This window comes from Meriones unguiculatus, chromosome 2 (assembly GCF_030254825.1).
Source record: "Meriones unguiculatus strain TT.TT164.6M chromosome 2, Bangor_MerUng_6.1, whole genome shotgun sequence".
Taxonomy (NCBI): domain Eukaryota; kingdom Metazoa; phylum Chordata; class Mammalia; order Rodentia; family Muridae; genus Meriones; species Meriones unguiculatus.
Genome location: NC_083350.1, coordinates 60,891,944 through 61,036,122, shown reverse-complemented (window position 1 = coordinate 61,036,122; position 144,179 = coordinate 60,891,944).

Genomic DNA, 144,179 nt, shown 5'->3' with positions numbered 1-144,179 from the left:
GGGATGTGTGTGGTAGATAGCACTTTAAAGTGCATCTGGAGACTTTTCCCCATAGGAAAATCTTTTAGAAAGAGAAACAGATGACAGGACAACTGGAAAATAATCGTTTCTATCTGAGCCTCGTTCCAAACAGCTGATCCTACCACAGGGCTGGCTATCTTTATCTCAAAAATGTCACCTTCTTTAGACTGCAAATATCATGCTATACAACACCTCAGTGTGGCTTTAGGATGGGATAGAGCCCTTGATGCACGGCCAGTGACTGTCAGCTAAAGCACAATGCTTCTTCCTTGGATTTTATTAAAAAAAAAAAAAAAGGTGGGTGGGGTGGATAGGCTGCTATGGAGAGATGACACACAGTAACCCTCCTGTGGCTTTTGTGATAAAATGATGAAAGGCTGCCTTTGTCTGCCCCAAAGTCTGTCTTCCTTTTGAATGTGTGTACTGGAATATGACTCTGGCTATTGTTTATGAGCTATGTCAAGGGCAACACAGGACCTTTTCACCTTGTGATATCTCCCACGTCCAGGCCAAATCCTATTTCACCTTTTCAAACATCAAACACTCCATGTGGTAACTGTTCAGTTAACCAGTATAGAATAAAAAAAAATCCTCCAGAAAGATGTAGAGTATTTTTCACATTTCTTACTACAAATCCTATAGTCAGCCTTCTTTGCATTCATTACCAGCTGAGAACAGAAAATGACAATTTCGTTATGAATGGGGAAGTAATTTTTGCATATGGATTAATTCATATGAGTGAGTGTGAGGGGGGACTACTATGTTGGAAATGTGTAGCTACTGGGCAGTATAAAAGGTGGATTATGGTGTTATTTCCAAGGGTCCAGTGGAAAAGACTGAGAACATGGCGAAGGGACATGGGTTGTTCTTCACCTCTTTGAAATTTTGCTCTGTACACTACCTGCAGAAATTGCAAGAAGTAGAGGTCTTGAGCAGTGGATATGGAGCTACAGAGCCAGTGAGCTAATCTTGACTTCTTTACTTAGTGGCTTTGTTAGTTTAGACAATTTACTTCTCTAATTTACAATTGTTTGCTCATCTCTCTAATGAGAATGTTGGCAAATGTTCATAAGTCATGGGACCTCTCGGAGTTAAAGAAAACATGGACATTGAGTACAGATCAGCCACTGGGTTTTAATTGCTAAATATTAAAAATGTGATCTTAAGAGTAATGAAAGGCAAAGGAGATGGACAATGGAGGAAGGAGAAAACAGGGAACAGGACAGGAGCCTACCACAGATGGCCTCTGAAAGGCCCTACCCTGCAGGGTATCCAGGCAGATGTTGAGACTTATAGCCAAACTTTGGGCACAATACAGGGAATCTTATGAAAGTAGTGGGAAATAGTCAGACCTGGAGAGGACAGGAGCTCCACAAGGACAGTGACAGATCCTAAAAGTCTGGGCACAGGGTTTTTTTTTTTCTGAAATGGATACCCCAGCGAAGGACCACTCATGGAGATGGCCTGGAACCCCTGCACAGAGGTAGCCTATGACATTTCAGTATCCAAGTGGCCTCCATAAAAATGGAGAAGGGATTGTTTCTGATATGAAGTGATTGGCCTGCTCTTTGGTCACTTCCCCCTGAGGGGGAAGCAGCCTTACCAGTCCACAGAAGAAGATAATGAAGCCACTCCTGATGAGACATAACAGAATAGGGTCAGAGGAAAGGGGAAGAGGACCTCCCTTTTCAGTGGACTGGGAGAGGGAAATGGGTGGGGAAGAGGGAGGGTGGAATTGGGAGGGGAGGAAGGAGGGAGGCACAGAGGAGATACAAAGTGAATAAGCTGTAATTAATAAAAAAATAATTAAAAAGAGTAATGAAATAAGGACAATCATTAGAAGTCTTCTGATTTATAAACTACCCATTGCTTGCGATTTTATCAGCTAAGATTCTCTCTGAACCATGTTTTCTTTCTTTCTCTCTCAAACACACACACACACACACACACAGAGAGAGAGAGAGAGAGAGAGAGAGAGAGAGAGCAGGAGAGGAAAGTAGGGAGAGAGAGAATCTTTGTATTTACTTTCCTGAAGCCAACACTTACACATTCTTTTCTTTAGAGACGTTCATATACTTAATCATCGTAATAACTCACTTTCTAGTTAAGAACATTGAGACACAGAGAGATGATGGACCATGTTGCTAGTCTTCAGCTAATACTGGTAGAATTAGCCATTTCCATTTGGTAGTAAGATTCTACATCACTCTAACACGGAGACAGATGAGGATTTATTATGAACCATATATCCTTTGGAAAGTAGTAGTAGTTTGTTAATCCAGTTTTATTTTTCTCTTTCCAAATAGTATTTCATCCTCATTAGCTTATTGTTTGTCTGTATCAAGGGTGCTCAGCTTACTGTAAGGTAAAGGATTGGGAAAATCACTCAGATCTGAGCCAATATATTCTTGAATACCTTGGTGGCTTACTGTAGGTACCGAACAGTAAATTTAAACCCAGTTTGTTTGTTTGTTTGCTTGTTTGTTTTTATCATAGACAGTGTAACAAATTATTGATTAATTATTTCTTAGAGTACTGTTTGGTATCACTAGAAGAGCAAATTCATTTCCAGAAGAAAACTTTGCAAAATGTAAAATAATGGAAAACTGTGTCCTTACTATTACCAGCATTATGAACCCACCCTTAAATAGATTTTTGTCAGTAGTTCATGTCACAATCCAAATCATAGCAAGAATTCTCTTTAAGCTTTCTGTTATTACTATTATAATACTGAACTACCAATTTCTAGACTTTAACCTGTGGAAATCTGATCCAGTTGGTCTGGGGGCTTTTTAATATAGTTTCAAAATCTTTCAGGTTCTTTAATGTAAGTAGGCTTGAACCTTTTGTCTCTGCCTAGAACTTTCCTCTGTGTAATAAAATATATTGGGTATCTTCTTTCCATATTTTCCTAAGCATATGATTTCTCCATTGTTATGACTGCATTCTTCAGTGGAAATTTCATTTACTTATGAAACTTACAGGACCTAGGTCAGGAATGGGTAAAGATGTTATATCTATTGAATTCAGTGCACACAACTGTAAATGTATCTACAGCCTACTGTGAAAAGGGGAATTTTAAAAAGAAATAGTTAAAGCTCTGGGAAGACCTCATTATGGACACTGTGAAATTACCCCCTTTGAATGACACCCTAGGGGTTGGTTAGAGAGTAAATGACCTTTTAAGGTAATGACCCACTAGAAAGGTTACTCTTAATTCAAAGGCCAAGTCTAGACAAGCAAAACATTTGGGAAAAAATAAAATAGCTGAGTAAAGTGAGTGTTTAGTGAAGCACTGTTTAAATGAAGTAATGTTCATAGTGTTTATCAGGGGTTAAGTCAACTTGCTTTCCTATCTTATTGATGCTGTAGATAAATTTATCAATAAATCTTATCATTTTAACTTAACACTATACACACATATACAGGCACACACAGACACACACCTGTGTGCCGCAGGTCATGAGAGAAGTGTAAAATTCCACCTTTGGAGTCCATTCTTACTTTCTGTATGTGGTTTCTAGGGATCATACTCAAATCACCAAGTTGATGGCAAGTTTCTTAATTAATAATCCATCTTGCAAGCCCACTTAACATTTAATAGACAGGCAAAGTTTTCTACTTTCTTTTATCTCATATTTCTTCATCTGTGCAATTGAAGAGTATGGGATGAAATGAGTTAAAAAAATACATGCAGAACATATGTGGTGGTCTGGGAACAAATGGAATAAATGGAAACTGCTAGTATTTTTAGCCATAACTAATACACCTTAAACTATCTGATTTATCTTTTCCTCTTGATGGTTGGAAGAAATTAATGCAGTTTTTGAAGCCACAAAAGATATGTAACACACTGGGGAAGGCTAGCTTAATGCGTGTGATTAATTCCAGAGTGTGTTTCTGAAAATCCCCTGACTTCTTTGTTAATAGCCGTTATCTCTCTGCTTAAAAACAAGGTGCACAGCACTTCATGTAGCATTTGGGCTGCTTGTTTTAGAAGGAAACATTGATAAATTGGAGTGGATCCAAAAATGATAAAAGGATTAGAGGATATGACCTACAGAGAAAGATTATTGAAAGAACTTTATACACCCTGCCTGGAGAAATAAGAACAGTAGGTGGAAGTATGAGAACTGAACATAAATATTTGAAGTGGTTAAGAAATAAGGCAAGGAATGATCTCATGTGATTAGGGGGTAGATGAACAGAGATGGATACATTAAACGGGGAAAGCAAACCCCTATGTGAAGTATTCTTAGAAGAGAACATGTCAGGAGAGAAGTTGATGAAGAACTTGAATATTTAATAATAAGCTAAAAAGTGAACTACACATCCCTATAAGTGGTACCACAGAAGAGTTCTTCCCCATAGTACAATCCAGAAGCTATGGAGGGGAATTGTATCTGCACTGTCTGCACTATATCAGAACCTGTGCCCTTAGACAGCAGAGTCCCTAGTCTTAAGTAACAGCATATGCTGTATTTACTTATTTATCTCATTTCCCTAAAGTAAAGAAGCCTGGTGACGTCCAGAATAGTTGTCCTTCACCTAAAGTGCAGAAGATGTGAATGACCATGTTGTCAAATAGTCTTCCAAGTATTTATGTTTGTGCTTGGATGAATACAAGAGTGATAGCATCATCCCTTGTAAAGATCAGGAGACAGTACAAAAAAGAAGGCAAAAGAACGTAAGAGGTAATGGTTGATAAGAAATGCTAAAGATAATAGCTGTAGGACATGGCATGGCTATTACACTCATTAACTGACTTAATCTCTACCTGCACAAACCTTCACAGGACTGAGCCCATTGGCACTCTTCCATAAAGAAATGGATTCATGAAACCTCAACCCTCATTAAAAGAATATGGGCAATTAATGGGGACTGTGGAAGGGAGTATCATTTTATTCAGTGGTGTAGTCATAGGTACGTTACCCTTGGATAGTAATAAACCTCATGCAGGTAACCACAAAAGTAAGTTTAAGTAGGAAGTATGTTGTTGAGAAAAATAGTTTTAGAAAGAGGGTAGAAGGGGTGAAAGTAGATAATAAGAAGTGAAAATAATCAAGGTTCAGTGTATATGTTGAATTTGTGGAAGACCACAAAGAAATCAAGGTTGTGTGTCCTTTTAATTTCCTATGACAGGAATAAATCACAGTGCCCTTGTGCATGGCAGGAAAAGATTTTACCACTGAGTACTACACCTACCCTAATCAGTAATCAAAAATAAATCTTCAAAGTTATAAATATAGTCAAATTAATGGTGTTGAGATACACAGATCATATTGAATCACCTTAGTAGATTCTAAATCCAAAAGTGTCCTTTTAAGATACAGATTAGGAAGGGTCATGTGAAATCGACTCGGCATTGCATACTCAAAGAAGCTAAGGAGTGTGCAGATCCTCCAGAACATAGAATAGAGAAAATGTAGAACATGTAGAAGGTTTTTCTTCTTCGGAGAGGTCTGGGGGTATTTGTTTAAGCATTTTAGTTTAAGGAGTCTGATCACCAGAACACTGAAAGGAGAAGTTTATGTTGCTTTAAACTGTGTGTGATGATTTGTTGTGGAAGTCATAGAATTGGTACAGGAGTTAATTTAAAAAATAAAATCCACAGAAATTCTGAATATCAGCTCCCCAAAAACCTGATAATTAATGCAAATGAGAAATGAGTTTTATATGATTCCTTATGGTTCACTTATTAGGATTCAGTGAAACATAACTTTGAGTCACTAGTTCAATTTGAAGGAAGTTGGTTCAGTGAAACAATCTGAGACTGTTACCAGTCAGCTATACCTGCAAAGTAACCATGATTTTATAAGGAGTTCAGCCTTTGGTTCAATATATTTGTGAAAATTACCATGAACATATGGACCACAATGAGCTGAAACTGAGCTGGATGATGGCTAAGTTTCATATATATAAGTAGTACTTAAGGAACCTAGATTTAAGGCCCATCACTCACATTCACATTCAGGGATGAGCCCACAGAAAGGAAGTTGCGTTCAGATCTGGCTTGGTGCCAAGCCAGAAGACTCAAAGGTTTGGAACATGGGCATTTAAAGAAATGGGATGCCAATAAGTAGATCACAAGAGTCTTCCAGATGGAGAACAAAGGATAGCAAGAAATTTTGTAAAAAAGTTTCTCTCTTAAAGATTTAACCACTTCTTCTCTTCTATTGAAAAAGGCTTCCTTAAATGCAATATATTTTATTTACATTTTACTCCCACCCACAACTCTTATCCACCTGCCCCAATACAGATGTACAAACTTTCCATTTCTTGACAGAAAATAAATAGTTTAGCCCAGAGAACTTTCTGCCTGCTTCCCATCTGCCTGGCCCACCTTGGTCAGAAACAGCAAGCTCAGAAGAGACAGTGAAGTTATCAGACATGAGTTCAACACAGGACCATAGCCTTATTGCCCCCCATCCTGAGGAGGCCTGTGGGGCACAGGGGCAGCTATTGGCTCAGAGGATTTTCTGCTGTTTCCAGTTGCCTGGCCCACCTGGTACACAGCCAGTATACCGAGAGGGACCACCAGACCAGCAAACACAAGATACAACCAGATGGCTAGAGGCCAGCATAAGAACACAAGCAACAAAACTCAGGGCTGTATGGCACCAATGGAAACTAATGGTCATGCCATGGCAAGCCCTGGAGATATTACCACACCCAAAGCTCAAGAAAAAGATTTTAAATCTGAGGTTACAAAAATGATAGAGGCATTAAATGAAGAAAATAAATTTCTCAAAATAGCACAGGAAAATACGCTCAAACAGATGAAAGAATTGAACAAATCCCTTAAAGAAATTAAAGAAATACAGGAAACTGCAATCAAATAGTAGAAGGAAATGAACAAAACTGTTCAAGACTAAAAAAAAAAATGGAGCTGGAAGAATAAAAGAAAACACAATCTGAGACAATGCTGGAGATGGACAACCTAAGGAAGTAGATAGGAATTATAGACACAAGCGTCACCAACAAAATACAAGACATGGAAGAGAAAATCTCAGGTGTAGAAGAGATGATTAAAAACTTGATACACCCATTAAAGAACATGTTAAATGTAAAATGCTTCTGACACAGAACATCCAGGAAATCTGAGGCGCTATGAAAAGACCAAACTATGAATAATAGGAATAGAAGAGGAGAAGATTCTCAGCCCTAAAGCCTAGAAAATATTTTCAACAAAATCAAAGAAGAGAACTTCTCCAAATTAAAGAAAGTGTGGTCTATAAACATACAAGAAGCTTACAGAGCACCAAATAGATTGGATCAGAAATGAAAATCACCCTGCCTCATGGTATCAAAATATTAAAGGTGCAGAACAAAAGGAGACTATTAAAAGCTGCAAGGAAAAAAAGGCCAAGTCACATATAAAGGCAAACCTATCAGAATTTCACCTAACTTCTCATCAGAAATTCTAAAATCCAGAAGGACCTGGGCAGATATCATCCAGATACTAAAGGACCACAGATGTCAATTCTGACTACTATACTCAGAGAAAATTTGAATCTCCATTGAGGGAGAAAACAAGATATTACCGCATAAAAACAAAATTACACAGTACCTATCCACAAATTCATCCCTACAGAAGATACTAGAAAAACTCCAACCAAGGAGGTCAACTACAGACAGGAAAACACAGGAAATAAATAACCCCACATTAGCAAAACTAAGAAAAAAAAATCACTCACATACACATTCTACCATCACCACCATCAAAATAACAGGAAGTAACAACCACTGGTCATTCATACATTTAAACAACAATGGCATGAATTCTGCAGTAAAAAGACACAGAATAGATATGAAAACAGGCCCCATCTTTTGCTGCACACAAGAAACTAACATCAGCACAAAGATAGACTTTACCTCAGAGTAAAGGACTAGAAAAAAGTTTTCCATGCAATTAGACCCAAGAATCAAGCTGTATTAGCCATTCTAGTATCTAGTAAAATAGACTTTCAACCAAATTTATTCAAAAGAGACAGAGAAGCACACTTTATACTCATCAAATAAAAAAAATCACCAAGTTAACATCTTAATTCTGAACATCTCAGCCCCAAATGCAAGGGCACCGACATTCATAAAATAAACATTATTAAAGCTTAAATCATGCATAAAATCCTACACACTAACATTGGGAAACTTCAACACTCCACTCCCTCTCCAATGAACAGATCAAGACAAAATCTAAGTGGGAAAATGACGTCATGAATCAAATAGACCTAAGAGATATCTATAGAACATTTCACCCAAACATAAGAGGATATCTTCTCAGCACCTCAAGAAACCTGCTCCAAATATGGTTGAGCAAATGTTCTTATTGTGTACTTGAGCCTCTTTTGGATATATGCCTAGCAGTGGTATGGCTGGGTCTTGAGGAAGTGCTATTCCTAGTTGTCTGAGAAAGCACCAGATTGATTTCCAGAGTAGTTGTACAAGTTTACATTCCCACCAGCAGTGCAGGAGGGTTCCCCTTTCTCCCTAACCTCTCCAGCATAGCATGTGTTGTGACTTGAGTTTTTGATCTTGGCCATTCTGATGGGTGTAAAGTGAAATCTCAGGGTCGTTTTGATTTGCATTTCCCTAATGGCTAATGACTTAAGCATTTCTTTAACTCTTTTTCTCCCATTCAATATTCCTCTACAGAGAATTCTCTGTTTATCTCTGTTCCCTATTTTACAATTGGATTACTTGGACATTTGCTCAACCCAACCATGTTTGTAACAGGTTTATTTGTAATAGCCAGAAGCTGGAAACAACCCAGATGCCCCTCAACTGAAGAATGGATTCAGAACTTGTGGTACATCTACATAATGGAATATTACTCAACAATGAAAAATAAGGAAAGCATGAAATTTGCAGGTAAATGGTGGGACCTAGAAAGGATCATCCTGAGTGAGCTGTCCCAGAAGCAGAAAGACATACACAGTATATACTCACTCATATAGACATATAATATAGGATAAACCTAATAAAATCTATACATGTAAAGAAACTAATCAAGAGAGAGGACCCTGACAAAAATGCCCAACCCCCATCCTGAAAGGCAAAGAGGATGGACATCAGAAGAAGAAGAAAACAGGAAACAAGTTAGGAATCTGCCACGGAGGGCCTCTGAAAGGCCCTGCCCTGCAGACTATCAAAGCAGACTCTGAGACTTATGGCCAGTTGTTGGGCAGAGTGCATGGAATCTTACGTAAGAAGTGGGAAATAGTATGTTATGGAGAGGACAGGAACCCCACAAAGAGAGCAACAGAACCAGAAAATTTGAACACAGGGTTCTTACCAGAGACTCATACTCCAACCAAGTACCAGGCATGGAGATAACCTAGAACCTCTGTACAGATGTAGCCCATAACAATTTAGTGTCCAAATGGGTTACATAGTAATGGGAAGAGGGACAGCCTCTGACATAATCTGATTGGCCTGCTCTTTGATCACCTCCCCCTGAGGGGGGAGCAGCCTTACCAGGCCACAGAAGATGACAATGCAGCCACTTTTGTTGAGATCTGATAGACTAAGATCAGAAGGAAGGAGAGGAGGACCTCCCCTATCAGTGGACTTGGGGAAAGGCATGCATGAAGAAGGAGGAGGAAGGTGGGATTGGGAGGAGAAGAGGAAGGGGCTTATGTAGGGGATACAAAGTGAATAAGTGTAATTAATAAAAGTTAAAAAAAAAAACCTTCTCCAAAATTGACCATGTACTCAGTTACAAAGCAAGGCTTGGCATATATAAGAAGATTGAAATAACCCCCTGCATCTTATTAGACCACCATGAATTAAAGATCAAACTCAACAAAAAAACAGAAACAACAGAAAGCTTAGAACTCACAGAAACCGAACAACCCACTAATCAATGACTGCTGGTTCAGGGAATAAATAAATAAATAAATACTTTCTAGTATTCAATGAAAATCAAGGCATAACATACCCAAAGTTATGGGGCACATTGAACACAGTGCTAAGAGAAAAGTTCATGGCACTAAATGTCTTCTTAAAGAAATTAGAAAGATCCCTACTACTAACTTAGCAATACACCCAAAAGCTATAGTACAGAGGAAAGCAAACACACCAAAGTAGAGTTGATGAAAGGACATAATCAATCTCAGGACTGAAATCAATAAATTGGAAACAATACAAAAAATCAATGAAACCAAGACATGGTTCTTTAAGAAGAAGCAACAAGATAGACAAACTAACTTAACCAAACTAAGTAAAAGCAGAGGGAAAATATCCAAATTAATAAAATCAGAAGCAGAGATGGGGACATAACAACAGACATTGAGGGATCCAAAAAAAAAAAAAAAAAAAACATTAGATCTTACTTCAAAAGCCTGTATTCCACAAAGTTGGAAAATCTAAAGATAATGAACAATTTTCTGGACAGATTTCACCTACCAAAGCTAAATCAAGTTCAGGTAAACAGTTTAAACATTCCTATAGCCAACCCTTAAAGAAATAGAAGCAGTCATCAAAAGTTTCCCCCATAAAAAAAAGTGGTTTTAGTGCAGAATTCTGCCAGATAGTCAAAGAAGAGCTTATACTACTATTCCTCAAACTACTCCACAAAATAGAAACTGAAGGAAAATTGTCAAATTCATTCTATGAAACCACAGTCACCTTGATACCGAAACTACACAAATACTCAAAAAAGAAAGAGAATTTCATACCAATTTCACTAATGAACATTGATGCAAAATTACTCAGTGAAATATTCACAAACTGAATCCAAGATTACAACAAATATGTCATCCACCATGATCAAGTTGGCTTCATCCCAAAGATGCAGGGATAGTTTAACATAAAAATCCATCAACATAATCCACCATATAAATAAACTCAAAGAAACAAGTTGCAAGACCATACCATTAGATGTAGAAAAAGCCTTTGACAAAATATAACATCCCTTCATGATGAAAGTCTTGGAGAGTTCAAGGATAAAAGGCCCATATCTAAACACAATAAAGGCGATATGCAGCAAGCATATTGCCAATATCAAATTAGGTGGAGAGAAACTCAAATCAATTCTACTAAAATCGGGACAAGACAAGGCTGCCCACTCTTTCCAGTCCTCTTCAATATACTACTTGATGTTCCAGCTAGAGCAATAAGAATTAAAGCAATCAAGGGCATACAAACCAAGAAGGGAGAATTCAAAGTATAGTTATTTGCAGAGGATATGACAGTGTACTTTAGAGACACCAAAAATTCCACCAGAGAACTCTTATAGCTAATTAACAGCTTCAGGAAAGGGGCTGGATACAAGAATAACGAAAAGAAAAATAATTGCCAGCTCTCCTTTACACAAACAACAAATGGACTGAGATAGAAATTAGCCAAACTATACCCTTCAGAGTAGCCACAAATAATATAAATTATCTTGGCCTACCTCTAATTCAAGAAGTGAAAACCTGTATGACAAGAACATCAAGTCTCTGAAGAAAGAAATTGAAGAAAATATCAATAATTGGAAAAATGTCCCATGCTCTTGGGCATTGGTTGATGTTTAGAGAGTCTTGGGGAATAGTGGGAGAAAAGGACCTGGAAGTGACAGGGGCACCACAGCAAAAACAACAGGGCCTAGACAGGTTTACGGAGACTGAAGCATCAACCTAGGACCATGCATAAACTGCACCTAGACAGATGTAGCAGATGTACCTACAAAGATGTAGCAGAATGGCAGTTTAAGCTTCAAGTGGGTACTCTAGTAAGGGAAGTGGGGACAAGGAGTCACTTGCTAGCCTTTAGATCATTTTTCCTAGCCTGATTGCCTTCACAGGCCACAGAGAAAGGAGACAAGTTCAGTCCTGATGCAACTTGATGAGATTATCTGAGGAAAAGGGTAGGGGAAAGGGGGAGAGGATGGGACTGGAAGGGGGTAGGGAAAGGGCTACAGGGATGCAAAGTGAATAAAATAAATAAATGAGAAAAAAAACATACAAAAAAGAAAAGAAAAAGCCATGTTAGGAATAATAAAAAAACAAGATAAACAAATAGAAATAAATTAGAATAATACAAAATGAAAAGGAACCAAAACACACACACACACACACACACACACACACACACAAGAAACACATACAGATGAAAAGACCCGTGTTCACATATACAGAGATTCCATTAGAAAAAAAAATGCTGGTTGCCATATAAACAAAGGATTTTAAAGGTGTTTTGAAAATACCCTGAGAAATTATGAGACAAGAACTCTCCAAAAATGCCATTAACAAATTGGGTTGGTTTGTGTAGGCCATCTTCTGCCTGTTTCTTGCTCCATGTCCAGCTGGTGATTTCCTTTTCCCCTGGAACCCCCTTGTCTGGGCATTGAAGTCACACCTCTTAATCCTGCCTCCGTTTATTGGCCTTCAGATTTTTTTTTTCAATGCAGTTTATTCAGGAACCTTGAACAATCTTCTGCCCCTGAGGAAAGCCAGCCCACAGCTTAAATAGCCTCTGGGTAGCCAACCCCAGCGTGACACGTGGGCAATGCAGATAGGTCCACATACATGGAAGCAAGCCAGATCCTTGGCCTTAGCCAAATGTGGAGTTGTTCGTGATAGAGAGCACTCACCATCGGGAAGGTGGAAGGCGGAAACCAGCTCCATCTTTAAGGCACGGCATTATGCAGCTCTCTACAGTAATCAGATTTTTTTTTTATTAAAACTAATTAGAAGGATAGGAAGAACAATGTACACAAAACTTTGAAACAGGAGCTCTTCATAAAAATGACAATGCTGAAGTTGGTCTGAATGAGATGCACATCCAGAAATCAGCATTTGAATATACAAGGATAATCTTTACACAGTGCACTAAGACCTCATCCCAACAATAGGACCTCTGGAAGCCTGCACCAGATAGGGTCCTAGAGGTGAGAGGAGGATTGGACACAAGCACACGTCTATAACTGGGAAGATAACCAACTGATAACTGCTTGCAAATGAAAAATTAGTTTTCTCCAAGACAATAGGTCTAGCAAAACAAACCCACCAACTTGTTTTAGGATGTCCTCAATCAATCCAGCTCTTACACTCTTCCTGCCTCCTCTTCCACAGAGTTCCCTAATGTCTGTGGAGAGGGAAGGGATTTGATGGCAAAAATCTCATTTAGATATGATTGTTCAAAGATCTTTCACTCTGCACATTGTCCTGATGTGGGTGGCTGTATTTGCACTCATCCATTGCAAGAGAACACTTCTGTGATGATGGCTCTGCAAGATACTGAGCATTGAAGAATTACATTCTAAGTCATTTTATTGATGTCTTCTATTATCAGAACAGTAGTGTTTAGATTTCTGATAGGTCCCTGCATATCTAGTCTAAGGTTCTTGGCCATCTGAGCAGTCTTGAGTATAGGTTATATCTCATGGGGTACACCTTAAAACAAATCAGACCTTGGCTGGTTACCTTTACAACATTTGTGTCACTATTGAACCCACATAGTTTTCAGGATGGTCACCATTGTAGACTAAAGAATTTGTGGATAGGTGTTTACCTTCCTCCTTTGAGAATGTGCAGAGTGCCCTCCAGTGCCATGAACATTATTCCACAGGAGTAAAGGCTGTTAGGCAGGCACCTAAATCTTCAATCTTGGGGAGTGTTGTACCTGTTGTCTTAGGCATTAGCACATTACTGTTAGCATGTGGAAAACCAATCACTTTGACAACAGCATGGGTTATTTTCAGTTTCCCATGGGAATCCTTTGACCAACAATTTGATTAGATCTAACCAATTCCTGGTACTTCACTTGGTGACAAATAATGCCTAGTTAGGGTTCTGTCTTTCCTGTTGTTTTGTGATTTTATTTAGATCAACTTTATATATGTTTAGGAAGCTTCTGCTATATTACCTTTCTTTATGACACCTTCAATGTCCCTTAGCTGTCTCTTCCTATATTCCTTCGATTATCCCCCTTTCCCCTCCTCCCCATTTGATCTTCCCATTCCAGTCCATCTACCTATCCATCCATAACTGTCCATTCTACTTCCTCTTCCTAGGGAAATTCAACTTTGCCTCCAGTCTCTTATTCTATAGCTAACCTCTAGGACTGTTATATGGACTGTAAATTGCTTACTAAAGACGCAATAGGTAACATCCACATGAACATGAATACATATAACCATTGTCATTCTGGGTCTGGGTTACCTTATTCTCAATTTTTTTTTCTGAGTTCAATTTATCTGTAATCTCAGGATTTTGCTTTTTAATAGCTGAGCAATATTTCGTTGTGTAAATGTTCCAAATTATTATTAGTAATTTATTAGATTGTTGAAGCAAAGCCATAAATACTTGACAGGAAATACATCATTGGAAATTTTTAAAAAATGCTTATTACTATAGTGCTCCATTTTACTGGGAACTAAATAAGCAACAGTTGCACTCCTCATCATAATATGTTTTTAGTCACTTCTCCAGTACTTTTACTTCAAAGCTTCTTTTGGAGATGGTATAATTATAAAACAAAAGCCCCTACACATTTCATCATAGGATTCCAGAGTCATAACAAAGTTTGTGACTTTCCCAATACTGATGCATCTATTGCTCTTAAGCCATTTACATTTTTAGACAAAATTTTAAAGAATTCTTCAATGGCAAGCTATCTGTCTGTAAGGAAAGCAGGCCAAGGGTACTCAGGAGCCTTTGTAATTAGGAGCCTCCAAGGTCCTTCTGACAGACCCACATATAGTCTCTTTCACATGATCCAGGTCTGGACACTTGTTGGATGATCCCTTTAAAGACCTTGTAGTGTATTAAGTTTGGGGGTAGAACATGTTTGAGATGTAATTTAGAAAAGAGGCTGAGGAATGGAGGTGTCAAGTTTGTACATGTGTGGCCCAGGGTCCAGTTTTGTGTTTGTAGTTGTCAGACATTTACATGTGGCAGCACTCCTAAAATTAAGCAGAAGGAAATTAATGCAATTAGCATTATCCTCATTAACATAGGAGGTGGTGATGCTTAGATGTATCCATGTTTATTAACGAGTAAAGAAAAAAAAAATCTAAGGATGTAAACCGGTGGGTGACATGTAGAAGGCCATGACAGCAGGTTTACAAGGCCAAGTGTAATCTTGAATACAAAGCAAAACTCTGTTCAAAACATTGACCATAACATTCAATCATTCTCAGTTTTGAAGTAATCTCTGTTCCTTGTTGTATGCATTTCTGCATAAATGTCATTAAATGGTAAGTTGGAAATGTAGAGTATAGTTTGCCTCATGCTTGCCATTTTTGAAATCTGTAACTTTTTTTTTTCCAGTACCACAATGATGGTATGAAAGGGCAGAGTTTCTCTGGTCGTTGGTATGGATGGATATGCTTTATCAAGATCAGGGGCTGCTTAGGAGAGTCCCATTGGAGGGAGCATCTACTTGCTTAAGAATAATCAGGCAGCACAAATAAAACATAATTGTGAGTGAACAGCTTCTGAGGTAGCATGGAAGAATTGGGGAGACCCTCTGGGACTACTGAGTTCAGGGCATTCCTTTTCCAGGGAATGCTATTTCCTAGAGTAACAAATTGCTGTTACCACACCTAGAGACCCACTTGAGCACTTACTGAAACTCCCCAGATGATCAGTTCTCACTTACAAGGTGTGAGCCGTCCATCTTCATCAGGCATATCTTCTTCCATAGAACACTGCTGAGCCAAAACCTGTCATAGGTCTGCTAACCATGCCAAGTAATGTTAAAATTATCCTGGAGTAAGATATAAGTATACAATGAGTTGCCTGGCACCAGAAAGAACAGACACAGAATCCATGCCAACTAAGTAATGTTTCATGATTCTGTTGTTCTCTCTGACACTGTTGGGCATGGAGCCATGAGATGGGAATACACAGTGAACACTCACCTATGTGATTGAAAACACCATACCTTGTCACTGCAAAAATAATGGTAGGCTGTTGGCAAGTATCCCGTCAGGGCTTTGGTGACCCCAGAACAGTCTGGTGAAGAGGGCAGTTTCTATTTGCTTCTGTTGTCACGTGCCTGTTGTGGTGCTTTGGAAAGGCTCTAAGTGTGTTCGCTAACTGCTGTTTTGAGAGTTAGTTCCTCAGTATGGAGTGAGGTTGTCAGCCATGAGGCATTTAAAAGATACTGCCTTTGGGGGATAGTGGTAGCTTCACTCTGAGACTGTTACAGACCCTAACTCTCTTGTTTCCCCTTTTGAGATATGACTCTTCCTCTCCCGTGTGTACCCATTTTCCATAGGCAGCAACAAAGTCTGTACTTGGCCATAAAACACCTTTTACTTCCCATCTTCATAGAGAATTATATTCTGGAATACTAATCAGAGGATTACAGACATCAATTTCCTCCAACTAATGAAGGGAGTTAACCATGCTTATGAGCATTTCTTCACATGACCAGCAGCTATGAACACAGAATAGCCCAGAGAACCTTAAGGAACATCTGAGGTGACCCAACCCAGTAGTCCTGGAACAGTTTCCTGTTGTTCACAAAGGACTCTGACTGACTAAGGGGACCAAGCACAGAGACAGCATGCCATTCAGAATGGAAGTGTGATGGTCTCGTGTAGGAGCTCATTGACCCTGAAACTGATGCATCTTTCCTCCAGGAATCATCAGGCTTGATATTTAAAAGATTTGGTAAGAAGGTCAGGAGAGGTTTGTGTGTGAATGATTGAAAAATTCAAAGTAGGGATTAAATTTTGATTCATTTTCTCTGATGGTTTAAGGGGATGTAGGTCCAGTGTGGTGGTGAGGGCATGGATGATGGGGAAGGTACACTGAGACTAGCAGGAGCAAGAAGTCTCTTACCTTTCAGGAGCCAAGAAACAGAGTACTAGATGTCATTGGGTATATAAAGCACAAGGCCCTTCCCAACGCTCAGAGACCCACACCATCCATCTCTTCCTCACAATCAATTTTCCAACAAAGTTCCCCTAGGTGAGGACTAGGTGCTTAAATACCTGTTGAGGGCAGTCTAAAACATCCATTACCTTTTTGGAATTACAATTTCAGGATCTTCCTGTGTTTGGCAACAAGGCTGTAATGTGGAACTTGGGATTCTTAAATTCATAATTTCTTCTTTGGAGTAGACTTTGAAGTGAGTTTCATACACACACACACACACACACACATGCTTCATTGGCGTTCACAACTAGAATTTGAAATTAGATATTCACAAGTTCATAATTTATCATTTGTTTATGAAGCAGAGATAATGACTTATTTCCCATCTTGCCCCATGCATGGTCCACACACCCACCATTCTCAATTTATAATTTTACAAATTCAAAAATAAGCATAATTAGGATTACTGTCTTTAAAATAACATCTCTAAAGTCCACCTATCCTGATGTCTTGTACTATGATCTTCTGCTGAGTCCTCACTTATTGATTCTAGTTGCTGCAACCACTTGGGGAATACTCACTAAGCGTGCTCATGAATACATAAGGAGTGTTCATGCCTATTGAGTTATATATCTTTCACAGGGAAGTGGGAGATCAGACTTCAGGTTTGCTTTAAATCTGGCATACCATTCTGAGTAAGAAGCACAGCCAGGACTCAATGTCTGTCTTAGTCTCTACCCACAGTGTTCTTTCTTACTTACTGAATTTGTTCTACTTTAGAAATCAAGGAGAATAGAATTACACAATTAGGTTCCAAAACATCAAGTTTATCAGGACATAACATGGCAACAGATTTGTTCACCCATTAAGTATCTGGGACTGTTAACTTTGGGAGAGGTGTTAGTATCATTAAAATAGTTTAATTGTTTTATTTTCAATAAGCCTAATTTATATTTTAAAGTAGTTTAAATGTTTTACTGAGTTTTTTTTTTGTTTCTTTAGGTTTCTTTTTATAATAATTATTTTTAGTTTTATTAATAACAGTTTATTCACTTTTTATGCCCCCTTGTACCTCTCTCCTTCCCCCCTCCCAATCCCACCTTCCCTTTTCCCCACCTATGTCCCTCTCCCAGTCCACTGATAGGGGAGATCCTCCTCCCCTTCCCTCTAACCCTAGTCTATCAGGTCTCATCAAGAGTGGCTGCATTGTCTTCTTCTGTGTCCTGGTAAGGCTGTTTCCCCCCTCATGGGGAGGTGATCAAAGATCAGGCCAATCAGTTCATGTCAGAGACAGTCCCTGTCCCCATTACTTTTTTTTTTTTTTCATTTTCTCTTGAGTCTATTTTTGGTGATCAAGCTTTCATACTTTTATTACTGAACTATTTACTGGCATAAAGTTTTAAGGCCAGATGTGTGATATTTTATGATATTTAAATTATTTTAAATGTCATATTGCTTATATAATCATGCTTCAGTTATTTGTCAATAGTCTTTATACTTTTGTTTTTTCTTGTTCTCTATGGTCAATTTTCTTATAGGTTTTTATATTTCTTTTTCCCTCCAAATGAAAGCTTTAAAGTTTACTGAAATGTTTCTTGATAAAGGTATATCATTTCTCAACACACATGTAAATCCTATTACGACTATTTGTTTATTATACTTTTAAAATAGAATACTGTAAATTGGGCTCATTTTCAATATTCAGCTCTATGACTCCTTCCAGTTTGTGTATAAGTGTAGCAGTGCAAAGAGTGTGTATCTCTCTAAGACTCCTGCTACCCATGCAGAGTCACGTCTTCCAGAATACTGTAACCCCTGGGGCCTTTGTCACTATGTTCTTTTCTATTTCAGAATGTCACATCAATGGAGTAATATAGCATGTAACCTTTTGAGACTGGCTTATTCCATTCAGCTTGGTGCCTTGGAGATGTGCCCAGGCTGTTGCAAGATCAATGGTCTATCAGAGCATGCTACTCCATCCAGTTATTAAAGGACATTTGTGCTCACTCCAGCTTTTCAGTAATTATAAATATTGCTGCTATGAGCATTCATGCAGTTTTTAATTTTTCTAGGTTGAATACTTTGGTGTAGACAGTTCAGGAATACGGTAAATAAAAGTTTGACTTTAAAGAAACTATACGGGGGGCGGAGCCAAGATGGCGACTAGCACACACAGTTTCTGAGCGGTGGGATACCTGATCTTCTGAGTTGGAGAATGGAAGGACCCCCAACCCAGGAAAACCACAGCGAGGCTTTCTGAACACCAGAGAACATCGCAGGAGGTGAAAACTTTGGCCTCTGGTCACCCGGAGACTTGCTTGGGGAAGGAGAGAAACAATCCTTTGTTCTTGCTGCACTCCCTTCCCCCAGACCTCCTTCCTCCTCTGCACAGCGGCACAGCGGACTCATCTTTCTCAGCGCAGACCTAACAGCCTGGGGTATACAGCCACTGAGACGGAGCCCCAAGCACTTTAGCGGCAGACAAAAGCCAGCAGTACATGCCCCGGAGTCCCAGATTCGCGCAGCAGCTGCACCATCCTCCCAGGGCGCGAATCTGCTAGACACCATACTAGCTCCGCAGGATCGCCATCACTGAAGGTACGGCCCGCCCAATCCCACAGTGACAGAGAATACGCTATATACTCACCAAAACCAGGCAGAAACGTCATACAACCTGGACACACCAGGCGCTGGGCCTCCCAAGCTTGGAGAGCACAACGAAGAGATCCCAGGACTTCCCAGAAAGCATTGGGACTAGCAACCCAGTCTCCAGTTACAGCGGGACATGGCAGCGGAGCAGCACTAAACTGGCGGGGCACCACAGCCCTCCAGTTTAAGACTAACCAGGGCCAAACCAGAGAACAGAGAGCCTGGTTACCCCATCCCTGCTGAAGTGACCACCCTGAAATCTCCAGCTGCAGCAAGACCTCAGAACCTGGCAGTGACAGCAGCACAGAACTGGCGGAACACATCAAAGAAGCAGGGCCAAACCAGAGAGCAGAGAGCCCCGGATACCAAGATCTCTGCCAAGAGACCTGCCTGTAAGTGAGTGCACCCTTGAGAATCTGCAGTTCCCCAGATCCTGGGTCCTTCTAAATCAGAAGCCAGGCATCGAACCCCCCTCCCACCCACATACCCACTTTGGGAAACAGAGGGGCACTAGGGACATTGAAGTTCCTGCCCTGTGGGCCTGATTGAGGAGCTAAGACAGTTAATGCCAGAAATTGCGCTGCGATCATCATTAGAGCCTGCGACATATACAGTGCAGAGCCCCTCCCACACACTCAAGGGTTCAACATTAGCCATCACTCTGTCCCTCGAGAAACTCATCCACGCACACTTACACACACAGACACACACGCGCGCGCACACACACGCTTGCATTTGCCCCGTTTGTGCCTGCGTACTTTCCTCCCACAGGTACAGCTAGTCCTCAGCACACGCTGAAAGTGCTCAGCTTCCTGAAGAACTCTCCAGACACAAGAGAGAGACAGCACCAGTCTGATCTGCAGAATCCAAAAATAAACAGGGAAGGTTTCAGATAAGCCAATGGCCAGAGGTAGGCGAAAGAACACTTCCAACATAAATCAGGACATCATGACTTCACCAGCAAACCCCAAAATCGATGGATACTCCAATTCAGCAGAAGCACAGGAAAATGATTTTAAAGCCATGCTTGCCCAATTATTTGAGGCTCATAAGGAGGAAATGAACAAGTCTTTCAAAGAGATGGCCAGTCAATTGGAGGCAAAGAAAGAAGAAATAGACAATATCCTTAAAGAAACACAGGCAAACATAGCCAAACAAATAGATACACAAGTAGAGGAAATATTAGTGGCATATAAGAAGGAAATGAAAAAAAGAAATAGAGGCCATCATAGAGAGAGACAGGAATCCAAATTCAAACACATGAAAAAAATAGTGCAAGGCATGAAAACAGAATTAGAATCAATAAAGAAAACACAAAATGAGAAAACCCTTGAGCTGGAGAACTTGGAGAAAAGATCAGGAACCGCAAAAGTAAGCATCACCAACAGAATACAAGAGATGGAAGAGAGAATCTCTGAAGCTGAAGACACACTTGCAGAAATGAATACTTCTCTCAAAGAAAAAGTAAAATCAGAAAAGTTCCAATCACAAAATATCCAAGAAATCAAGGATGCTATGAAAAGACAAAATCTAAGAATAATAGGAATTCACGAAAAAGAAGACTCCAGAAACCAATGTCCAGAAAATATTTTCAAGAAAATGATAGAAGAAAATTTTCCCAACTTAAAGAAAGAGATGTCCATAAATACACAAGAGGCCTACAGAACTCCAAATAGACTAGACCAGAAAAGAAACACATCACGTCACATCATAGTCAAAACACTAAATCTACAGAACAAAGAAAAGATATTAAAAGCAGCAAGGGAAAAAGGCCAAGTAACATATGAAGGTAGACCTATCAGAATCACAACGGACTTCTCATCAGAAACTATGAAAGCCAGAAGGGCCTGGGCAAGTATCATGGAGACTCTAAGAGATCACAAATGTCAACCCAGACTACTATACCCTGCAAAGCTTTCAATCAACATAGATGGAGAAAACAAAATATTCCATGACAAAACTAAATTTACACAATATCTACACAGCAAACCATCCCTACAGAAGATACTAGAAGGAAAACTCCAATCCAATGAAAACAAATTCACCCAAGAAAACAGGGCATAAAGATAATGTCCCAACAAAAATGAAAAGAAAACAAGCAATGAAACAGGGTTAGATCATCGACTCCATTACAAAAGCAACTAACATGCATTGGTCACTATTATCTATCAATATCAATGGACTCAACTCACCAATAAAAAGACACAGGCTAACAGAATGGTTAAGGAAACAGGATCCAACATTCTGTTGCATCCAAGAAACACACCTGTGCAACAAAGACAAACACTACCTCAGAGTAAAGGGCTGGAAAACTGTTTTTCAAGCAAATGGTTCCAGAAAACAAGCTGGAGTAGCCATCCTAATATCTAATAAAATAGATTTTCAACCCAAGTTAATCAAAAAAGATAAGGAGGGCCACTATATTCTCATCAAAGGAAAAATCCACCAAGAGGACATCACAATCTTGAATATCTATGCCCCAAATGCAAGAGCACCGACGTTCGTAAATGAAACATTATTAAAGCTTAAATCATACATTGATCCTAATACCTTAATAGTGGGAGACTTCAACACTCCACTCTCACCAAGGGACAGATCAACTAGAGAGACACCAAATAGGGAAATAAAAGCACTCACAGAATCCCTAAATCAAATGGACCTAATAGACGTCTACAGATCATTTCACCCAAACTCAAAAGAGTACACCTTCTTTTCAGCACCGCATGGAACCTTTTCCAAAATAGACCATATAGTGGGCCACAAAGCAAGCCTCAACAAATACAAAAGGATTGAAATAATCCCTTGTATACTATCTGACCACCATGGACTAAAGCTCGACCTCAACAACAACAGAAACAACAAAAAGCCGACACGCACATGGAAACTGAACAACTTACTACTCAATGACAGCTGGGTTAAGGAAGAAATAAAGAAAGAAATTAAAGACTTCCTAGAATTCAATGAAAAGGAAGGCACAACATACCCAAATTTATGGGACACATTGAAAGCAGTGCTCAGAGGAAAATTTATAGCACTAAATGCCTGCAAGAAGAAATTCGTAACATCACATACAAACAACTTAATGGCCCAACTGAAAACCCTAGAAAAAAAAAAGAAGCAGATACACCCAAGAGGAGCAGACAGCTGGAAATAATCAAACTAAGGGCTGAAATCAATCAACTAGAAACAAATAAAACTATCCAAAGAATCAATGAAACAAAAATCTGGTTCTTTGAGAAAATCAACAAGATAGACAAACCCTTAGCCAAACTAACTAAAAAGCAGAGAGAAACTATCCAGATCAGCAAAATCAGAAATGAAAATGGGGACATAACCACAGACATTGAGGAAATCCAAACAATTATTAGGTCATACTACAAAAGCCTATATGCCACAAAATTTGAGAATCTAAATGAAATGGATAATTTTCTTGAAAGATTCCATCTACCAAAACTAAGTCAAGATCAGGTAGAAAGACTGAATAGCCCTATATCTCCCAAGGAAATCGAAGCAATCATTAACAGTCTCCCCTCCAAAAAAAGCCCTGGACCAGATGGCTTCAGCGCAGAATTCTAAAAGACCTTCAAAGAAGTGCTAACTCCAATTCTCCTCAAGCTATTCCACAAAATAGAAACAGAAGGAACACTACCAAACTCATTCTATGAAGCCACAGTCACCTTAATACCTAAACCACACAAAGACCCAACAAAAAAAAAAAAGAGAGAACTTCAGGCCTATCTCTCTTATGAACATTGACGCAAAAATACTCAATAAAATACTTGCAAACCGAATCCAAGAACATATCAAAGATATCATCCACCATGACCAAGTAGGCTTCATCCCAGGCATGCAAGGGTGATTCAACATACGGAAATCCATCAATGTAATCCACTACATAAACAAACTGAAGGAGAAAAACCACATGATCATCTCCTTAGACGCCGAAAAAGCATTTGACAAAGTCCAACACCCATTCATGTTTAAAGTCTTGGAGAGATCAGGGATACAAAGCACATATCTAAACACAGTAAAGGCAATATATAGCAAGCCTATAGCTAACATCAAACTCAATGGAGAGAAACTTAAATCAATCCCACTGAAATCAGGGACAAGACAAGGCTGTCCATTGTCCCCATATCTCTTCAACATAGTACTTGAAGTCCTAGCCAGAGCAATAAGACAACTAAAGGAGATCAAGGGGATACAAATCGGAAAGGAAGAGGTCAAAGTGTCACTATTTGCAGATGATATGATAGTATACATGAGCGACCCCAAAAATTCAACCAGAGAACTCCTTCAGCTGATAAATACCTTCAGCAAAGTGGCAGGATACAAAATAGACTCAAAAAAATCAGAAGCCCTCCTATATACCAAAGACAAAAAGGCTGAGAAAGAAATTAGGGAAACAACACCCTTCACAATAGCCACTAATAACATAAAGTACCTTGGTGTGACTCTAACCAAGCAAGTGAAAGGCCTGTTTGAGAAAAACTTCAAGTCTCTGAAGAAAGAAATCGAAGAAGATATCAGAAGATGGAAAGATCTCCTGTGCTCATGGATTGGTAGGATTAACATTGTGAAAATGGCCATACTGCCAAAAGCAATCTACAGATTCAATGCAATTCCCATCAAAATACCAACTCAATTCTTTACAGACCTTGAAAAAAAGATTCTCAGCTTCATATGAAGAAACAAAAAACCCAGAATCTCCAAAACGATCCTCTACGACAACAGATCATCTGGAGGTATCTCCATTCCTGATCTCAAGCTGTACTACAGGGCAACAGTAATAAAAACTGCATGGTATTGGCATAGAAACAGAAAGGAGGATCAATGGAACTGCATAGAAGACCCAGAAATAAATCCACACACCTATGAATACTCGATATTCGACAAAGAAGCCAATTCCATTCAATGGAAAAAAGACAGCATCTTCAACAAATGGTGCTGGACCAACTGGATGTCTACATGCAGAAAAATGAAAATGGATCCATATTTATCACCCTGCAAAAAACTAAAGTCAAAGTGGATCAAGGACCTCAACATAAAACCAGATACCCTAAATCAAGTGGAAAAAAAAGTGGGGAACAGCCTAGAACTCATTGGCACAGGAGACAACTTCCTGAACAGAAGACCAACATCACAGGCTCTAAGAGCAACAATCAATAATGGGACCTCATGAAACTGAAAAGTTTCTGTAAAGCAAAGGATACCGTCATCAAAACAAAACGACTGCCTACAGATTGGGAAAGAATCTTCACTAACCCTTTATCTGACAGAGGACTAATATCCAGTATATAAAAAGAACTAAAGAAGCTGAAAAGCAGCAAACCAAGTAATCCAATTAAAAAATGGGGAACAGAGCTAAACAGAGAATTCTCGACAGAGGAATACGAATGGCAGAAAAACACTTAAAGAAATGCTCATCCTCATTAGCCATCAGGGAAATGCAAATCAAAACGACCCTGAGATATCACCTTACACCCATCAGAATGGCCAAGATGAAAACCTCAAGCGATAACACATGCTGGAGAGGTTGTGGAGAAAGGGGAACCCTCCTCCACTGCTGGTGGGAATGTAAACCGGTACAACCACTCTGGAAAGCTATCTGGCGCTTTCTAAGACAAATAGGAATAGTGCTTCCTCCAGACCCAACTATACCACTGCTAGGTATATACCCAAAGTTTGTTCAAGTACACAAAAAGGACACTTGCTCAACCATGTTTGTAGCAGCTCTATTTGTAATAGCCAGAACCTGGAAACAACCCAGATGTCCATCAGCGGTGGAATGGGTACAGAAATTGTGGTATTTTTATACAATGGAATACTACTCAGCAATCAAAAAGGAGGAAATCATGAAATTTGCAGGCAAATGGTGGGATCTAGAAAAGATCATTCTGAGTGAAATATCCCAGAAGGAGAAAGACAAACATGGGATATACTCACTTATATAGACCTATAAGATATGATAAACATAATGAAATCTATACACCTAAAATAGATAATCAATTGAGCGGACATGGGGTAAGATGATCAATCCTTGTTTAGAAAGACAGATGGGATGTGCATTGAACGTATGACAGGAGTCTACTGAGCGCATCTGAAAGACTCTAACTAGCAGTGTTTTCAAAGCAAAGACTCATGACCAAACCTTTGGCAGAGTACAGGGAATCATAAGAAAGAAGGGGAGTTAGTCTGATGGGGAAAGGATAGGAGCTCCACAAGGACCAAATATATCTGGGCACAGGGTCTTTTCTGAGACTGACATTCAACCAAGCACCATGTATGGATATAACCTAGAACCTCCACTCAGATGTAGCCTGTGGTAGCTCAGTAACCAATGGTTTCCCAAAGTGAGGGGAACAGGGACTATTTCTAACAGGAACTCAATGACTGGCTCTTTGGTCTCCCCACCCCCGAAGGGAGGAGCAGTCCTGTTAGGCCACAGAGGAGGGCTTTGCAGCCAGTCCTGAAGATACCTGATAAAACAGGATCAGATGAATGGGGAGGAGGTCTCCCCTATCAGTGGACTTGGAAAGGGGCACGGTGGAGATGAGGGAGGGAGGGAGGGACTGGGAGGAAATGAGGGATCAGGACACGGCTGGGATACAGAGTTAATAAAATGTAACTGATAAAAAAAAATAAAAAATAAATAAAAAATAAATAAAGAAACTATACAGTGGTTTTTTTGTTTTTTGTTTTTTTTTTGTTTTTTTCTGGAATGATGTTTCATGTTGCCATTACAACATGATTTGTAAGGTGATGGTTTGATCTTTGGGGCAGCTTTTTATGTATGTTTCACGTATGCAGTTGTGCTTTTTTTTACCCACCTATCAAGCATGTATGTGTGTCTCAATACATGCTTGATAGGTGGGTACAATTGGATATTTCCCTAACATAAAATATTTAGACAACTATACCATGGTTACTTGGTTTTTATATATTGATGGGTGTCAATTGTTAAAAATAAAAGAAAAGACACAAGGACAAAGATAGACACAGAGACCCACTTGTTCTTGCACTCAGGAATCCCAAAAAACCACTAAACTGGAAGTCATATTATCTATGTATCTATGTATCTATGTATCTATCTATCTATCTATCTATCTATCTATCTATCCATTTATCTATCATCTATCTAGGAACTGTATGGTAAAAGGAAAAATATATGTAAATAAAATAAAAATTAAAATAAGACAAAATTTGAAAAGTAAACAAAAAATAAAAGAGAAGCCCTCACATGACATTACAAACCTAGGAACTTCTATTTTTTCTATTATGTCTTCAATGACCAGGATTCTCTCTTCTACATCTTTTTTTTCCTGTTAATAAGTCTTGCCTCTGAGGTTTCTGTTTAAGTCCTAATTTTTTTTCAGATTTCCCTGTTTTGGTTTTCTTTATTATTTTTATTTATAGCCTTGAAATATTTTATTAACTTACAGCCTTTGCTTGTTTAAATTTTCATAGATTCTCTAAGAACCTCTTTAAGGACGTCTCTCATATACCAACAGGCTATTTTAAGGTCTTTGTCTTTTGCTCCAGCTATGTTGCAATTCTCAGGTCCTACTGCCATAGAGGTGCTGTGCTCTAGTTAATGCACATTGTCCTGGGTGTTACTGATTGTGTTTTCACACTGACATCTAGGCATCTGTGCTTGAGAAGTTTAGAATTCTAGATGCTGCTGATATCTGGATATGTCTTTGTTTGGTGACTGTTTTGACTCTTGGTTTTTGTTGCCCTTTCTAATTCTTGGGAGAGTGTGGTGAGTGTGTGTTATCTGGTAGAGAATTCTTCTGGGATACTATTATGTGTGGCTGACAGAAATTCCTTGTAAAAACCTGTTTCTAGGTATTTGGACCTGACACTTAGGAATGAGGACGGACTGAGAGTGTGGGGTGCTCGGGGCTATACAGGAGGGAAGGGCAGAAGTTTTTACACTGACATATACTTAGTCAACTAGGAATGGGTGCAGAGGGTAGTGTCCTACAGAGCTGGTTATGAGACTGAGGGAATGGACATGGAGGGCAGGAAGGAAAATGAAGATCTGAAGTTCCCCTACCTGTTTCACTGACCTACTTGCTTCTTTTGTAGGCTTGCTTGGTGGGTACCCAGGGAATGCCAGCTACAGCTGGGGAGTGAGATAACAGAATGAAGAGGGAGCAAAGTTGGAGGAGAAGTTCTGTCTCACCCACTCATGATGGGGCAGAGAGGAGGGAGGCTGTACCAGGTGGTCTGCTACATAGTGAAGGGACATGGGAATCTTGAGTTTAAAGGAGAGGATTAAGTGGCAAAGATATTTTTTTCCTTTTATTTACTCTTCTATCATATATTGCATTCCAAGTGCAGTTACAACTTCCCCCAGTCTCTAAACCCAACCTCCCCTCTCTCTCTCTTTCCTCCCCAGATCCACCCACTCTTCACCTATTTTCAGAAAAGAACAGTTTCCTGTCCTGTTGCTTGTTTTCTCCTACACCCAATGTCCATCCCATTTGTCCTTCTAAGTGAGGATTAATCATCTTATCCCGGGTCTCTTTTTTGTTTATCTTCTTTACGTGTATAGATTTCAGCATGTTAATCCTATCTTATAGGTCTATATAAATGAGTATATACCATGTGTGTCTTTCTTTTGGGATACCTCACACAGGATGATCTTTTCAAGATCCCGCCATTTCCCTGCAAATTTCATGATTTCCTTGTTTTTAATTACTGAGTAGTATTCCATTGTGTAAAAGTACCACAATTTCTGTATCCATTCCTCAACTGAGGGACTTATGGGTTGTTTCCAGGTTTCTGGTTACTACGTATAAAGCTGCTACAAACAGGACAGGAGCCTACCACAGAGGGCCTCTGAAAGACTCTACCTAGCAGTGTATCAAAGCAGATACTAAGACTCATAAAAAAACTTTCGGCAGAGTGCAGGGAATCATAAGAAAGAAGGACGAGTTAATATGACCTGGAGAGGACAGGAGCTCCACAAGGACCAAATATATCGGGGCACAGGGGTCTTTTATGAGACTGTTTCTCCAACCAAGGACCATGTATGGATATAACCTAGAATCCCTACTCGGATATAGCCCATGTTAACTCAGTATCCAAGTGGGTTCCCTTGTAAGGGAAACAGGGACTATTTCTGACATGAACTCAATGGGCTCTTTGACCCCACTCCCTCAAGGGAGGAGCAGCCCTACTAGGCCACAGAGGAGGACTTTGCATCCAGTCTTGAAGATACCTGATAAACCAGGGTCAGATCAAAGGGAAGGAGGTCCTCCCATATCAGTGGACTTGGAAAGGGGCAGGGAGGAGATGAGGGAGGGAGGGTGGGATTGGGAGGGAATGGGGGAGCTGGATACAGCTAGGATACAAAGTTAATAAACTCTAACTAATATTAAAAAATAAAATTAAAAAAGGAAATTAAAATAAAAAGAACAGTTTCAGCAGATATCCACCAAATATGGCATAACTCGCAATACTAAGACCACACACATAATAAGGGAACCCAGTAAGAGGAAAAGTGTTCCAAAGGCAGGCAAAAGACTCAGAGACACTACCACTCCCACTGTTAGGAATCCCACAAGAACTACAAATTACACAACCGCAATATCTATGCTGAAGACCTGTGTCAGACCCATACAGGCTTCCTGGTTTCTGTGAAATCACTTGAGTCTAAATAATTCGATTCCATGGGCCATGTTCTTGTTATGTCCTTGATGACCCCTTCCTCAGAACTCCCCAAGTTCTGCCTAATATTTGGCTATGGGACTCTACATTTGCTCTCATTGGTAGTTAGATAAATTCTCTCAGATGAAGACTATGCTAGGCTCTGATCCCAGGACATAATACAGGCATTACAAACTGTAGGTCAGAGGTTTAGTGGTTGAGTTGGTGTCCTGATCCCATAACTTAATGCTTTATCAGGTTACAAAGGATGGCCAGTTCAGGCTCCATATCCCCTTTTATCAGGAGTCTTTGATAACATTATCTTGTAGATTCCATGGAGTTTCCATTGCATTAGATTTCTACCTTGCCCCCAATTCCAGTCATCTTTCCAGTATTCTTTCCCTTTATCCCATCCCCATCCCCACCCACCCCTTGTCCACTGGCAAAATCTATTCTATATTGCCTTTCCAGGAAGATCCCTGCTTCTCTCCTTAATTCATCTTTGTTATTAAGCCTCCCTCTCTGGGTCTGTGGATTGTAGCACAACTTTTATTTTATTGATTTTACAGGTAATATCCACTTATATGTAAGTACATACCATGTTTGTTTTTCTGGATTACCTTATTCAGGATGTTTTTTTTTTTTTTCCTACTTCCATCCATTTGCCTGCAGATTTTTTGTTGTCATATTTTTTTAAACAACTGAGTAATACCCAGTTGTGTGATTGTAGCACATATTTTTAATCCATTCTTCCATTCAGGAACATCTAGCTTGTTTCAGTTCCTCACTATGATGAATAAGGCTGCTATGAACATAGTGGAGCAACTGTCCTTGCGGTAGAATGGAAGGTTTTTTGGGTATATATCCAAGATTGGTATTTCTGGGTTTTGAGGAAGATAGATTCCCATTAAAAAAAAAAAAACAAAAAACAAAAAACAAAAACAAAACAAAACAAAACAAAAAAACATAGTGATTTTCAAAATGGCTGTTCAAGTTTGCAATCTCACAAGCAATGGAGGCATTTCCTCCTTGCTCCACATCTTAACCAGCATTACCTGTCACTAGTGTTTATTACCTTAGTCATCCAGAGAGGTATATTGTAAAATCTCAATGTCATTTGGATTTCCATTTTCCTAGTGGCTGAGGACGTTGAATGTTTCTTTGAGTATTTCTCAGCCATTTGTGATTCCTCTGCTGAGAATTACCTGTTTAGATCGGTGCCCCATTTTTTAATTGGGTTATTTAGTTTATTGATCTCTAGTTTATTCAGTTTCTTATATATTTTGGATGCAAGCTCTCTTCCAGAAGTAGAGTTGGTAAAAATCTTTTTCCATTCTTTAGACTGCCACTTTGTCCAAATGAGTGTGTTCTTTTCTTTACAGAAGCTTTACAGTTTCATGGGGTCCCATTTATTAATTGTTAGTCTTAGAGCCTATACTATTTGTATTCTGCTCAGGAAATCTTTTCCTGGGCCAATGTGTTCAAAGTTATTTCTCACGTTCTTTTCTATCAGATTCAGTGCTTCTAGTTTTATGTTAAGGTTTTTGATCCACTTAGACTTGAGTTTTGAGCAGGGTGATAGCTGTGGATTTATTTGCATTTTACTACATACTGACATACAGTTAGACCAGCACCATTTGTTGAAAATTCTTTTTTTTTCTGTTGTATATTTCTGGCTTCTTTATGAAAAATCCATTGTCCATCGGTGTGCAGATTTATGTCTGTCTTCATTTGATTCCATCAATCAATTTGTCTGTTTTTATACCAATATCATGGAGGTTTTATGAATATTGCCTGCTAGTATAGCTTGAAATGAGAGATGGTGATTAGAAGACTTTATATATAAGACTGCTAGCTTTCCAGTTTTGTTTTGCTTTGTTTTTGTCCACACAAATATGATATTGTTTTTCCTAGATCTGTGAAATATTGTGGTGAAATTTTGATGGGAATTGAATTGAATGTATAGATTGCTTTTGATAAGAGGCCCTGTTTATCCTAATGATACATGAGTATGGAAAATCTATCCATCTTCTTTAATTTCTCTGAAAGGCTCTACCCTGCAGGGTATCAAAGCAGATTCTGAGACTCATAGCCAAACTTTAGGCAGAGTGCAGGGAATCTTATGAAAAAAGAACGAGAGAAAAAGACCTGGAGGAGACAAGACCTCTACAAGGAGAACAACAAAACCAAAAAGTCTGGGCCCAGGGGATCTTTTCTGAGACTGATACTCCAACCAAGGACAATTTATGGAGATAACCTAGAACCCCTGCACAGATGTGGCCCATGGCAGCTCATTGTCCAAGTGGGTTCCCTAGTAATGAGAACAGAGACTGTCTCTGACATGAACTCAGTGGCCTGCTCTTTGATCACCTCCCCTTGAGGGAGTGCAGCCTTACCAGGCCACAGAGGAAGACAATGCAGCCAGTCTTGAAGAGATCTGATAGACTAGGATCAGATGGAAGGGGAGAAGGACCTCCATATCAGTGGACTCACGGAGGGGCATGGGAGAAGAAGAGGGAGGGAGTGTGGGATTGGAGAGGACAATGGAGGGGACTACAGCTGGGATACAAAGAGACTCAACTGTAATTAATTTAAAGATGATTGTTCAAGGTTCCTGAATAAACTGCATTGAAAAAAAAAAGAATTTGGTTAGTATGACGGGGAAAGGATAGGAGCCCCACAAGGACCAAATATATCTGTGCACAGGGTTTTTTTCTGAAACTTTTGCTCCAACCAAGGACCATGTATGGATATAACCTAGAACCTTTACTCAGACGAAGCTTGTGGTAGCTCAATAACCAATTGGTTTCCCATAGTAAGGGAAACAGGGACTATCTCTGACAGGAACTCAATGGTAGGCTCTTTGACCTCCCCACCCCCCAAGGGAGGAGCAGTAGTGCTAGGCCACAGAGGAGAACTTTGCAGCCAGCCCTGAAGATAGCAGATAAAACACGGCCAGAGGAAAGGGTATAAGGTCCTCCCCAGTCCAGGGGCTTGGAAAGGGGCAGGGAGAAGCTGAGGGAGGGAGGGTGGGATTGGGAGGAAATCAGGGAGCAGGATACAGCTGGGATACAGGGTTAATAAAATGTAACTAATAACAATAAACAATAAAAATGGATTATAATTTAAAAAAGAATTTGGAAATAAAACCGTTAACATTGGAAAAAATTTTCCTTCTTCAAAGACTTGACATTTTTATCATACAGGTCTTTCACTTGTTTGGTTAGGGTTACCCTAAACTATTATATATATATTATAATATATATATTATAATATATATATACACACACACACATAATGGCTATTGTGAAGTCTTGTTTTCCTGATTTCTTTCTCAGCCCCTTTGTTATTTGTATATAAGAGAGCTACTAATTTTTTTTTATTAATATGTTCGGCCACTTAGATGAAGGTGTTCATCAGTTGTAGGAGTTTCCTGATAAAATTTTTCGGATCCTTTATGTATATGATCATCTTATCTGTGAATATTTTTTATTGTCTTATTGTTCTAGCTAGAACTTCAAGTACTACTTTGAAGAGATATGGAGGGAGTGGACAGCCTTGTCTTGTTCCTGAGTTTAGTAGAATTGCTTTGAATTTCTCTCTATTTAATTTGATTTTGCTCATAGAGTTGGTGTAAGTTTTGTTTATTACATTAAAGTATGTTCCTTGTATCCCTGATTTTTCCAAGACTTATGAATGACTATTGGATTTTGTTAAACAATTTTTCAGAATATAATGAGACTGTTGTATTGGCTTTCTTTCTTTTTTTTTTTTTTTAGGGTGGAACATATAGACAGATTTTCATAAGTTGAACCATTTGCATCTCTGGGATGAACCTACTTGATCATGGTAGAACTCTTTTTTTGATGTGTTCTTGGATTCTGTTTGCAAGTATTTAATTAAGCAATTTTGCATCAATATGTGTAAGGGAAATTGGTCTGTACTTTCTATTATTCCGTGAATCCTTGTGTGGTTTCGTTATCAGGCTGACTGAGACCTCATGAAATGAATTTGGCAATATTCTTTCTGTTTCTACTTTGTGAATTATTTTGAGAAGTATTGGTGTTAGTTCTTTTTTAAAAGTCTGTTAAAATTCTGCTCTAAAACCATCTGGCTCTGGGCTTCTTTGATTGGAAAACTTTTAGTGACTATTTCTGTTTCCTTGGGGGTTTCTGGTTTATTTAACTAGGTTATCAGAGCTGGATTTGTATTTGGTTAGTAATATCTATCAATGCAATTGCCCATTTCATTCATGTTTTCCAATTTTGTTAAGTACGTGTTTTTGAAATATGACCTAATGATTCTTTGGATTTCCTCAGTGTCTGTCTTTATGTCCCTCTTTCTTATTTTGTTAATTTGGAAATTATCTGTCTTTTAGTTAGTTTGGATAAAGTTTTGTCTAACTTGCTGATTTTTCTCAAAGAACCAATATTTAGTTGTTAATGACTATTTCTATATCCTTGGGAGTTATAGGTTTATTTGTTTATCTGATCTGATTTAGATTTGGTTTGAGATATTTATCAATAAAATTGTTCATTTCTTTTATATTTTCCCAATTTTGTGAAGTACATGTTTTTGACATATAACCTAATGATTGTTCGGATTTCCTTGGTGTCTGTCTTTATGTTCCCCTTTTCTTTTCTTGTTTTGTTAAGTTGGATATTCTCTCTGTGTCTTTTAGTTAGTTTGGATAAGGGTTTGCCTAACTTGATGATTTTCTCAAAAAATGAACATTATGTTTCATTGATTGTATTCTTTTCTTTGTTTCTGTTTTATTGATTTCAGCCCTCATTTTGAGTATTTCCTCTGTCTGCTTCTCTTGGGTGCTTTTGCATCTTTTCAATTTAGAAGTTTCAGGTATGCAGTTATGCTTCTAGTTTGAGATTGATATTTTTTTTTAAATGAAGACACTTAGTACAATTAACTTTTCCCTTAGCACAACTTTCATCATGTCCCATAAGTTTGTGCATGTTGTGCATTCATTTTCATTGAATTCTAGGAATTTTTTAATATACTTCATTATTTCTGCCTTGACCCAGTGATTATTCAGTATTGATTTGTTCATTTTCTATGAGTGTGAAGGCTTTCAGGTGTTTCTGTATGTTGTTGAAATCCAACTTCACCCCATGTTTATCTGATAGGATTCAGTGTATATTTCAGTTTCCCTGTATCTGTTGAGACTTGTTTTGTGACTGAGTATTTGCTTAATTTTGAAGTTGTTTTGTGAGGTATATTCTTTTGTGTTTGGCTGAAATGATCAGTAGAAATTTGTTAGGTCCATTAGTTTTATAATGTCTGTTAGGTCTATTATGTTTTCTGTTTAGCTCATGTTTTAGTAACTTATCCATTGGTGAGAGTGAGGTACTGAAGTCTCCCACTATTAATATGTGATTGAAACTTCAGTGATGGTTACTAAATGTGGGTTCCCTTGCATATAGAACATAGATTTGTAAATTCAATTTGGTGGACTTTTCTTTTGATAAGTATGAAGTGTTATTTTCTGTTCTCTTTTGATTAATTTTGCTTTGGAGTCTATTTTCTTAGCTATTAGAATGGCTACACAATCTTACTTTTCAAGAAAATCTTTTTCTAACCTTTTACTCTGAGGTAATGTTTATCTTTGATATTGAGGTGTGTTTCTTTTCTTTTATTTGTTCTTTTATTTTCTGAATATCATACAACTAAAAAAAAAAAAAAAACAGCCACTGAAGCTGGTATGCACATTCAGAGTTTGAAAGTATATTAGGGATACTTCAAGGAAAATATACATATTTGCTATTAGAAGAAACAACTAGTCCACAATCCATTGAGCTACTACAGTGAGTTCTATAGCAAAGAAAATAACCATTAAGCTGTGATTTAGAATGTTGTTTACATTTAAAATCATGGACAATTGAAATAAGGAAAATAAAATACACGAATATTTAAAGCAAATTCTTTAACATAGCTGTGTGATTTCTTTTTTTAATTTTAATTTTTTTCTTCACAATTTATTCCTTATATATCCCGATTGAAGCCCTCTCTCTCAACTCCCACCAGTCCCTCCCTTCTTTCCTCTTCCCCCATCACCTTCCCCTAGTCCACTGAAAGGGGGAGTTCTCCATTATTGCCATGTGAATAGCTTGTTAAGTCTCATCAGGACTGCCTGGATCCTCTTCCTCCATGGCCTGACAAGCCTCCATCATCAGGAGCAATTCATCAAAGAGCAATCAACAGAGTTCACAATAGAAGCAGCCCCTGCTCCCCTCACTCAGAGATCCACATGGAGACTGAGCTGCCAATTGGCTACACCTGAGCAGGGGCCTAGGTCCTCTCAATGAATGGTCTTTGTTTGGTGCCTCAGTCTCTGCAGGACCCCTTGGGCTCAGATCTTTTAGTTTTGTTGGTCTCCTTGTGGGGCTTCCATCCCCTTCATATCCCTCTATTCCCACCCATTTCTTCCTCCCTAAGACTCCCTGTGCTCTGCCCAAAGCTCTGCCCTAAGACTCCCTGTGCTCTGCCTTGAGTCTCAGTATCTGCTTCCATCCCCTGTTAAGTAAATCATTTCAGAGGACCCTCTATAGTAGGTTCCCATACTGTTTCTTCTCTTCCACTGCTTCCAGAGAGTGGACACAGGACTAGCCACAGGATTATCATCATGGATTGCTGCAGCCATGAATCATCTGAAGGAATGGGCAGGCATGGGAGCGTTAGCAGGCCTTCTGGTGTTGGTCACCTTGGTTTGCCTGTGGTCTATATGCAAGATTAGAGTCTCACAACAGCGTAATGCAGCCATGACCATTCAGGCCTTTACAGCTATTGAAGCAGGACAGTCTCCCCAAGCATGGGAGCTAAAATGTTAGGCTCAGGATGCGAGGCTAAGCACTGCACTCAGGGTCAGCCGCTTTGGACCCAGAGAAGAGCATGTCTGGTTGCATGCGGGTTGATGCCCCAGGTCCCGCCTCTGAGAAAAAGGTATTGGACGGGTCTGATGCTCTTTGGGTGGATGACACCTAAACGAACATCGGTACAAAGTCCCAATTTATTTCTAATATCAGAGATCAGACCCAACTATAGCCCTCTCCCTAGTACCCGTTCTATCCTACCTTCCCTCCTCTCCTCCTATGTGACTCCCCAAGTCCACTGATAGGGTCTTCCTCCCCTTCCTTCTAATCCTAGTCTATCAGTTCTCATCAGGACTGAGTACATTGCCTTCTTCTGTGACCTGGTAAGGCTGCACCCCACTTCAGGGGCAGGTGATTAAAAAGCAGGCCATTTAGTTCATGTCAGAGACAGTCCCTGTTCCCATTATTATAGAACCCGCTTGGACACTGAACTGCCATGGGCTACATCTATGCAGGGGTTCTGGGTTATCTCCATGAATGGTCATTGGTTGGAGTATCAGTCTCAGAAAGGACCCCTGTGCCCAGATTTTTATTTCTTTCCTTGTGGAGCACCTATCCCCTCCAGATCTTTCAATCTTTCCCTTCTTTCACAAGATTCCCTGTACTCTGCCCAAAGGTTGGCTACTTTTCTCAGCCTCTGCTTTGATACCCTGCAGGTTAGAGTCTTTCAGAGCCCCTCTGTGCTAAGCTCCTGTCCTATTTCCTGTTTTCTTCCTCTTCTTATGTCCATCCCATTTGCCTTTCTGAATGAGGATTGAGCATCTTACCCAGGGTCATCATTCTTGCTTAGCTTCCTTACGTGTACAGATTTTAGTATGTTCATCAGCTTTCTTGGCATTCTTTCAGGGAGGATTTTTTTTTTATTTCTTCCAATTTTGATGGTTTTTTTTCTTAATTTCTTTATGGGATTTAGTCATTTCCTTTTTAAAGACCTCTCTCATGTTTATAAAGTTGGTTTTAAGGCAGCTTTCTGGAGCTTCAACTGTGTTGGAATAGTCAAGGTTTATTGTAGTGGTATGGCTAGACTCTAATGTTAACCTGTTGCCCTGGATATTGCTGACTGCATTCTTACACTGATGTTTAGGCATCTGGGTTTTGAGTGATTATAGGTTTTGCTGTCAATTTTCAGGTTTTTCTTTGTTTGATGGATGCTTTCTTCCTTGGTTTCGGTTTCCTCTCTGGACTTCTGGCTTGAGTGGTCTGTAGTTGATTTCCCGGTCTCTGTTCAAATCTGGACTGGACTTTTAATGGCTTGAATGGCCTCAGGTTTAGTTGGGGGTTTCTGCTCAAGTTGGTAGCTGAAGTTTTGGCAATGTGCATGGCCTCTGATCTGGCCATAAGTTTTCATGAGTTCAGGATGCTGCCCTGGCCTTTGGTAGAGAAAGAGGTTTCTTCCAGACGTATGGAGCTGAATACTGTCACAAGAGGAGAAGGAGTGGTTGGGCTTATGCTGGGGCAGTAGACTTCCAGTGTCCGAACACTTACGGAATGCTCCCTGATGTTCTAGAATTTAAGAGCTTTGCTCGATTTCTTTGGTCAGGTAGTCTATTACCTCATTTTCAATGGGCTGAGGTGTTTTAGTCATGTTGGTTGTTGTACTTTGTAAATAGCCTTTCTGCTATGATTGAAAAATCTGTTACATTTCTTCTTTAGACAGATAATGCGGTCACTTAGATATGCAGAATACACTTCATTTCATGACTATGAAACTTAATTTTTGTGAATAATTTGGTTCAATTCACAAATATTTTGTTAAGTAAATTTGTGTTTATGTTTAGATCTCTGGTATCCTTTCATTGCCTTAACATCAGGACAGTATTAACTTCTTAAGTGAGTCAAAAATGCTCTCTCCCTTTGCTACTTTTCGGGAAGCAATAACAGAAAATGAATATATTGTTTATGTGAACACCTGGTAAAATTCAACAACAAAATAATGTATGCCTTGGAGTTAGCTTTCTGAATTTTTTTTTCTTTTGTAACAGGTTCTTTAATACATACTATATATATCTATACTATATGTATATATATATACTATAAATATATAATATGTTATATATATTTTATTATATATAATATGTTCATATCATATTATATATAATATTTTATATATTTATATCTAATATACTTATATTATGACCATATAATATGACTAAATTACATATAATACTAATATGTAATACATATAAAATATAATACTTATACTATGACTATATAATATGACTGTTTTATATATAACATATAAGAACATATAAGACAGAGCAATATGGCATCTCCAGAACCCAGTTACCCAAGGGCAAGTAGCCCTGGATACCCCACCATAACTGAAATCCAAGAAGATGACCTAACAAGTATGCTCATGAAGATGATAACAGAGGAAACAAATAAGATTTGTAAAGAAATAGAGGAAGATAAACTCAAACAGAATATTGCCATCCGTAAAGAAATAGAGGAAGCTGCAACCAAACAGTTTATGGCCTTTAGAAAGGAAATGCTTAAAACACTGAATGAAATGATAGAAACAGTTGAAGGAACTAAAAGAAAAACAGGAAAGTACAATCAGACAGGTGAAGGAAGTAAACAAAACAACTCAAGACCTGAAGATAGAATTGGAAAAATTAAAGAAAACACAAATGGAAGAAATAATGGAAAGGAAGAATCTAGGGAAGAAAACAGGAACTACAGAGATAAGCACAACCAACAGACTACAAGAGATGGAAGAAAGAATCTCAGGTGTAGAAGATACAATGGAAGAAATCGATGTATCTGTCAAAGAAAATGTTAAATCCGAAAAATTCCTGACACAGACCATCCAAGAAATGCAAGACAATATGAAAAGACAAAACCTAAGAATAATAGGTATACAGGAAAAAGAAGACTCCCTTCTCCAAGGCCCAGAAAATATTTTCAACAAAATCATTGAAGAAAATTTCCCCAAGCTAAAGGAGAGGCCAATTAGAATACATGAGGCCTACAGAACACCCAACAAATTTGACCAGAAAAGAAAATCCTCCCGCCACATAATAATCAAAACAGTAAGTATACAGAACAAAGAAAAAATACTAAAAGCTGCAAGGGAAAAAGGCCAAGTAACATATAATGGCAAACCCATTAGAATCACACCTGACTTTTCAACAGAGACTATGAAAGCCAGAATGGCCTGGACGGATATCATGCAGACCCTAAGAGAACACAGATGTCAGCCAAGGCTACTATACCCCGCAAAACTCTCAGTCCTCATAGATGGAGAAAACAAGATATTCAATGACAAAAACAAATTTCAACAATACATACAAACAAATCCAGCACTACAGAAGACACTGGAAGGGAAAATACAACCCAAGAAAGCTAGCTACATTCAAGAAAACACAGGAAATAAATAACCTCACTTCAGTAAAACAAAAAGCAACCAAGCACACAACCTGATGACCACAGCCAACATCAAAATCAAGAGATCTAACAGCCACTGGTCATTAATCTCTCTCAACATCAATAGACTCAACTCTCCAATAAAAAGACACAGATTAACAGAATGGGTACATAAACTAAACCCAGCAATCTGTTGCATACAAGAAACACAACTAAGACACAAAGATAGACATTACCTGAGGGTAAAGGGTTGAAAGACGACTTTCCAAGCAAACGGACCCAAGAAGCAAGCAGGAGTAGCCATTCTAATATCTGAAAAAATAGACTTTCAACCAAAATTAATCAAAAGAGATGGGGAAGGACACTTCATACTCATCAAGGGAAAATTCCACCAGGAAGACATCACAATCCTGAACATCTATGCCCCAAATACAAGGGCACCCACATTTGTGAAAGAAACATTGATAAAATTTAAAGCACATATAGATCCCCACACATTAATAGTGGGAGACTTCAACACCCCACTCTCAACAAAGGACAGGTCAACAAAACAGAAATTAAACAAAGAAACAATGTCTCTGACAGAGGTCATGAATCAAATGGACCTAACAGACATTTACAGAACTTTACACCCAAACACAAAAGAATTTACCTTCTTCTCAGCACCTCATGGAACCTTCTCCAAAATAGACCATATAGTGGGTCACAAAGCAAGCCTCAACAGATACAAGAAGATTGAAATAACACCATGTATCTTGTCTGATCACCATGGAATAAAGCTGGACCTCAACAATAACAGAAATAACAAAAAGCCTATACACACATGGAAACTGAACAACTTGTTACTAAATGACAGCTGGGTCAGGGAAGAAATAAAGAAAGAAATTAAAGTCTTTCTAGAAATCAATGAAAATGAAGACACAACATACCCGAACTTGTGGGACACAATGAAAGCAGTGCTAAGAGGAAAGTTCATAGCACTAAGTGCCTTCAAGAAGAAATTCGAGACAGCTCATTCAAGCACCCTAATGGCTCACTTAAAAACCCTAGAAGAAGCAGACACACCAAGAAGGAGTAGACGGCTGGAAATAATCAAACTCAGGGCTGAAATCAATCAATTGGAAACAAATAAAACAATTCAAAGAATCAATGAAACCAAGAGCTGGTTCTTTGAGAAAATCAACCAGATCGACAAACCCTTAGCCAGGCTAACTAAAAGGCAGAGAGACACCACCAAATCAACAAAATCAGAAATGAAAAGGGGGATATAACTACAGACACTGAGGAAATCCAAACAATCATTAGGACTTACTTCAAAAGTCTATATGCCACAAAATTTGAAAATCTAAATGAAATGGACAATTTTCTTGATCGATTTGACTTACCAAAGCTGAATCAGGACCAGGTAAATCAACTAAATAGTCCTATATCCCCCAAAGAAATAGAAGCTGTCATCAAAAGTCTCCCATCCAAAAAAAGCCCAGGACCAGATGGCTTCAGCGCAGAATTCTACCAGACCTTCAAAGAAGAGCTAACACCAATTCTCTTCAAACTATTCCACAAAATAGAAACAGAAGGAATATTACCAAATTCATTCTATGAAGCCACAGTCACCTTGGTACCTAAACCTCACAAAGACTCAACAAAGAAAGAGAATTTCCGGCCAATCTCCCTTATGAACATTGATGCAAAAATACTTAATAAAATACTTGCAAACCGAATCCAAGAACACATCAAAGATATTATCCACTATGACCAAGTAGGCTTCATCCCAGGTATGCAGGGGTGGTTCAATATACGGAAATCCATCAATGTGATCCACCATATTAACAAACTGAAAGAAAAAAACCACATGATAATCTCCCTAGATGCTGAAAAGCCTTCGACAAAATCCAACATCCATTCATGTTCAAAGTATTGGAGAGATCAGGGATACAAGGCACATATCTAAACATAGTAAAGGCGATATACAGCAAGCCTATAGCCAACATCAAAGTGAACGGAGAGAAACTTAAAGCAATCCCACTGAAATCAGGGACAAGACAAGGCTGCCCACTCTCTCCATATCTCTTCAACATAGTACTGGAAGTCCTTGCTAGAGCAATAAGACAGTTGAAGGAGATCAAGGGGATACAAATTGGAAAGGAAGAAGTCAAATTATCACTATTTGCAGATGATATGATAGTATACATGAGTGACCCCAAAAACTCTACCAGGGAACTCCTACAGCTGATAAACACCTTCAGCAAAGTGGCCGGATACAAAATTAACTCAAAAAAATCAGTAGCCCTCCTGTATACAAAAGACAAAAGGGCTGAGAAAGAAATTAGGGAAACAACACCCTTCACAATAGCCACAAATGACATAAGGTACCTCGGAGTAACCATAACCAAGGAAGTCAAAGACTTGTATGAAAAAATTTCAAATCTCTGAAGAAAGAATTAGAAGAAGATATGAGAAGATGGAAAGATCTCTCATGCTCATGGCTTGGCAACATTAACATAGTAAAAATGGCCATCTTACCAAAAGCAATCTACAGATTCAATGCAATGCCCATCAAATTACCAACACAATTCTTTACAGACCTGGAAAGAAAAATTCTCAACTTCATATGGAATAACAAGAAACCCAGAATTGCTAAAACAAACCTCAACAATAAAAGATCTTCCGGAGGTATCTCCATCCCTGATCTTAAGTTGTACTATAGAGCAACAGTTTTAAAAACTGCATGGTACTGGCATAGAAACAGAATGGTGGATCAATGGAACCGAACAGAGGACCCAAAAATAAACCCACACACTTATGGACACCTGATCATTGACAAAGACGCCAAAACCATACAATGGAAAAAAAGATAGCATTTTCAACAAATGGTGCTGGTCTAACTGGATGTCTACATGTAGAAAAATGCAAATAGATCCATACTTATCACCCTGCACAAAACTGAAGTCCAAGTGGATCAAAGACCTCAACATAAAACCAGACACATTAAATCGGCTTGAAAAAAAAGTGGGAAATACCCTAGAACTCATTGGTACAGGGGAAAACTTCCTGAACAGAACACCAACAGCACAGGCTCTAAGAGCAACAGTCAATAAATGGGACCTCATGAAACTGAAAAGCTTCTGCAAAGCAAAGGACACCGTCATCAAAACAAAGCGACCACCTACAGATTGGGAAAGAATCTTCACCAACCCTTTATCTGACAGAGGACTCATGTCCAGTATATATAAAGAACTAAAGAAGCTGAAAAGCAGCAAACCAAGTAATCCACTTAAAAAATGGGGAACAGAGCTAAACAGAGAATTCTCTGTAGAGGAATATCGAATGGCAGAGAAGCACTTAAAGAAATGCTCAACATCACTAGCCATTAGGGAAATGCAAATCAAAACAACCCTGAGATTTTACCTTACACCCACGAGAATGGCCAAGATCAAAAACTCAAGTGACAACACATGCTGGAGAGGTTGTGGAGAAAGGGGAACCCTTCTCCACTGCTGGTGGGAATGTAAACTTGTACAACCACTCTGGAAATCAATCTGGCGCTTTCTCAGACAACTAGGAATAGCGCTTCCTCAAGATCCAGCCATACCACTACTGGCCATATATCCAAAAGAGGCTCAAGTACACAAAAAGGACATTTGCTCAACCATGTTTGTAGCAGCTTTATTTGTAATAGCCAGAAGCTGGAAACAACCCAGCTGCCCCTCAACTGAAGAATGGATGCAGAAATTGTGGTACATCTACACAATGGAATATTACTCAGCAATGAAAAATAAGGAAATCATGAAATTCGCAGGTAAATGGTGGGATCTGGAAAGGATCATCCTGAGTGAGTTGTCCCAGAAGCAAAAAGACACACATGGTATATACTCACTCATATAGACATACAACATAGGACAAACCCACTAAAACCTGTGCATCTAAAGAAACTAAGGAAGAGAGAGGACCCTAACTAAAATGTCCAATCCCCATCTGGAAAGGTAAAGAGGATGGACATCAGAAGAAGAAGAAAACAGGAAACAACCTAGGAACCTACCACAGCGGGCCTCTGAAAGTCTCTGCCCTTCAGACTATCACAGCAGATGCTGAGCCTGATGGGCAACTGTTGGGCAGGTGAACGGAATTTTAGGTAAGAACTGGGAAATAGTAAGAGCTGGAGAGGACAGGGTCTCCACAAAGAGAGCAACAGAACAAGAAAATTTGAACACAGGGAACTTCCCAGAGACTCATACTCCAACCAAGGACTATTCATGGAGATAACCCAGAACCCCTGCACAGATGTAGCCCAGGGCAGTTCAGAGTCCAATTGGGTTACATAGTAATGGGAAGAGGGACTGCCTCTGACATAATCTGATTGGCCTGCTCTTTGATCACCTCCCTCTGGGGGGGGGAGCAGCCTTACCAGGCCATAGTAGAGGACAATGCAGCCACTTTTGATGTGAACTGACAGACTAAGATCAGAAAGGAGAGGAGAACCTCCCCTATTAGTGGACTTGGGGAGTGGCATGCGTGCAGAGGGAGGAGGGAGGGTGGGATTGGGAGGGGAGGAGGGAGGGGCTTATGGGGGATGCAGAATGAATAAAGTGTAATTGATGAAAAATTTTAAAAAAAGGGGGAAAAATAATTTAAGAACCTTAAATGACTTTCTTTTTTTTTTTTTTCAGTGCAGTTTATTCAGGAACATTGAACAATCCTCGGACCCCGGGGAAAGCCAGCCCACAGCTTAAATAGCCTCTGGGTAGCCAACCCAGGCGTGCCACGGGGGCAATGCAGATAGGTCCACATACATGGAAGCAAGCCAGATCCTCGGCCTTAGCCAAATGTGGAGTTGTTTCTGACAGAGAGCACTCACCATCGGGAAGGTGGAAGGCGGAAACCAGCTCCATCTTTAAGGCATATCATTCCGCAGCTCTCTACAGTTCCCCCTTTTTGTTTTAGACGCATCAGGCAAGAGTAGAGGTCTGATCTCTGATATATTTTGAGGAGGTTTATTCTTCATCATCTCCATCTATCTTTTTTGTTTTGAAACATGGTTTCTCTGTGTAGCCCTGCCTCCTCTTATTCTGCAAGAGTATAGTCTTAAATAATTATTGTGACAATAGTATTTTAATAAATTGTATTAATCTTTTTATTGGCTTTTGAAACTTTTAGTTGTCTTATAAAATTATGTAAGTATTTTAAAAAATTCTGATTTGTAGTCTTCACACTGGGAAGGAAAAAGAGATTATTGCAATTTTAATTAAATGAAATAAGTGTTAAATTTTATGACACTTACATTTTAGACTTCCTTTAGATAATTGGTATCATCACTATAAAGTGACTACAATGTAAATTCTTTTATTCCTTTCTGAAAATTACATTTGTTTCCATAGTTAATTTTAAATGTGATGGCTCTTCAACACAGAAAATTTATTATTATCCACAAGTATTATTTCTATTCTATTTTCCTTATTCTTTTCCACTTTTAGTACTCACAAAAAAGAGGATTAAGCAGCCAGTCCTGATGAGACCTGATAAGCTAGGGTCAGATAGAAGGGGAGGAGGACCTCCCCTATCAGTGGAGTTGGAGAGGGGAATGGGAGAAGATGAGGGAGGGAGGAAGGGATTGGGAGGGAATGAAGGAGAAGGTTACACCAGGGAGACAAAGTGAATTAACTGAAATTAATATAAAAATTAAAATTTAATTTAAAAAATGAATCAATTATCAGTTCATTTTCTGTATCTCAACTCCCCTTAAAACTTGACTTGTCCTCTTTCCTTATGTTGTTTTCTGTATGATTGTCCAAGTCATTAACTTTATCTTCTACTATGTTATTGTCATATTTTATTTGTCTAAAGTTTCATTTCCATATTTTTAAATTGGTTATTTTTTTGTAATTTTGAACTAGTTTTGTTTTTGTATGTTTGCAACAAATGACAGTGATGTCATAATTTAATTTTAAAGACCCCATCCTTTTAAAGGAAGGATAATAACATTTCTTTATCTAAGAACACAATGCACTTACTTTGGTATATCTGATATGAGTTGTGTTCTCTATTTTTACTAATGTTTGAATTATTGATTTATTTTAGAATTTTGATTCATATGCTTATTTGACTTCCAGTTTGATTGAAGATATTTTGTTAAATGTTGTATGTATATTCCCTAACAAGATTTCTATAGTTTTGGATTTCTTGTTGCCTTAGGCTTCGAAACATGAAGTGCTTATTTAGAGGTATTTCAGTGATTTTTACTCTGAGAAGTTGGTGATTACTGTGTTGATTTACTCACAGAGTCAATAGCTCAATCCCATGCCTGGAGGCTGCACTTTTCTCTCACCTTCTTTCTGTATTTTTCAATAAAATAATCATTCCAAAAAAAGAAAATTTTAAATTGCTAATTAAGATCCATTTCAAAATAGGAAGAGCCAACACAAATCTGTCTTTTATCTCAAAAAAAAAAAAAAAAAGGAATAAGCTATTAAGAACAGTGATTGAGTATAATAATTCGAACCCCTTTTTGAAAAATCACTTTTTATTAACTTGATTTCCTGCCGGACAATTTACACATACATCCAGTGATTTCCAGTTTCTAATAATTCCTCTCTCTTATCTCAGCCCTCTTTCCAACAGCCTTTTAAATATCTGTGTTTATGTCCAAAACAGCAGAGTCAAGCCCATTTGACATCATGATCAGTAAGCTCCTGGACCTATTGCTTGTTTTTGTCCTTGCTATCAGAAGACCATAGAGATCTGATTCTCCCATTTTCTTTTTTTAAATTAAATTTTTATTTTTTGTATTAATTACGTTTAATTCACTTTGTGTCCCAGCTGTAGTCCCCTCCCTCAATCCCTCCCAATCCCACCCTCCCTCCCCCATCTCCTCCCATGCCCCTCTCAAAGTCCACTGATAAGGTAGTCTTCCTCCCCTTCCATCTGACCCTAGCTTATCAGGTCTCATCAGGACTGGCTGCAATGTTCTCCTCTGTGGCCTGGCAAGGCTGCTCCTCCCTTAGGGGGAGGTGGTCAAAGAGCCAGCCACTGAGTTCAGGTCAGACACAGTCCCTGTTCCCCTTATTAGGGAACTCACTTGGATACTGAGCTGCCATGGGCTACCTCTGAGCAGGTGTCCTAGGTTATATCCATGACAAGAACTTGGTTGGGGTATCAGTCTCAGAAAAGACCCCTGGGACCAGATATTTTGGTTCTGTTGCTCTCCTTGTGGAGTTCCTGTGCTCTCCAGGCCTTCCTAACTCCACCTTTTTTCCTATGATTCCCTGTACTCTGCCCAAAGTTTGGCTATGAGTCTCATCATCTGCTTTAATACCATATTGGGTAGAGTCTTTTACAGGCCCTCTGTGGTAGGCTCCTGTCCTGTTTCTTGTTTTCTCCTTCTTCCAATAATTCTTTCATTTTCATTCTGACCCATTGTCCCTTTTTCTCAGTTTAAAACATTGCTTGCATGTCGAGTTCAGTGTAATACAACACCAACATGCATAAGAATATTTTTTTCTTTTTTTTAATTAATTACACTTTATTAATTTTGTATCCCCCCATAAGCCTCTCCCTCCTCCCCTCCCAATCCCACCCTAACTCCCGTTTCTGCATGCATGCCCCACCCCAAGTCCACTGATAGGGGAGGTTCTTCTCTCCTTTCTGATCTTAGTCTATCAGTTCTCATCAAAAGTGGCTGCATTGTCTTCTTCTGTGGCCTGGTAGGACTGCTCCCCCCTCAAGGGGAGGTGATCAAAGAGCAGGCCAATCAGATTATGTCAGAGGCAGTCCCTCTTCCCATTACTAGGCAACCCACTTGGACACTGACCTGCCATGGGCCTGCATATTTTTTAATTAGTCCATCTCACTAACATTAAGAAATTAAAGACTGGTTGAAATGATGAATGCTCACTGAGTTACACAGCCTAGGAACTCATGGACCATGTTGTTTCTCCATACCACACACTGAACTACCTTGACTCCTGCCTACATCAATTCCTGAATCACTTCCTTTGTTAGAAAACAAAAGCTTTTTGCTTTGATTCCTCAGGCCCCATGTCCCTGCCTCATTCAAATGTTTTAATTATCTTGCCTTTTACAGATATTTTTCGTCCCCCTACAACATTTTATTGCTGGCAGAAAGGCTGACAAGGCAGCTGACACAGTGGCTATTACATTGAACAGTTTCTAAACAATATCATTTTGCTGCCCTTCTGCTTTCACTGAGATTATAGGGTGGTGCCTTCTTCTTTGTGAAACAATGCAGTTCAGATCCACACCAGGGGTCCTGAACAAATTCCATCCCAACCTTCAGAGCTTCCAAATTAATGCAATTATCACCAAAGATGTCATCTCAGGCACTTGCAGAATCACTATAGTAGTTCGCCTTGACAAGCCAGAAAAGCAGAGTGGAGTACTCAACCCTCTTGTGAGAATGTGATGAATAGCAGTGTTAATAGTGTGTATACGAGCAGTGTATGTACATATACATGTGATAGCTATACACATGCATGGTGAGAGATCTGACCTGGGACTTGATAGTAGAAAGGACCCACTAAATGCCTGCTGGAATTCTACCAGACATCTGCAAAGACTGAGCATCAATCTGAATCATGGCATTTGATAAATCATGGAGGAATAAGAGGAAAGCTTTCTTATTCCGGAACACTGTCAGGCTTTATGTAACAAGGTCATTTTTAACTGCTGTCACCATTCTATGTCAACACAAACAACCCTTTCTTCCTATTTCCAGTCCACACAGAAAATTCACTCTAATTTGTTGTTTTTGTTTCCGAGTTTCCTTTTAATCCAAATTTACTATCTTCAAGAACTGGATAGAGCCCTGTGCAACATAACTCTTTTCAAAAGAAGAATATTCTAAGAGAGACATTAAAATGACAGAGGTCAATGATCAACACTTATAATATCTGAATAAATCAATGTACCAAAAGTAAGAGATCTGAATGGAAATCCACAACATCCCCACACTTACCTTAATTAATTCCACAGATATACTTTGCAAAATAACAATAAGATCTCCCAAGACATGGATGATCCTCTTTTCATGTGAAGACACAAAGCTTGGTAGAATGGAATACAGTTCCCTTTACAACTGTTTAGGAATGCAATCAATACTTCTTATAACTGAGCCTTTGATGCCAGCCAACACCCAAAGGAATGACTTGACAGCAAGCATATTTTTGCCTGCATTCTCTATCAGGATTCTGCTTCATCTTGACGACTAGATTCATTTACATTGGTTAATAATCAATAACAACAACAACAAATTTGGAGTGGTGGTTTGGGAGTGACCGACGGTATTTAATGAGATATGTGACAAATCTCCTGTGAGAAGTTTTCTCTTTTGGGGAACCAGGACCTTTGGTACTATTGAACACTAAATTTCAAGAAGAAGAAATACAGATTTCCCAGGTGAGTTGCTGTAAGTGATGAGAAGTGGAGCCCATTCTACAACATATGCCAAGGATGTGGATCCCACAAACAGCAGTGTATTCCCTTCACTACTTGATGTATCTTCATACATTGCCCTCACTCTCACAGACCATCCTCACTTACTTGATTTCCCAGTTGTAACTTCAGGAGGCCATTACATTATTACTCTGGTAGGCCTCTTCTGTTTGTACAATGGGAAAACTGGTTGAATCATTTACAGATGTGACCTCACTACCATATCACCTTTGTCTTCAAGGGTCATCTCTGCCTTAATGGGATATGACGCAGAGAACAGTACATCCCATGGTGTTATACTAAAAACTATGTAGATCTTTGGAAATCTGTTACAAAGTGAACTTATGTCAAAAGTGAAGAATGATGGAGGTTTTCAGAGTAAAGAGTTCAGTAATATGTAGCAGATGATGATACACATGACCTGTAGCATACTAGTGACACAGCCTGTGGTGACCTGGCACTTTTTTCCTATGCTGTCAGTCAGGCTTAATTTACAGTGGATGTTCTGCCCCTCTCTGGGATTTTCTGAGTTGTAAAATGTGTGGTTTTATATTTTACTTTAAGTTTTATATTTTTAAAAATATTCATTTTGCAGTTACCCATCAGTTCATAGCAGTTCCATGTTCTTTATATTATCTGGTGTTTTTCAGGCATCCAGGTTAAAGAGTCATACCCATATAGGTGATATTACACCTTCTCCTTGAACCTAGCATGTGATCTTCCATATATGATATGATATGATCCCTTGGAGTTTTAATTTTCTCACACACCATGTTGTTAAACTAAAAATTTAAATATTAAAATAAAGATTCAATAAGTATCTGTACTGTACAATTTATGCTTAATATTTTGCTTATTATTATTATTAGATTTATTAATAACATTGTTACTTCTTAGGTTTAGTGTTTTTTTTTCCTTTCTCTAGGAGGTAATTATAAAAAGTTTTTACAAGTTGTCACTTAGAACTGAAGGCATCTCACATGATTATGGAGAATCAAATGCAGAAGTATACTAACAAAGCAAATTTCATTATAATTATTTTGACTCTTCATAAGTCCCACTTCTTAGGGTTTCCCCATATTTCTTGACTCTAAGGATTTCATAAAGCTAAATACAAGGAAGCAGGACTTTACCCTGCCTTTTTTCTCTGTACTTTGGCTGTGTAGAAGACATTTAGCATTTCATGTTTCATTTTCTTTATCCACAAACTGGAGGCCCTCATCCTGACCTGCATCATCAAAAAGCAATTTCTATTAGCAAATTAATGGCTGTTGAGGCAGCTATCAATGCTGAGTATCACTCATACAAAATTGGGCTTCAATTTCCAAACAGAAAGCGAACCATTACAGGATATCCCTCTGGGAGTGAGAATTTAAGCTTTCCCCCACACCCTCTCTCTGTCTGGCTGTTAAGAAAACGTGCTGGTCAAAGAGATGAGGAAAAGGCAAGGGGGAGGAGAAGGGCAGGGAGGAGAGGAGATAAAACAGTTCAAGGTTGTATTTTCCTGATTTCGGTCCTGCAATGTCGGTCTCACCCTTTATGACAAGGTCTGAGGAAGATGTGGTTTATGATGTGCTTCAAGTGTGATAAAGAAGCTGAGAGGTGAGCCCAGGAAGGGTTAGGTGTCCTTGAGGACCGGATGGGCTTGAGTACTCTGTGAGGATGGATGTTATTAAATTGAATTATTATTATTAGCACTTGGACAATGTAGAGAGGAAAAGGAGGAGAAGGGAAAGAGGGCTGAATTAGAACAGCATCAGGATTACTTTGTGAGAGAACTCTGTACACCACATGTAAACACAGTAGGGACTCCAACAGGAGGGGCTGGCCACATAGAAGGGGCTTGCTGATTTAGCAAGTGTTTTCTTTTTCTTTTCTTTTTTTTTACACTAGGAATTCTGCTGCATAATTAAAACTGAGTTCCTTCTATGCTTGCAATGGGAGATGAAGATGAAATTAAAGTTAGATTTTCTTCTCTTTGAGTTATCGCTATACCGGTCAAAAATGGGTCTCTTTTCTCAGTTTTCTCGATGGTGGCGGCCCATGTTATTCTATCATCCTGAGAACTTCATACTTTTCCGATGTAAGTCATAGTCTTCCCACCTTTCACAAGACAGTTTTGAAATTGCAGTCATCTTTTTTACTGGCAGCAGTTAACATTTATGAAGCACTTACCGTGTGCCAGGCACTGTGCTGAGTGGTTAGCATTTACTGTCTCGTTTTATCTTCCCATGAGTACTGTGAGGAGGAATTCATTGACTCTATTTCACATTGGAGGATCTTCTCTTAACAAAGTATGCAATGCCACAGCTCCCAAGTCAGACAGGGGCCTTCATCCTCTTTTCTTGTGGTCCCAAGGAAAGGTACTTCTGAACCTCTTTTCTACAGTTCTTCAGGAAAAAAAAAATAGATAATTATTTCATTAATCGTATCAGCTGCCCTTTGATTTTACTAATTTATGTAGGGGAGCCATGTAAAGATATGTAAGAGTGTACAGAGAAGGTCCTGGAGATACCCAAGTTCTGAGGAGAAAACAGGACTCAGAACATGAAAGGCTTTCTCATTTCTTCTCCAGAGGCCACCAAAGTACACTTGATTCAGTGGGATACAGATGACTTCTAGAAGAGGGTAAGCACTTACTGAGCGGAGAGATTTACCTCTACCTGACTTCCTGTTCCAAGAACCATGCTAAGGCTGATTTTGAATAACAATTCGTCAATTAATTAATTAATTAATTAGTCATTTTAACTAGCACTTCAAAAGTTCTTGAGTTAAGAAAGAAAGTTACATAGTATAGACGAAGGCATGCTGAGCAGTTACTTGCTCCAAAATTAAGACAACCTAACAATACAATAGTTCATTTTGCATTGGGCATTCACTGATGTTTATGTTTCAATTAATATATTATTTGTTTCATCAATGACAATGACTTTGGAAAGATTTTTATCTTTGAAATGTTTCTTTCTAGCTCCATGAGCAAGAATATTATCCTTCTGCCTTGCATTCTTCTCCCCCTCTTCCTTCTTCTCATCTGTCATTTTTTTCTAAAACATTTCTCAAACCATTTTAGTCCTTTTAATCTCTACTATGGCTTTACTTCCTCATGATTAATAATCTATTAACAGGATTCAAAGTGAGCCTTGCCTCGCATTCTTCTTCTCTTTGGGTCCAGGTTCAAGGTATTTTGTAAAACTCCAAGAGACAAGCTTCTTAAAAGAGAAGTGATCTGGTTATGCCATTCATCATTCAGAACACTCAAATGTGTTCAAGGTATACCAGCAGCACTTACCGTCTTGACCTTGGCCTTGATTTTTTTTTTTGTGATGACCCTCATTTCTTTCACTTCTTCATGCCTCCAGGACCTGACACAAACCTGTAGCACTCTAGTCTCTGAGCTTTTCTCTCCAGTCTTGTTCAGACTCAGTCACGTGGATCACTTCCAGCTGCATTCCAGCTGTGTTCATCCCTGCTCTACATGTTTCTGAGGTTTAAGTTTTCTGTCTAGAATGTTCCTGTAGAACTTTCTTAGGGTTTTCTACAGTTGTTCCATTGAGTCTGGAGTGTCAACAAGATAATGCTGTTCCCTAATCTCTAAAATGTCACCTCCCCTAACACTGCAAAAAGCATTTCTCTTTACAGAGATGCAAATTCAAACGACCCTGAGACTTCACCTGACACCCATCAGAATGGCCAAGATCAAACACTCAAGTGACAACACATGATGGAGAGGTTGTGGAGAAAGGGGAACCCTCCTCCATTGCTGGTGGGAATGCAAACTTGTAAAACCACTTTAGAAATCAATCTGGTGCTTTCTCAGACAATTAGGAATAGTGTTTCCTCAAGACCCAGCTATACCACTCCTAGGAATATACCCAAAAGATGCTCAAGTACACAACAAAGACATTTGCTCAAACACGTTTATAGCAGCTTTATTCGTAATAGCCAGTACCTGGAAAAAAAACCCAGATGTCCCTTAGTTGAGGAATGGATATAGAAATTGTGGCACTTTTACACAATGGAATACTACTCAGCAATTAAAAATGAGGAAATCATGAAATTTGCAGGCAAACGGTGGGACCTAGAAACAATCTTCCTGAGTGAGATATCACAGGAGCAGAAAGACACACATGGTATATACTCACTTATATAGACCTATAAGATAGGATAAACATATTGAAATCTATACACCTAAAGAAGATAAACAAGAAAGAGGACCCAGGGTAAGATGATCAATCCTCACTTAGAAAGACAAATGGGATGGACATTGGATGTAGGAGAAAACAAGTAACAAGACAGGAGCCTACAACAGAGGGCCTCCGAAAGACTCTACCTAGCAGTATATCAAAGCAGATATTAAGACTCATAACCAAACCTTCAGCAGAGTGCAGAGAATCATAAGAAAAAAGGGGGAATTAATATGACTTGGAGAGGACAGGAGCTCCACAAGGACCAAATATATTTGGGCACAGGGGTCTTTTATGAGACTGTATTTCCAACCAAGGACTATGTGTGGATAAAACCTAGAACACCTGCTCAGATGTAGCCCATCTTAGCTCAGTATCCAAGTGGGTACCTTATTATGGGGAACAGGGACTATTTCTAACATGAACTCAATGGCAGGGTCTTTGACCTCCCTCCCCACTCCCCCGAGGGAGGAGCAGTCTTGCTAGGCCACAGAGTTGGACAGTACAGCCAGTCCTGAAGATACCTGCTAAACTAGGATCAGATGAAAGGGGAGAAGTTCCTCCCCTATCAGTGGACTTAGAAAGGGGCAGGGAGGTAATGAGTGAGGGGGGGGTGGTGATTGGGAGGGAATGAGGGAGCAGGATACAGCAGGGATACAAAGTTAACAAACTGTAACCAATATTAAAAAAGTAATAAAATATAAAAAATTCTTCTACTTTCCTTTCTGAGTAGAACACAGTTATATTAAAATACAGCTTATTCATTCTTATAATCTTTGTGGTTATACAATACCTAGGACACAGATACTCAAAGATATTGTTGAATGAAAAGATGACAAATGAATAAAGGAAAACCATGATTGCTCTCGTACTTACTTATCAATGACTAAATTAGAAATTTTACAGAAAAGTACAAATTCCAAGCTTAAATTGCCAGTAGCATTTCCAAGGCAACATTGATGAATATAGATGGCACAAAAAGGTTATACCTTAAAAAAAAGTGGTTTAAATGAAACCCACAAAGAAAAAACTGCGCTATCAAAGGAACTGAGAGAATTTAACAGAAATTCTAAAATGTATATAAGATTTTACATTAGGAAACACATTGGTTTCCAAATATGAACAAACAAAGCAAAACGAAATATCATCACCATAAGGTAGTGCTGCACAAAAACCACGAGAAAAAAAATATGATGATCCTTTCTCTGATGAGATCACAAAAAAATGTACAAAATGAAATTTAAGTAGTGAGGTATGGGAGAAGCATACAGATTTTTAAAAAAATAGTCTCATTTTTCTATTTTTTTTTCAATGCAGTTTATTCAGGAACCTTGAACAATCCTCGGACCCTGGGGAAAGCCAGCCCACAGCTTAAATAGCCTCTGGGTAGCCAACCCAGGCGTGCCACGGGGGCAATGCAGATAGGTCCACATACATGGAAGCAAGCCAGATCCTCAGCCTTAGCCAAAATTTTTCTTCAGTCTTGGTAATTATTATTTTTTTAATTATTTTTATTTTTATTAATTACAGTTTATTCACTTTGTAAACCCCCTGTACCTCCCTCTGTCCTCCCCTTCCAATCCCACCCTCCTTCTTCCCCACCAGTGTCCCACTCCCAGTCCACTGATAGGGGAGGTCCTACTCCCTTTCCCTCTGATCCTAGTCTATCAGGTCTCATCAGGAGTGGCTGCATTGTCTTCTTCTGTGGCCTGGTAAGGCTGCTCCCCCCTCAGGGGCAGGTGATCAAAGAGCAGACCAATCATTTCACGTCAGAGACAGTCCCTGTCCCCATTACTATGGAGACCACTTGGACACTGAATTGCCATAGTCTACATCTGTGCAGGAGTTCCAGGCCATCTCCATGAGAGGTTGGTCCTTGGCTGGTTTATCAGTTTCAGGAAAGACCCCTGTGCCTAGACTTTTTGGATTTGTTGCTATCCTTGTGGAGCTCCTGTGCTCTCCAGGTCTTACTATCTCCCACTTCTTTTATAAGATTCCCTGTACTCTGCCCAAAGTTTGGCTATGAGTCTAAGCATCTGCCTCGATACCCTGCAGGGTAGAGACTTGCAGAGGCCTTCTGTGGTAGGCTCCTGTCCTGTTCCCTGTGGGACATAAATCTAATATATTAAGCTCTCTCATTTGTAGTTACAATCAAACTAGTCATCCAATGCCACCTGTACTTTTAATAAAGTAGAACATGCCAAATGGTTCAGTCTTATCATATACCTTCATTTAAAAAAATCTAAAATATTGATAAAAGCAGGCATGATTCTGGAGCAGTAGCCAAGAGCTTATATCTTGATTGTCAAGTCAGAGGCAGAGAGTTAATTGGCAATGGCATGGCCTTTTGGAACTGTAAATGTGGCACACTTCCTCCAAAAAGACCACACCTCTCAATCCTGCCAAATATTTTCACCAACTGGTGATCAAGTATTCAAATATATGAGCCTGTAGGAGCCATTCTCATTCAAACTACTACAATCTGTTTCGTTATAACCTCAAAATGGATCATTTCTATACTCAAGATAGATTAAAATATGTTATTTATTTTATTACCCTTTCCATGTAAACAATTCACTATCCAACAACATGGTCTCAATTTCCATTCCTCATGATTTCCTTATTTTTAATTGCTGAGTAGTATTCCATTGTGTAAATGTAGCACAATTTCTGTACCCATGTCTCAGTTGAGAGACATCTGAGTTGTTTCAAATAAATCTGCTACAGATACAAGAAGATTGAAATAATCTCTTGTAACCTCTCTGACCACTATGAACTAAAGGTGGACCTCAACAACAACAGAAATAGCGAAAAGCTTACACAAACATGGAAACTGAACAACTCGCTCCTCAATGACACCTGGGTCAGGCAAAAGAATGGATACAGTTGGGGAATGGATACAGAAATTGTGACATTACATAATGGAATACTACTCAGCAATTAAAAACAAGGAAATCATGAAATTTGCAGGTAAATGGTGGGAACTAGAAAATATCATCCTGAGTGAGTTATCCCAGATGCAGAAAGACACACATGGTATATACTTACTTAGAAATTGATAATAGACATATAATATAGGATAAATATATTAAAATCTGTATACCTAAAGAAGCTAAGCATGAAGGAGGATGCTGGGTAAGGTGCTCATTCCTCATTCAGAAAGGCAAAGGCAATGGATATCAGAGAAGGTAGAAAACAGGGAATGGGAAAAGAGCCTACCACAGAGGGGCTCTGAAAGACTCTACCACTCAGGGTATCAAAGCAGAGGCTTAGACTCATAGCCAAATTTTGGGCAGAGTGCAGGGAATCTTATGAAAGAAAGGGGGAGATAGAAAGACATTTGCTCAACCATGTTTGTAGCAGCTTTATTTGTAATAGCCAGAAGCTGGAAACAACCCAGATGCCCCTCAACTGAAGAATGGATGCAGAAATTGTGGTACATCTATACAATGGAGTATTACTCAGCAATGAAAAATAAGGAAATCATGAAATTTGCAGGTAAATGGTGGGACCTGGAAAGGATCATGCTGAGTGAGTTGTCCCAGAAGCAAAAAGACACACATGGTATATACTCACTCATATAGACATACAACATAGGACAAACCCACTAAAATCTGTGCATCTAAAGGAACTAAGCAAGAGAGAGGACCCTAACTAAAATGGTCAATCCCCATACTGAAAGGCAAAGAGGATGGACATCAGAAGAAGAAGAAAACAGGAAACAACCTAGGAACTTGCTACAGAGGGCCTCTGAAAGCCAGAAGAAGAAAACAGGAAACAACCTAGGAACCTGCCACAGAAGGCCTCTGAAAGCCTCTGCCCTGCAGACTATCAAAGCAGATGCTGAGCCTGATGGCCAACTGTAGGGCAGAATGAGTAGAATTTTATATAAGAAGTGGGAAATAGCAAGAGCTGGAGAGGACAGGAACTCCACAAGGAGAGCAACAGAACAAGAAAATTTGAACACAGGGAACTTCCCAGAGACTCATACTCCAATCAAGGACTATTCATGGAGATAACCTAGAACCCCTGCACAGATGTAGCCCATGGCAGTTCAGTGTCCAAGTGGGTTACATAGTAATGGGAAGAGGGACTGCCTCTGACATTATCTGATTGGCCTGCTCTTTGACCACCTCCCCCTGAGGGGGGAGCAGCCTTACCAGGCCACTGAAGAGGACAATGCAGCCACTTTTGATGAGAACTGATATACTAAAATCAGAAGGAAGGAGAGGAGAACCTCCCCTATCAGTGGACTTGGGGAGGGACATGCATTCAGAAAGGGGAGGGAGAGTGGGATTGGGAGGGGAGGAGGGAGGGGCTTATGGGTAAATACAAAATGAATAAAGTGTAATTAATAAAAAATTAAAAAAAAAGAAATAAAAAAAGAAAGAAAGAAAGACGTGGAGGGGCATTGGCACATTCTTTCCCTCCCTTTTTTTTTTCAGTCAAGGATCATGGTATTCTCATTGTAATAAAATAAAATGTCTAAGGAACAGATGCTTCCACTACTCTGTCTACTTGCTGTTTCCAGTTCTGAGAAATTCTATCACAGTATCCAATACTGCTCTGCACTCTGACCTACAATCTGGACTATTTGGTCCCTAGTGGAGCTTTGCTATGAGACCTCATGTTGACCCATAACCTTTCCTTCCCAGCCTTCCTTGTCAGTCAGAGGCTCATAGCATATTGTGCACAATCCTTAGTGTGCACCTGATACTATCCATTTTTTATACCACTGATGCCCAATTCCCAGATCACTGTATTCGATTTGTTCTGTGAAATCAGTCTCATTGATCATCCTTCCTCAACTACTTAACATGGGTCCTACAATGGCCTTGCCTGTTTGCAATGATTAAGTCCTATTGTGTTAACAGTTTCTCTACATAGAAAATAAGCTGCGTTCATTTAAAGGCCACATCCTAATTTCCTCATATCACCTGTGTTTACTCCTTTTGTTCCTGAAGAACTCATGAGATGCAGGGCATCTTTCATCTGGGTTAATTTCAATGTTTGTCAATTCCATACTCATTTAGAAATTATATAATATTCATCATCTTGAACTATGCCCTTTAATATTGACCTTGCTCCATATTTCTTCCCTCACTCACTCCTTCCCTTCCTCTCTCCCTGCCTTTCTCTCACTCTCTCCTGCCAACCTTCCTTCCTCTTTCTCTTTTTCTGTCCCTTCCTTCCTCCCTCCCTCCCTCCCTCCTTTCTGCCCTTTCCCCTTTCTTTCTTCTTCTCTCCCTACCATTCTCTCTTTCTCTGTCCCTGCCTCCTTCTCTCTCACTCTCCCTCCTTTCCTAGCTCTTCCCTTTCTTTCTTCCTTCCTCCCTCTCTCTTTCTCTCTTTGTTGTTCCTCCCTCTCTCCCTCCCCTTCTCTCTCTTCTCCTGTCCCTCCCTCCCTATCTTCCCCCCTCTCTCTTTCTCTTCCTACCCTCCATTCTGCCCTCCCTACCTACCTCTTTCTATTCCTTCCTTCCTTCCTTCCTTCCTTCCTTCCTTCCTTCTTTCCTTCCTTCCATGTTCTTGAAAACAAGATGGAATCTTCTGTGGGTTTTTCTGAATGCTCCCCTCTCTCATACTCATTCATTTCCTCACTGTCATTTGTGGAAACAGAAAGGGCTCCTTTTTCCTCTCCCAAAGCATCACAAACTATAGTGGTTTTTTTTTTTTTTTTTTTTTGCAGATTACACTGGAAATTAGACTTTTTATGTAAAAATTAGTCATAGTTCTGAAAATGCCCCATTTAATAGGAGAAAAAAATCATATAGCTATTTTATGGGGGAAAAAACTAAAATTAAACTCTTAAAATAGATTTTGAAAATAATTTTTTATTCTTTCTAATTTTCTTTCTTCCTCCATTCCTCTTTCTTCTGTTCTATTTATTCATCCATTTCTTTATTTATTTATTTGTTACAATTTATTCACTTTGTATTCCTGCTGTAGCCCACTCTCTCATATTGTCCTAGTACCACCAACACTCCCTCTTCTTGCCTTGTGCCCTTTCCATAGTCCCCTGATAGGGAAGGACTTCATCCCTTTCTGTCTGACCCTAGCCTAACATGTCTCATAAAGGCTGGCTGCATCCTCTTCCTCTGTGGCCCAGTAAGACTTTACCACCAAGGGAGAGTTAATTAAAGAGCCCCCACTGAGTTCATGTCAAAGACAGTCCCTGATACCCTCACAAGGGAACCCTAGGGAAGGGGCAGAAACATCACTCAGAAGGGCAAACAGGATAGACATCAGAAGTAGGAGAATACAGGGAACAGGACAGGAGCCTTCCACAGGGTTACTCTGAAAGACTCTATTCACCATGGTATCAAAGTAGATACCAAGACTCATATCCAAACTTTGGGCAGAGTGCTAGAAACATCATGGAAGCAGAGAGAGACTGAAAGAACTGGAGGGTACAGGAAATCCACAAGGAGACCAACAAAGCCAAAAAACCTAGGCCCAGGGGGTCCTGCAGAGAATAATACTCCAACCAAGTACCATGCATTGAGAGAACCAAGACCCCTTGCTCAGAGGAAGCCCATAGGCTGCTCAGGTTTCAAGTGCCAGATTGATTTTCTTTTTTTTTTTATTTATTTTATTTTTTTTATCAGTTACATTTTATTAACTCTGTATCCCAGCCGTGTCCCGATCCCTCATTCTCTCCCAGTCCCTCCCTCCCTCCCTCCCTCATCTCCACCGTGCCCCTTTCCAAGTCCACTGATGGGGGGGGACCTCCTCCCCATTCATCTGATCCTGTTTTATCAGGTATCTTCAGGACTGGCTGCAAAGCCCTCCTCTGTGGCCTAACAGGACTGCTCCTCCCTTCGGGGGTGGGGAGACCAAAGAGCCAGTCATCGCGTTCCTGTTAGAAATAGTCCCTGTTCCCCTCACTTTGGGAAACCAATTGGTTACTGAGCTACAGATTGATTTTCAAAGTGGTTGTAAAAGGTTACATTCCCACTAGCACTGGCAGAGGGTTCTCCTTTCTCTACAACCTCTCTGGCATGCATCAGCCCTTGAGTTTTTTTATCTTAGCCATTTTGATGGGTGTGAGGTGGAATCTCAGGGCTGTTATGATTTGCATTTCCCACATAACTAAGGACTTGAGCATTTCTTTAATTGTTTCTCTGACATTTGAAATTCCTCTGTTGAGAATTCTCTATTTAGCTCTGTACCCAATTTTTTAATTGGATTACTTGGTTTGTTGGTGTTTAACTTCTTCAGTTCTTTATATATTAAAATGCAAATAGACCTTGACACAGGAGAAAACTTCCAGAACAGAACGCCAACAGCACAGGCTCTAAGATCAACAATCAATAAATGGGACCTCATGAAACGGAAAATCTTCTGTAAAGCATTTTGTTTTGTCATCAAAACAAAATGATAGCCTACAGACTGGGAAAAGATCTTCACCAACCCTATATTTGACAGAGGGCTAATATCCAGAATATATAAAGAACTCTTTCTTCTATTCTTTCTCTCTTTCATTATTTCCTTTTTCTTTTCCCTCTCTCCTTCTAGCTCTGCTTTTTTCCCTCTTTATTTCTTTGCATTTTCTTTTGTTGGGATGAGTCCTAAATTTATTTGATAATATATAACATCATGTTGACACTTAATGAAGGATTCCCGTCTCCAATCCTTTTTAGAACATAATAATTTAATAATGTTTTCTGACTTTATGATGGAGTTTGTAGTCTTTGAAGTATATGTGTAAGAAGTGGGAGACAGTAGGACCTGGAGAAGACAGGAGTTCCACAAGGCAAGCAACAGAACCAAAATATCTGGGCACAAGGGTCTTTTCTGAGACTGATCCTCCAACCAAGGACCATTCATGGATATAACCTAGAACCCCTGCTCAGATGTACCCCATGACAGCTCAGGATCCAAGTGGGTTCCCTAGTAAGGGGAACAGGGATTGTCTCTGACATGAACTCAGTGGCGGGCTCTTTGAGCAGCCCACTCCCTGGAAGCAGAGTAGCCCGCCAAGCCACAGAGGAGGACAATGCAGTCAGTCGTGATGGAACCTGATAAGCTCGGGTCAGATAGAAGGGGAGGAGGACCTGTATGGTAGAATATCCTAGTTAACAGTGTATCTAAGTGCCTTTGCTGACATTTACTGTGTTGAGTACTATATTGTGTACTTACGATGTGTGCATTTTGCACACAACCTTTTGTAAAATCATTTTCTCTTTCCTTCTGCATTCTTGTTGGTGCTGAAGTACCTACTATCCATCTTCACGGCCCTTCTTATTTCACTCTGGTGTACTTTTCTGTAGTAGCTTTTAGAGTCTGATACTCCATCTGGGTGCTTTAACATTTCACTATAACGGAAAAAAAAAATCCCTTCAGTTTGCAAAACAAACTGATATATAATTTGTAATTTATCTTTAATTGTAGAAAAATATGTGATCCATTTTCTCACCCAAAATATAAACTTGTATTTATTTCACTTCCATGCTCTGTAATTTCTGACAAAGGTCAGCCAGTGCCTCTTGGCACTGGTATGCACAGCTCTTGCTAGCTTCCTCTGGGTGACTGCTTCAGGACCACATTTCTTAATCACAAAGGTTTTATTTGGCAATATGTAATTTACAATTTGTTTTAAAAATAACATTTTATGCAATTTAGCTTTCTTCTTTTTGAATTTTATAGTTTTTTTTAAAAATAATATATGGCACATCACAGAAATAGTAGTTTTTTTAGATTCAGCTTCTTTTAAAGTATTTTAAGTATTTTATATTTTTCAAATATCATATTTATGAAGAATAAACTTTAGCTCTCATTTCAGTTGGAAGACCCTCATTTTGCATTGTCATATGTAACATAAGAAACAATGAAATTAGAATAGTGATCTAAGTTCCTCTGGGAATGTTAGAGGGACTTAAATTAAGGGTCAGTATTTTCTTGGTGGGAACAGATGATACAATTACCAGATGAAAGAAAAAAAAAACAGTTGTCATTGTTGTCATCTAATTTTCTCATGGCAAACTCCTTAAATGAGGCAAAAATAATGCATTTTAAAAGAACACATCTGATGAAGATTTTTGAATCAGCCTCTTTTAACCATAAGATAAATTTTGAAGAAAAATAAATCAAATATTACATGAAAGTATAGCTTATACCTGGCAACAGAAGAAGACAATGCAGCCATGATAGGCTAGGGTCAGATGGAAGGGGAGGAGGAGCTCAGTTCTCATTGGATGGGGGGAGGGGCATGGGATGAGAAGATGGATTCATGGGTGGGGTTGGGAGGGGACAAGAGAGGGGGCTACAGTTGGGATACAAAATGAATAAATTGTAATTAATAAAATTTATTTAAAAAGGAAAAAATAATGATAAGTGCCCAAAACGGTGAAGGCTCATTTTAGGCACCAACTTGACTTCTTTAAGTTCAATGAGTCCTGTGGGTGTTGCTTCAACAATAGGGCCTTGCCCTACATTGGTGGAGAGCACTGTGTAGCCTTATCAACAGCCTATGTTTTTTGGGGATTTCTATTGGATGCCTTTGTCCAACAACTCAGTTAGATGTTGCACAATCCTGGGACTGGAAGTATGGGTTTCCATACTACCCCTGAACTGGCCTTTAATTTAGCGGTATGTCTTCATATATATCCTGTCTTATTCCCTTCTTATGCTCAACCACACTTGTTCCTCTCATTCTAGTCTTGCCTCCCCATCCATCTATAACTATAATACTTCCTCTTCCTAGAGAGATTTATCTGCTTACACTTATCCCTAGTCACTTCCTCTGTACCCTGTACCTAACCTCTGTGTTTTTATGGAGTACATAATAGCTAATATCCACAGAAATGCAAATACATAAAAATATTTATCTAAAAACCTGTGCATCTAAAGAAACTAAGCAAGAGAGAGGACCCTAACTAAAATGTCCAATACTCATCCGGAAAGGCAAAGAGGATGGACATCAGAAGAAGAAGAAAACAGGAAACAACCTAAGAACCTACCACAGCGGGCCTCTGAAAGTCTCTGCCCTACAGAGTATCAAAGCAGATGCTGAGCCTGATGGGCAACTGTTGGGCAGAGTGAATGGAATTTTATGTAAGAACTGGGAAATAGCAAGAGCTGGAGAGGACAGGGTCTCCACAAGGAGAGCAACAGAACAAGAAAATTTGAACACAGGGAACTTCCCAGAGACTCATACTCCAACCAGGGACTATTCATGGAGATAACCCAGAACCCCTGCACAGATGTAGCCCAGGGCAGTTCAGAGTCCAATTGGGTTACATAGTAATGTGAAGAGGGACTGTCTCTGACATAATCTGATTGGCCTGCTCTTTGATCACCTCCCTCTGGGGGGGAGCAGCCTTACCAGTCCATAGTAGAGGACAATGCAGCCACTTTTGATGTGAACTGATATACTAAGCTCAGAAAGGAGAGGAGAACCTCCCCTATTAGTGGACTTGGGGAGTGGCATGCAAGCAGAGGGAGGAGGGTGGGGTTGGAACGGGAGGAGGGAGGGGCTTATGGGGGGGATGCAGAATGAATAAAGTGTAATTGATGAAAAATTAAAAAAAAAGAAATAAAAAATATTGTAAAAAAAATTTATCTTTCTGTGTCTAGGTTACTTCATTCTGGATGAGTTTTTTCTTGTTCTATCCATTTACCTGTGAATTTCATGGTTTCAGTTTTAAACACTGTATGATACTCTTTAGAGTAAAGGCAACACACTTTTTTTTAAAATCTATTTATTATGAAGAAAGCACCAATGAACATGTTTAAGCAAGTGTTTCCCTGGTAGGACAAAACAACCTCTGGATGTATGCCCAAGAGTGCTTTAACTGAATCCTGTGGTAAGTTGATTCCTTGCTTCTACTCTTGCCTGATGCATCTAAAACAAAAAGGGGGAACTGTAGAGAGCTGCGGAATGCTGTGCCTTAAAGATGGAGCTGGTTTCCACCTTCCACCTTCCACCTTCCCGATGGTGAGTGCTCTCTGTCACAAACAACTCCACATTTGGCTAAGGCTGAGGATCTGGCTTGCTTCCATGTATGTGGACCTATCTGCATTGCCCACGTGGCATGCTGGGGTTGGCTACCCAGAGGCTATTTAAGCTGTGGGCTGGCTTTCCCCAGGGTCAAATGATTGTTCAAGGTTCCTGAATAAACTTCATTGAAAAAAAAAAAAGAAATGTTAAATAAATAAGTGAAATCTACATATTTCTAGCTAAACTTTTCTATTTTTATTAAAATAAAATATTTGACTCTAAAAAAAAAAAGAAGTGCCACAATGGTTTTCATAGTGGCTGTGCAAATTTACAGTGCCACAAATAATGGGTGAATATTCTCTTTACTCTGTACTTCATGATCATGAGTTATCACTTGTTTTTTCTATCTTAGCCATTTTGATGGGTGTAACATAACATCTCAAATCAGTTTTGATTCACATTTTCTTCATGAGTAGGATATTGACCATTTCTTTAAGTGTTTCATAGCCATTTGTGTTTCTTCTTTTAAGAATTTTCTGTTTAAATCTGTATTGCATTTTAAATTGGGTTATTTGTTTTTTTTAATATCTAACTTTTTTGAGTTCTTTATATATTTTGGATATTAGGCCCCATCAGCTGTATAGTTGGCAAAATTCATTCTACATTCTGTAGGATGCTGCTTTTTATAAGTCCTAGTGCCCTTTGCCAAAGAGTCTTTCTGTTTCATGAGTACGATCTTTTAATTGTTGATCTTGCTGCCTCTGTTTTAATGTTCTGTTCAGAAAATCTTTTCCTACATCAATAAGTCCAAGACTATTTATAACCTTATCTTCAGTCAGATCAGTGTAGCTGGTATTATGTTGTGGTCTTTGATCCATTTGGAGTTGAGCTTTATGGCAGATAGTATGATTCTGTTTGCTTTCTTCCACAAGCAGCTGTACAATTTGACCAACACCATTTTTTGAGGGAATAGTCTACTGTATATTTCTGGATATACAAAAGCAGATAGATATAGAGCAAAGAGAACATTCACTTTTTTTTTGTGGCACTGCAAACTTGTACAACCACTATGAGAAACTTTTGGGCAGTTCTTCAAGAAGTAAGGAATCCATTTACCTCAAGAATCAGCTGAAGCACTCTTGGGCATACACTCAAAGGTAGCTTCCTCCCAGAGAAACACTTGCTTAAACATGTTCACTGATGCTCTCCTCATAATAGACAGAAACTGGAAATAACCTACAAGTCTATCAACAGAGGAATAGATAAAGAAAAGATTTACACAATGGAAGATTACATAGGTTTAAAAACTGATATTTTTATTTATCAAAAATCTGGTGTCCATAGGGGTGTGGATTTGTGTCTGTGTCTTCAATTCCTTTGCATGATACCAAATAAAATGTGCAAACATAGCCTAGTCACTTTAAACTCTTCAATGCATGATGGCCTTCTGTCTGCAAGATATGCTAGTTCATTAGTGGTACAAATTTTGTGTTAATAATAAAACAATATCTAATTTGACTAAAGGCCCACTACATAAGATGGAACCTATAAGCTGAAACTACTTGGCTGAGCAGGAACCTGAGACTAAATAGCCCTGTGACCTCTGGTAAGATCAAATACTACTGTTCTAAAAACAAACAAACAGACAAAAATAAGAGCAATAAAATGACTTTTAGTGACACTTTGGTCTACTCAGATATCAATGTTTTGCTCAGTCACTAAGAAATCAGAGAAATAGTCTATTCTAGCATATGAAAACCAATATAGAGTTCTACAGCTAGTCATTATTCACAGAGTGAGAGACCTTGTAACACAGAGACATAAAAGAGATATCTCTATCAAATCCCTCCCTTTAAAGCTTCTCAAATTTCAGGAAACACTGCATGGAAGAGACAAAAAAATAAAACAACCTAAAAGTAACTAACAACAACAACAAAACAAACAAACAAATACAAACAAACAAACAAAAAACATAATAACCAGAGGGGCTGGAGAACACTAAGAAAACAAGACTCCCCTAATCAACATGATAGGGGCACATATGAACTCACAGAGATGGGGACAGCATGCACAAGGCTTGAACCAGTTGATTTCTACAACTGAAAGAAGTACACATATGATTCCATTCCTTGCCCCCAAACAATCTCCACCTGACAACCATTTGCAAATGAATATGTGTTTTTCTCCAATGGGTTCTCATTTGGTAAACTATATTCTGGTCAATGGATATCAGAAAATGAGCTTCAAGACATGGTTGGAAGTTCCTTGTCTCATAATTTTGAATTAGGGCTTTTTAAAAATAATATCATATATTTTATTATATCTTATATTTTGCATTGTTATATGATATTTGATTATGGTCTTCTTACACTACAGCTTGTCTGCATATACTGTGGTTTCCAGTTCAGTGTTTTTATCTTATTCATGAGTATGCAAATGAGACATAATCTGATTGGCCTGCTCTTTGATCACCTCCCTCTGGGGGGGAGCAGTCTTACCAGGCCATAGTAGAGGACAATACAGCCACTTTTGATGTGAACTGACAGACTAAGATCAGAAAGGAGAGGAGAACCTCCCCTATTAGTGGACTTGGGGAGTGGCATGCAAGCAGAGGGAGGAGGGAGGGTGGGGTTGGGAGGGGAGGAGGGAGGGGCTTATGGGGGGATGCAGAATGAATAAAGTGTAATTGATGAAAAATTTTTAAAAAAAAAAGGAAAAAATAATTTAAGAACCTTAAATGACTTTCAAAATTGGAGGAAAACATGGAGTTAGTCAATTGGCATGGAGCACGCCTCGCCCCTGGGGGCAATGGTCTCCTGAACCTACTCAGACCTCGGACACCACCACTGCTAGTTCTAGAACTGACGCAGGATGTTCCAACGAGGGGTTAAGGCTTCTCATAATATTTCCTATAAGCCCACACCTGTTTGTCTATATCCCCCATTTTTATTCATTATTAGCCAGATAGAGCCAAGTAATTGTGGTGATGATACTTGCTTTTTTGCCCAATGCTGGAATGCTAGTAAATTTAGGTATGCCCTGGTTATTCGCATGCCTCACTGGGTGCCTGTGCCCATTGATGCCCCTCACGCTATGACTCTCTTTAGACAGAAAAGGGATCTTGGAACTACAGCCACCATTGTTACTACCATCTCATTGGCGGCTGTTGGAGCTACCACCAGGGCATTAGCCATGAGTCATACTGGGCAGACTGCTCAGACCCCGAATAATCATTTAGCCAATGTAGCTCATGCCTTAGTTGTACATAAAGGAATTAATGCTCAACTAAAAGGAAGCTTGATGGTGGTCAATCAGAGGATTGACCTCTTGCAGGAGCAAATTGATACCCTATGGCAAATCGCTCAACCTGGCTGTCAATGAAAGTATGCTGGACTTTGTGTCACTAGCATATAACATGAGAATTTTTCCTGTGCTGCAAATCTGTCTAAACAATTGTCGAGCTATATTTTAGGTAATTGGGCTGGAGAATTCGATACTACGATGGAGCAGCTGAGAGTGGCCATTGTCACAGTAAATTCTACCAGAGTGGACGCAGGACTAGCCACAGGATTATCAACATGGATTGCTGCAGCCATGAATCATCTGAAGGAATGGGCGGGCATGGGAGCGTTAGCAGACCTTCTGGTGTTGGTCTCCTTGGTTTGCCTGTGGTATATATGCAAGATTAGAGTCTCACAACAGTGTGATGCAGCCATGATCATTCAGGCCTTTACAGCCATTGAAGCAGGACATTCTCCCCAAGCATGGTTGGATACCATAAAAAGCTAAAATGATACGCTCAGGATGCGAGGCTAAGCACTGCACTCAGGGTCAGCAGCTTTCGACCCAGAGAAGAGCATGTCTGATTGCAAGCGGGTTGATGCCCCAGGTCCCGCCTCTGAGAAAAAGGTATCAGACGGGTCTGATGCTCTTTGGGTGGATGACACCTAAATGAACATCAGTGCAAAGTCCCAATTTATTTCTAATATCAGAGATCAGACCTCTACTCTTGCCTGATGCGTCTAAAACAAAAAGGGGGAACTGTAGAGAGCTGCGGAATGCTATGCCTTAAAGATGGAGCTGGTTTCCGCCTTCCACCTTCCCGATGGTGAGTGCTCTCTGTCACGAACAATTCCACATTTGGCTAAGGCTGAGGATTTGGCTTGCTTCCATGTATGTGGACCTATCTGCATTGCCCACGTGGCACGCCTGGGTTGGCTACCCAGAGGCTATTTAAGCTGTGGGCTGGCTTTCCCCAGGGTCCGAGGATTGTTCAAGGTTCCTGAATAAACTGCATTGAAAAAAAAAAAAAAGAAAAAAAAAGAAATATTCCAAAAAAAATAATATCATATATTTTATTATATCTTATATTTTGCATTGTTATATTATATTTGATTATGGTCTTCTTACACTACAGCTTGTCTGCATATACTGTGGTTTCCAGTTCAGTGTTTTTATGGTATTCATGAGTATGCAAATGAGTGTGTCTCTTTGTCTTCGTTTCTTGTGGTTTTTTTTTTTTTTTTTTGATTGCTTATTTCTAGTTGCTTTGTCCAATCTTAATATGGTAGGTTTTGCTCTATCTTTTCTTTTCTTTTACTATTATGTCTTGGATACCTGTTTTCTTTTTTTTTTTTTCTCTCCATAATTTTATTTTTCTCATTAGTTACATTTTGTTAATTCTGTATCCCAGCTGTATCCCTCATTCCCTCCCCAATCCCACCCTCCCTCCCTCATCTCCTCCCTGCCCCTTTCCAAGTCCACTAATAGGGGAAGACCTCCTCCCCTTTCATATGACTCCCTTTTGTCAGATATTTTCAGGACTGGCTGCAAAGTCCTCCTCTGTGGCCTAATCGTACTGCTCCTCCCTTGGGAGGTGGGGAGGTCAAAGAGCCAGTCATTGAGTTCCTGTTAGAAATAGTCCTTGTTCCCCTTACTATGGGAAACCAATTGATTACTGCGCTATCACGGGTCACATCTGAGCAGAGGTTCTAGGTTTTGTCCTCTCATGGACTTTGGTTGAGTGTCCATCTCAGAAAACACCCTGTGCCCAGATACGTTTGGTCCTTGTGGAGCTCCTATCCATTCCACATCAAACTCCCCTTCTTTCATATGATTCCCTGCACTCTGCCGAAGGTTTGGTTGTGAGTCTTAGTATCTACTTTGGAGCACTGCTAGGTAGAGTCTTTCAGATGCTTTCTGCGGTAGGCTCCTGTCATATGTTCAATGCACATCCCATTTGTCTTTCTAAATGAGGATAGATCATCATACCCCGTGTCCGCATTCTTGATTATCTTCTTTAGGTGTATAGATTTCATTATGTTTATCCTATGTTTTAGGTCTATATAAGCGAGTATATTCCATGTTTGTCTTTCTCCTTCTGGGATACTTCACTCAGAATGATCTTTTCTAGATCCCACCATTTGCCTGCAAATTTCATGATTTCCTCCTTTTTGATTGCTGAGTAGTATTCCATTGTGTAGAAACACCACAATTTCTGTATCCATTCCTCTGTTGATGGACATCTGGGTTGTTTCCAGATTCTGGCTATTACAAATAAAGCTGCTACAAACATGGTTGAGCAAATGTCCTTTTTGTGTACTTGAGCCTCTTTTGGATATATGGCCAGTAGTGGTATGGCTGGATCTTGAGGAAGCGCTATTCCTAGTTGTCTGAGAAAGCGCCAGATTGATTTCCAGAGTGGTTGTACAAGTTTACATTCCCACCAGCAGTGGAGAAGGGTTCCCCTTTCTCCACAACCTCTCCAGCATGTGTTGTCACTTGAGTTTTTGATCTTGGCCATTCTCGTGGGTGTAAGGTAAAATCTCAGGGTTGTTTTGATTTGCTAACAATATTGCATGATACTTTAACCATCTCAGTGCATTTCTGCATCTTAATCAAATTAATGACAAACAGAATGTTTCTAGAGCTTCTGATAGCACAGCCCAAGAGAGAAAAGGGTCTGTTCACTTGCTTGGTTAAGGGTGGTTTCTGTAAGCCAAAGAGCTTAACAAGTTTACTCCAGAGCAAAGAGGATACCCAAAAGTCAAACATCTTATTGTGCAGCACAAAGGTATTGAAGGCGGAAAGAACCAGAGGGTAAGAAAGAAAACAAAGGTGAAACCATGTTTAATATTCAAAGAGACTTAAATGGTTGTCCTGGCCCACGGGAGCAAAGTCATATAATGGCTTTTGACTATTACAATCTTGAAAATACACACATTTCTACAGGTAAAAATAAAGGCAGCTCATACATTCAGCCACCAAGGACGAAAGTGAGTTGGGGACTTTGAAAGAGAGGCACAACATTAGATGTTTCTGGTAGAGATATAGAGATACAGTGGCTGAGGGATAGAAAGGAAATTGATAACCAGAATGTAGAAACTATTTAATCTGTTGGAAAAAAAATTATAATGAAATGTGGGTCCTCAGCATGCCAAGCAAGTGCAAGGCTGCAGGGCATGGCACCTGCGGGCCTTGCTGCGTACACATAGCCACAGCTAGTAAACCAGTGGAGAGAATGACAGCGCTGGCCTAATGGAAATGGCAGCATCAGTGTGTGACTTAAAAGGTCTGGGAGCAATTCCTTTTACAGTTGATGATTTGATCCTTGTCGAATTAGTGAGGTTGTAACAAGGAGGCTGCATGTATAAGCTGCCAAGTTTTCCTTTTAAATCCTTTACAACTTTTTGTTTTTATGCTCTTCTACACTAAATAAAAATGCAGCTACTCGAAAGGAGAATGTTGTCATATCTTGAGTAACTATTATTAAGAACAACAACAACTTAAAGGTAGAAAATTCTGTAAAATCATCTAATTGGATTGTGATTTAACTGGAGAATATAGTTGTCTTGGCTAGTATTCACATTTAATTTAAATTTTGTTTGTTACTCAAATGTGAGAGTACATCACATACCCATCAATTACTAACTCACCTCAGCATTGTCACACTGCTCCTGGTTGTGCCCAACGGCACACAAACAAATTTGGTCTCAAAGAATTCATTTTCACAAGAGAGGCACTTACACAGTGTGACTTGGACGCAATATGGAAATAGGTGGGTCAGACTAGGAAAGGAGTTAACTTAGAAGCTTCCCACTTGCTCTGAAGCATTCCAAGCCATGAAAGACCTTCTCCTTGGCAGAACCTGCTCCATTTACTCCTTTTTTCAGGACAGCAAAAACGAATGGCAAAAATCAATGCATTCAACACTCTCAGTAAACATTACTTTCAACCTAGAGTGAAGTAGCCAGCTAAACTACCGATTGACCAGGAGAACAGATGAAGGACATGCCTTGTTTAGATACATCACGTTTGTTCCAGGAATATGCAGCCATTGAGACATGAACAATTGGGATATACTATCTAGGAAGGAATAAAACAGTGTCTGAGTGCATCTGAGAGTATCACTTATAGTACAGCAGAAATGCATTAGGAAACAACTAGTCCTAACGCCAGCAAGAAAATACAAAGCAGTGTGGTGAACTCACCACAGAATAAAGGAAAAAAAATAATATGACAGTGCAGTTTAGAGCACTTGCAAATGCGTAGGACTGGTGTTTGTTGGACAGACCACATCACAGAAGAAAAGAAAAATAGAATACTGCTAAAAAGGCGTTTTAGAAGAAAAAAAAAGTGTGTGGGGTGCAACAATATAATGACTATATTTATGTAATTACTATGTTAGTAGAGATTATTGTTCTCACCAATAAAATGTCTTACTTTTTGAATATGTGGAAGATGAAATACAAATGTTTATAAGAATAATTTCTAAAATCCACAAAATATACACACTATATTCACATGGGTATAGCAACATGAGGTTATAGCAAGAAGAAAATTAAAAAAAAAAAAACCCACATCAAAATGGATACTGGTGTTTTTTAGCAGGGGACTTCCACAAGTACAACTTAGTTTTAAGTGTGTATGCAAATTTCAGATAAATGTTCGAAACACACTGCTCCTCTTGCTGGAAGAACCCCATGGTCTAATTCACATATTATCCCTTGAAGTCAGCTACAAAGCAGGGGAAGTGATGAACAGCCATCTTCTCAAACTTTCCCAAGGATACTGCTTAGCCGCTACTAGTTTAGATGCGTGAGAAGAAGCCCCTGTTTGTACATGTATGTTTCAGGTCATCAGACTTGATCCTGCTTCTGACTGGAGGAAAGAGTTTATCTTAACAATAGCTGCTTTGTTTATCACCGCAAAGTATTTCAGTCAGTTACGCTCTATCACTAGATTAACACCCATGCTTTGAGCTTCCCTGGTCCCAAGTGTCTTTCTCTGGTTTCTTTGGAAGCTGCTGTCTATTTATCACTGCATTCCAAGTGCCAATGCCTTGTCTAATAGTCGATGTAGGATCAATAGACCTTGATCCACCTGTGCTAATTAGTTTACGGGTTTACATCTTAGCGAATGGCTTGTGTAACTGACATTGTAGAAGAATTCAGAGAGCCAAAGTCATAGTGCTGGCTCACTGCCCCCCCACCACCACCACCAAAGCTGTGTGTACTTAGGAATGCTTGTTAAACTTTGTGAGGTGTTTGTGCACACATCCACTGCTGATTATCCTACTCTGGCCAAGACAATATGGCAGTAGAGTAGGAGAAGCCATCAAATGCATATTATTTCAGAATATTTATCCAGTTGAGTGTAAGGTCATCTGGGTACAAATCCCCTCTCTGCAAATCTACTACCAAATCTTGGACAATATTTCAGTTTAAAAGCATGACATTTAGTCAGTGAAGATCCCAACATGTAGGTTTTAGTAAAGAGAAGTGACAGGGGATAAATAAGGTCAGGCAGAACACTAAATGAGTTTAAATGATGTGACAGTGTACAGAGACTAGCACAAGATACAAGATTGTTTGCTCCTGGACCTGCACATGCTGAATAGACAGGGTGCTCTGTGGAGTCTATTGACACAGTATCAGAGAGAGCTGTAGACATATAATGAAAGCAGAACAGCCCTGCTCAAGAGCAGCTTCCACTGCAGGCCAACAGTGCTAACAACAGGTCTATATGTTTGTGGGCAACTTGCTCTCCTCCCTACCCCTTTTTATGTGTCCTAAAACAAACTCAACCCAGAACAGGTCTTCCCAATAAGTTCAACGCTGACCTCGCCACCAGAAAATGAGAATTGAAAATATTTAAATACTGGCAGAGGGATGGGATCTGGGCGGCAAACCAATATTCTCCATTAAAGTTTGAGATTTAAAGATCCATTTATCAAAACCTTTGGTGTGTGCCCAAGTCTTCCAGAATTAATGCATGCATGCATATGAAAATCAATGTTTCTTGCCCATATAAACACTGCAGCTCCGAATCAATCTCTCAAAGCCGAAGAGGGTTAAATATTTAAACAAGCTATGTATGGAAATACATTTTTAATGCCGTGAAGTCATTCTGATAAAAGATTACTCAGGAGCCTTCATTACTGAGTGGTGAGAGTAATGTGGTCTTATGGGAACAGATGGCCCAGCTGTCTGTGGGCTCTGCCCCCCTCAGGAAAGATTCAAATACTACTCCTAGAGTCAGCTGTTGGTAGCCAGTGGCTTGAATGGATGGCTGCCCACATGCCACACATCTCTCCATGACAGCCACTATAGCTGCTATCTCAGGGAACACTTCCTTAAGGAGTCAAGTGCTGCTCCATGTGTGAGCAGCTTGTTCCAGATGGAAGCTGTCAGTCAAGCGCCACCCGAGAAATGCTGACCATTCTGGAGCTTGTGTCCTGATGGGATAACACCACTGTGATTCCCTCATCAACCTGCACACAACATGCATGAAGGGCACCCCACCCAGTTGCCTCATCCCAATGAGGAGAAGGGCATTATGACCACAGCCACATCACTACACCTTATAGTTCTCACCCCTGTGTGTGACCTGTATGGCCTTAGTACACTTGTCTCTTTGATGATTCCTGATGATCAATTTTAAGAATATTTTTTAAATTGAGATTATAATGCAGTTATAACATTTCCAACTTCCCTTTCCTCCCTTGAAATGCTTCCATATGCTTCTCCATTTTCTCTTTCAAATTTGTGTCTTTTTTTTTCTTTAATTTTGTTTTGACATATGATGATATCGTTAAAAGCAGCCTTCTGTAATCACCTTTTAAGTTGTGTAATCACAGAAGAGAATTAGGCAGAGGGCTTCAGTGATGGGAGTGAGGCCTGTCTCAGGACTTTGAGCTGGGGTAGGGATAGTCTCTGAATATGTTTTCAAATTCCGTTGTCTCTTGGCATCTCAGTTTTTTTTCTTCCAATACATGTGACAATTTTCTGTCTACCCACCTCTATTGACTAACTTAAGGAACCTGTCAACCAATCAAAAGTAACTGTTGATAATAAGAAATGTCTCCAATTGTTAGAAGAAGAGAGGAGTAAATGGAGCAGGTTCTGCCAAGGAGAAGGTCTTTCATGGCTTGGAATGCTTCAGAGCAAGTGGGAAGCTTCTAAGTTAACTCCTTTCCTAGTCTGACCCACCTATTTCCATATTGCGTCCAAGTCACACTGTGTAAGTGCCTCTCTTGTGAAAATGAATTCTTTGAGACCAAATTTGTTTGTGTGCCGTTGGGCACAACCAGGAGCAGTGTGACAATGCTGAGGTGAGTTAGTAATTGATGGGTATGTGATGTACTCTCACATTTGAGTAACAAACAAAATTTAAATTAAATGTGAATACTAGCCAAGACAACTATATTCTCCAGTTAAATCACAATCCAATTAGATGATTTTACAGAATTTTCTACCTTTAAGTTGTTGTTGTTCTTAATAATAGTTACTCAAGATATGACAACATTCTCCTTTCGAGTAGCTGCATTTTTATTTAGTGTAGAAGAGCATAAAAACAAAAAGTTGTAAAGGATTTAAAAGGAAAACTTGGCAGCTTATACATGCAGCCTCCTTGTTACAACCTCACTAATTCGACAAGGATCAAATCATCAACTGTAAAAGGAATTGCTCCCAGACCTTTTAAGTCACACACTGATGCTGCCATTTCCATTAGGCCAGCGCTGTCATTCTCTCCACTGGTTTACTAGCTGTGGCTATGTGTACGCAGCAAGGCCCGCAGGTGCCATGCCCTGCAGCCTTGCACTTGCTTGGCATGCTGAGGACCCACATTTCATTATAATTTTTTTTCCAACAGATTAAATAGTTTCTACATTCTGGTTATCAATTTCCTTTCTATCCCTCAGCCACTGTATCTCTATATCTCTACCAGAAACATCTAATGTTGTGCCTCTCTTTCAAAGTCCCCAACTCACTTTCGTCCTTGGTGGCTGAATGTATGAGCTGCCTTTATTTTTACCTGTAGAAATGTGTGTATTTTCAAGATTGTAATAGTCAAAAGCCATTATATGACTTTGCTCCCGTGGGCCAGGACAACCATTTAAGTCTCTTTGAATATTAAACATGGTTTCACCTTTGTTTTCTTTCTTACCCTCTGGTTCTTTCCGCCTTCAATACCTTTGTGCTGCACAATAAGATGTTTGACTTTTGGGTATCCTCTTTGCTCTGGAGTAAACTTGTTAAGCTCTTTGGCTTACAGAAACCACCCTTAACCAAGCAAGTGAACAGACCCTTTTCTCTCTTGGGCTGTGCTATCAGAAGCTCTAGAAACATTCTGTTTGTCATTAATTTGATTAAGATGCAGAAATGCACTGAGATGGTTAAAGTATCATGCAATATTGTTAGCAAAGGTGAAATACAATTCTTCATGTAACCAAAGTTATGTGACTTTGAGGAAAAGATTAACCTCTCTCATCTATCATGGGAATAATATCTCCTTTACAAATTGCTTTGAGGGTAATAGAGTAACATGTATGAAAGTCCTTCACAAATTATAAAGTGCTGCACAAACATAAGGCAGTGTTTTTACTATGCCTACTTCCAATTGTATTAGCTCTCAATCATTTGTCCTAGTGTATAAAGATCAAGATATTTTTTGTTGGTTTTAGCAGAATGATTTGCACATAAAGATTGAATTGATTGATTCATTTTTACCTTCAGATTTATGACCCGAAGTCTAATAATATTTCAAAATCTTGGCAGCCCATGACTGAGATGTTGAGTTACCTTTCTCCTTGGTCCCCACAAGTTCAAATAGAGCTGGTTCCTTTCTGTATAAAAGTGTGGTCACTCAAACATGGAAACTGAGGGAGGCCAGAGTTAGGGCAGTCTTCGCCATAAAATTTCATTACATTTTCCTCATAACTTTCCAGTTTAGAAAAGTCACCTTGGCCAGCTGTTCTTCACCAAGGTTTTATTAGGTTTAACTGATTTAAAAGTTTACTGGTCTCAGTATGATATTATAACTTTCAGAAAAAAAAAAAGTCTTCCAAAAGAAACAAGGAAACAGAAAATGGATAATAAATTTTTGATGCATTTTTAGTTTTATAAAGTTTATTCAAATGTTTTATTCTACATAATCTTTCACACTCAGAAAGATCAAAACATATTTTAAACTATACATGCATGAAAATTCTGAGGTATCTGATTTAAAATTTTGATATTTCCTCTCTATGGCAACAATGATTATGAATCTAATATATTTTCAAAACATCACAATGAAGTTAACTTTTCATATAATGTGTCCAAATTAGCCCCACTGTCAGACAGAGGGCTGAACTGGTTAACTAAATATCTGATTGATAAAATTAAGAAAAAATATATGTCATTGCCCTAAAGTTTCAGAGGGAATGGCTGCCACATTAAAGACAGGATCTGGAGTGAGGCAGTGTTTAACAAACAATCTCAGAAGAAAAAAGTGTAGATAGCCATTGAAGACACGACACTACCATGTACATATATATGCACATCCTTTTTGACTAGGGAGATGAATGATTACTGTAAATACAAAACTACAGAAAATGACAATTATCCTCAGATACAACGTAATTTTCTGTTAGCTGAAGCAAACACAAGAAAGAACAATTTGTGGGAGGATCCTTTGCGTATCTGAACTGAAAAGTAAGTTTATACCTTTTGCTTTTCCTTCCTTTTTTCCTTTTTCTTTCCTTCCTCATTTATTTTTTAAATATTTATTTGTCTTTAATGCAAGTGTGTGTGTGTGTGTGTGTGTGTGTGTCTGTGTGTCTGTGTGTGTGTGTACCTGTATGCATGCACATTTGTTGCTATGGTGCTATAGGTAAAAATATTAGAAGATGACTTTCATGAAGTTGATTTTCTCTTGCACCATGTGGGTTTTGGAAACTGAATTCCAGTAGTCGTGCTAATGTGGCCAGTGCTTTTGTAAACTAAGCCTTCCTAGTGGCTTTCATTTCTCTTTTCTCTTCACTCCCTATCTCTAGGGCACTGGAGAAAAACATGGAATGAGAGGAACTTTAGTGATAGAACAGGTGAAATAGGATGAAAACACTGGCACTGTGAGGAGGTAGATAGACCCCAAGAGAACAAGGGTCACATCTATTCTCTTTCTAAAAACAGTTACTTAAAAGACCAGCTGGTCCACAGGATCCTTAGCATTCAGGACTCCTTACCAAGGTCGTGCTGCTCTGCCCAGTGGAGTCAGTCTCAACAATCACTTAACTAAATCAGTCTCCAACAGATAGGCCCAGAGGCTGACCCAATATAGACAATCCCTCATTGAGACTCTCTTCCTAGTTGGTTCAAGATTGAATCAGTTTGAGAAAACTAACCATCAAAGATAAGAATGAGTGTAAGAGAAACAACTGATAGGGGAGGTCCTCCTCCCATTCCATCTGACCCTAGCCCATCAGGTTTCATGAGGACTGTCTGCATGTCTTCCTCTGTGGTCTGGTAAGGTTGCTCCTTCTCCCAGGGGGAAGTGATCAAATAGCAAGCCACTGAGTTCATGTCAGAGACAGCTCCTGTTCCCTTTACTAAGGAGCCAATTTGGAAACTGAGTTGCCATGGGCTACATCTGCACAGGGGTTCTAGCTTACCTATCAGTGGACTAGGGAAGGGGCATGGGAGGAGAAGAGGGAGGGAGGGCAGGGTTAGGAGGGGATGAAGGAGGAGGCTACAGCTGGGATACAAAATGAATAAATTGAAATAAAGACAAAAAATTACAAAGCTTAAAAAAGTATCAAATGGCGTGTAAGAGAGAGAGAGAGAGAGAGAGAGAGAGAGAGAGAGAGAGAGAAGACACTCAAAAGGAAATATCAGGAGAGAGAGAGAGAGAGAAATGAGAGAGAAGAGAAGACACTCAAAAGGAAGTATCAGTGTGGAAAGTTAAGAAATGCTAGAAGTCTATTTGAGGATTCCATATGCTAGTAGCTAACGTCAACATCTTTCCTTTAATGTGACGTTTACAGTAAAATAACAGAAGAACAAGAATCAGACTTTCTTCAATATTTATTTCAAGTATCCACTTTATCTGTTCATTGTCCCTTTGCATGGATTCTGCTTTGAGGCTTATATGTATTATGTATATTATACCTACTAAAGATATGTAAAGGTCATGAATAACATATCACTGTCTCTTTCAAAAGACATAGACCAATGCTGTGCATGCAGATAGTGTTTCATGAACTAGTTCTTTGCTTGAGCCTCCAATTAAACAAGAAAAGAGTTGATGAGCAATCCCAACAGTTTTTTAAAGTAGTTTGGGCTTAATATATTTCATTGCTTTGGACCAAGGACACCACAATAAATGGAAGAGAATACCTGCACACATATGAATGCAGAGTATTGAACCTGTCACGTAAGAATAATTTCAAGGGATTTTAGGCTTAGTACACTGAGCCATTCCTTAGAACCGCCAAAACTGAGGTTGTATCTGGAAGAATGTTTTCTTACATTTTATTGCTATGTCTGTTTCCATTTGCTTTCTTGAAACTCCTGCACATTTCTTTTTATGCAAAAACTTTAAGGAAAAAAAAAAAAAAAAAAAAAACAAAGCTGCAAGCAAAATCAAAACAGGACCTTAAACTTGCCTACTCTGGAATAGCATCAACTTGAAAGGAATTTCATGGTAAGAACATAATGAGCAGTTGATTAAAAGACACATGCTCATGAAATCAGAGGTATTTGCTGTCCCTATCATTATTCAGTTTTCCTAATAGCAAGATGGTTCATACATTAAATGAACCTCAAAATGGGATAGAGAGGACCTAGGCCCCCTGCTCAGATGTAGCCCATAGGCAGGTCAGTCTCCATATGGGTTCCCTAGTAATGGGAGAAAGGGGCTGTCTCAAATATGAGCTCAGTTGCCTGCTCTTTGATCACCTCTGCCTGGAGGTACAGCCTTACCAGGCCACAGAGAAAGAAGATCCAGGCAGTCCTGATGATACTTGATAGGCTAGGGTCAGATGGATAGGGGAGGAGGACTTCCCCTTTCAGTGGGAGGGGGATAGGGGGAAAGAAATAGGGAGGGTGGAAATGGGAGGAGGTTATGGAGGGGGCTACAATCGGGATATAAAGTGAATTAATTATAAAAAAATAAGTAACTTAAAAATGTAAGAACAAAGTGTCCAGTTTGCTGTTGGGTGTTCATTTGCACATATTAGATAGTTTATACCTACTTGTGTTTTGTCTGCTAGGCACTATTAAATATGTCATGGACCGAAATATCATTTGCACTTAATCTGCTCTTTTCAGAAAACAACCAAAATGCTAGTTGGGTGGTAGTAATAGATAAAGGAGACAGAGGGGAAAAAAGCACCAAATATTCATCAATGAGGCAGAACTTGTATGTCTCTTCATCTGAGAAACAGACAGACTTTCAAATAGTGTAAGAAAAATTGACAACTGTAGTTAAGGTTACCACATGATTATCATATAAATATGATAGTTTTTTTTTCTTTCATTGAAATTCAAAGCTCAATTTAATTTGTAGCTTGAATTTGACCTGTGCTATTTATTAATTAGTAGAACTTAGGCCGAAAACTCAAAAGATGCAGGTGCCAGGGTCCTTTCAGAGTAGTTAAAAACACTTGGTGCTCAACCTATTTGTGGTTATCTTATATCTGGTTGAAATTAAATAAGTGTTCATGGAAATTGACAGGGATAAATTTGAGAAAAAAGGAGGAAGGAAGATTCCTGGAAAAAAAAAAGCATCAACGGAGTTAAATAAGTCTCACAGCAAAATGATGACAGTCTTGGTCACCATACTGGCAAACATAACAACAGTAATGAGGGCAAAGTGGGGATTCTAGCATAAGACAGTAAGTAGATACCAGCTACCCTCAACCTTCACCTTGGGTTCAGGCTTAGATATTTTAAGAAAGGAGGAAAAGAATCCTTTATGTATTGATTGCCTACTATGTGCCAAGACTTGTCGTGGATACTTTCAAACATTTAATTCTCCCAAGAGCTGTCAAATAGGATATTAGTATCATCCAATTATAGACAGGAAAACTGAAGCTCAGAGAGCTTAACATTTTCACCAAAGGTCATTCAACTGACAGTTAGAGAGAGTGCCACTCTCCCAATGCCAGTGTTCTTCTACCTCCTTGCTACAAGGACCTTGGCCCATAGAATGCCAGCAATCCAAATGGCTGACTCAGACTTACAGCACAGCTTTCATGTAACTTTACTGTTCAGGGAAGGATCAGGGTCATCATGCTAAGGAGTGGACAGCAACAATCTCAGAAAAAGCAGGAGGGGATGGAGCTAGAGGCTAGGCCTAAAGAGTGTGGGCTGATAGTTACAGGAAGTTGACTAATGAGAGGCAACATTCTGGGGAATTCAGACAGGAAGATATCAATGACATAATCAGGTTTCATATATTTAGTGGTATCAAAGTGGCTTAGGACAGTGGCTTTCTTGTAACGAAGACATGAAGGCAAGGCATATTCTTAGGGTGGGCATACTGTACTGTCCTTTTGATTTTGAACAGCTCTGGGTCTGAGAATTACTCAAAAGAATATTAGACACCTGTGGAAAATGGTGTCCTGTATGAAGTTTAAGGAAAGTTCAGAAATTATGTTATTATGAACAGTCCTCTAATGGAATGTTCATATTGAGTGTTGTATAAGTCTTTGACTCCAGAAATGGGACTATGCACCATTTCTAGCTTAAATATGTCATTTTTATATCCATAGATATTTGTGGAAACATCTGTATTTCTACAAATGTAAAACACAGAGACTTGCATATATGTGTATATGTGTATGTATGTATTTATGTATGTATATATAAATACGTATACATATATGTATATATGTATATAAATTAAATCTATCTATCTATCTGTCTGTCTGTCTATCCACTAGAAATGATGTTACTTTATTGGCTCCAGCCTCTGTGTTTTGCATCTCTCACCTCCACTCTGATTTGCTCTTTCTTAGGGACTACACTCATACTATTGCAGCTGATCCAGGAGGCACTAGTGAAGGGACATTATGAGAGAGGAAAAGGACATGCTTCTCAGAGGAAATGGCTTTTCATAGCCGGTATCATTTGAAGTTCATCTAGAATATGTTCTTTGGGCAGGAATCAAAGTGTGAAACAAGAATAAAGGGGTGGAACAGGCTCCTTGGATCTCCTAACCTCCCCCAAGCCTGTCAAGCAGGTGAACGCTCTAGCTCTATTTACATTCTGTCCTTAGAGCAGTCAAACTTTATTTATTTATTTGTTTATTTATTTATTTTAGTGGGTGTGTCCTGGAATCAGATTCTCTGAATGACATTGACATATGTCCCCAGAAATAGATTAGCAACTCCTTCTCAGTTGACACGTTCAGCATAACAAGAAGTTCATATGCCATTGTGTGGATTAATTCCCACACCCATCCCTCAGGGAGAGATCAAGTGTATCAAAGTGAGTTCATGCTACAGTAGTGGGGATGCAGGGAGATGCTCTTTTTTTTATGCACTTTTTCATGATTAGATTTTGACTTTGCATAATAGATTTGGGGAATTGGTGATAGAAACGTTATGGAAAGATGGAAGACAGGTAAGGCAGACAAGCTACTTTCTAATTCACAAAACGTAGAAACATAAACCCTGCATGGCTTACCCCTCCCCCAGTCTGCATTCTGTGAGGCAGGTGTTTTCCTGACTTCTGCAGAAATAGTATCCTCAGCTGTAGCTCCAAACCATTGATTATCGTGACAGAACTATCAGCGTGCAGGCTATTCTGCTGGCCTGCCCTCAGGGTCTCATATCATCAGCTGCCAACGCCAGGTGTGCTAGGTGTCTGCTGGATATAAGGACCCCCTCTCTACCCACCCACCCCAGCACATCAAGTCACCTCTATTGTGACGTAGAGTGAATAAATAAATTTTAAAAATAAGAGATAATTAAAAATTAACTAAATACAAAGCTCATGTGCCTCCATTCCAGCTTTTTCTTTCTGTTTCAGCTTCTCTCTGTTACTTATGCTTGATCTCTCTCTCTCTCTCTCTCTGCCCTCATGGCTCACTTGCCTCTTCTAACTCTTCTCTAGGCCCTGCTTTCCTTTCCCCCAATAAACCCTTTAATACCATACCTTTTGGATGGTGTAATTTCACAGGGGGCACATCTTGGCATGGGCCTTTCATAGTTCCTTAATAGTGAGCACACTTGTCTAGAATAATGATAACAATGCTTTTATTTTATATTAGAGTCAATGTGTAGTCAACATCTCTCTGAACTAGAAATCAATGCAGACTCTAAATCAGTTACCACCTTGAATTAACATTTAAGTCCTGGGGTTTTTGTTTGTTTGTTTGTTTATTGAATCAGTGTTCAATACTTAAGGACTTCACTGAATGATATGCAAAATACAAGGCTCACATGGCTAGTTCAATTACATAAAAAAAGTTTGTGAATACCTGTAATGCAGATACTTGAGAGGCTGAGATGCAACTGTTGTTGCTGAGTTCAAGGCTAGTTGGGGTTATGAAGTGAGTCAGCCAGGTCTTTGTAACAATGAAGTGATAGTAACAATGGATGTATGCATAAGACCTGCACAAGATTATGACAGACAGGAAAACACCATGGAAGGTGAGGGACTCGTGAAATCTCAGCCCTGACGAGGCTCTATTAATACTTGATGTATGCTAAAAGAGGCAGAGTCAATGTTCTTCATGGATGTGGTCCCTTGTGGGTCTCCCATACTCTAGTGGAATAGTCCTCTATTCATGCATATTGTGTTTGGCACTAAATAAATGTAGTGACTTATTTTAAAAAAGAACAACATTAAGTAGGGTGTGTGAGATGGTAGCAGGTACAGAATAGGAGGTATTGGAAGGAAGAGAGTGAGAGACGGATTTGATAAAAATGCATTTATTCATTATGAAATTCTCAAACAAGAAATAAAAAGAAATATTTACAACAAAGTATCAAGGTAGGCACAATTAACTATTATTAAATAAAGTATTAAATACTAAGTAAATACAATGTATATATGTAATATTAAATAAAGTTAAATTTTAATTTTGCATTGTCACTGGATGGATTTCCACTCTACAGAGCTCTGTGAAGTAATAGTTATCATATTACATTACTATACACTACATAACAGAACAGATCAACACACATGCACACACAAACACACACACACAGACACATGAACACACAAACACACTTGCAAAGATCCCAGTGCTAAGTGAAAACTTCCAGTGTTCATATTTGCAATGTTTGTCTTTTAGATGTTTTACTGCAGAATTCAAGATACAGCATTTTGTTTTGAAATTCTTTATTACTTTCACAGTACATAAATTACATGGTATTAGTATGCAGAGCCATCAAGATGTTTAATCTTTGTTGAGCTTATCTTCCTCCACCCTGTACCAGAGTGGAAGGTGTGGATCATGCATGAACCTCTCTATTCCAAATGTTTTGTGCTCTGCCTCTAGGTGGGAAGAGCTCACTACACGTCTGTGTTGTTGGTAAGAAGGGTAACTTAGGGTATCCATCTGCACCCTAGAAGACTGTGAGCTGTGACTCTAAGCAGCAGAGGGGAGTTATTCTATAGTGAAGCCCTGAGGGACAAATCATAAGTTTGGACTTCACCACATTGAGTTTGATCCCAAAGGCTATTTCTGCACATCCAGCCATCTGGAGATAGTGTGGGTGCCAGGCATCTCGCCTGTGCAGTGCTATGTCTCATATCTTGGTATTTAAATGTTGTCTTGGCATAGGACACTGGTGTCCATAGTCAACTACATGCATCAGAAAGTAAGTTCTGACTCCAAGTCTTTGCCTGCAAACTCCATTTCCTCAGTTGAACTCCAATACCCCTGGGCTATGCTGCTCATTCACATCCACAGTTGCAAATCTTTCATGACTGTGATCACAGAAGCCTTTCAGGAGTGAAAGGGTATTAGAATGCCAAGGGATGATTCATGTCCAAACTCAGTCCACACAAAACAGAGCCACAATATGTACTCTGCAAGAATACTTCTGCTCTGGAGGACTGTTTAAGTATAGCAGCCATCAGTTGGCATCTAGATGACCAAAGGGACAATAGTGTTGCTACTTAATACTTCATAAGACAAATCTACCTTCTTCTTGCCATTGTACCTTCTTTTGCACTGGTCTATTTTCTCGGATCTATTATCTGTTTGTATTCATAACCAAAGACTGCAGTCTTTTGCCCACACTGCTGGCTTTGGATATCCTAATAAAAATCTGAAGTAATGAGCCCAAATTTATTTATTACTTTCACCCAAGATTTAGGCTCTCGGTTGCATTCAGCAGGGTAAATAATTATTATTTGAAAATAATTATTCTGAAAACAGAAGAGCTTAAATGATTTGTGAGTATGTGTGAGGTGGAGATTGAGGTGAGGGTCTGGTGAGGGATCTGAAATGACATTAGAAGAGAAAGCATTCAGTGAGACAATGGAGCCTGGAAAAAGATGCCTGCCTGTTGAGTGGTCATTGGTCTTTCCCCTTAACTAATTATCAAGAGTACCGAGTACTTAGAATGCATAGTAATGGAAGTCTTAATAATATGAAAAGACATTACTGCCCTGCTCTTGAGATACACTTATAATTTCAATTTAGAGTGGGTTCTGAAACAATAATTAAATTTTAGTGCAATATATATATAAATATACGGGCAATGATAACAAAAATTTCAGAGGGAAAAAAGACCCTTTCATGGAAGTACTATCACAATTACACTGTTATTGGCTTTTTTAGGAAATAAATGTAATGTGGAGATTAGTATGCTATTTAATAGAAGTAGAAAAAAAGCAGGAAATACATGGGGATTAGAAAGTTCAATATTGGCTAAAGGCACACTGATCAATCACTGGGGAACTAGCAGAGAACCAATGCAAAAGGTATTGGAGATTTTGTGCGTGTGGATTTTTGTCTTTTCCTCATAGAATGAAGAGACACCATTCAAAAATATTAAAATTTACCGTGCCTTGCTGATCTTCAGCCATGCTATTTTCATTTTTATTTCAATTTTTCCCACATCAATAGTGCATTGGCTGTGTTTTCAATACCTTTTATTTTTTGAGATTATAATGTAATTTCATCATTTCTTCCTCTCCTTTCCTCCCTCAAAACCCTTCTGAACAGCCAGTGTGTTGTCACATTCCTGTAATCCCAGCATTAGGGGAAGCAGAGGCCAGTGGATCTCTGTGAGTTCGAGGTTGGCTGGCTTTACAAAGCAAAAGTTCAGGACAGCCAGGGCTAGACAGAAAAATCCAGTCTTGAGAGGAAACAAACAAACAAAATCCTTCCAGACACCACCCCTTGCTCATTTTCTAATTTTAATTGTCAACTTGTCACAATGGAGAATCATCTGAGAAGGGAGTCTCAGTGAAGTATTATCACAATTAATTTGGCTTATGGGCATATCTTGGAGGGATTTCAGTAATTGGACTAATTGAGATGGAGAAACCCACTCTGATTGTGGGCTGGACCATTTCCAGGACGTTGCTATAGTCTGAGTGAAAAGGAGAGAGTGGTGTAAACACTAGGTTGCTGGCATTAATTCCTTCCTCTCTGTTCTTGGATTTGGATGTGACTAGCTACTTCAAGTTTCTGATACCTTGCTTCCCTTGCAATGACCAACTGTAACTTGGAATTGTAAGCCAAATAAACCACTTCTCCTTTGAGTTGCTTTTCTTAGGCTATTGCATCACAGCAAAAGAAAATAAACCAAGATATTGTAACTCCAGTTTCCAGGCTCAACCTGAACTCTACGGTTTTTTAGGAATCTTCCTCCATTTATGGAATAATCATGCGTATATCCCTCCGTTTTCCAAGCACATGTCTGATTAGATAGCATGGTCTGCTGTGCTTTGTAAATCACTACTCTCTGTGCATTAGAGACACCAGTCACTTGTAAACTCCTCCAGGTCAGAACTTGAAACATCTTTATTGTTTCAAAATCTTGCTGGAATTTATGATTTGGAGAGTTCTGTTGACTTACACAGAAGAAAGGCAGTTAGTAAGAAAAAGATATGACTTCAGCACAGGTGAAGTCCTTAAAATATAACTCCAGTAACTATGAAAAATAGAGACTCTTACAGCTCACACTATAGTTCCTATCAGTCAACTTCTTCTCCAGAATTGGTGAACAAATGGAATGCATGCTGGGAATATCTCTGAAATTACTTGTGAAAGAAAGCTGAAAATATTCAGAGGCCTTTCAAGACCACTCTTTTCAGACTTAGAGTCTAGTTTTATGACTTCAAAGCTTGTAGAATAATTAACAGTTTTGGCAGAAAGTGCCTCTACTTTTGAAAATGTGGCTATTTGTTCAACATGTATTGAGGTTATGTCATGGGAGGGTGCTGGAATAGATGCCATGGAGTGTGAAGGAGTACACACAGAACTCAGAAACTTGCATGTGCTCTGATACTGTTCTAACTGTCCTCTGTACAGCATTCTTTTCCAGCAGCTACTACTCTGTTAAACTTCGTGTTTATACTTTCAGACTGCAGCTGTCCACTATAGGTGCCAGTTCCTCTGCCCCACTTGGCACAGTCACACATGAATAGGTACCCTACAAGACTTCATTGAATGTAATTGCCAGCTACTGGGGACCTTACTCCAGTAATTTATGACTGCAGATAAGACAATTCAAGAATCTGGAAGTTGGGGTTGGGATCATTTTTCTTTTAAAGTCAATTAAAAGATACCATGGAGAATACCACTTTGTGACAACAAGGGAAGAGGCCTTCTTGTGTGTGTGATTGAATCTGCATAACTGCTCCAAGCACAATACATAACCAACATTCTCTTTCCATGTGGAGAGAGCAATCCTCCTGGGGTTCTATGTCTCAAAGAAAGCTGGTGATGGAGAGACCTGGTGACCAGCACAGGTCAGAACTCAGCAGGCCCACTTCCTAGCCACCAAGGCTCTTCCCTGACTCATCCAGTGTGGAATGGATGTTTAATTCTCCCTCCCTCCAACAGTAAGTTTCATTCTCTGACATTTTTCTTGTGGCCTGCAATTTAGAAAGCATCCACTTTCACAAGTGAAAACTGATTTTGCCCAAACAGATGCTTGTTTCTATATTTTACACTCTGGAAAAAATTGAGTATGATTGGGTTGAGGAGGGGGCTATCCAGGGATAGGAAGTAAAATTCGTGCAGACGCTTGTGGAGGCGCAGTTTGGGCTAAAATTAGAAGCCAACTGAGAGCTGCAAGCCGTAGGAATGGGGTCTCCAAAGAAAATTTGTTGTATAATAAAATACTCATTGAAAATATTCTGACAAGTGGCCCTAACAAATTTCTCACATATCTTACACTAGATGACAAAATGGCTTTTCTCCTAAGTTTCTGTGAGAATTTATGATAAACTGGATTTAGACAGTCTTATTTTAAATCAGCCAAGCAATCAAATCCTTCAGGCTAATCCCTCAATCAGCAGTCATCTCTTGAGCACCAATTTTGTCCTGATAACTATAGTGGGCTTGGGGAGAACTCAGAAGAAAAACAAACAAACAAGCAGATAAACAAAAAATAACCCTGATGATGTCCAAGAGATGATGAGAAAATACCCTAGTCTCGTCTAGTGCACAGGGAAAAATGGGGGTTTAGTCATAAGGAACGGAGGTGTGGAAGTGACAATGTAGCCAGGTACCTACTATTTGAGATTTGTTTCTCTGAGGGCCACTGCTTGCCTGATGCTCTGAAGCATTAGCCACCACAGCCTTTCTCTGAATTTTAACCCTTTGCTTGGATAGTAGTATCATTTTATGCTTCTATTAAAGGAAATTTGACAACAACAAAAAAAGCTGGCTGGCATATAAGACTCAGATATATGACCTCTTACTTACAGCAGCTGAAGTATTGAAGACTAAGAAACAGGTAAACTCCGCGTTTGGTGAGGCCTTATTTTCTGGTTGACAGATAGTGCCTTTCATCTGGGTCCACCTGTGGCAGAAAGAAGGAAGCAACAATCAGCCAGAGGAGGACTCTCCTTATGGAAGCACTCATTCCCTTCCTGTGCACCTTACAGAGATCCTGTATCCTCACAACATCCCATTGGCTTTGGCTTGTTGATTTGGAGTCTCACACATCACATTCAGCTTCTGGGAGAGGCTCTAACTATGTATGTTATCTGTACTGCTGGCCCTAAGGATCTGAGGTCCTGCCAATCTCCACACATAACTCAGTCCTAACCAGCTATTGGTGCCTAGGAACATACTTCATGCCCCTCCTGTAAGAGTAATGTGTGCTCTATTCTCAGCATGCAGAGTCTCTGAAGGTAGATTTAATATTTATAGCCACAGCAGCTATATCGTCCAATGAAAAGGCATGGGGCAGGAATGGGCTCCACCATTCGTACCCCATATTTCTGAGGGTAGAAGTCATAGTTCCAATTATGTAAATTGCACAGTGCAAAAAACCTCCTAGTGACCATAAAACCAAACAATGCAGACTACCTTGAGAGTGGGGATAAGACAGCCATACAGCATCTTGATTTCTTACTACTCAACTCTGCTATGGTAGTGGCTAAAGAGGTTCTAGACTCCTGTGCTCACCTACATCCTGGAAAGTCAGTCTTCATGCCTCTCATATTCTGTTTTGAGCACACAAGAGTGATTTCCTCAAATGTACTAAAGGACCTCCAATTTGCATTCATGCGTCAGCACCCAGCCAGGTATAGTGAGAATGGCTCCTGTCTTCTGGTGAAAACTGATGCTGTTAGAGCTCACTGCTGTGTTCGTTTTCATCAAAGATAATTACAAGTTTTATAGTTCAATTAAAACGTTACATTTTTGTTTTCCATGCAAAGGCAGTTTTACCAAATTTAACAACAACACACTTATTCCCAAAGTCCTCTTGGATTGGGAAATTATACCATTATAGGCCCATTTCTTTCTTTGTGCCTCCACCCTTTGCATTAATAGTTGGGTCTCATTCAATGTGAAAAGGGGAACACTTCAACATAAGAATGTGATATCTATTAAAGACCTTTGCTCCATGCACAACAACCTTCAACTGAGAAAGGAATAAAGTTAAGGCCCAAGATCATTGCTTTGTCCCAAAATTATGCTGTCTTTTGGAGAAGTTTGTTATAATAAATGTTTTTTTATTGTTTGCTTGCTTGTCTTAGGTAAGGTCTCATATAGCCAAAGCTGTCTCAATTGCTGAGTGGTGAGGCTGAATTAACTTGAGTTCTTTATGTATATATGCATACAGATTCTCATGGAATCCAGAAGAGGGATCTTGGAAGCTGTGAAACTGCAGTTATGGTTAGTACTGACTCACTTCCTTCTGCTTCCTTAGTCTTGAGATTAAAGATCCTGAGATTAAAACACACTGCCTAATTTGTACCATTCTAGGGAATGAACCAGGATCCTGTTAGGACAACAAGACTCTACCAAATGTGTTCATCCTTGAGCTTTATTGTTGAAGAACAGTCTGCATTTCCTTTCTCACTCTGAGTATTGCATGTGGAAAAGAGAAGCAGAGAAGTAACTGAACAAGGAGTAACTGTCCATAACTCATGCAGTGTCTCTTGAGTGAAAGGCATTCTATGGAGTCTGGTATCTTAAACTGCCTGCCTTGAACCTAGTCCATCCTAACCACAAACTACTTACATGACCTTAACTACTGAAGGAGTACTTGCTCACACCGTCTTTTGGGAGTAAAAACCAGGCATGTATCAGTTTAAGAGCCTAACCTCCATTGAATTCTCCTTTAATTATGTTGCTACAAGGGAAGTGTGGTCACCATTGCTTTGGAGCAATTTCTTGCATTTAACCACAGTTAGAGACATTTCAGCACTTTTCTCTCTCTTTTCTTATTCCAGAAGCTTTTGAATCAGAAAAGCAGGAGGAAGAACACAGACTGCATCATTGCATACACTGAACACTGTGGAGTGTGTGTCCGTGTTCTCTCCATCCAACACAGTAGCAATATCCCCCTTAGTTTCCCTGCCTAGGAACCCAGTGCTCTCTAGCAATCTTGAAGCAAGTTTTGTCCATTCTGGCTTCATTAAGCATGTTAAGTGAGATGTTCTGCCATGTTCCTGGAGTCTGTCACCTTGATAGTTTACAACGCCATCATCCTCTTCCTGTTGGCCTAGTGCTCTCTTCCCAGCTCTGATTTATTACCTTTCTTGCCTGATCCCACACGACCCTTTCATCACTGTCACACATGGGCCTGTTGATGAGATGTGTTTGGTGGTGGCTGGAGGGAAAGGAGAGATCAGCAAACCAAGAAAGGAAGAAATAGGCAATCGCCATTATCTTTTTTCTAAAGCCCATTTTTGTTTATACTTGAAAGATCCTAAACGATATTATCTTATTCTGAGCATGCATTGTGAATTTTTTTAATTTTGCAAATTTGTAAAGAAAGTAACATGTAAGAAATACTGGTTTTGGACTCCTGAATGTCTCGAACAAACCCTCAATATGGAATGATAGACCTCTGCCAAACATCTAGCAAACTAGGCAGTGTATCAGGATATTTGAAGAGTAACATTTTTGCATAGATGCCCTCAAATCAGTCAACAGAAGTTCAAGCAGGCAATACTGTTCAGGTACATATTTCCAGATTTGGTGAGGGCTTCACATGTGGCTTGTGTCAGAAAACCAAATGATAAAAACTTAAAATCCTGTTGCATGGATCCATTTCTACACTTACTTTTCTTGGAAAGAACCTAAATATCAAAGAGATTGAATCATGTAATTAACAAAGAAAATGAGTACATGATTTAATCCTTAGGTCTTTCTGACCTCAAATGGATAAACAGTCCCTTTAGATAATGAAGAAATGTTGCTAATGATCAAAATAGATTTTCCATTCGATGAGTTGTAAACAATTAAATTAAGACAAAAATATGAAATATATAAAAACCAATAAATGTGGAAGAAAGAATGTACTATAACTTTATCTACCAACCTCACCATGCCTTTGGAGTACTTCATATGTACGCTTTTTATTTATTTATTTTTATTTTTTATTCACTTTACATCCTGGTTGTAGGCCCATCCCTTTTCCCCTCCCAGTTCCATTCTCTGTCCCTTAATTCTCTGTCCCTATACCTCAGAAAAGGGGAGCTCACTTTGCCATTCACCCAACTCATCAAGATGCATCAGGACTGAACATGTCCTCTTTCCCTGTTGCCTGGCAGGGCAGTCTCACCAAGGGGAAGGGAATCAAAAACTGGCAAGTAAGTCAGTGTCAGATGCAGTCCACACTTCCCTTACTAGAAGACTCACATGAAGCCTAAGCTGACCATTTACTACCTCTTTGTAGGAGGCCTGGGTCCAGTTCATGAGTGATACTTGGTTGATGATTCAGTCTTAGCAAGCCCCTCTGGCCCCTGACTAGTTGGCCCTGTTCTTCTTGTGGAGCTCCTATCACCTCCAGGTCTTTTTCTTTTTCCTCCCACTTTTCCACATGAATCCCTATGTATCATCCAGTTTTTGGCTGAGTTTAAGCCTCTGTTTTAGCGCATTTCTGGCTAGAATCTTTCAGAGAACAATTCTACAGGCCCCTCCCTGTCTGCAAGCTTAGTAGAGTATTGTTCATAGTGTCAATGGTGGGTCTTTGGTTGGGCCAGATATTGGTTGGGCATCCCCTCACTTTCTATCTGTTCTATCTTTATCTCTGCACATCTTATAGGCAGGGTAAATTTTGGGTCAAAGTTTTGTGAGTAGATTGGAGTTCACCTCTCTCTAGTAGGAGAGTAGTGTAGCTAGAGAGCATCCTCTTCAATCTCTATGGCCTCTGCTAGTAGGAGTTTCTGGTTGAATACCCCGCATATCTTCCCAGGAGATTACCCTGACATAGGTCTCCAGCCTGTCACAGAGATGCCCACCACCCCAGTTTCTCCTTTCTTCACAGGCCATCTGTCCTTTCAACCCACTCTCCTCAGCTCTCATCTCTACTGTCATAACTCTCTACACCGCATCCCGTACCTTGTTCCCTTTCTTCAACCACTACCTCTATCTAGTTTATCTCCCATTCCTAGTGAGATTTATGCAGCCTCACTTGGATATGCCTTCATACTTATCTTCTTTGGGTCTGTGCCTCCTAGTGTGCTTATTCTGTACTATGTGTCTAAAATCCACTTATAAGTGCATATATACCATGTGTGTCTTTCTGGGTTTGGGTTGCCTAACTCAGGATGATCTTTCTAATTCCATCCATTTGCCTGAAATTTTCATGATTTCTTTGTTTTTAATAGCTAAGTGACTATTCCATTGTGTAAAGGTGTCAGAGTTTTTCTTTGTTTTTGTTTTATTAATCCATTCTTAAATTGAGGGATATCTAGATCATTTCCAGATTCTAGCTATTGCAAATAAATAAAGCTGCTATTAAGAGCAAGTATCCTTGTATGGTGGATCATCTTTGGGGAATACACAGGAGTGGTACAGCTGGGTCTTAAGGTAGAACTATTTCCAGTTTTCTGAAAAAGCACCAGATTGATTTCCAAAGTCATTGTACAAGTTTACACTCCAACCAACAAATGAGGAGTGTTCCCTTTTATCCACATTCTTGACAACAAGGGCTGTCACTTGAGATTTTGTTCTTAGCCATTCAGATGGGTGTGAGATGGAAACTCAGAGTTGTTTTGATTTCCATTTCCCTAATGACTAAAGACATTTTGCATTTCTTTAGGTGCTTCTCAACCACTTGAGATTCCTCTGTTGAGAATTCTCTGTAGTTCTGTGGCCTATTTTTTAATTGAGTTATTTTGTTTATTGGTGTTTGATTTCTTGAGTACATAATATATTTTGGATATTACTCCTCTGTCAGATGTAGTATTGGTGAAGATCTTTCCCCAATCTGTATACTGTCATTTCATATTATTGACAGTGTCCTTTGCCTTACAGAAGCTTTTCAGTTTTATGAGGTCCCAATTATTGATTGTTAATCTTAGAACCTGAGCTGTTGGTGTTCTGTTCAGGAAGTTGTCTCTGGTGTCAATGAGATCAAGGCTCCTCCCCACATTTTCTTCTAATAAATTTAGTGTATCTGGTATTATATTGAGGTCTTTGATCCACTTGGACTTCAGTTTTGTACAGGATAATAAAGATAAATATGGATCTATTTACAGTTTTCTATATGCAGACTGAAGTGGAAGTTTCTGGTTTCTCTGAAGACTCAGATGTGTAGAAGCTGTCTTGTGAGGGGTCATGTGATGTATTGCTGCAAGCTGTCTAGTGTGAGGAGGGTGAACTATGGCCAACTGAAACTAGCCATTGGTGTGTTCTGAAGCCCAGGGACAGTGAAACAGTGCTGGTCTTTGTTTTTTTGCCACTTGACTTCATAGAGAAATGAACCAGGGAACTTCTCATGGCAATCCAACTGAGTCTTGTGGTTTTCACTGACTTGACCCTATCTGTTGAATGGTGCTCATTCATGTTGCTGTATTGTGTTGGTATTTGGACTGGACTGCTGGTATTCAAACAACAAAGAGTAAAATCACCCCAAGGAACTACTTTTTTTTTTTTTTTTTTTTTTTTTTTCAATGCAGTTTATTCAGGAACATTGAACAATCCTCGGACCCCGGGGAAAGCCAGCCCACAGCTTAAATAGCCTCTGGGTAGCCAACCCAGGCGTGCCACGGGGGCAATGCAGATAGGTCCACATACATGGAAGCAAGCCAGATCCTCGGCCTTAGCCAAATGTGGAGTTGTTCGTGACAGAGAGCACTCACCATCGGGAAGGTGGAAGGCAGAAACCAGCTCCATCTTTAAGGCATAGCATTCCGCAGCTCTCTACAGTTCCCCCTTTTTGTTTTAGACGCATCAGGCAAGAGTAGAGGTCTGATCTCTGATATTAGAAATAAATTGGGACTTTGTACAGATGTTCATTTAGGTGTCATCCACCCAAAGAGCATCAGACCGTCCGATACCTTTTTCTCAGAGGCGGGACCTGGGGCATCAACCCGCATGCAATCAGACATGCTCTTCTCTGGGTCCAAAGCGGCTGACCCTGAGTGCAGTGCTTAGCCTCGCATCCTGAGCGTATCATTTTAGCTTTTTATGGTATCCAACCATGCTTGGGGAGAATGTCCTGCTTCAATGGCTGTAAAGGCCTGAATGATCATGGCTGCATCACACTGTTGTGAGACTCTAATCTTGCATATATACCACAGGCAAACCAAGGAGACCAACACCAGAAGGCCTGCTAACCCTCCCATGCCCGCCCATTCCTTCAGATGATTCATGGCTGCAGCAATCCATGTTGATAATCCTGTGGCTAGTCCTGCGTCCACTCCGGTAGAATTTACTGTGACAATGGCCACTCTCAGCTGCTCCATCGTAGTATCGAATTCTCCAGTCCAATTACCTAAAATATAGCTCGACAATTGTTTAGACAGATTTGCAGCACAGGAAAAATTCTCATGTTGTATGCTAGTGACACAAAGTCCAGCATACTTTCATTGACAGCCAGGTTGAGCGATTTGCCATAGGGTATCAATTTGCTCCTGCAAGAGGTCAATCCTCTGATTGAACACCATCAAGCTTCCTTTTAGTTGAGCATTAATTCCTTTATGTACAACTAAGGCATGAGCTACATTGGCTAAATGATTATTCAGAGTCTGAGCAGTCTGCCCAGTATGACTCATGGCTAATGCCCTGGTGGTAGCTCCAACAGCCGTCAATGAGATGGTAGTAACAATGGTGGCTGTAGTTCCAAGATCCCTTTTCTGTCTGAAGAGAGTCATAGCGTGAGGGGCATCAATGGGCATAGGCACCCAGTGAGGCATGCGAGTAACCAGGGCATACCTAACTTTACTAGCATTCCAGCATTGGGCAAAAAAGCAAGTATCATTACCACAATTACTTGGCTCTATCTGGCTAATAATGAATAAAAATGGGGGATATAGACAAATAGGTGTGGGCTTATAGGAAATATTATGAGAAGCCTTAACCCCTCGTTGGAACATCCTGCGTCAGTTCTAGAACTAGCAGTGGTGGTGTCCGAGGTCTGAGTAGGTTCAGGAGACCATTGCCCCCAGGGGCGAGACGTGCTCCATGCCAATTGACTAACTCCATGTTTTCCTCCAATTTTGAAAGTCATTTAAGGTTCTTAAATTATTTTTTCCCTTTTTTCTTAAATTTTTCATCAATTACACTTTATTCATTCTGCATCCCCCCATAACCCCCTCCCTCCTCCCATCCCAATCCCACCCTCCCTCCTCCCTCTGCTTGCATGCCACTCCCCAAGTCCACTAATAGGGGAGGTTCTCCTCTCCTTTCTGATCTTAGTCTGTCAGTTCACATCAAAAGTGGCTGTATTGTCCTCTACTGTGGCCTGGTAAGGCTGCTCCCCCCCCCAGAGGGAGGTGATCAAAGAGCAGGCCAATCAGATTATGTCAGAGGCAGTCCCTCTTCACATTACTATGTAACCCAATTGGACTCTGAACTGCCCTGGGCTACATCTGTGCAGGGGTTCTAGGTTTTCTCCATGAATAGTCCTTGGTTGAAGTATGAGTCTCTGGGAAGTTCCCTATGTTCAAATTTTCTTGTCCAAGGAACTACTTTTAAACAGGTCTACAACCCCTTTTTCCTAAGAACATATTTTTTCTCCCATACCTCTGGTCAGTGGATGGAAGAGAGGTAGAAGTGCTGAAGATCCCTAGATAAAGTAGGTTTGTGAAAATTCTAAGCCTACAGTAGACATCCAATTATACCAGAACCATTTGTTAAAGATGATGTCATTTTTCCATTGTATGGTTTTGGATCCTTTGTAGAAAAATCAAGTGTACTTAGATACATGGGTTCATTCCTGTATCTTTTATTTAATTCCATTGTTCAACCAGTCTATTCCTATGCCAGTTCCATGCAGTTCTATTATCATTTCTCTTTAATATAGCTTAAAATAAGGAATGGAGATACTCCCAGATGTTCTTTTTTAATATTTGTATTTATTTATTAATTACAATTTATTTACTTTGCATCCCAGCTATAGCCTCCCCCTCATCTCCTTCCAATTCCACCCTTCCTCCCCCTTACCTCCTATGCCTTTCCCCTAGTCTACTCATAGGGGAGGTCTTTGTATATTATTGTTTTAGCTACTCTAGGATTTTTGTTTTTCCATACAGAACTAAGAATTGTTTTTTCAAGGTTGTTAAATAACTGTATTGGTATTTTCATGGGGATTGCATTGAATCTTGGATTACATTTGATAAGATGGCTATTTTTACCATACTAATCTTACAAATCCTACAAATGAGCATGGGACATCATTCCATCTTCTAATATCTTCTTTAGTTTCTTTCTTCAGAGACTTGAAGTTCTTGTCATACAGGTCTTTATCTTGCTTGGTTAGAGTGACACCAAGGTACTTCATTTTATTTGTGATATTCATATTCATAATAATAAGATATTCATATTATTTGTGGCTATTGTGAAACATGTAGTTTCCCTAATACACTTCTCAGCACATTTGTAGTTTGTATACAGCAGAGCTACTAATTTTGCAAGGAGGGATTTTTCTTGCATCCAACCAGTTTGCTGGAATTCTTGGGGTCACTTATATATACTATCATATCATCTGCAAATAGCTGTACTTTAACTTCTTCCTTCCTGTTTGTATACCCTTAATCTCCTTTAGTTTTCTTATTGCTTTAATTATAACTTCTAGTACTATATTGAAGATGTACAGAGTGAGAGAGTGGGTAGCATTTTCTTGTCCCTGATAATAGAAAAAATGTTTGAGTTTCTCTCCATTTAATTTGAGGTTGGCTGTCAGATTGGAGTCTACCTATGGGTCTTATATCCCGGATCTCATCAAGAATTTCATCATGCATTTTGTCAATGCCTTTTTTTTTTTTGCGTCTAATGAGATGGTTACATGATTGTTTTTTCCTTGAGTATGCTTATATAGTGGATTATATTGATCAATTTTCATATCCCTGCATCCATGGGATGAAGCCTACTTAATCATGGTGGATGATGTATTTGATGTGCTCTTGAATTCAGTTTGTGAGTATTTTATTGAATATTTTTGCTTCAATGTTCATGAGTGAAATTGATCTAAAGTTCTCTTGCTTTGTTGAGTTGTGTGGTTTAGTTATCAGAGTGGCTATGGGTTCATAGAATGACTTTTGCAATGCTTTTTCAGTTTATATTTTGTAGAACAGCTTGAAGAGTATTGGTTATTCTTTGAATGACTTGTAAAATTCTGCACTAAAACCATCAGGTCCTGGGCTTTACTTGGTTGGAAGATTTTTGACTACAGCTTTTATTTCATTAGGGATTATAGGACTATTTAGCCTGTTTAATTGATCTTGATTTAATTTTGGTAGGTGAACTCTATCAAGAAAATCATCCATTTTCTTTAGATTTTTCCAGTTTTGTGGAATACAGGCTTTTGAAATACAACCTAATGAATTTTTTCTTTTTTCATTGTCTTTTGTTATAAACCCCCCCTTTAATTTTCTGATTTTGTAAATTTGGATACTTCCCTCTTTCTTTTAGTTAATTTGGCTGAGTTTGTCATCTTGTTGATTTTTCTCAAAAAATCAGCTCTTGGTTTCATTGATTCTTTCAATTGTTCTCTTTGTTTTCAATTTATTGATTTCAGCCCTGAGATTGATTATTTCCTGTTATCTTCTCCTTTTTGGTGTGTTTACTTTCTTCTGTTCTGGAGCTTTCAGGTGTGTTGCTAAGTTACTAGTATGGCATCTCTCCAATTTTTTTATGACGGTGCTTATTGCTATGAAGTTTCCTCTTAGCACTGCTTTCACTGTGTTCCATAGGTTTGGATATGTTATGCCTTCCTTTACATTAAATACTAGGAAGTCTTTAATTTCTTTCCTTATTTCTTCCCTGGTCATTGAGTAAGGAGTTGTTCAGTTTTTATGAGTTTGTAGGCTTTTTGTTATTTCTGTGATTGTCTAGTTCCAGCTTTAATCTATAGTGGTCTGACAAGACCACTGTAGATTTTCCCTGGTTCACATGGTTTTTGTCATAGAATATCTTGTTTTCTCCTACTATGGTGATTAAACATTTTCCTGGGTATAGAAGTCAGGGCTGAAATCTGTGCTCTCTTAGTGTCTGTAAGATATTTGCCCAGGCACTTCTAGTCTTTAGAGTTTCTGATGAGAAGTCAGTTTTAATTTTGATAGGCTTGCCTTTATATGTGTCTTGACTCTTTCCCAATGCAGCTTTTAATATGCTGTCTTTGTATTCTACATTTATTGTTCAAATTATGTGGTGGGGAGGTTTGCTTCTCTGGTCCAATCTATGTGCTGTTCAAAAGCTTCTTCTATATTTATTGGTATCTCTTTCTTTAGTTTGGGGAAGTTTTCTTCTATGATTTTATTCAAAATATTTCCTGCCTCTTGGAACTGGGAGTTTTCTCCTTCTTTTTTTTTTTTTTATTTTTTTTCTTTTGAGTCAGGCTCTCTTTATTTTTTATTTTTTTTTTCAATGCAGTTTATTCAGGAACATTGAACAATCCTCGGACCCCGGGGAAAGCCAGCCCACAGCTTAAATAGCCTCTGGGTAGCCAACCCAGGCGTGCCACGGGGGCAATGCAGAAAGGTCCACATACATGGAAGCAAGCCAGATCCTCGGCCTTAGCCAAATGTGGAGTTGTTCGTGACAGAGAGCACTCGCCATCGGGAAGGTGGAAGGCGGAAACCAGTTCCATCTTTAAGGCATAGCATTCCGCAGCTCTCTACAGTTCCCCCTTTTTGTTTTAGACGCATCAGGCAAGAGTAGAGGTCTGATCTCTGATATTAGAAATAAATTGGGACTTTGTACTGATGTTCATTTAGGTGTCATCCACCCAAAGAGCATCAGACCCGTCCGATACCTTTTTCTCAGAGGCGGGACCTGGGGCATCAACCCGCATGCAATCAGACATGCTCTTCTCTGGGTCCAAAGCGGCTGACCCTGAGGGCAGTGCTTCTTTTATTTCTATTATTCTTAGGTTTGTTCATTTCATATTATCCCAGATTTCTTCGATGTTTTGTTATGAGCTTTTTGGATTTAACATTTTCTTTGACTCGTGTATCTAGGTCTTCAATCATATCTTCTGCCACTGAGATTCTCTCTTCCATCTCTCCTATTCTGTCGGTGATGTTTGTGTCTGTAGTTTAGGTTCTCTTCCCTAGGTTTTCCGTCTCCAGAATTGTCTCAGATTCTATTTTGTTTTATTTTTTTCTTGTTCCATTTCTAGGTTTTGAACAGTTTTATTCATTTCCTTCTCCTGTTTGATTATAGTTTCCTGTATTTCATTAACAGAATTATTCAAGTCTCTTGCCTGTTTGATTCTATTACCCTGAATTATTTTGAAGGATTTATTTTCTGTTTTTAACCTATCATTATCATAACCTCAGATTTATAATATTTTTCTTGTGTTTCTGGTATGATAGTATATCCAAGTCATGATGTGGTAGGACCATTGTTTTCAGGTGTTATCAAATGGTCCAGGGATTTATTGCTTGTGTACTTACGCTGACCTCTAGATATCTGGATGCCTTTGCTGTTGGCAGGTCTGGTGGTTTCTGATGGTCAGAACTTCCCTCACAACACCGAGTAGCAGAGCTCAAAACACATAACATTAACCATTCAAGCCTGATCAAGTACAAAGCTGAATCTCAAGCATGGCTCCAGGAATTATCTATGCATGTATGCTTTTTTAACATATCTGTTTATTTACCTTTTACTTTTAGGTTTTTTGTTTTATGTGTATGGATGTTTTTTATGTGTATGGATCATCACCTGCATATATATTAGTGCATGACTGAATAGCTGGTGCTTTTGTGGTGATGAGAAAAGGTCATTAGATGCTGTGGAACTACTTTAGAATTGTGAGCTGCCATGTATGTACAAGAACTTGAACCCAGGTAGAAGTGTAGAAAGAACTTCTAGAGGTAGAAGTGTAGAAAGAACTCATAACTGCTGAGCCTTCTATTTAAGTGCTACTTTATTGATTTTTAATTAACATTTAAAGTATAGGTTTCAAACCCCAGATTAATTTAGAATAAAATGGTGGAAATCCAGTGGATTGAGTGATCACAGGCCAACACAGACATCCAGCACTGTTACTCACACCTAGATACCTCACCATAACTATCTTTAGATGGCCATATGTTTTATTAGTTACACAAAGGTGTAGAAAGAATTGGACACTGAGGCACTGAGTCTTAGCAGGTGTATAGGAGGTGGGCAGAGATACTAGAGATGTTCAGGCACTGAGAGTCAGAGAAGAAGAGAATGTAATCAGCTTGATGCCAATATTCAGGCTCTTCTTATTGATGTAATAGTGACAGATAGTCTAGGCAGCAATGGCAAACTGCTCCTTTCATTCAAGAACATTGATATGTGCTCTAGTGTTGCTTGAATGTGGCTGTTTGGTTCCAGAGGTTTATTCATGCTTTCCATCCTTCCTTTAGGACAATCCAGTTTTTCAAGCTCTTTCCTCATGGGTAGTCTTAGAAGACTGTGAAAGGGCTTGTGGTAATATCATAGGAGAGCACTGATACACAAGTTTTTTTGGCACCTTGGATCTTTCTTATTCTTAGATAGGTGGTATCTAAGGTATAAAGTGAAGAACTGGAGATGTATAATGTTCTTTATCCTACTAGATCACAAGTCCATTGTGTACCCAGGCCTATGGACACAACTAGATATTTGAATCACACTGCCTCTTCTGTATCTTTTATATCTACGCAAGGAATTCTTACCCATAATTTTTCTTCGAAAGAGCCATCGTTCTATGGTATTTAATCAGTTGATCCAGAAGTGTTGTGCCAAGTTCTTTGTTGATATTATCTTTTGAGAGGTTCATATTCTTGCTACTAAATTCAACCCCACTGAATCACAATCTAGAGAAAGTGTGAGCTGCATCTTTTTAAAGGGTCTCTTCATCTTTTTGATAGACACTCAGGCTGAAAAGCAAGAATGGAGACAGTATTTCTCAGTTTAATATATAATCAATTCAACAGGAGAAGAAAACTAGATTAAACCAATATTCAGCTATGTTCTTGAAAAACCTGACCTTATTTTTCTGCTACATATTGAAGGTAGTAGTTGTTTGGAAAAGTTCTTACCTGCTTCTTCATTGATCTTTATTCTAACAAGAGAAAACCCCCTTGGTTTCCTGAGCCACTGTTACTGTTTTATGGATTTGTTTGAGGCATAATAGCTTTCCTATTGGGACTTGTCATCATACCATGGTATAAATCCAAGGTATTCCTAGTATTTCCTGTACCACCCTCCTCACACACTTCTCTCATCTAAGCTACATTCTTCTGTGAGGCTTAAGTGAAGCAAAATTCCTTTCTTTTTGACTTTTATTTTTTTTTTCTTATCAGTTACATTTTATTAACTCTGTGTCCCAGCCGTGTCCCGATCCCTCATTCCCTCCCAGTCTCTCCCTCCCTCCCTCATCTCCACTGTGCCCCTTTCCAAGTCCACTGATAGGGGGGGACCTCCTCCCCATTCATCTGATCCTGTTTTATCAGGACTGGCTGCAAAGCCCTCCTCTGTGGCCTAACAGGACTGCTCCTCCCTTGGGGGGTGGGGAGGCCAAAGAGCCAGTCATTGAGTTCCTGTTAGAAATAGTCCTTGTTCCCCTCACTTTGGGAAACCAATTGGTTACTGAGCTACCACAGGCTACATCTGAGCGGAGGTTTTAGGTTATATCCATACATGGTCCTTGGTTGAATGTCAGTCTCAGAAAAGACCCTGTGCCCAGATATATTTGGTCCTTGTGGAGCTCCTATCCTTTCCGTATCAGACTAACTCCCCTTCTTTCTTATGATTCCCTGTACTCTGCCAAAGGTTTGGTCATGAGTCTTTGCTTTGAAAACACTGCTAATTAGAGTCTTTCAGCAAAATTCATTCTTTTCAAAAATCCTGTAGCCAAAACCCTTGGTGGGCAGCCAAGTAGGCTACATGTACCTCCTTCCCCTCTCCTAATCTGATCTCCCTAATGTACTTCTGTACTTAAAAATGCATTTGACTTTAGCCCATCCAACATCCAACTCCCGGGACTTGACAGCCAATTCTACTGTGATTTGGTTTGGTCCCCCTAGTTCTCCTACTGCCCTTCTTAGCCATTACCATCAGCCCATCTCCACTCCTATTTTGAATGTTTTCTTAAATGCATGTCTAGGGATAAATCACTAGACTATAGAGGAGAAAAATGCACATTTAGTTTTGTGACATACTGCCTCTGTTTTCACCTTTGTCTGAGAGCTCAATTTCTTACTTGTGTTCTTTGAAACTGGTCAGTTAGAGTTACAAGTTTGTAAGTGTCTTTGTGGAAAAATGCTTATGAATAACTATATTGAGCATTTGATTTACTTAGCATCCATTCCCATATGTTCCTTGTGAATACCTTGTTTTGTCTATTTAATGAGACTGAATTTTTTAAGCTTCAGATGTACTTGTGAATATTATAGTATACTTTAAAATATCTTCAGAAAGCTAAAAAACATCAGAACAAAAATTCACTGAATCTACATGAAACTGTTGTGTTTACAGTGAATAGTTTTTTTTATTTTGCTTTACAATTTATGTATTTACTTACATATTTACTTACAACTAACTTTTTTTTTTCTGAGCAAGACCTTAGCTGTACAATCCAGACTGTCTTAAAACTCTCTAGTTAAGGCTGAGTTTTAACACATGGCAATCCTTCTTTCTCATCTTTCTGATTGCTGTTATTACAGGTGTTTGGTAAGCCTTGTTTGGAACTCATGACCATTTGCCTGCCTCATCCCCCTAAATGATGGTGTTACAAGTTTGTATTTCGCTTTGAGATTTTTATTTCAAGATCTTAATTAGGTGTTCCTTATTTTAATGTAAATTCAGTTTTTCATAAGATGAGAACAAATATACTATACAAATCACCATAGGAAATAAAGTCAACAGTAATACTAATAATGCAGAATACAGAAACATAAGTTACAAATGTTAAAAATTAAAACAAACCGTTGTCTACCACTTATTAAGATATTTATAAATACAGAGGACATTCTTCTCAAAATCAGAGAATGTTTAATTTTAGTGACTCTTATGTAATATAATAATAGTGTGGTTGTTTACAAGAGATATAATTAGAAATTAGCACCCATCAACTAAACAATGATGAAAAAAGATGCATCAGAAATCCAGCATGGCTTCTGTAGATACATGGGTTCAATTCACGCCACATCAAATACAGTATACAGAGGCAAAATGTGCTACAAAATGAGCTTCTGTTTGCCAAAGTGACATAATAATTCTAAATTTGTGTGCACCTAATTCTATAGATTTAAAATATATGAAATAAAAATTTACAGAACTGTGAAGAGAGATGAATAAATCTACCATAAAAATGTAAAAGTGAATATATTAACCATCATAGATCAAGCAGGAAAAAAATGAGCAGTACAGATAGAGTTTGTATAAACAACACTGCTCACAGTCTGCCTGAATATGTGAGTAAACAGCATTCATCCTAGCAAGTGGAGAACACAGGTTTTCATTTTCTAGGCTGCATAAAGCCTACTTAAAAACTTAGCTCAACCTAGGCTTTAAGACATATCTCAATGTATAGTAAAAAAATTAGAATAGTCAGCAATTACATTATAGATATTATAGATGTTTAAAAATGACTAATGAGTCAAGTAAAATATCAGAGAAGAAATAAGGTGCTGCATAGAGACATTAAAGTAAATTTCTTGTGATTAAGCTGTCCCAAGCAAAAACTATAATGGGTATTTAAAATATTTAGAGACAACAATAACAAATTGGTGTGTCAAAACTTAGAGTGAAACTGGAAAATATAGCCTTAAATACTATCCAAGGTTAAAAATAAACAATATAAAACTTAGAAAAATGACTTTAAATGCACAGCAAAAATATTTTTCTCTCTTCTCCTGGTCCATCAACCTCTTCTTTCTCCTCCTTTCTATTAGTCTCTCACTCTGCAGACTTGGAAAACTGAGGCTGCTACAGTTTATGACAATTCTCTCACTACAGCCTACAAAAACTTGGATTAAAAGTGTGTATCATCAAGCCTATCTAGACAATTCTTTCAAAAATAGATAATGTACAACAACAAATCATCTGGAGGTATCTCTACCCCTGATTTCAAGCTGTACTACAGAGCAATAGTAATAAAAACTGAATGGTATTGGCATAGAAACAGAATGGTGCAGCAGTGGAAATGAATAGAAGACCCAGAAATAAACCCACACACCTATGGATACTTGATTTTTGACAAAGAATACAAAACCATTCAATGGAAAAAAGACAGCATCTTCAACAAATGATGCTGGTCCAACTGAATGTCTACATGTAGAAAAATTCAAAAAACTAAAGTCCAAGTGGATCAAAGACTTCAACATAAAACCAAACACACTAAATAAGTTAGAAGAAAAAGTGGGGAAGACCCTAGAACTCATTGGTACAGGAGACAACTTCCTGAACAGAACACCAGCAGCACAGGCTCTAATAGCAATAATCAATAAATGGGACCTCATGAAACTGAAAAGCTTCTATAAAGCAAGATACTGCTGTCAAAACAAAATGACAGCCTACTGACTGGGAAAGGATCTTCACCAACCCTATATCTTACAGAGGGCTGATATCCAGAATTTATAAAGAACTAAAGAAGTTAAAAAGCAACAAACCAAGCAATACAATTAAAATATGGGGTACAGAGCTAACAGAGAATACTCTGTAGAGGAATACAGAATGGCAGAGAAACACTTAATGAAATGCTCAATGTCCTTAGCCATCTGAGAGATGCAAATCAAAACAACGCTAAGATTTCACCTGACACATATCAGAACAGCTCAGATCAAAAACTCAAGTGACACTCCCATGCCCGCCCATTCCTTCAGATGATTCATGGCTGCAGCAATCCATGTTGATAATCCTGTGGCTAGTCCTGCGTCCACTCTGGTAGAATTTACTGTGACAATGGCCACTCTCAGCTGCTCCATCGTAGTATTGAATTCTCCAGTCCAATTACCTAAAATATAGCTCGAAAATTGTTTAGACAGATTTGCAGCACAGGAAAAATTCTCATGTTGTATGCTAGTGACACAAAGTCCAGCATACTTTCATTGACAGCCAGGTTGAGCGATTTGCCATAGGGTATCAATTTGCTCCTGCAAGAGGTCAATCCTCTGATTGAACACCATCAAGCTTCCTTTTAGTTGAGCATTAATTCCTTTATGTACAACTAAGGCATGAGCTACATTGGCTAAATGATTATTCAGGGTCTGAGCAGTCTGCCCAGTATGACTCATGGCTAATGCCCTGGTGTTAGCAGGCCTTCTGGTGTTGGTCTCCTTGGTTTGCCTGTGGTATATATGCAAGATTAGAGTCTCACAACAGTGTGATGCAGCCATGATCATTCAGGCCTTTACAGCCATTGAAGCAGGACATTCTCCCCAAGCATGGTTAGATACCATAAAAAGCTAAAATGTTACGCTCAGGATGCGAGGCTAAGCACTGCACTCAGGGTCAGCCGCTTTGGACCCAGAGAAGAGCATGTCTGATTGCATGCAGGTTGATGCCCCAGGTCCCGCCTCTGAGAAAAAGGTATCAGACGGGTCTGATGCTCTTTGGGTGGATGACACCTAAATGAACATCTGTACAAAGTCCCAATTTATTTCTAATATCAGAGATCAGACCTCTACTCTTGCCTGATGCGTCTAAAACAAAAAGGGGGAACTGTAGAGAGCTGCGGAATGCTATGCCTTAAAGATGGAGCTGGTTTCCGCCTAAGGTGGCGAGTGCTCTCTGTTATGAACAACTCCACATTTGGCTAAGGCCGAGGATCTGGCTTGCTTCCATGTATGTGGACCTATCTGCATTGCCCCCGTGGCACGCCTGGGTTGGCTACCCAGAGGCTATTTAAGCTGTGGGCTGGCTTTCCCCGGGGTCCGAGGATTGTTCAATGTTCCTGAATAAACAGCATTGAAAAAAAAAAAAAAAAAACTCAAGTGACAACACATGCTGGAGAGGTTGTGGAGAATTAGGAACCCTCCTCCATTGCTGGTGGGGATGTAAACTTGTACACCACTTTGAAAATCAATCTGGTTCTTTCTTACACAATTAGGAATAATGCTTCCTCAAGATCCAGCTACACCACTCCTAGGCATATATCCAAAAGATGCTCAAGTAAACAACAAGGACATTTGATCAACCATGTTTGTAGCAGCTTTATTCGTGATAGCCAGAATCTGGAAACAACCCAGATGTCTCTCAGTCGAGGAATGGATACAGAAATTGTGGTACCTTTACACAATGGAATACTACTCAGGATTTAAAAACAAGGAAACCATGAACTTTGTAGGCAAATGGTGGGAACTAGAAAAGATCATCTTGAGTGAGGTATCCCAGTAGCAGAAAGATACACATGGTATATACTCACTTATAAGTAGGGTACTAGACCTATAAGACAGGATAAACATACTAAAATCTGTACCGCTAAAGAAGATAAACAAGAAATAGGATCTGGAGTAAGATGATCAATCCTCACTTAGAAAGACAAATGGAATGGACATTGGAAATAGGAAAAAACAAGTAACAGGACAGGAGCCTACCACAGGGGGCCCTGAAAAACTATACCTAGCAGTGTATCAAAACAGATGCTGTGACTCATAACCAAACTTTGATGTCCCAGGGTTCTTTTCTGAGACTGTTTCTCCAACCAAGGGCCATGAATGATATAGCCCATGGTAGCTCAGTATCCAAGTCGTTCCCTAGTTAGGTGAACAGGGACTCTCAGACATGAACTCAATGGCTGGCTCTTTGACCTCCCCTCTCTACCCCCCCCCCCGAGGGAAGAGCAGTCTTGTTAGGCCACAGAAGAGGACATTGTAGCTAGCCCTGAAGAGACCTGATAGCTGGGATCAGATGGAACTGGAGGAGGACCTCCCCCATCAGTGGACTTAGAGAGGGGCAGAGAGGCTATGAGGGAGGAAGGACAGATTTGGAAGGGAAGGAGAGAGGTGGCTACAGCTGAGATACAAAGTAAATAAACTATAATTAATATAAAAATAAATTAAAAATCTGAAAAAAATTAGATAATGACATCAGGGCTTAGCAGACTTCTTTCTTTGATTTTAGCACTAAAATGTTGGTAGCATAAGGATCAAGGCCAGGGCTGCAGTGGGGGAAGTATTAACATGGAAATAAAGACATAGTCACAAAGACAAAAACAAATGTATTAAAATGGCCAGGACAACAGTCTGTTGGGAATAATCAAGAAAATAAAACAAAATGCCCGAATAAATGTCTTCTTTGTTGGAACCACAATAGAAGCTGCATAACTGATTTGAATGTGAGTTGGAGAACAATGTGTGTTTTTTTTTTTGGCACTTGAAAAGTTATATGTAATAGAAAAAAATGTCAAAAATATGAATTGCCAAGTCTCTCCTAGTATAAGTAGAATAACTAAATATTTAAAAGCACAGTGAACTAGTTAAAATTTTCTCCAAAGAGAAAACATCTTATACTTATGCTTAAGCTTGTGTTCTTTTTCTTGATACTTTAAAAACATATTTTATTGCTTGAAATTTTCATATGATATGTTTTGATCAAATCCAACCTCTATTCTCTCTTCCTAGATCCTTCTCTATCCCACCTACCATGTTTCTCTCTCACCATTATGTGAATTTTTAATTAATTTTTTATTTTTATAATTATTACAGTTTATTCACTTTGCATCCCAGCTGTAGAACCATGTCTCATTCCCTCCCAATGCCACCTTCCCTCACTCATCTCCTCCCATGCCCCGTGCAAATCCACTGATGGGGGAGATTCTCCTCCCCTTCCATCTGACCCTAGCTTATCAGGTCTCATCAGGACTGGTTGCATTGTCCTCCTTTGTGGCCTGGCCATGCTGCTCCCTCCTCAGGGAATGGTGATCAAAGAGCCAGGCACTGAGCTCATTAAGAGATTGTCCCTGTTCCTCTTACTAAGGAACCCACTTGGAGACTGAGCTGCCATGGGCTACATCTGAGCAGTTGTTCTAGATTATATCCATAAATGGTCCTTGGTTGGAATATCAGTCTCAGAAAAGCCCCCTGTGTCAAGATATTTCAGTTCTGTTGCTCTTCTTGTGGAGTATCTATCCTCTGCAGGTCTGACTATCTCTTCCTTTTTTCATAAGATTCCCTGAACTCTGCCCAAAGTTTAGTTATGAGTCTCAGCATATGCTTTGATACACTGCTGGGTAGAGTCTTTCAGAGGCACTTTATGGTACAGAAAACGGGACAGGAGACTACCACAGAGGGCCCCTGAAAGACACTACTTAGTATTGTATTAAAGCAGATGCTCAGACTCAGAGCCAAACTTTGGGAAAAGTGCAGGGAATCTTATGAAAGAAGTAGGATATGAAAGACCTGAAGGGGACAGAAACTCCAAAAGGAGAGCAACAGATCAACAACAACAACAGCAAATGTGCACAGGGTATTTTCTGAGACAGATACTTCAACCAAGGACCATTCATAGAGAGAGCCTAGAAGCCCTGCACAGATGTAAACCATGGCAGCTCAGTGTCCAAGTGTGTTCCCTAGTAATGGGAACAGGGACTGTCTCTGAACGAACTCAGTGGCTGGTTCTTTGATCACCTCCCCCTAAGGGTGAGCAGCCTTACCAGGCCACAGAGGAAGACAATACAGCCAGTCCTGATGAGACCTGATTGACTAGGTTTAGATGGAAGGGGAGGAGGACTACCCTTATCAATAGACTGGAGAAGGAGCAAAGGGGGAGAAGAGGGAAGGAGGGTGGGATTTGGAGGAAATGCATGAGGAGGCCACAGTTGGGATACAAATTGAATAAATTGTAATAAATAATAATAATAAATGAACATCAAAAAAGATAAAGAAAAAATAATTATAAGTCACCACATAAATAAACTCAAAGACAGAAATTATGTGATCAACTCATTAGATAATGAAAATGCCCTTTCAAATTCCAGTGTCCTTTCATGATAAAACCCTGGAAAATCTAGGAATATGTGGGACAAATATAAACAAAATGAGAAAGCCTGTAACCAATATTATAGTAAATAGTGAAAAACTTGAAATGTATTCTAAAATCAAGAACAAAATGATGTCTACCCTGTCCACTTTGTGCAATATTATATTTGAAAGCTTAGCTAGAGTAATAAAACAAGAATAAGCCAATACATATAGTAAAGGAAGAAGTCAATGCACTCTTATTTGCAGATGATATAATTCTATTTATAAAATAGTCTGAAGACTCAATCAGAATATCTCTACAGTGAGAAAACACATTTTTCAAAGCAAAGAACACAGGATTAACACACACAATTTTATATATTCCTTTTTTTAATTTTAATATTTGAAATTTATTCATTTTTTGCTCAAATACAGAAAATGCTAATATTTACTAACATTTAGTATAGGAGTTACTTTATTATTCATCTATAGGTTTAGAATATTGATTCTTAATAGGAAGAATACCATAAATACAGACATAATGAAAAATTCGTATAAGTATGCAAAAATTATAATATATATATACACTGAGTTTAAAAAAATAATTGAAATCTTCACAGTTTAACAATATTGTAATATTATACTTACTGCTTCTAGTTTGCCCTATGGTTATTTTTTTTCTTTTACTATTATTATTATTATTAATTATACTTTATTCATTTTGTATCCCCCCATAAGCCCCTCCTTCCTCCCCTCCCGATACCACCCTCCCTCCCCTTTCTACATGCATGCTCCTCCCCATGTCCACTGATAGGGGAGGTCCTCCTCTCCTTCCTTCTGATCTTAGTCTATCAGATCATATCAGGAATGGCTGCATTGTCCTCTTCTGTGGCCTGGTAAGGCTGCTCCCCACTCAGGGGGAGGTGATCAAAGAACAGGCCAATCAGTTTATGTCAGAGGCAGTCCCTCTTCCCATTACTATGTAACCCACTTGGACACTAAACTGCCATGGGCTACATCTGTGCAGGGGTTCTAGGTTATCTCCATGAATAGTCCTTGGTTGGAGTATGAGTCTCTGGGAAGTTCCCTGTGTTCAAATTTTCTTGTTCTGTTGCTCTCCTCGTGGAGTTCCTGTCCTCTCCAGCTCTTGCTATTTCCCACTTCTTACATAAAATTCCACTCACTCTGCCCGCCAGTTGGCCATCAGGCTCAGCATCTGCTTTGATAGTCTGCAGGGCAGAGGCTTTCAGAGGCCCTCTGTGGCAGGTTCCTAGGTTGTTTCCTGTTTTCTTCTTCTTCTGATGTCCATCCTCTTTGCCTTTCAGGATGGGGACTGAGCATTTTAGTTAGGGTCCCAAATTTGAACACAGGGAACTTCCCAGAGACTCATACTCCAACCAAGGACTATTCATGGAGATAACCTAGAACCCCTGCACATATGTAGCACATGACAGTTCAGTGTCCAAGTGGGTTCCATAGTAATGGGAAGAGAGACTGCCTCTGACATAGTCTGATTGGCCTGCTCTTTGATCATCTCCCTCTGAGGGGGGAGAAGCCTTACCAGGCCACAGAAGATAACAATGCAGCCACTTCTGATGTGATCTGATAGACTAAGATCAGAAGGAAGAAGAAGAGGACCTCCCCTATCATTGGACTTGGGGAGGGGCATGTGTGAAGAAGGGAAGGGAGAGTGGGATCGGGAAGGGAGGAGGGAGGGGCTTACGGGGGGATACAAAGTGAATAAAGTGTAATTAATAAGCAAACAAACAAATAAAAATTATTTGGGCACTCTCATTGTCATATAACTCATAATTAATGCTTTTATTTTGAGACAGGACTCATAGTCCAGTCCAGGATGCTCTCAAACTTGCAGAAATCCCCCTGCCTCAACTGAGCTCCAGTATTGTAGGTGTGAATCTCCAAAGCTAGTTTACAGACAATCAAAGAGCAGACAATTCCAGTCTTCTCCCTATGGCTGTCATACTCACACTTGGAGAAAGAAGCAGTCTTAGATGAGTGTGTTCTCATCCAAATATTTTTGTTAAGGGCAGTGAATCAAAGGCAGAAGTTCACCAAGCAAGGTGAATCTCAGAACATGTGCAATTTAACTGTGTACTGGCTATTAAGATGCTTTCTCAACTGAGGGAATTAAAAAGAAAACAACTATGTGCACATCTCAACAAAAATATTAAAAAATAGGAAATCTAAAATATCAACATATGATGAAATTGCATGATTAAGAAAGTGCTTCTTATGGGATGTGCATTGAACGTATGACAGGAGTCTACTGAGCGCATCTGAAAGACTCTAACTAGCAGTGTTTTCAAAGCAAAGACTCATGACCAAACCTTCGGCAGAGCACAGGGAATCATAAGAAAGAAGGGGAGTTAGTCTGATGGGGAAAGGATAGGAGCTCCACAAGGACCAAATATATCTGGGCACAGGGTCTTTTCTGAGACTGACATTCAACCAAGGACCATGTATGGATATAACCTAGAACCTCCACTCAGATGTAGCCTGTGGTAGCTCAGTAACCAATTGGTTTCCCAAAGTGAGGGGAACAGGGACTATTTCTAACAGGAACTCGATGACTGGCTCTTTGGTCTCCCCACCCCCGAAGGGAGGAGCAGTCCTGTTAGGCCACAGAGGAGGGCTTTGCAGCCAGTCCTGAAGATACCTGATAAAACAGGATCAGATGAATGGGGAGGAGGTCCCCCCCATCAGTGGACTTGGAAAGGGGCACGGTGGAGATGAGGGAGGGAGGGAGGGAGGGACTGGGAGGGAATGAGGGATCGGGACACGGCTGGGATACAGAGTTAATAAAATGTAACTGATAAAAAAAATAAAAAAAAAAAAAAGAAAGTGCTTCTTAACATGATAGAGAGAGGCACATAGCTCAATGGAAACCAGGGGAAATATTCTGCCTTATATAATAAATACATAGAGCATTTTCTTTAAAATAAAAAAGAGCATTGATGTCTGTCATCAGCATTTACTATCCATATCAGGTTAGACCGAGGAGCTCACTGATCTAAAGTAAGTGTATATGACATTAAGCACAGGAATCTGTAAAATGTAAACAAAACAAATTGTTTTCAGATGTTATGGTTGCCTACATAAAAATCAGAGCATTTAAAAATTATTAGCAAGAGCGAAATTTTATGTCAATGTGTTAGTGATTTGGGAGATCAATTATATACAATCAATTTTATATTGGTATACCAGCATAATTCAGCAAATATAATTAAAGAAAACATTTCCCTTTCTAAAATCATCAAAGTATAAAGTGGATAAAAACTACAGAAATGTATACTTCTAGATAAAATTGTCAATAAAGCACAAACCAAAATGGTGAGAAGTCTTGTTTGTTGACACTTACTGGAAAATGTGAGAAGTCCCTTTTTAATGATACGTGCACCAATGTAATCACAATGAGAACTTCAAAAAAGTGTAAGTGAATTGACTAACTGAATCCAAAAGTATAGAAAAACAAATGTCAAACATAGCAAGATTTTCATAAAAATTTATTGAGAAAATTAGACCTTCCAGTTATTAAGACTAGGACTTAGACCCTGCCTTTAACACAAGCTCCTTCTAATGTGATATGTAGTGAGACCTCATAACCTCTGCATTCTAATCTGCATTCTAATCTATCTGTGCCCAGTGCTAAATTTCTACCATGTAGAGATGGGTTAATGGTCAGTGAAAATATCTGCTCTAATTTTTAGAGATATGGCACAATCTACTCAACTCTCAGAGCTGTCTGTACCAACCTATACAAGAGCTTTCCCTTGAGTCAATTTACACCAGTGTAGTTTTCTTATTTATACCCTCTTCTAGTCCCCTTACTCTCTCTGTTTCTGCCTCACTGTATGTCTCTGTCCCTATCTATCTTTTTCTGTGTGTTTGTGTTTGTGTATGCCTACAGAAGTGAAAAGATGTCTTATTCTCTTGAGAAAGGGTTTCTATCTGGACCTGGAGTTATGCTGCTGACCAGTTCTCCTGTCTTGGACTCTATGGAGTTAGTGTTACAGGCATGCACAACCACACTTGGCTTTTTTCACAGGACCATGATGTTCTGAATTTAGGTCCTACTGCTTGAGCAATGAGCACCCACACCCACTGAGATCTCTCTCCAGCCGTCTTCCTTTGTGACATGAGACCCTATTACCCTGTTCATTTAACTTTTTTTAGTTCTTAAACTTGAACAAACAAATATGTGAACAATAGTAACATATATCCTCCAAGAAAAAAAATCTACCAGATAACTTTTCCTGCTTATTCTAATCTTTCTTGAACTCTTTATCTTTCCATGCCCTTGTTCCTTCTTCCCCTGTGAAGCACACACAGCTCTTTCAGGTTTTTGAAAGATGTACTTCATGATGTAGCTCCCTCTATTCTGGCCACCTATCTCCTGACTCTCTTTCCTTCCTCTCTGCCTACTCTGACTACCCATCAGCTTTAAGATGCCTAATTAGAAGGCTTGTATGTTGCTCTCCTTGCTTTGGCAACTTAGCCATCTACTCCACTCATATCTTTGGTATTTCCCTAGAAGCTAAACCTTTCTACCCCTACCTTGACCACTCACTCCCTCACTTGTCCAGCCGTGTGTGTATAAATGTCAATTTGATGTCTTTAGCGCATATATCAATGATGCTTCTATCTCACCACAGTGAAATATTGAGTCATCTTCTAAGCTCTCTGCACAGCTCCATACAGAACCCATCTTGAGCACTGGAGTGGTTAATATCTGCAAAATAAAAGCTTAAATTTATCCCTCGAAACTGTTCTTATCAACTGCAGTCACCCAATCAAGAACCATTTCAAGTTTTAATCTCCTATATATTGCTGCCTTCCATACTCGTTCCTCTACCTCTTTCCTCCTCATTAATGCAGGTTATTGCCTTAGAACTTGAGTATCTCAAATGACATTCATGACACCCATTTTTCTTGCGTCTGTGGAAAGATCTACTGAACTTCAGCTGGCTCTTTCTTCTTCACTTAATTATTCTCTATCCTCCACTGTGTCTCTTTCTTTCAACCTTCTTTCCTTTCTTCCTCCTTCCCCCCCACTATTTCTTTTTCTACTTCCACTCCCTTCCCTCTCAAACTTTACTCCTCCTTTTTTCTTCCCTTCATTTTAATTGTAAGTAAAATGCTGAATTTTGGGATGTATTAAATCATGGCATATCTATAGATACATTTTTATATTTAATAATCTATACTGAACAATTTTTGGCAAACTTAATGCTAAAAACAACACAGTTTAAGTGCAGCCAGTAACATATCAAACAGTCAGTTGTAAATCAATAATTGGTATAGTAGACAGAAATTCAATCTTGACAGAGTTTGGACCCACAGTGTCCCTTAGAGATCACCGTGCTTGGACTTGGGAAGTGGGTGCCAACAATAAGAGGTAGAAATTGGTGGCAAATTACTCAGGCATTGGGAGGACATTTGCTTGAGAAGAAGGGTGAAACCAATCTGTCTCTTTCTCTCTTCTCACCTTTGAGCAATAGTCTGTAAAAATGAACAGGCTTTTTATCTCATGCTCCATATATTCCATGTATGTACTGTGCCATCATAAGCTTGCCAAAGCAACACAGGTGGTTAAGGACTGAAAACTTCAAACTGTGAGCCAAACATAAACTTTTCCTCTAAATAAGTTGATGAACCCAGGTATTTTCTTACATCTATAGAAATACATATTTTTACCTTTGTATTTTTCATGCACAGGTATATGGCAGTTCACACTAATCATGACAGTAGGTCTTGGCAAATATCACATCGTCATTCTCATTAGTGGTTATAGCAATCTAAGGAAATGGCCAACATTTTACAGTAGATTTACAGCTGCATATTTGTTTGTTTATTATTTTGTCTCTCCTTGTAAGTGTCACAGCTTAGGCTTAGATTTCCACCTCACTTATTTTATCTGGGGTTCTTAAACTCTTACCTATCCCATCTACCCACTGACCAGAGATAGTGGAGAAAGAAGGTTAGCTATTAGGTAAAGGAGGTTACAGACCTTTCTAGAGGTAGTTCCTTGGGATGTGTCCACTCTGTTTTCTAGATAACAGCAGGCCAGTCCAAAGGCAAACACAAATCAGCAACACAAACCAGCATGATTCAGCAAATCTGGACAAGTCAGTGAAAGACACAAGATTTAGTTAGATTGGCCCCAGAAGTTCCCTGGAACATTTATCTCTGTGAAGTCAAGCGTCAAAGCACAAAGACCAGTCCAGTGATGTAGATCCAAAAAGCAATGTCTCACTGTCCGTGAGCTTCTGTACATGTCCTCTCCTCAGAGTCCACCCAGAGATTTTCTCAGCTGACCAAATTCATGCCCTTCACACAAGATAGCTCACAGCAAAACAGTACCTGTCCTCTCACAAGCCAGCTTCCAACTAAACATTACATGCTCTAAAACAAGACTGCTTCTAGCAAAACATCACATGAGTCTTCTACTCAACTGAGTCTTCAAAGATGCCAGGAACTTCCACTTCATATCCCTGTTTTTTGTTTAAAAAAAGGGGAGGGGTGTCTTTTCTTTAACATTAACAGTCTACATACAATAAGGATAATTATGAGAACCATAAACTAGAACTTTACAAAATATTTTAAATGCGCTGCTTATGTACAATACATAAAATAATAGTCAAACAAAATAACCTTAAATTTCAATCAATATACAATAGTCACACAAAATAACTTTAAAGTATGCACAAAATAAAATTAAATTTCCATCAATATATAATACAAAATAACTTAAAGTTACACAAAATAACTTTAAAATTCTACCAATATACATTAAGCCATACCAAAGTAAAACAACACATCAAAGGACAAAGAACATCATCCTCACCTTTTAGGAATGGGAAATTTGTGTAAAGCAAAAGTATCTTTCGGGAGCCCCATTAAAATTTGGGATGTGTGTTAAGATCCTGGAAATCTAGCTGTATCTTTTTCTGTCCATTATCTGTTTTCTCTGTCCAATCTCTGCATTGCCTGTTCAGTCTGTTGTCTGTCTGTCTTCGGGCTAGCCCTTATGAAGATGATTTGCACACAAATTTTAGAAAAGTCACTAACTGAGGCGGTCTCTGAAAGCGAATCATATGGACTACTGGTTTTGTGAAGACATTCATGTCTCAGGTAATAAGAGGTTTTTCCCTGGTCAAATCTAATCTTTATAAGTTTTCGTGGTAACCCTATTTTATCATTCCCTACAGATAAATAAGCATAACTACGTCTCCATCTCAAAACTATTGCAGGTTTCCATTCTAATTTCTTTTTTTTTTTTTTTTTTTTTTTTTTTTTTTTTTTTTTTTTTACGGGAGAAAATCTTTACTTAACTACATTTCAGACATGGGGCTCATTTTCAGAATTTACAAAGAATTGCAAAATTAAGTAACAGGGAAATGAAACTGCCAGTCAACAATCCAACAAATGAACTGAATAAATAATTTTTTTTTTTTTTCAACACCTTCTTGTAGTATATTGGTTGACTTAGTTCTTCAGTTTTTTTTTTTTTTCTATGACCCAGTGTCTCTCAGTAGCTGTTGTTCCTTTTCACCAATATTAAGAAATTTACAGTTAAGAAAGTATTATTGAGTCTGGCCTTGAGGTTTTTCACTTACTTTTTGTTGACTACGCATCTGTTTTAAGGTAAGATTGGATCTTTCTACAACTGCTTGTCTTGTAGGATTGTGTGGTATACCAGTAATGTGCTTTATTTTGTAATATTCAAAGAATTGTTTTATCTTATGGGATACATATGCAGGAGCACTATCAGTCTTAGTTTGCAAAAGTAGCACTATAATTGCCATTATTTCTAATAAGTGTGTAATTTCACAATCAGCTTTTTCAGAACTCAAAGCAATTTCCCATTGAAAACTGGAGTATGTGTCAGTGGTATGGTGTATATACCTTTGGTTTCCAAATCCTACAAAACAAAAATATCCATCCACCAGATTTTTTTTGTACCTCTAGGTTTACTACCAGCAGGTAACAGAATTTGGTTGTATAGAGAACATTTGGACATTTTTTAAAAATCTTTTATTTGGCTCATTGCCAAGTGATAGACATTTATTTTTCTTTAAACCTTTCCCATTAACATGATGTTCTCATGAAATTTGGAAGCTACTAACACATTCCCTATTTGTAATTGGTCTATATCCTCATTTTCTTGTGCCAATGAATCTGGCAAACCTGTATGAGTAATATGTAACAGTTATCAGGAACAAATTCAGCAGTCTCTATATGCAAAACAAATCTTTATATATCTAAAACAAATCTTTATATATATATATATATATATATATATAATAAGTAATTATATTAAGAGATTTAGGAAAATCTAATGATGTCATACGATTGCACACAGTTTTGAATTTGAAGTGAGGTATATGGAGTTGCTTATTTTGTCTGACTTATAACCTACCATCTCCATCTTGTTTGCATCAGTATAGAATGTTGGTGCCTCTGGAATTTGTGTTCCCTTTATAATTCATGGGATAATCAAATTAACTCTTTTTATAAACTTAATACGTATGCTTTTAGGATATTTATTATTAATTTATCCCAAGTAGTTACTAAAAACTCTTTGCCAATATTCACTGATCACCCACAATGACATGATCTCAGAATTAGTAAGAGATTTCAGCTGGGTCTGTTCCTGACATTTGATATGCTCTTATTCTACCATTTATAATTTATTCAGAAATCACATCTCTCTCTCTCTCTCTCTCTCTCTCTCTATATATATATATATATATATATATATATATGTATATGTGTGTGTCCTTAATTTTTTTTACTTTGTTTATGTGCTAAGAAAATTCATTCTGTAATGCTATCTTCCTCTTGCATAATTAGCCCAGTCAGAAAATGAGTTAAAGGTAAAATGATCAAAATACAAACAAGTTTAGGATCACTTCTATCCACATATGCATCTTGCAATCTTTGTTCTACAAGAGATAACTCTTTTTCGGCTTCAGCTGTTAGACATCTTGTATTGTTTCACTTTGAATCTGCCTGTAATGTTTGAAAAAAAAAATACTTAACTCATAAGTACTCAATCCAATTGTAGGCCTCAATCAATTAATATCTCCCATTAAATTTTGAAAATAGTTAAGAGTTTGCAATTTACCACTATGAATCTATACCTTTTGTGGTCTAATTTTTTGTTGACTGACTTTATAACCCAAATAGCTAAGTGAATCTCTTCTTTCTATTTTTGTCTGTAAACCACAATTTGGGCATCAAATGTAAGCTTTGATTTTTCATCCTATCTACTTTATTTAGGGTTCTTAAATGCCTATACCTCCCTTCTACCTACTGAACAAAGATAGGGGAGAAAGAAGTTTATTAGGTTGTAGATCCTTTTAGAAGTAGTTCCATGGGATGAGTCCACTCTTCATTGTACCAGCAGGCTAGTGAAAATACCAACACCAAACAGCAACACGAGTCAGCATAATTCAGCAGATCAGGACAAGTCAATAAAAGTCACAAGACTCAACTGTATTGCCAAGAGAAGTTTTCTGGAATGCTTCTCTCTGCATGGTCAAGTGTCCAAGCATGAAAATCAGTGCAGTGATATAGATCCTAAAAGCAAGGTCTCACTATCAGTGGGCTTCTATATATCTCCACTTCTCAGAGTCCACCCACAGATATTCTCAGCTGACCAAAGTCATGCCCATCTCACAAGACAGCTCACAGCAAATCAGCATGCTTCCCCCTCACAAGCTAGTGTCCAACAAAACAGTAGATGCCTTCACACAAGACTGCTTCTAGCAAAACAACACAGGAGTCAACTGAATCTTCAAAGAAATCAGAAACTTCCATTTCAGGGTGCTTTCTGCCTTGCTATACTGGTACTGCTGGGATGTTTCAACAAGTCTGTGCATATATATATATATATATATATATATAATTTGCACTGACATTGCTAAGCAAGGGCATAAGGACATTTGAAAATCAAAAGACTTGCTCTTGAGGACTAATCCCAAGCTCTTTACATAATTAACACAGGCAGAGGAATACACAATTACTTGAGAGACAGTTTGCCTAGAGAGGATCTGAAATCACTAGAAGCCTTGAGATTGATAGGGCAAATGAGAGGAAAATAAGAAAGGTAAACAAAACAGATGTTCCTGACAAACAGATAATTTGCTTGAGTTCCAGGAGTCCAGGAGTAATGTGTTGAAGAGTGTTTTAGGGACTGGGAGTTTAAGGCATCTCTTCCCTCTCCTGTCCTCTTCCCTCAGCTAGGTCCAAAAGATTGGATGCAGGCAGATTTGCATGGGTCACGATGACATTGAGCTACTGACATGGAATATTCACGAAGATCTAAGACACTTCTTAAATTTCTGTGGATGCAATCAGGACAGGGAGGTGTTTTTCATGTTTCTGAGACCAACATGTGGATCAAGGTAAATAAGTAGTATAAGGGGTTATTCATAATCTTGATTTAAGGGATTCAAGGCACAAAGTTCTGTAGACAAGAAGTCATAATGCAGGTAGAGTTGGAGGCCTTGAGGAACAGCAGTTAGAAGGGATGTGGCAATCTACATGCAATACATGGATTCGATGACTTAGCATACTAGATGGAGACACGTATACATGCTAAGAATTGCGCTGTATACTAAAACTTTTTGAATAACAGGTGTGAAGTAATGAGTGACCTTAAGCCGTGGACCAAGAAGTAGAAGATAGGCAAACCTGTATGTAGAAACTTAAGAGGTAAAGCTAGACTGTTAAGCAAACAAACAAACAAGTAAATACAGTTAAGGGACGTGTGATAGAAAGCATGAGAAGTCACAAAGTCAGACTTCACCTTATAAACTGGAACATCTGTGATGTTTTCAAATCTCCATTTTGAGAATATGTGTGCGTGTATTTCTTCATTGAGAGAGTAGTTATAGTGTAGGAATCATACTCTCCTGTGACTATTGTATATTTGCTGTTCAACTAGTTCTTAAAATGACCTAAAAGGTTTTCAAACTAAATATGATAAATCCCTTCCCCTTGTAAATAGTAATGAAATTTAAACCACTTATTTTTGAAACATGACTACTTTTGCAACATGTAGTATGATTTAAGCAAGACAAAACAAAACAAAACAACAACAACAAAAATCACATTGTGCTGTTTAATGCTGGCATCTTGTTTCCAAGTTCCATTTGAAAATATACCTAATTTGAATGGAAAATACAATGGGTTGTTTTTTTAAGACGGTTAAATGTAACTGTCAAAGATGAAACATAGGACAATAGAATCCTGTGGAAATGCTTGCCACACATGCATGAAAATCTGAGGTCTTAGCCTCAACATCCACAAAGAAACAGTGAGGCATATATCTATCACCCAGCAACACGGGGGCAGAAATGGCTGGAACCAAGAGGATAGCTATCCAGTCACTCTGGCCAAACAGCAAGCTCTAGGTTCAGTAAAAGATTCTCTCTAAAAAGTGTAACAGAGAAGTGCTGGAAGATAATGCCTCATGTTGACCATTAGGTACTACAGGTGTACAAACATGTCCATACACATACTCAAGAGGGAGAGGTAAAGAGATATAAGAGATAAAGGGAGGAGGTGGAGAATATTATAAAGTAACATACACAATATTTCTGAACAAGCAGTGATTGTGTGTGCATGTGAGATTCCTACAGGATGGTGTTCTTTATAGCTGCCTACAAACTTACTTTGGATCTGTCCTAGCACTCTAGAAAAATCATGGCTAACATCAAGTTCTACTTTGAACAGCTGAATCTAACACCCTCTTCAACCTTACTAGGTGAGAAACTTTTCCCATCTTCTTCTGCAGAAGGCATATTTGCTATAATCTGTGGCAGCTACCAACAGAGTCTTATCATTGACCAGTAACTTGACTGTCTCCACAAGGGAGAGTTCCAATGGCTCTTTATTGCTTGTTTCTTCAGACATGGTCACTGATACATATTATTTTGTCATCCCTTTCCTTGTTCATCTAGACCTCGACAGTGTTCTCCTGCCCTCTTCCTCCTCCTCCTTCTCTTTTTTGTCTTCTTCTGGATGTTTTGGAGTAGAGGAGATGTTTCATTCCTTTTTGATCCTATGGAAACACATTAGAACATTACAAAAAGCAGGAAGGCTGGTTTACATCATTGATGGATATAAAAAGAAAGAGGAAGTGACCAATATTGCAGTTTTTCTCAAGTATTCACTAGTGCTCTCCTACAATCTGACACTAGATAATATTGCTAATGATTCTCTGTCTTCCTGTAGTACTCCCTGGGGACAAAGACATCACTACAATTGCCTTTGGGGGCATTTGTAATTGTAATACTAGCACTATGTTTTAAATTCCACTGATCTCAACTGCCTTCAGATTCTTCAATCACCCCACAGTTGACTGAAGAGTGCTCCTCAAGATTTGTTCAAAGTTCATTTAAAAGGAAAAATAGTGAATATTATAAATAAGACCCCAGGAAGCCTATATCTAATAATTATTAATATAGTTATTATTTTATTGTATTGTTATTTATAATATTATATATTTATTCCTTTTCAAAATTTTCATTTTAAAATGATTTCCTTCGATGGTTAAATACCTTAGCAGACAAAGATGTTTATATCCAAGCATGATGGGCTAAGTTTAATGCCTGAAACTCAGAGAGGGTTACGGAGAGAACTGAGTTACCAACTGAAAAGTTGTTAATCTGACTTACACACACACATAGATACGCACACATAAGTGTAAAAAATAATTAAAAAGTCTTAGAAATGTTGCATAATTAATGATACAAATAATTCCTCGTCATCCTTCACCTGGTTTCCACAAATGTTGATATCGTCACTAACCAAGGTTCAGTGAACAGTATCAGGAAATGAAAATTTATTCTACAATATTAACTGACTTACAGACCTTATAAAAAATTTACTAACTGCCCCACTGATGTTGTTTTTCTGTTCTAGGATCCAAGTTAAGATGACAGATGATGTTAGCTGCCATTTCTTATTACTGTCTGATAACCCGCTATAGATCCACAATCTTATATTAGTGTCACATTTCTGTGTTTTATACAAGATTCTGTAGTTATGTTCTAGAGCATCCTTGTAATTTTTTTTTTTTTTAATTTTTGGATCATCTCTAGTTTCTTATGCTTAAAATCAGGTCTGACCTTGGAGCAATAATTCTTGAAAGGAATGTTTGTTGGTAATCACATTAAATGATGCATGGTCATGATTTGTCACAGTCCAGGTGATGTCAATATTGGTTAGTTTGTTAATATGGTAGCCTGTTTCCCAGTAAAATTCTATGCTGTACACACTCTTCTGCTGAGTGCATCCTCCAAAGAGGGTGCAATGAGAATATGAAGATAGGCTTCAGATACATTTGCTCAGCAATTTTAGCACTAATTCACACATGTGATGTTGAGAAGTTGATGTTTGCCAAATCATGATTTTCCTCTGATATTTTCCTGCTACATTTATTAAATATCCCACTGTTATAATGTACATGTACACTCACATTAAACTTGCTTGTTTATTTATGTAATATAGACTAATAAAATAGATTTTATTTTCTAAAAAGTAATCCATTACTGTCAATATTTTGTGAGTAATCGGGTCAGGGATTTATTAATAAAATTATTTGAAACCCTAGTGTTTTTCTATAATGTGTAATTTTTGATGACTCTTTATCTGCATGCACGAATATATTGCAAAGATATCTTTGTTCTATATACACAAAATTCTCACTAGCTTTCTTGAAGCACATATGTGTTGATTCTGTTTTTTTGTTTTGTTTTGGCTCTTCCTGTGTTTTGTCTCTTACCAAAAGAAACTGGGATCTCATCTGGGCACTATGGCGCACATCTATAATCCCAGAACTCTGGGAGGCAAAGACAAGCAGATTTCAAGAACAGCCTGGTCTACAAAGGTTAGACAGAGAAACACTTCTAGGAAAAACAAGAAACAACAAATAAGTAAAAAAAAAATAGAAAGAAAGAAAGAAAGAAAGAAAGAAAGAAAGAAAGAAAGAAAGAAAGAAAGAAAGAAAGAAAAAGACAGACAGAAAGAAGGACAGAAAAAAAATAAACAAAAAAGAAACTGGTATCTCAATGTCTGTATTTCCTTATTTTAACTATCTTTGATTATACATAATGGAATCAATAGTCTTTTTTCTCACAACTTTGCTAAACTAATTTATTAAACAAAGATGGATGCCTGTGCTTCTTTAGCTTTAGATATTATTGTGCATGTAAAAATATTGCTCCTGAAATTAATAGGGTGAGTTTCACTGACTTTCTTGTTCTTAGGCTATCTGTAATGAAGAGATGGTTTATACTTATTTTTGGATTCACACAAATTCTACCTAAGGTTGAATTTTATTCATTTCTTTGATTCTGTGAAATTCTAGCCTTGATCTAAATGTCAGAAAGATACAAAAAGGAACATCTGGGCATGTACCGCCCGCCTCCCACAACTTCCTCACGATTTCCTTCCCTTCTGCCAAATTTATAGTGCCTTTGCTTGATTTTGTTTTTACTTAGAGGATCAGATAATTGTACATGTTCTCATATTCACTAATTTCTAACAATAAATATCAGTGGTAGTAGATACTCTTTTCTGGTTGATTTTGTCACTTGTAACTATAGCTAATTGTTCTCAGTGTTAATCCAAACAATTCATCTGTGTATTTTTTCCCCAGCTGTGTCTTGTAGATGATGCATAGCTCAGCCCTCTAGAATCCCTTTGCCATTCTACCCTTTTAATCTTGTAGACGCAGGTGTTTAATTACAGAGAATAATCTTGACTTACGTTTTCAAATATTGGCGCCATTATACTTCATAATCTTTTTATTTTGGTATTTTTGCTCCATGTTTTGCTTTCTTTGTTTTAATTAGGAAGACCTAGTATGCCGATGTTACTCATTGTGTAATCATTCGTTTTTACTACTTTTTCATTCTTTCTCTGTGTACTTGTGGGCGCTTTATCTTTCTTTTTTTAATTTTTGTTTTTGCACAGTTATCTTTTTTGTAAATATATTTTTTATTATTCTTTGCTTAACTTGGAAAGTAATTCTTGGTGACTATGATACATAGTTTTAAATAACTGCTCTCTGTCTCTCTGTCTCTGTCTCTTCCTTGTTTCTATCTTTCTCTGCTTCTCTCTGTTTTCTCTCTCTCTAATTCTCTCTCCATCTTTCTCCAAAGTCCCGTGCTCAATTTCTGACTCAAAGATCATTTGTTATTGCTTTGTTTTCTATCTCAAAATATTTGTTTAAGTATACATAATTTTTTGAAAGCTGTTCTACATATTTTACTGACATAAGATTTAGTAGAAATTTTTACTTACACAGAGTTTGGATTGGTAATTTTTAAGGCACAGATCTACTTCACTATTCCCTGTTCACTTTTGATTGCTAAACAGGCTGATAGTCCTTGTTTATTACCTTCACATTGCTCCCTGTGTCAAAGACCACACCCTTGGTGCCTGTTCTGTGTGTGTCATGATAGAGACTGTGTACCAAGTGTACCTAAGTCTTGAATGTGCCTGAGCCTGCTCTCTAGCATCTCTTGTCCTTCACCACTCAATTTGCAATAAAATAAAATAAAACAATCCCCTGTTTTCCTCTTTTCTTTGAATAGCTATGAGAAGTTTATTGTTTTGAGGATGCACGTTCTATGTTCTATGTTATGCACATGGGTAGCTCCTGTACTATAGGCTGCTGGCACGTGCTCTGATGGACCAGAAGCCTTTAAAATATGTTTAACCTCTTTCACATTTGGAAGGGCTGCACTTCCCTTGGCGCTCAGCATCAGTAGACTCCCTGGTGTAGCACTCCTCTTTCATTTCTGCTTCTTTTTTTTTTTTTTTTTAGAACTTAAGAGATTGCTTGTTGAAATTGGTTCCATTAAACGCACATCTCCGTTCTTCAAATTTTTAGCGTCTTCAAATTTTTCTGAGGTAGTGGAACTGTATTCTGCCTTTCTGATTGGCTTTCTGCTGCCCACATTTTAAAAGATAAAGATTTTAAATGTTAAGGGTTTCAAGCTACTTCAGTTATTATTTTAGGCAGTCTTCTGTCTTCACTTCTAGTGTGACAGCCATTTCTTTACTCAGAGTTCTCCAATTGCACCATTCCCTTTGAAAAGTACCAAAGCCACACATTTATTCATGGAGAGAGGCCTTTGTCCCCAGACAGGAGATGTTTCTGGGTCCCTTCTTCCCCCTTCCTATGATTTTTTAAAATTGTTTTCATTGAATTTTTTCAATGAACTCTCTTGCTTGTTTGGATGTATAAAATATTGATAATGCTCTTTGTAAGATGTTGAAAATCATTACTATGCAGTGTGGTGTTCATCGTATTGCCGTTAATCATCGTAAATTCATTGAGTATAATCACTCAAATAAGGTGAGTAATTCCACAGACAGCTTTATTCATAAAACTTCCAATTTATTAATGTGTTTTCACCTTTAAAATATACAAGAAAATGTTAAATGGTGGTATTTGACCTAAGCATCAAGTGACCGGAGGGAGGCTCAGCCAGTGCAGAGTTCAGCATCAAGATGCTCTGCATGGAGCTTTAGCCTATGAACCATTCAGTCAACACTCATCCACTGCCTGTCAGAAAGCATGGCTTTCAATGCTGTGCTGCTTCCTCATGCTATCCTGAGACCTCATTGTATACTACACTTTTGGATTGCCCAGATTGAACACTCTCTTTGCCTGCCTTGAGCTTTAAGAGAGTCCTCTATACATCCTTCTTTGTTTTGGTTACACCTTAATCTCAGGTGAGAAGTGTCTTTACACAGTGCAGTGCCTTGTATGTCATTAGAAGAAACTGCCCTATCCCAAAGTATAAAGGGTTAAGCATAAGAAGTTAGGCACCCCAGCAAACTAGAGAGCATTCTCTGTCATACCTCAGTTCATTTTGCCTGAAAACTATCTTCTTTTCACCCTTGTCTTCAGCAATATCTGAAGTAGGATATTCTTTCAATTTGTGGAACTGCCATACGTATCTATGTGTTTATGACAAATTAACTTCTGTGCTTAATACCACTTATTTTAAAGTTAAAGAAAATGACACTTTCATGACAGATTATGTTGATTTTCAGCCAAATAAGATGTGACATTTTTCATTATTTTCTCCATGTATAAAAGGAGGATAAGACCAGCAATTATTCAGTCATCAGGTTGAAAGTATGTATAAAGGTATGTTAAATCATTTGGCTTATATAACCTGCCCAATACATATATTTCTTCATCCTGCCTCAGGTAAAGTCCTTTTGACCAAATACTAAAAAAAAAAAAAAAAAAAAAAAAAAAAAACAGAATATGATGATAATTGGAATGTCAACGCATTGATGCTTAATACTTCAGCTTTCTCTCTGTGTACTTTGGCATGCATGCTTGTGAATGGTGGCCTAGAAAGCCCAGTACAGAAAGTAGAGTGCACAAAGTGAACGTGATCTCCTTCCCTACTGTGTTCTCAGTGTACGTGGTACTTGATGACAAAAGGGAACACATGTCCTAAAACAAAGGTTTGGTTCACACCAAATAGAGACAGTCACCTGTGATTGCATGTGAGTGGGAGATAGAAGACAGATAGAAGCCGGTATCTCATCTGGTTGCTATGGCACACTCCTGTATTCCTAGCACTCTGGGAGGCAGAGGCAGGAAGATCTCTGTGAGTTTAAGGCAAGCCTGGTCTTCTGAGTCCAGGACAGCCAAAGGTACACAGAGAAACTGAATCTCAAAACAAACAAACAATCAAACAAACAAACAGAGAAGACTGATAACTCTGTCTTTACCATCCTGTCAAGGGTTTTCTCTTTTATTAACGTAATTTTAATAGATCAAATGCTTCCAACTTTCCTATCCTTGGTACTCAAAATGTGTAAGTGAACCTTCCTACTGAAAAGCCTTTGAAACTGTGATTAAGCCTTTTTTTTTCCTTTAAAATTTTTGCATGCATGGATATAACCTAGAACCCCTGCTCAGATGTAGCCCATGGTAGCTCAGTATCCAAGTGGGTTTCCTAGTAAGGAGAACAGTGACTGTCTCTGACATGAACTCAGTGGCTAGATCTTTGACTTCCCCAACTCCAGTGGGAGCAGCAGCCTAGCTAGGCCCAGAGGAGGACATTTCAGCCAGCCCTGGTGAGACCTGATGAGTTAGGGTCAGATGGAAGGGAGGAAGATCTCCCATATCAGTGGACATAGAGAGGGGTAGGGAGGATGAGGGAGGGAGAGTGGGACTGGGAGGGAACATGGGAGCAAGCTACAGCCAGGACACAAAGTAAATTGTAATTAATAAAAAAATAAAAATTAAAAAAAATTGAGACAGGGTTTCATGTAGTCTAGGATGACCTCATTTACCCTATGTAGGTAAGAATAACCTTGAACTCCTGATCATTTTACCTACATCATTCCCATGCTGGTAATGCAAGCATGCATTAGAACTCCTGCATATGAGTAACTTTTTTGAGATGGTATAGTTATTGTAAGTTATACATCTTAGCAACCACAAGTATCTTTCCATATAAGACTTCAGAGGATAGAATGACAGAGGACAGGACCACTCAGTGAGCAGAACACAGGACACCTATGGGAGTTTTAGGCTGGCTGAACTCATGCTTTTTATAAGAGAACAAGAGTCTACCAATGAGAAAAGGCCACATTACTAAAGTCAGGGATTGAAGTGATATTGTTACAAGCCAAAGAATCTAGGCACCATTAGAAACTAGAAGAGGCAACAGCTGGCCACCAGGATCTTGGAATGATAGAAGTCTTACTGACTGTTATTTCCACCCATTGTAGTTTATCTGGCCTCTAGAAATGCAAAAGTTTTAACAAGTAAGAACTTCATTTTCACAAAATTGCTTCAATAAATGTCTCTAGTGACTGTGGTAATTTATTTATTAAGTCAATCGCATTGTGTAAGAGCAGCCTAGGATCATGATATTCTATGACCTCCATGTGAAACAAAAGTCTTAGGACATAGAATCTTCCTTCCTTCTAAAGACTTGCCACCGAGTTAAGGACAGTCTACCACTCAATGTGCCCCGCAGTCCGTTGGTGACTTCATGTTAAATAGGTTCTCCTGGGATGGTCAAGGTTGGTTTTCCATTGTTCCTCTGCTAAGCTGTGTAATGCTATTTTTGCTATTAGTCATGTACTTGGAAACAAAATTTCATCAGTCTAAGAGAATCACCAGAAATTGAATGCACACAACTTGAGACTTCCCTGGGTGACCTATGTTCTGCCTGCGGGGTGTCTCCATATCCCCCCATGTAATAACATCCTATAGTTCTGTTCTTTGGGGGGCCCTGATTTCTCAGCCCCTGTCATGTTTTCCAAATGTATCTCTCTGTGGATTATAAGACCCATCTTCAGAGAAGATAAATCAGTACACTGATTTGCTCAGATAATTCTCTCTCTCTTTTTTCCCCCTCTCTCTTTCTGTGTGTGTGTGTGTGTGTGTGTGTGTCAAGGTTGAGTAGAAAGGACAACCTTAGGTGGTGTTTTTCTTTGGGTGCTATCAACCTTGCTTTTTTTTTTTTTTAAAGTACAGGGTCCTCTTATTGGACTGGAACTCACTCAAGTACACCAGGCTAACTGGCCACCTGGCTCAAGATCTCCCTCTCTCTGACTACTCACCACCAAGATTATAAGAGCATGTCATCATTTAGCTTTTACATATTGGATCTGGAGATCAAACTCAAATTACCAGACTTGTACAGCAAGCATTTTACCAACTGAGGTATCTTTTCAGTCCTAGTTAGATCTTTTTCTTTCTTTCTTTCTTTCTTTCTTTCTTTCTTTCTTTCTTTCTTTCTTTCTTTCTTTCTTTCTTTCTTTCTTTCTTTCTTTCTTTCTTTCTTTCCTTCTTAGTTTGATGTTACCTGAAAGTATTCTTGCTTCCTTGGACATTGTAATAAGCTTCACATAAGGGATTATCCCATGCCTATTTCATGTTAGCTGATAATTTTCCTTAGAACCATACTTCTCACTTGGTTGTCATTTATACTTGATGAATAATGAATTATTAATTAGTTCTTATATTTTCTTTTTTTTATTTTTTATTTTTTTTATCAGTTACATTTTATTAACTCTGTATCCCAGCTGTGTCCCGATCCCTCATTCCCTCCCAGTCCCTCTCTCCCTCCCTCCTCTCCACCATGCCCCTTTCCAAGTCCACTGATAGGGGAGACCTCCTCCCCATTCATCTGATCCTGTTTTATCAGGTATCTTCAGGACTGGCTGCAAAGCCCTCCTCTGTGGCCTAACAGGACTGCTCCTCCCTTTGGGGGTGGGGAGACCAAAGAGCCAGTCATTGAGTTCCTGTTAGAAATAGTCCCTGTTCCCCTCACTTTGGGAAACCAATTGGTTACTGAGCTACCACAGGCTACATCTGAGTGGAGGTTCTAGGTTATATCCATACATGGTCCTTGGTTGAATGTCAGTCTCAGAAAAGACCCTGTGCCCAGATATATTTGGTCCTTGTGGAGCTCCTATCCTTTCCCCATCAGACTAACTCCCCTTCTTTCTTATGATTCCCTGTACTCTGCCAAAGGTTTGGTCCAAAGTTTGTTCAAGTACACAAAAAGGACACTTGCTCAACCATGTTTATAGCAGCTCTATTTGTAATAGCCAGAACCTGGAAACAACCCAGATGTCCATCAACGGAATGGGTACAGAAATTGTGGTATTTTTATACAATGGAATACTACTCAGCAATCAAAAAGGAGGAAATCATGAAATTTGCAGGCAAATGGTGGGATCTAGAAAAGATCATTCTGAGTGAAATATCCCAGAAGGAGAAAGACAAACATGGGATATACTCACTTATATAGACCTATAAGATATGATAAACATAATGAAATCTATACACCTAAAAAAGATAATCAATTGAGCGGACATGGGGTAAGATGATGAACCCTCGTTTAGAAAGACAGATGGGATGTGCATTGAACGTATGACAGGAGTCTACTTTGAGCGCATCTGAAAGACTCTAACTAGCAGTGTTTTCAAAGCAAAGACTCATGACCAAACCTTTGGTAGTTCTTATATTTTCAATCTTTATTTCATCATTCAACATTTCTTTTAAGCATAGAATTAAAATAAAACATTCTAATAAATTATATTTATGAAATGATTTAATAAGTTATAAAAATTTGATACAATAGATAATAAGCTACTTATAATTTCCACCACCCCAAAGTTACACACTTCTGGTGCGTACCTAAAATTTGGTATGATATTACCTATTTATTTATTTATTTATTTATTTATTTATTTATTTCTAAAAATGGAAAAGAACTCAAATGTTTATTGTAACGATTTTATTGACAGAAACATGGTCTTTATGACTAGAGGGGGGTAATGTATTCACTCGGATCTCTGAGGAATTTCTTTTTTTATTATTAATTACACTTTATTCATTTTGTATCCCCCCATAAGCCCCTCCCTCCTTCCCTTCTGATCCCACCCTTCCTCCCCTTTCTGCATGCATGCCCCTCCCCAAGTCCACTGATAAGGGAGGTCTTTCTCTCCTTCTTTCTGATCTTAGACTATCAGTTCTCATCAGAAGTGGCTGCATTGTCATCTTCTGTGGCCTGGTAAGTTAAGTAATATTGAAGGAGAGCTATCAAGTACTATTTGAAAGGAAAGAAAGGCATTTACATTTAAAGGGAAAACTTCTGAGAAGTCTCAATTAACTGTGATTTTTAGAGTGAATCTTGACTTCTTTTCTCTTTTATTTTTCGAATTGGCTAGCATTAGCAAAAACCTAAAAAGAGTTGGCACATTCTAATCATTGGATCTGAGAGGGCAGTGAGAACCTACTGGTTTTGTATGGCACCCAAGATAAAGATGGTGATTTCTGAAGTATACATATGTTGATAATAAACTCATGCATACATAAGGAAAAGTGAGTTGAGTATTTGTTGTTGCGAATGAAAGATACTTTTTTTTTTTTTATTTCTTGGCGAATGCAAACTGCCTACTCTTTGTTCTTCCATCACTGCCATCTGCCTCTCCTCCTCGATTCCCACAAAACTCTCACATGAACATGTGTCTATTTGGTGTTTTTTGTGCCCCATCAAGATTATCCAGAGACATCTGTATAATTATGGTTTGGAGTTTTCCTTTAGAGCCTGGTGTTATCAGCTTAGAGTACATGACTAAAGGCAATGATGAAATCCTCTCCCAGAATCTATCAGTAGACAATAGTTTAGAGTTAAAAGGCACAGCACAGGAAGCCTCTACCTTTCTTAACTATCTGATGATAGGGCTGGCCTTATGTGGGCCAGGGGAAGTAAGCATAGTTGATATATAATAATGGCAATGATAGTTATGTAGATTCAAAAACATGGTGTTTCATAACCTTTTGTTCTACATTGCAATACTTACACACTTTCAGTAACAATGTTCCCTAAGTGTTAGAAGGGGTAGGATAGTGTTGTTTCATGCAAATCCTCACCTGTCCTCTATTTCCTGCATCTTTGGCTGCGATGAGTCTCTGCAGTCCCCACTGTTCATTTTAAGGAGAGACTTCTTTGAGTGTGACTGGGGATAGCTGTAGTCTATGGGAACAAATTTAGGAGACAGTTTGATGTTATTCCAGTGTAGCTAGCTATCAGGGATGGTTTCCCTGCATGAACCTACTACTACCTCCCACCTGGGCTGTTTACCAGGCTTACTGTGCCCTGTGTTGCCTGCCCATACACTCACATTTGAGTCTTGAAACCATTCAGAGAACAGTTGGTTATACAGACAACAACCAAGTTGCTTTTGAACAAATGAGCTTATCCTGCTTTTGCTTTTCAAATGGTATATTTATGCCTTACATATAGCAGTTAAGGTCCCCATTTCACGCTTTCTCCTCCAGTCTACTTGCCTTTCTCACAATCTAAATGTTCCAAGACACAAGATTCTCCATGATCACTCTTTTTACCTATGCTCTGTACATTTTTCTTCCTTAAGGTAATCTCAAATTCATTTCCTTGTTTTCTGCTTTGCACAAATACTCCATGCTACACACATTATATTAAAGCGTGAACATGGGTGTGCAGGTAACCCTATGAGAGGGAATAAACCCCTTGGGTATTATCCCAGGTGTTAGAACTTGCTGATATAGCAGTTTTATTTTCAGATTTTGAGAAACTTCCAAACTGATTACTAAAGCGGCTTCACTTGTTTGCAGCCCCTCCAACAGCATGTAAGGGTTCCCACTTCAGCACCAATTGTTGCTGCTATTCATATTTTTCTGGCTACCATTCTGACTGGAATGAGAAAGGATATTATGTTTTTTAAGACAAGTTTCTTTACTTAACTGAAGATGTTGAATATCTTTTAAATATTTCCTTTTAAGAACATCTTTTAAGTTTTGCCTTGCACCTTATTGTCTGAGAACTCTCTTTTTAGGCTTATAGTCCACTATTTAAAAATGAGTTGTTTGGATGTAGGGTTTGTTTTAGTTCTGTATGTATTTCTGACCCCATTGTGCTGTCAGACACACAACTACCATTCTCTAGGCTGCCTCTGCATTAGATGCAGAGAACAATATAGTTGGACTTTGTGTGTTCTGTAAATTTGAAACTATTAACAGTAAAAAGTTGATGAAATGAGATAAATACCTTCTGTGAAATGGAAAATTCACTGGTGATGACATACTGTGGCAGGTATTTTGTGTGAAAGTGAAGGTTGATATCTCTGTAATACTCCCTGCCTCTTTCTTCAGACATTGATTTATATGACATCTGTAATACCTTGAGTGAGCACAGGTAAACCTTGTCTGTAGACTGTCCGGATTTTTATTTAAAGGTAAAATGAGAAAGCAATGTAGCTAAGTATAGATACATATATTGAAATAATTCTAAAATTGGTATTTGGGAATCCAACTTTTAAAAGAGAAAGCAAACATTAGTGTCCTTACATCATCTGAAACATCGTTTCTCATCTCTCCATCATCTTTGAGAGGTTCCAGGTAATGGTCACTTATATTGCTTGACAAACTTGCATGTGTCAATAGGACAATGAATTTTGGGGAGACACTTACAAAATTGGAACCTTTAAATGGAAGTTTCCTTTTATGGCTGTTAGCTCTGTAGAGCTCTCTTTGCTTATAGGTGCTTAGATTCATCTGACTAACCACACATCTGCATGGAAAATAACTTTCACCATAATACAAGAGCAAGCAAATTGGCCTCTTTGATCTCTAGTCCTGGAGGCCAACACCATTGACCTAAGGAAGCTGGGATATATATAGAATCAAGGGTTGCAGGCCTAAAACCATCAATCAGAGCTGGAATGGCCTGTATAAGGTACTCTGCTCCTGAGAGTGTCAGATTCCCATTTGGAAAAGAAGTGCACCACAGAAAAATTTTCCATCTTCAATACTCTATGATTCCCTAAACATTTAGAGCTGTGCAATTCTTTCTGTCATGACAGTAATTAGTGATTTATTTATGGATTACCTAGAACATTTTTGAAAGGTTTATAGTCTATTCCTGATGTAGAGAAATGCTTTTTTTTAAGAATATTTGTTTTGCCTCTCATGAATAAAAAGGTGATTGAACAAGGCATGCATTCATCATTTCATTTATTGCCCTGAAACAACAAGTATAATTTATAAGCCAATAGTACATTGGGGAGTGTTATACACGTTTGAAAAGAATGTCTTAAATTAATGGGAGGCCAACAATACACCAGTGCAGTACCCCCTAAGGGAATATTTAAGAATATAGCCAGAGAAGTAACTTGCTTACATTCTATTGGATATGATATATGTTTATTTTTCTGGAATACTGATAAGGAGAAAAAAAGCCATTGACTCTGGTTTGGCCTTCTCTGTATTTCCTAATATATCTAAGAAGAATAGGTTGATAATCACAGATTTCTGTTAGACTCAAAATGATTGCATGCCTGTTAAGGGATATATGTGCATAGGGCTGTTTCTCTGTCATTTACATAGACAAACATAATGAAAACAAATCCTGGAAAATTTTAGAAACTAGTGACAAAGCAAAGTGAGTTGCCATTATATTGTCAAGGCCCATGTGCAAGAAAAGACCTTTTTTAGAATTAATGAAATTGATAGAAATTATTTATAACTTCTTGTCACTATTAAGGTCTTTACTCTATAAGCTTGGGACTTAGTACCATCATAAAAGTTATTTCTCTTACTTGCAACATTTCCAATATGTCATTGCACATGCAGCTCTCTATCATACCACAATGTGTGGTTTACATGAAACTACTTTGCATTTTTAGTCACAGACATAGCGTTTTTGGTGTTTATTTATAAAGAACTTAAGTAGATCTCAAGTCCACGTTTCTTATCAAGCTTAGGAAGGAATGACAATTAAGACCTAAAAAATATCACTAAGTTCATTCCACATTCCAATAGATTTATGTGTGAAAAATCCAAATCTAGTTCACTGTAATTTTTAGAAACACTCTAATGAGTTTGGGTAATGTGAAGATCAAATTAGTTCATGTCTGTTAACCCACTCAAAAATGCCTGGTGCATAGTATACATTCAATAATTACTAACATTATCTAATTCCCATGCCAATAAAATTCTAACAATGACAAGTGGAAGGGAGAGGGCCTTAAATGAGTGGGCATACTGAAGACAATAATTAATGGAAAAGGGGGGCAATGAAATTGAAAGAGAACGTGAAAGGCTATATGCAAAGATTTGTAGGAAAAAAACGAGGAAAGAAGAAACAATGTAATTATATTACAGTATCAAGAAATAAAATCAATAAAAATACTATAGAGAGATAAGAAGGCTAAGCAACAGAATCTACACTAGATGGAAGAACAGGGAACAAAGCCCTTTCTACTTTTGTGGTGCAAATCTGTGCACATCCAGGAAGAGTCAGAAGGGCCCTTATCCTGGGGCATCCAAGCACCGATGGCTGCGAACAACAGTAATGTACTACCATCAAAACCAAATAAATTATATCCAATATTCTCTGCCTAAGAAAGCATGCAAATCATTATAAAAATTTATAGACTCCCATCTAAGCCAGTTATGACTTCAATGGTAATGTTTCACCCATAAACTCTGTGCAATCTAGAAAATCTACTTTTGGGCTATACATAATGTCTATCTAGACAGTAAACATTTACTTAATTAAATTATGGTCATTAATCCCTGAAATCTCTAGTCCTAAGTTTTAAGTGTCCAAGTAGATATCATATGTCTCAAGGACAAAAATGTATCTCTGGGCATATTATCTTCAAACGACAAGACATTAAAAACAGCATTTAATTGTTGTTCCTCGGATAGTTAACAAAGTAGCGGACACCTGTTTACATATTTGGTGCAATGAGATCATAAACTCATCTAGAAAGGAAAATACTTTATATTCATTGGCACACCTTGGTTTCTTTTTTATTTTTTTTTAATAAATGAATCCATTAGGATGGGTTCACATGAGACATGATGGAGGGTATTCTAATTAAAGAGATTTGATGAGGGGCTTCTCTTAGAAGAAGAGAGTTATAAACAGAAGGAAGCATAGAACAATTTAACCACAGTATTAAGTTTACTGAAACTAGCTTTATATGGTACTCTGGCTGAAACAAGTCATGACATCCTCAGGTCAGTCCACAAAGCTGTCCTGAGGATTCCTGGATAACTTGGCTATTGAGTACTGATAGTTAGAATTATGGGAGTACTATCGTCCAGACAAATCCACATAAATGCAATAGGTCCCATTCATTAGAGACAAGGAACCAAGTAAGTAGGAATGTAGGTAATGAGCAGTTAATGATAGAGTGTTAATAGACCATACATGCGAAAGAATAACGTCCAGTTATTTTTATGTTTTAAATTTTTTTAATTTTTATTTAACTTTTATTAATTACACTTTATTCCTTTTGTATTCCCCCCCTTAAGCCCCTCCCTCCTGCCCTCCCAGCCCCACCCTCCCCCCCCCTTTCTGCATGCATGCCTCTCCCCAAGTCCACTGATAGGGGAGGTCCTCCTTTCCTTCTTTCTGATTTTTTTTTTTTTTGTTCTTCTCAATGCAGTTTATTCAGGAACCTTGAACAATCTTCTGACCCTGGGGAAAGCCAGCCCACAGCTTAAATAGCCTCTGGGTAGCCAACCCCAGCGTGCCTCGTGGGCAATGCAGATAGGTCCACATACATGGAAGCAAGCCAGATCCTCAGCCTTAGCCAAATATGGAGTTTGTGACAGAGAGCACTCACCATCGGGAAGGTGGAAGGCGGAAACCAGCTCCATCTTTAAGGCGCGGCATTTCGCAGCTCTCTACAGTTTCCCCTTTTTGTTTTAGACGCATCAGGCAAGAGTAGAGGTCTGATCTCTGATATTAGAAATAAATTGTGACTTTGTACCAATGTTCATTTAGGTGTCATCCACCCAAAGAGCATCAGACCCGTCCAATACCTTTTTCTCAGAGGCGGGACCTGGGCCTCAACCCGCATGCAATCAGACATGCTCTTCTCTGGGTCCAAAGCAGCTGACCCTTAATGCAGTGCTTAGCCTCGCATCCTGAGCGTAAAATTTCAGCTTTTTATGGTATCTAACCATGCTTGGGGAGACTGTCCTGCTTCAATGGCTGTAAAGGCCTGAATGGTCATAGCTGCATTACACTGTTGTGAGATTCTAATCTTGCATATACACCACAGGCAAACCAAGGAGACCAACACCGGAAGGCCTGCTAACACTCCCATGCCTGCCCATTCCTTCAGATGATTCATGGCTGCAGCAATCCATGATGGTAATCCTGTGGCTAGTCCTGCGTCCACTCTGGTAGAATTTGCCGTAACAATGGCCACTCTCAGCTGCTCCATCATAGTATCGAATTCTTCAGTCCAATTACCTAAAATATAGCTAGACAATTGTTTAGACAGATTTGCAGCACAGGAAAAATTCTCATATTGTATGCTAGTGATATGAAGTCGAGCATACTTCCATTGACAGCCAAGTTGAGCGATTTGCCATAGGGTATCAATTTGCTCCTGCACGAGGTCAGTCCTCTGATTGAACAACATCAAGTCTCCTTTTAGTTGAGCATTAATTCCTTTTTGTACATCTAAGGCATGAGCTACATTGGCTAAAAGATTATTTAGGGTCTGAGCAGTCTGCATAGTATGACTCCTGGCTAATGCCGCAGTGGTAGCTCCAACAGCCACCAATGAGATGGCAGTAACAATGGCGGCTGTAATTCCAAGATCCCTTTTCTGTCTGAAGAGAGTCATAGCGTGAGGGGCATCAACAAGCACAAGCACCCAGCGAGGCATGCGAGTAACCAGGGCATACCTAAATTTACTAGCATTCCGGCATTGGGCAAATAAAGCAAGTATCATTACCACAATTACTTGGCTCTATCTGGCTAACAATGAATAAAAATGGGGGTTATAAACAAACAGGTGAGGACTTATAGTAATATTATGAGAATCCTTAACCCCCTCGTTGGAACATCCTGCATCAGTTCTAGAACTAGCAGTGGTGGTGTCCGAGGTCTGAGTAGGTTCAGAAGACCATTGCCCCCAGGGGCGAGATGTGCTCCATGTAAATTGACTAACTCCATGTTTTCCTCCACTTCTGAAAGTCATTTAAGGTTCTTAAATTATCTTTTCTTTTTTTTTTAATTTTTCATCAATTACACTTTATTCATTCTGCATCCCCCCATAAGCCCCTCCCTTCTCCCCTCCCGATCCCACCCTCCCTCTTTTTTCTGCATGCATGCCACTCCCCAAGTCCACTGATAGGGGAGATTCTCCTCTCCTTTCTGATCTTAGTCCATCAGTTCACATCAAAAGTGGCTGCATTGTCCTGTACTATGGCCTGGTAAGGCTGCTCCCCCCCAGGGGGTGATGAGCAAAGAGCAGGCCAGTCAGATTATGTCAGAGGTAGTCCCTCTTCACATTACTATGTAACCCACTTGGAGACTGAGCTGCCATGGGCTACATCTGTGCAGGGATTCTAGGTTATCTCCCTGAATAGTCCTTGGTTGGAGTATGAGTTTCTGGGAAGTTCCCTGTGTTCAAATTTTCTTGTTCTGTTGATCTCTTTGTGGAGGCCCTGTCCTCTCCAGCTCTTACTATTTCCCAATTCTTACATAAAATTCCATTCACTCTGCCCAACATTTGCCCATCAGGCTCAGCATCTGCTTTGATAATCTGTAGGGCAAAGGCTTTCAGAGGCCCTCTGTGGTAGGTTCCTAGGTTGTTTCCTGTTTTATTTTTCTGATATCCATCCTCTCTATTTATTAATTACATTTTATTCTGTTTGTATCCCAGCTGTAACCTCCTCCCTCCTCACATCCCAAACCCGCCTTCCCTCCCCCATCACCTCCCATTCCCCTCCCCAAGTCCACTGATAAAGAAGGTCCTCCTCCTCTTCCCTCTCATCCTAGCCTATCAGGTCTCATCAAGATTGGTTGCACTGTCTTCCTCTGTGACCTGGTAAGGCTGCTCACTCCTTAGGGGGGAAGTAATCAAAGAGCCAGCCACTGAGTTTATGTCAGAGACATGAACTAACTAGGGTTCCCTTACTAGGGAACCCACTTGGAGACTATGCTGCCATGGGCTATATCTGTGCAGGGATTCTAGTTTATCTCCATGCATGGTCCTTGGTTGGAGTATCAATCCACTTCTTACAATGTTCAAATCTTGATTCTTGCTTTAATTCACATGAACCAGGGAAACTTAATGGTGGACCATGACTGATCACAGTATCTGCAAAATTTAGTGAATGCAAAACTTTCTTCATACAGTTGGTCCTAATGTGGTGAGGATTCTCAATTTCTACACAGGCATCTTTAAACTCAGACACAGAGTCAACAGGCATGCATGGGTTGGTTGGTAGAGTGATTCAGACTCTATGCACATGGTACCTCTGTTACCATTACCTTTCATTGATATCATTGAGTGTCTCCTCATGGGTATTGAAAAGTTACATGAATGTTAAAATGTGTCCTAATAAGTCACCTGAAATAAAAAATATTTTCTTCTGTTTTATTATAATACAGTCCTGCTCTTCATAATGATAGACTCAGAATTTCCTTATATGCTTGATGTCTACTGAAAAAAAAGAATGCCAGAGTGAACAGAGAAAGTCACAGATAGAAGTTGCTAGAATGACTTCTACATATCTTGGTGGGAACTGCTTGTCTTTAGGGTATTTTGACTTCAAGACAAAATGAGAAGGGTCTATGGATTAAGTCCTGCTCAGACAATTAAGAATTTCGATTTTAAATGAGCAAATCTTCAGAGAGGTGGAAAATGTGCTTATATAAGTTTGCAAACACAACAGTATGTGCTATTCTGTCTTGGATTAAGACAGAGTTATTTTGGGTGATGGAAATAACAGAGGTTTTAAAGTTCAGTGTATAGTACAAAATTCTGTGATATTCTTTACTATCTTCAAAACTGTCCGTTTTTGATGTCAATAATGAGACCAGAGTGACATTTCTAAGTGTGAAATGTCCTTTTTTTGAGAATTCATGGGTTTTCCAAATGTCGTGTTTGCCTTTTTGTGGCAGAAGATTCAAAGTCAAAGATGCCAGTAACTTGGAATGAATTGCCAACAACATCTATCATTTATATAGCTCTCAAAATATTCTTTTATATTTCAGATGTTTTCATACACTTAAGATTTACCATCTGGAATACACATATTCTTTAAAAACCTTAATGTGTTTTGCTACACACACTCATGCAATTTAACTCACCTGGTGTTGCCAATATAGTGGGCCAGCATGATGTTTACCAGGTAGTCACTTTTATTCAGATTGTAAACGGGGAGCAAAAAATTTTGTAAAGCATCATGGAAAAATATACTGGTATTTAAACAACCTGATTGAATTCTGTTTCAAGTGATCTTCTTGTAATCATTGAGAATAAAAATGTCTTTTTATTCTTGATAACTTTTATCGATACGTGGCTCATGCTATTATTTGGTTACTATATACAGCTTACTTCCAATGTTTGAGGAGCTTCACCTGTTTCCTACTGTTCTAGGCTGATGAAGCCTCATGGACACACTGCACTGTAGACTCGTACTACTATCTAATTTACCAAAGAGACTTCAGACTTAAACTACTGAGCTCAAAATTTCCTGTTTGACAAGCTCCTACTGCATATGTGAAACAAGCATCTGAACCCTGATTTCCATGCCCAAATTTCTGTATTTATTACCAGAAAGCATGCGGTTCCCAGACCATTAGCTCAAGAACCACAGTTCAAGTCTATCCCCAGATTGGCAAATCAGCCCAGATGCAAAAACAGTGTGAAAATCCAAGGTAATAGGTCTTCCAAAACAACTTCTAATTATGTAATAATTAAATTCAATGGAATGTCCTCAAATAATTCTTAGACAAGTTGTTCAAAAGCATGATTATAACTATGTTCAAACAATTGAAGATATGAATACATTTTACAAGGAGAAAAATAAGAAGATGAATGAAATGAAGAAGTTGGAACAAGATATGTAATTGGAATTTAATAAAGAGAGGATTACTGTAGAAAAGCCAAACTGAAATGACATTGGAAATGAAAACCCCATAAGTCAAATAAAAGCCTGAATGAGAAGTCTCACTAACAGAAAACATCATTTGGAAAGGCTGTGAGGGCTTGAATATAACCTAGAGACATTGGCTCACACAATAAAGGCCAGTGTTAAATTTGTAAAAGTACATAAAGGATACATGGAACAATTTGGGGATACCATGGAAACACTAAACATTTGTTTTATCAGCCTGGAAGAAAGAGACTGTGATACTAAAATCACAGAATATATTTTCTGTAAAATAATAAAAGAAAACCTTTTTTTATGTCTGGAGAAACACACTCGCATACAGGTACAAAAGGCCTACAGACCTCCAACCAGACAGGACTAGGAAACAAACATTCCATGACATTATAATTAAAACAATAAAATACAAAAATAAAGAATGCATACTGGCAGCAGCAAGAGAGAAAATTTGTAACACTTATGTAGGCAGACCCATCACTATAACACTTGATTAATAAACAGAAACTTTGAAAGGTAGAGGGGCCTGGAAGTGTATATTTCAAGTTCTGCAAGATCACAACTGTCAATTTAAACCATTAGACTCAGAAAAAAAAAATCAAAAAGTGAAACTCAGTGAGAAATAAAACCTCCATTATACAAACATATCAAAAGAATCTTTAATAATTTAGTCATCTCAAAAGAGGATAGTGGAGGGAATAATTTATTCACTCTGAAGAAAAGGATAAAGTCTTGAGGCCAGTACAGAAGAAATAGCTTGTGTATTGTATGGCTGTAGCATCTGTCAATAAAAAACTGATGACCTATAGTTTAGGCAGGAAATGGGAGGTGGAACATATGAAGAGTTTGAGAGGGAAAATTGGGGTATACTGCTCATCATTCTTGATAACAAATTCTCAAAACAAAGACTATTCCTACATAAGATTGAGTAAATAGTAAGATCTGGAGAGAACAGGAACTCCACAAGGAGAGCAACAGAACCAGAAAATTTGAACACAAGGGTCTTCCCAGAGACTGATACTCCAACCAAGTACCATACATGGAGATAAACTAGAATGCCTGCACAGGTGTAGCCCATGGCAGTTTAGTGTCCAAGTGGGTTACATAGTAATGGGAAGAGGGACTTGCATCTGACATAATCTGACTGGCCTGCTCTTTGAACACTTCCACCTGAGGGGGGAGCAGCCTTCCCAGGCCACAGAAGATGACAATGCAGCCACTCCTGATGAGATCTGATAGACTAAGATCAGAAGAAGGAGAGGAGGACCTCCCCTGTCAGTGGACGTGAAGAAGGGCATGCGTGAAGAAGGGAGAGGGAGGGTGGGATTGGGAGGGGAGAAGGAAGGGGCTTATGGGGGGATACAAAGTGAATAAAGTATAATTAATAAAAGTTAAAAAAAGATTGAGTAATAAGATGAAAATCTATAAGCTTTCCACTTATTTTGAATACCACACAGGTAAATTGCTGACTATTTAGATTAGTCCACATCTCTCACTACTCATTCAGTTTCTAGTATGCGTAGACAGTTGTGAATCCAAGTAACCCTTATGCCAATGCAGTGATACTGAACACTGTACACACAGTGAATTTATGTGAGGTGCTTATGTGGAGAACAAATGATAACAATTGTAACAATTATCAAGCTTTCCCAATTTCATTACATGCATGCCCAATTTCAATAATACATATATACATACTTAATTAACATATGCATGTCCATGTATGCATATATACATATCATGTATACATATAGACATGTACAAGTATACATATTCATATATTCAAAATGTATTTTGATTCCCAGTATCTGGATGTTTTTCTTTTTCCCTTTTACTGAACTCCTTCTTCCCAAGAAGTCTTTCTACTGTTTTCTTGAACTGTTTTTAGCCCACTGCATTTAAATTCTATACTAAGGATAATGCTTAGAACTTTGAAATTTTACTGAAAAAAGTACTTTTTTTTTTTTTTGGCTTTGTACAGAGGATAAACTATGGAACAGGTAAATTTTCCTTTATGGAAACAGTAAATGGCTAAACAATTATGGTTATAATTGTTGACTGAGTCCATGCTGCAAAGAATATGTTTTTACAAATATAATCTTCATTTGCTTGAACTAAAGACACTGCCATAAACTAAATCCCATATTTATTTGTATCGAGTATATATGCAGAGAGAGTGCCTTATAGTGTTCTGTGTGGGGGACAAGGGGAAGATATCTGAGCAAGATGCTGTAGAATGTCAAAAAATAGGCTGTGAGGGAAATAAAAGAGCTTTAATTAGGTGCTGAGGTCTAAATGGCATCCATGCTGACAGAATCCTGTCAGAGAAAGGTTTCTGTGGCCCTGATAAGACGTTGAGGAGTGACAGGCTTGTGCATGTTTTGGTCTTTGGTGAAGCTGCTATTAGAATGGCATTTTATTATTTTAGTGAGTGTTTGATCATCTCTTATTTCTATTATGTATTTCACCTTAACCAGATCATATATTTATCTTTTCATGCATTATGTATATTCTAATTCTTATATTTAAATATATGTTAGAAAGGACAATAGTTAGAATTTATATAGTCATATTTAATATATAAATAGTTCATCATTGATATGTATTTGCTGAAAAAATTACTCATCTCTGTATTTCTAGGTCCCCAAATCCAAGGCTACTCAGAACAAAGACTTCTGGACACTGCTGAATTGCAGTAGTGACAGTGTGGTAGCCAAGGCTGTAAGTGACATTCTAGATTTACAAAGTACAAATATAAGGCAGTCATATACATGCTTAGATGAGATTTACAGAGTGGTGGGACCTGGGATTTGCTGAGTTGGTGCATCCTGTTGGTGGCTACTGTGCTGAGCAGTAGACATTCTAGTAGAAGGTGTATAGAAATGTCAGTCACCTGAGCAAAGAAACACTTGAGGGAAAAATGCAAATGAAGGAATAAAATTATACGTGATTTTCTTTGAGTTTCTAGAAAGTTAGTTTTTTGATTAACATAAACACACAGGGGAATTCCAATATGAGCAAGTAAAAGCACCTCCAGATCATCAAATTTTTTAGGGGATTCAGTGAGAACAAGAAGAGCTGCTGCCACAGAGAAGGACTTTGCAGCCCATCCTGAAGACACCTGATAAACCAGTATCATATGGAAGGGGAGGAGGTTCTCCCCTATTAGTGGACTTGGAAAGGGGCAGGGAGGAGATGAGGGTGGGAGGGTGGTAATGGGAGGGAAAGAGGGAGTGGGATACATCAGGGATACAAAGTTAACAAACTGTAACTAACATTAAAAAAATTATAAAAAAAGAATAGCTGCTATTTGAGGTACAGATGTTGGAGTTTCATGGTGAAAAGCCAGAGATGTGTTAAAACCAGGACATTGAGAATAGAACAGGCTATAAATAAAAGTGATCCCTTGTGCAAAGGATAGGAGAGAGAGAGGGAGAAATCAAAGGACAAGAGAGTGATCCTCAGTGCAAAAGATGTTACAATT